Source organism: Neofelis nebulosa, chromosome 6 (assembly GCF_028018385.1).
Source record: "Neofelis nebulosa isolate mNeoNeb1 chromosome 6, mNeoNeb1.pri, whole genome shotgun sequence".
In the NCBI taxonomy this organism is placed as follows: Eukaryota; Metazoa; Chordata; class Mammalia; order Carnivora; family Felidae; genus Neofelis; species Neofelis nebulosa.
The window spans coordinates 138918379-139061745 of NC_080787.1; the positions used below are offsets into that span (position 1 = coordinate 138918379).

General features: G+C 46.3%; 3 protein-coding genes across 3 annotated transcripts; 1 reads left to right on the top strand and 2 right to left on the bottom strand.

Annotated features, from left to right (window-relative positions):
* Positions 1-22437: 22437 nt before the first annotated feature.
* PPP1R14C (protein phosphatase 1 regulatory inhibitor subunit 14C) lies at positions 22438-112266 on the top strand. Its single transcript, XM_058735649.1, has 4 exons — positions 22438-22914; positions 82247-82330; positions 84157-84189; positions 110681-112266. Exons 1-4 carry the CDS (start codon positions 22570-22572, stop codon positions 110753-110755), a joined length of 537 nt encoding a protein of 178 aa, XP_058591632.1. The 5' UTR covers positions 22438-22569; the 3' UTR covers positions 110756-112266.
* LOC131514899 (voltage-dependent anion-selective channel protein 3-like) lies at positions 55980-56759 on the bottom strand. Its single transcript, XM_058735360.1, has one exon. It carries the CDS (start codon positions 56757-56759, stop codon positions 55980-55982), a length of 780 nt encoding a protein of 259 aa, XP_058591343.1.
* LOC131514918 (small nuclear ribonucleoprotein G-like) lies at positions 57300-59503 on the bottom strand. The gene is made up of 2 exons (XM_058735405.1): positions 59322-59503; positions 57300-57336 (listed from the first exon to the last, which is right to left on the bottom strand). The coding sequence occupies exons 1-2, from the start codon at positions 59501-59503 to the stop codon at positions 57300-57302; spliced, it is 219 nt and encodes a 72-aa protein (XP_058591388.1).
* Positions 112267-143367: the final 31101 nt, after the last annotated feature.

Genomic DNA, 143367 nt, shown 5'->3' on the forward strand with positions numbered 1-143367 from the left:
CTGGTGCCCATCTGGAGGAAGTCAGAGTCAGGCTTCTCTGCTCAGAACCTGCATGCCTGGAATCAAAAGACAGAGACACAAATAAGTGATGAGTTGTACCTGAATAAACGTGGTTTCACAATGAAGCTGACGTCAACACTTCCACCCAACTCAGAAGCTGTATTGCTCAGGAAGTTTCTTGGAGGTCAAGAGAGATCAGTTCTGGGGAGGTAGGGGGGTGGGTGGAGCTCAGGGCGGGTCTCAGGGGTGTGTGACCTCAGCAGTCACAACGCCATGGCCAGAAGGGCCTCATGCTGGGTTTGATGCTCTGCTAATGTGGTCTTGAAATTATCGCTCATCTTTGAACAAGGGCCCCAAAGTTTCATTTTTGCCCCCCATGCACCCTCCCCAGATTATATAACCAATTCCGGTAGAGCTTAACCAAAGTGGGGCCCCCAACTTCATCAAGAGGATATATATATATTTTAAATTTTTAAATGTTTATTTATTTTTGAGAGAGAGGGAGAGAGTGCTAGCACACAAGCGGGGGAGTGGCAGAGAGAGAGAGAGAGAGAGAGAGAGAGAGACACAGAATCTGAAGGTGGCTCCAGGCACAGAGCCAAATGTGGGGCTTGAACTCACAAACTGTGAGATCACGATCTGAGCTGAAGTCGGAAAGCGCAAATGACTGAACCACCCAGGTGCCCTAGATCAAGAGGCTGTTTTGGAGACTGGATGCTTTAAAGAGATGTAGTGTAGGTGGATGCCATGTGACTCGGTTATTCTGAGCAGAGAGTGACTTCGTGTGATACCGTGCTAATCAGTGGCATCAGAGAATCCGGTCGATTGAAGGTAGGGCTCATAGGGGAATGTGGGAACAACTGAACACATTGCTAAGTGATGACCAGAAAGCTACTGGTGTCTCAAGGAGGGTCCAGATCGCGCCTTCTGGGTGGACTGTTGGGGTGCGGACCGCAGCCAGCGAGGACCATGTGTGGAGTGAACAACGGTAGGAAGCTGTCATTCCTCATAGCCTTGGTGCCCAGGTAAATGTCCTGGATGCCTCTGGAGAGTCATCTCCTCAGGGTTGCTGCCTTCCTTCCACAGGAATACAGTGCAAATATCCGGCTACCACAGCATTCACTCACTGAATGTCTTGAGAACATAAAGGCCCCAAATGGAGTATTCTTGCAAGTGTATTATATTTGAGTCTCTGGCTAAATTTTCTAGTTCATATAGTAATTAAGAAGTGGCCTTGTAGGTGGGGACGGGTTGAATTGTGTCCCCCAAAAGGTGTATTGAAGTCCTCACGCCCAGGACCTCAGAATGTGACCTGATTTAGAAATAGGTTCTCGGGGCTGTAATTAGTTTAGATGAAGTCATCCTGCACAAGGATGGACACCACCAGCATGACTGGTGTCCTTATAAGGGCAGGGGAGGACACACACACACAGAGGGAGAGGGCCTTGTCATGATGGTGAGACAGAGACTACCTTGCTGAGGCTACAGGCCAAGGAATGTCAAGGCCTGAAGGTCACCACCAGGAGCTCGGGAGAGGTAGGGAAGGACGCTTGCCTTGCTAGATGTCAGAAGGAGTGTGGCTCCGAGGAACCTTGATTTTGGATTTCTAGCCCTCAGAACTGGGAGAGAACAGATCTCTGTTGCTTGAAGACACTCGGTGTGTGGTATTTTGACACAGAAGCTCTGGATACCAGTACATAGGTATTCCTCAAATATATATTTGTTTCTTTTAGGTAAATTTAGTTCTTCCCAGATGTCTGCATTTAGAGTCTAAAAAGAAGCTCTCTATATCTTGAGATCTTTAGATCTCATGTTAAGCTCTTCCGATTTTTTGTGGCGTAAGTAAGCTTCAGTATTTTTTTAAAAAGTTTATTTATTTATTTGTATTTTGATAGAGCGAGCGAGCGAGAGAAAGTGTGCAAGCAGGGGATGGGCAGAGAGAGAGAGAGAGAGAGGGAGAGAGAATCCCAAGCAGGATCCACACTGTTGGTGCAGAGCCCGATGCAGGGCTTGAACCCACGAACTGTGAGATCGTGACCTGAGCCGAAATCAAGTGTTAGATGTTTAACCGACTGAGCTAGCCAGGTGCCCCTAAACTTCAGTATTTAAAATTTTTTTTTTAAACGTTTATGTATTTTTGAGAGAGAGAGAGAGACAGAAAGAAAGAGAGACAGAGCATGAGTGGGGGAGGGGCAGAGAGCGAGGGAGACACAGAATTAGAAGCAGGCTCTAGGCTCTGAGCTGTCAGCACAGAGCCTGATGAGGGGCTCGAACTTACGAATGGTGAGATCATGACCTGAGCTGAAGTCGGACACTCAATTGACTGAGCCACCCAGGCGCCCCTAAACTTCAGTATTTTTAATGTATACAGTAGTACCTAGTACTATAGTACTAAGGAGTGATTCTAAAGTAGCCTGTGAGTATTACATTAAAAAATGGCTGTCATTAATGAGGGTGTAACTACAATAGTGAACGTGTTGGAATCCTGGAATGTAATCCTGGGCGGCATCATTTTTCTCTCTTATTGTCCCTTAAACTTCTCTGTGGGCTTGGTCTTATCTCCTGCTCTAGGGGAAAGAGCTAGAAGCTTTTCCGGTCATTTTTCGAGTTTTTCTGGTCACTTTCAGCTGACCAGACAACTCAGTAATTAACAGGTTCAGGTTGATATGATATCAAAGCTTGACCCTTCTCTAAAGGTGTTGTTTTTCCTTTCTGCAGCTCTGGTCTTCAGGAGCCTAGGAAATTGCCCGGGCCTGGCGGTGGTGTTGGTGAGGCTCACGGTGGGTGTGGGCCTACATCTCTCCGTCTCTACCTGGGGCTTCTAGGGCTCCACCCCAGGTAGCTACCTAGGTGTTGAGAACTCCAGGGTTTGCAGTTCAGGGCAGGCAGAGGTCAGAGAAGCAGGAAAGCTGACTTCTCATGATTAAAAATGGCTGCTCCATGGGGCGCCTGGGTGGCTCAGTCGGTTGAGCGTCCGACTTCGGCCCAGGTCGTGATCTCAATGCTGGTGAGTTCCAGCCCCGCGTCGGGCTCTGTGCTGACGGCTCAGAGCCTGGAGCCTGCTTCCGATTCTGCGTCTCCCTCTCTCTCTGTCCCTCCCCCACTCACACTCTCTCTGTGTCGCTCAAAAAAATGAATAAATGTTAAAAAAAAAAAAAAGTTTAAAAATGGCTGCGCCACAGGTTCTTGTTAATAATTACCTTTTCCCCTTGGAACTCATCACTTTCTCACATACTTTATATTTTACTTATTTGCTGTGTTCATTGTTTGCTTTCCATCTCCTCCTGCTAACCTGTAAGGCACGAACTTTGTTTTGTTCCCGGATATACCCCAAGCTTGGAAAAGAATGCTCGGCAATCACAGACGCCTCGTGAACGTTTGCGGAAGGAAAGTCTGAGTGAAACAAAGCGATGTGCATCACCTTCTGGGCTTGACAGGCGTGGAAAGCTAACTTTGTCTCTTGTGTCCTTTTGTGAGTTGGTGGGACTTCCCCTCCCCTAGTCCAGTCCCAAATTCGTACCACTTACAGCTCTTCAGGTGGGTGAAACATCTCTGTTGCCTCTCCTTGGTCATGGCCCCACGGCCCCTGGTCACCCGGAAGTAATTCTCCAGCGGCTTTATGCTGAGATTCCCAAACCCTTCGCGAGGCCCCTTTGATCCGGATCCATGACCACCTTTTGCCTCCGCTCTCTCTCCGCCACACCCGGTCCTCACTAGCACTCTACTTTCGGTCGTCGCGGAAACGCTCTTGCTTTCTTGACAAATGCTGGCAGAGTGGCCCCTCCTCGAGCTGCTGCCTCTCCTTGCTTGGCTGGTCCAGCGGCCGGCCAGCCAGCTCAGGTAGGCTCCCCGGGCCTGAGTCAGGGGCTAACCCGCCGTGTTCCTGAGCGGTACTGTTGAGGCCTACCGCCTCGTGGCTTTGCAGTCAGGGGCCAAGCCCCTTGGACTTGCCCCCTTGGACGTGGTTGAGGAGGGGGCTCTCAGCAATCACTCTCTCCCTTAGCTCCTCCCTTAGCTCCTCCCCTTAGCTCCAAGCCTGAGAGAGCGGTGGGTTTGAGAGTTGCATGACCTTCCCCCCGCCTTCCTTTTTGCAGTCCCCCACTCTCTGTGGTGGTCTCACACCTTACTTCGGCATGCGGTATTTGTCGTCACTTGGGGTCTCAGTGAAACGTGATTTGATTCCTGTTACAAGGGCCCACTCTGTGCTAATCACTCTGTAATACAGAGTCTAGCTGCGGGACTGCCTCCCATCCTCGGAAGACATCTCTGAGATAGGTAATATTCCTGTACCCCATTTTTTATAATTTTTTTAACGTTTATTTATTTTTGAGACAGAGAGAGACAGAGCATGAACGGGGGAGGGGCAGAGAGACAGGGAGACACAGAATCGGAAGCAGGCTCCAGGCTCTGAGCCATCAGCCCAGAGCCTGATGCGGGGCTCCAACTCACGGACCGCGAGATCCTGACCTGAGCTGAAGTCGGACGCTCAACCGACTGAGCCACCCAGGCGCCCCTTCTTGTACCCATTTTACGCTGGCGAAGAAAATGTAATATCTCGCCCAGATCAGCTACTAAGTGACCAAGCCCAGATTCAAATCCAGGTTTCTCTGACTCCAGGGCCTGATAGGGATTACTGCAGTAGTTAAGATTTTTGTTAGTTTTTATTTGTCCAGAAAAGCCCCGAAAGCAGAACTTTAGAAGAGTAACCGGAACTCTTCCTATAGCCTTCATTGTTTGCAATGGAATATCTTTATTGAAAGTGGGAAATAGAGTTCAGAGTTTACCCGTAACCCACAACTCTATGGGGCAAAGACTATTAGGGGCTCATCAAAACCTATGTTCCCCTTTTCTCCCTGGAGACTTCATGGCTGAACTCTATTTCCCAGGTGTGTCCTTGTCTTTGGGTCCCTGGACCCAATTCCAGTGTGTGTGTGTGTGTGTGTGTGTGTGTGTGTGTGTATGTGAGATAGAGAGAGACAGAGACAGAGAGATTTTCCCACAGTACACCAAACAATTCTGTCTCACCAGCAGGGTGTCTGAGAATTCAACTCAATTCTGACACTGTCTACCCCATGTAGTATCAGATCTCCCAGGTTACGGGTTCTGTCCTATAAAACTGTCCTAAAAAACTGCTCATACCCCCTCACCCCACCCCAACTCCAGACGCCAGTCCCAAGCCCAGGTTGTCACCCATATTTCTTTTTTTTTTTTTTTAAGTCTTAAAAAAAATGTTTATTTGAGAGAGAGAGAGAGAGAGAGAGAGAGAGATGGAGACAGAGGGTGAGCAGGGGAGGGACAGAGAGAGAGGGAGACACAGAATCCAAAGCAGGCTCCAGGCTCTGAGCTATCAGCATAAAGCCTAATGTGGGGCTCGAACCCATGAACCTGGAAATCATGACCTGAGCTGAAGTCGGACGCTCAACCAACAGAGCCAGCCAGGCGCCCAGGCACCCATGCTTCTGACTGACTGGCTATAAATGAGTGGATCCCACACCTCCTCAAGTCTGATTTATTTGCAAGACTGGCCATGGAACTCAGGGAAACATTTTACTTATTAGATCACCAGGTTATTATAAAAGGATATATACCTGAGGAACCGACAGACGGAAGAGAAGCATAGGGCAAGGTGTAGGGAAACCTAGGGCACTGTTCTCCCCACATTTCCAAGTGTTTATGGACCTGGAAGTTCTCCAAACCTTGCCCTTTAGAATTTCTATGGAGGCTTCATTACCTAGGCACGATTGATTAAATCATCGACCATTGACAATTGATTCGACCTCCAGCCCCTCTCCTTTCTCCAGAGGTCAAGGGAGTGAGACCAAAAGTTCCAACCTTCTAATCACAGGGCTGACTCCACTGGCACCCAGTTCCCATCCCCACGTGAGATCCCAAAGCCATCGTATTAACATAACAAAAGGCACGTTGATCACTCTCAATGCTTAGGACGTTGCAAGGGTTTTGGGAGCTATGAGACCGGAATGTGGACATCTGAATGACTGAATATATATTTCTTATAGATCGAAATCTCACACCTTGCAATTAGGAGTGGTGCATCTTTCTGAATCCTACCCAATAGAACGTGCTGTGTGCCATTTCCTGGCCTGGCTTATCGAAATCTACCCCATGCTGTCTTCTGGGCTTTCCTTTTCTGAAGGCTTGATTTCAACACCTGGGACTACCTTGAAAGTCACCATTAGAGATGACAGAGTTTTCGTAGCCTGAGTCTCTTTTAACTGACTGCACGAAGCGGGGCTGCTATGGAGAAGGGCTTGTTCATCTATCCAGAATTAATATGGGAGCACAGAATAGACTTCTGTAGTGATGGAAACATTCCATATTTTGGGTCTTTGCCATAGTAGTTAGCTATTCTCATGAACACACACTGCATTACTGATACATAAGCAGGTGCATAAGCAGAGCGTGTGGCTCATGGGCCAAATGGAGACAAGTGACATGTAAAATCCATGCATGGTATTTATTTCTTAGGAAAATAAATATATTGATTAAAGTTTTCCTTGGGGGCACCTGGGAGGCTCAGTCGGTTAAACGTCTGACTTCGGCTCAGATCATGATCTCACGGTCCATGGGTTCGAGCCCCGCGTCAGGCTCTGTGTTGACAGCTCAGAGCCTGGAGCCTACTTCGGATACTGTGTCTCCCTCTCTCTCTCTGCCCCTTCCCTGCTGGCCCTCTCTCTCTCTCTGTCAAACATAAATAAACTTAAAAAAATATATTTATGTATATGAAGTTTTTGTGAATAGCTTTAAGATATCATTTAATGCCAATAAAGTCTCCGTTAACTAGCTATAGCCTGGGAGGTGGTTCAAAGAGTCTATAAATAAATATGATCTGCATATTATCTTGGCCACATCAGATAAAGCATTCCCATTAACAGAACTCGCTCAATCCCGTTTGAATTTCTCATTTGCCCTCAAAAAATATACTAGAACTTCCAGGAGGCTTGGCAAAAGGAAGTCATCAGTCGATCCTGCAAATAGAATCATCATGGCCGTGCCCTTGCATGTCTGCTTAAAATTTAATTTAAATCTGGCCATTCGAACCGTGTCCGGGGGAAACGTGACATCTGGACAGAGAGCTATTTAAGCGTACAAACAGTTCAGCTTTTTAAATAAACTAAATTAACTTATTTGCAAGCACTCCCTTTCCCCTGTAGGAAGACACGCCACATCCCTAGGTCCTTTTCGATTACACCATGATTCGCACCCTGTTCATGGCATGTTACGTTTGAAAGGATTCTCTGTACCTTCCTGACTCGGAGAGAGAGAACTAAGTGAAGGCTTGGTGAGTTTGAACATCAGCTTTATGAAGGACGCTGTGGGGTGTCAGAATCTCGGGTTTCCAGGAACGTGAGTGTGTCGTGTGACCAGGAAGACTTTTCCCTGTAGAGACCCTTTGTCTCAGTGGAATGGCCAGACTTGCATGCAGTGATTGCTTCACAGACATTTGCTGGAAGGACTGATGAGAGGCGGCATAGCATAGGGGCTATGCTGGCTGGTGGAGTCCCTTACTAGCTGTGTGATTTGGGCAAGTTACATGACCTCTCTGTGTTACCATTGCCTCTACTGCAAAATGATGAGTTGTGAGGATTGAATAGCAGATGTAAAAGTAGCAATCGTGCCAGTAGCTGGCATTTAGTAGTGTCATATCAGTGTTGCTATTATTACAGTGATAGTATTAATATTCTCCTTGAACGTTGACTTTCAGAATGTTGACGTGGGTTTCCACGTTCCTGTCTTAATAAGCTTGAGTGGAAGAGTGTAGAGACTTACAGCTTATCAAGACGGTATTTTTGGGGCACCTGGGTGGCTCAGTTGGTTAAGTGACTGATTTCAGCTCAGGTCATGATCTCGTGGTTTGTGAGTTCGAGCCCCACATCGGGCTCTGTGCTGACAGCTCAGAGCCTGGAGCCTGCTTCGGGTTCTGTGTCTCCCTCTCTCTCTGCCCCTCCCCAGCTCATGCTCTGTCTCTCTTTCCTTCAAAAATAAATAAACATTAAAAAAATTTTTTTTAAAGATGGTATTTTATGTCCAAATAGCATTTGATATTTAAATATATGTTTTTGTAAAAAAATTAACGTATGTAGTCATGTATTTATTCATTAAATCTACTACTTGCCAAATACAACGCTAGGTAGTAGGGATATCAAGTTAATACAGAAAGCCAAATTATTCTTTGTTTTTCTCCTGAGATTTTATTATCGAAACCCTATTGATTAGAGGCCGTTTTTCCCTGCCGCACAAATTTTATGGAAGTGTTGACTTTGTATCTTAATTATTTAAACTTACATAAGCTGGTCCTTTCTTACAGGGCCTTTTCTGCAACATTGTTTAGTCTACTAACTAGGTATTGGGTCTGATTTCCATTAATTAAGAAATCAGCTGACATTCAGTGCATTTGTATCAGAATTAATAATTCCACCTTTTTTTAAAGATTAGATTTATTTGAAAAAGTTTACTTCTAATTCTAAGTGTGTTATTTCGTGTTTATTTGTTTTTTATTTCCCCTATAAAGTGAAAAACAGAAAACTCTTCTACATGGTAGGATAGTGGATGACTATGGGAGTCACTGACCAGAAAATGTGGGCTGTGAGCCCTGGGAAGTACCTCCAGCCGGGCTGGCATGAGCTATCATTCTCTCTTTGGGGGTCCATGGTGGACAAGGCTAGTGCCCAATGTCATTCCTCCTTGCAAAGTCTGGACACGGCCTCACAGCCCAACTCCAAGCCCTAGTGCTAAGTGCCCCCATGAAGCTACATCAGCTGCCATTTGACATGACGCTTATTTTCCACCTCAAGTCTGCAGGAGGCTATAGTTAGCCACACTTACTTTTAAAGGCTCTGTATTAGTTCCTAGGGCTGGACTAACAAAGCACTGCAGACTGGGTGGCTGAAAACAACAGAAATTTACTCTCTTCCAGTTCTGGAGGCTCAAAGATAAAAAACGGAGACATTGGCAGGGCCATGATCTCTCTGAGGGCCCTGGGCAAGGATCCTTCCTTGCCTCTTCTAGCTTCAATCCTAGTGGTTCCAGGCAACCCTTGGTGTTCTTTGGCTTGGAGACAGCATTAGTCCAATCTTTGCCTCTATCATCCATGGCGTTCTGTGCATCTCTTCAGTCTCCCTCTGCGGGTGTCTGTGTCCCTGTGTTTCTTTTCCTCTTATAAGGACACCAGGCATGTTGGGTTAAAGGCCCACCCTACTTCAGTGTGGCCTCATCCTCACTAATGACACCTGTGATGATCTGATGTCCAGCAAAGTCACATTCTGAGGTTCTAGGGAGGACATGAATTTTGGGGAGTACAGGCTTGTTGCCTTGTGTCATTATCACGTAGCTGGTTGATCCAGCCTGTGGTTGCCACCTGGGTGCTGAAGGATGAGAGAGAGGGCTGGTGGAGGACGGGGGTGGGGCTGCGAGGATGGGGGTTGGGGATGGGAAGTGGTGTGGGGTGGGGAGTAGGTGATGATGGTGGGGGGAAAGCCGTGTGAGTAGCTCTGACAGTGAAGGGTTGAGAGCGAGGGGCAGAGCATGGGGAATATGTACCCGGGGGAGGTAGGGGACCCAGAAATCAGGAGGAAGGATGCATATCACCCACTCACAGCTTGGCTCACGGCCTGGAACCCACCCACGACTACATTCCAGGGTTCGCAACCGCTGATGGCCCAGCTGACCTCCCGTGTGTGGGGTCTGCCTGGTTCCTTGCCCAGCCCGACTGCCTTTACAGGATGGAATAGGGGATACAGTACAAAATAACGGATACAGCACAACAGGTAAATTAGATTCTGACCCTCTTTCCCAGAAAGACTCCACATGTCTTGGTTCACTAGAATCACGAATTTACTAGCATTTTTATTTTCGGAAACCGTGGCTGTGATTATAATCGCAGTTCTGCGATACGTACAGTGACAGTTTTGGAAGTACCTGAAGGCTTATCTTCATTCATTATGCTCTACAGGAGTTCTGGGCTTTTCTATATAAAACCTTTAGAAGGGTTCAGACAGCCAAAGGGCATTTGTGGAATTTTTAATAATTTTCTCTCTCTGTGGGTTGGGTGGTTGGGGCAGAGGAGGTTAATGCCATTTATTACTTATTCTGCAGCGTATTGCTTTCCTGTCTACACTGAGGGCATTATGCACACTTACTGCTCGGTTCATTTCCTAGGCTGTAGCATTATTGTTGTACCATGGCATCTAACATTGCAATTTGGTCTGTTTTTCAAATGTTATATATGCAACACCGTGCAATTGATTTCTCTGTTATCTTAAATATAAACGCTAGAAAGAAATGCCATTCTCTACTTTCTCAACATATTTTGGTTCCTAGGATCAACATAATTCTCTACACAAGGTTCTGGCAGACCATACTCTGTAAGTCTTTTTTTTTTTTTTTTTCTAGTTAGGTAATTACACTTTTGTTGGTATGATAGATTTACTTATTTATATAATGACATAACTATATCTGATCCCTTTATTCTATAATCAAGGTGTTTTGTCTATCAATAAATATCCACTCTTTATATTTCAAAACAGTTGCCAAATTGTTTTTACGAGTTCCGCTTGTGCAATGAAATTCACACTGTGCCTGAATAGTGCATTTCTTTACAAATTGACATATTTAGTTAAGCAGTTTTGGAGGGTTGATGATGATTAAGTTGGAGCTTTTTGTGGAAGAAAGCTACAGAAGAGAGAACGTAGTTGGGAACGGGAAGGCATGGAAGAAGGCTGGGAAAGTTGTCACACATAGGATTGTCCCCAGATGGTCTGTGGCAGTGGTCCTCAACCCTAGCGGCACGGAGGAATCCCCTGGGAGTGTTAAACAGCACCAGCACCCAGTCCTGGCCTCTGGAGGCTTTGGCTTAATTGGGTGGAGTGGGCCCAGCATCAGATTTGCCTCCCATGTGGCAGGGAACATGAAACTGAACATCCAGCAGATGCCATGTATAATTGCTGATCTATTTCAGAAGCTATCGGTTCTCAGAGCAGAAGAGGGAAAAGGAAAGCTGCTTTCATCAATAAAAACAAAACTTGGCTGCTCTAGATTTAGAAGTAGACCAGCAATCTTGTGAAGGGTGGGTTCATGTTCTTCTGAGCCTCCAGGCTACACCAAGCCCTGCCCTAAACACAGCCCTGCCCTAACACCCCTGCGTAGAACTGAGGGGAGACTGGAATATTCAAGCCAGATTTTATTAACAACTAGGCCAACAGATACAACGTAAGATCTCAGCGCCACTACCCATAAAGCCTTAGGCTGGAGGTAGGGGTTACTTAGCTTCTTGTAGTTTCGTTTCCTTATCTTTCCAATAAGCATAGTCATTAACCTTGCAGGTAGATTATCGTGCATGGCACGATAATTTAATGGGGAAATTTAATGAGACAGGCTTTATAATAAAAAGCCTGACCCATAATAGATGTTAGTGAGGGGTAGCTTTTGGTATTATTAGATCCAAACTATTATCAACCTGGGTCATCTACTCCAGATAAGACTAGCTCAGGACCTGCTGACCGTGTTGTGGGTTCATTCTTCCCCCGTGGAGGCTCCCAAAAGCAGAATTAGGTCTAGACATCTCCATTGTGATCACGAGGTCAGGGAAAAACCTTTTCTCCCATCTTCCTCTGCAGCACATAAAGAATTCAGTTTCTAGAAGAAAGACCTTCCAGATCTTTCTTTCCTTTTTTTTTTTTTTTTTAAGAGAGAGAAAGAGAGCATGCGTGTGCAAGCTGGGGAGAGAGGCAGATGGGCAGAAAGGGGAGAGAGAGAGAGAGAGAGAGAGAGAGAGAGAGAGAATCTCAAGCAGGCTCCATGCCGAGAGCCAAGCCCTATGCGGGGCTCAATGAGGGGCTTGACACGGGGCTCGATCCCACAACATTGGGATCATGACCCGAGCTGAAATCAAGAGTCAGATGCTCAAACGACTGAGCCTCCCAGGCACCCCAAGGACCTTCCAGATCTTGACACAATTGACACTGGGAATGTCAAGCCTTTCATAAATGACCAGCCCCCTGCCCTCTGGGGTGGAGTTCACTGCAGCCTGATGCGACACATAATACAACACAACACAACAACCCCCACAGTCATGAGACACACACGGGAACAGGGATGTTAATTGCTAAAGCAAGAACTCCCACACCATCTGCTACAGCAATGATGTGCAGTGTGAAGGCCACATGGCCTCATCAGGAGATGAACATCTTTCTGAGTCACTGGGATCCCTCTATTATTTTAATGCTCTATTTTAATCAACTGTTAAACAGATCCTTCCAGTGCATTTTTATCTCCCAGATTTGTTCTAAAAGTTCCATTGCCCATTAAGGAAGTTAGGTGTTGCCTAAATTCCCTAACAACATAGGACACGGTCACAGATTACTGGCCAATAGTAAACTGTTTTCTGGTAATACTCACTGATGCACTTCATTCATTCATTCATTCATTCATCCTTTTTACTTTTTGACCGCTTTCATCCATTTCTTTCACCCCCACCCCCACCCCATGCCTACCTCTCTCTGGCAATCACAGATCTGTTCTCTGTGTCTATGAAATTGTTTTGTTTTTTAGATTCCATATATGAGGGAGATATACAGTTTGTTTCTGTCTGTATGACTTACTTTATTTAGCATAATGCCCTGAAGTTCCACCCATGTTGTTGGAAACAGCAAGATTTCATTCTTATTTATGGCTAAATAATATTCTAGTCTGTCTATCTATCTATCTATCTATCACCTATCTCACATCACATTTTCTTTACCATTTATCCATCATCAGACACTTAGGTTGTTTTGGTATCTTGGCTATTGTAAATAATGCTGCAGTAACATGAGGGTGCAGATATTTTTGAGTTAGTTTTTTTGTTTTCGTTAAATACTCAGAAGTGAAATTTATGGATCATATGGTAGTTCTATTTTTATTTTTTGAGGAACCTCCATACCGTTTTCCATAGTGGCTGCACCAATTTACATTCCCATCAACAGTGCTTGAGGGTTCCTTTTCTCCACATCCTTACCAATAACACTTATTATTTCTCGTCTTTTTTTTTTTTAAATAGGCTTCACACCCAGCACAGAGCCCAACATGGGGCTCAAACTCACAACCCCGAGACCAAGACCTGCCCGAGCCAAGACTGAGCGTTGGACACTTAACCGAATAAGCCACCCAGGCACCCCTCCTTTTGTCTTAATTTTTATTTTTTATCTTGCCTTTCTGATACACTATTTTTGACAGGTGGGAGGTGATATCTTGCAGTTTATATTTCCCTGGATTAACGATGTTGAGCATCTTTTTAAAAAAAATTTTAATGTTTATTTATTTTTAAGAGACAGAGAGACAGAGTGTGAGTGGGGGAGGGGCAGAGAGAGAGGGAGATACAGAATCCGAAACAGGCTCCAGGCTCTGAGCTGTCAGCACAGAGCCTGACGTGGGGCTGGAACTCACAAACTGTGAGATCATGACCTGAGCTGAAGTCGGATGCTCAACCGACTGAGCCCCCCAGGCACCTCTGAGCATCTTTTTATATACCTGTTGACTATCGGTACGTCTTCTTTGAAAAAAATGTCGTTTCACATCTTCTGCCCATTTAAAACAATTGGATTGTTTACTTGCTCTTGAGCTGTATGCATTTTGGATATTAGTCCCTTATCGGTTACATGAGTTGCAAATATTTTTTCCTGTTCAGTAGGTTGCCTTTTTATTTTGTTGATGATTTCCTTTGCTGTGCAGAAGTGGTTTAGTTTGAGTTTGAGGTGGTCCCACTTATTTATTTTTGCTTTTGCTGTCTGATAAAAAAATAAGAAAAACATCACCAAGACCAATATCAAGAAGTTTACTGCCTATATTTTCTTCTAGGAGTTTTATGGTGCCAGGTCTTACGTTCAAGTCTTGAATCCATTTCGAGTTAATTTTCATGTATGTGAGATAGTGGTCTAGTTTCATTCTTTTGCATGTGGCTGTCCAGTTTTCCCAATACCATTTATTGAACAGAGTATGCTTTCCTTATCGTGTATTCTTGGCTATTTTGTCATAAATTAATTGGCCATATATATGTGGGTTTATTTCTGGGCTCTCTATTCTGTTCCATTGATCTATGCGTTTTGATGTCGGTACCATACTGTTTTAATTAGTTATAGCTTTGGACTCAGCTCTATTTTTATCAAAAGGTTTCCAGAAGAGGAAATAAAACCAGTGTCTCATTCTCTCAAGCTTAAGAGAACAATGGCTAATTATGATTGCTATTATTATAGCTATTAAAGTTTATAAGCCGTTCATAATGACAAAATGGCACAGCGCTTTTCAGAGTGTGGCTCCTGAACCGGTGCCAGCTGGCGGACTGTTTGTTTCTGGTCCACGCTGTGGCAAGTACAGAACTCAAGAATAGGTGTTTAGAAAGTTTTTGAGACATTGGACATGGTCATAGGGCCAATGAGTGGCAGAGACTGGTGTCAGCAGTGTTTAGACCGATCCTTGTGTTTTCACACTCACGTGGTGTGTTGAAGGCGGTGCAAGGTGCAGATTAGCTGCTTCCGTCCGTCAGGACCTCGCCTCCGTCCACAATGACCTGGGGGAAAACGAAATTGGTGCTTCCCCACAGGTGGCCTGAGGCGGTGGCCTTCACACCCACTTCTACTTTTGCGGCTGCGAAAACAACAACCGGGGGAGATTGTGACCAGCTGACGGCAGAGTCTGATAAGAGTACAGTCGGAATGACAATTGGACCTTACATTTGATTCCTCAGCCACCGGCTCATTTTAGCCTCAAACCAGCGAGGCGTTTGAAAGCCGAAACCAAATGCTGGAGGAAAAGGCGAACAGAGATCCAGCTCACATGTAGGACCTTGGGAGAGCCGAGTGGCACCCGTTTCCTTTGCTTACTACGGAAACGTAGTAAAAACCCGTAAAAACCCAGGCGTGTCTCTGTAGAGGGGAGAGGTGTGACTTCCTCTGAGTTAAAAGAACAGCCAGCGCCAGATTGAGCCTCTATTGAGGAGCAATGAGAGAGATCTGCGTTTGGAGAATCAAGAAAAAAATGTGTAGAGCCAGAAGCGGAGAGAGCTTCACTCATGCACTGTCTTGGGGCACCTGCCTGCTGTAAGCGTTGTTCTTGGTCCTGAGAATACAGATTCCGCTCGGTCACATACTTGTGTTCAGGGGTTTATAACCCAGTGGGGAGGTGGGCAGATGACCCAACAGACTCCTTCTGCCATATATATGTAATACATATGTAACGTATATGTAATATATAAAATATAATATACCATTGTATGTAGTTTCCAAGTAGTCATAAGAGGGAGGGAGAGAAATAAAGGGAGCAAGGGGATAGAGGTACAGAGAGAAAGCCTGTCTGAGGAGGTGAAACTTGAGCAAAGACCTGATCACAGAAAGGCTTGATGGGCGATGTGATGGAGAGATAGTCGGTGGCCAAGGGGTGAACAGGAGAATGACACCTTGCCGGAAACTGGGAAGAGCTTAGTCAGGGACGGACGTGGCCAACCCCAGATGGGGGTGTGAAGAGTTAGGCTGGCTCCATGGGCAGCTAACAGACGAGGCTGTAGGCACAGGAAAGAGTAGAAAGGGAGGGCTCCGTATTTGGGGACCTCGGGCTCTGCAAGGTATTGGGAAGACTGAGGTGTGTGTCTAGGGGGGTGGGGAGGGTTTGCACAGACGCCGGAAAAGAAAGTAAGAAAAGCCCCATGTGCAGCGTGACGTCATTCGGGCAGTAGCCCGACCCTTCCCTTGACCCGGGGAACATGGAGGGAATTTTAAGCCCGTGATATGATCACATTTGCTTCTAGAAATATCTCTGTGGGAGCTGTAGAAAGAATGGGTGGAAGGCAGGGTGTGGAGACAAGCGAGGGGGCCACAGGAGAAACCCAGATGAGAGTGTGTGGGTAGATAGGAGGGAGCAGATCTGAGACCCAGACAGGCGTGCAATCATTAGGGTTTGCTTATGGATTGGCTGGACACGGTGGATAAAAGAAAGAGTTTCTGGGCTTAACAGGGACGTGAATGGTGTTCAACAGTCCCAGCAAAAGGTAGATTGGAAGTGAAGCATGTTTGGCTTGGGCAGGTGATATTTTGGGTGGAATTTGCGGATTTGGAGTGACTGCAAGACATCCAGGTGGAGGTTCCAACTGAGTAAGTGGTTGGGTGTGTGCGTTTACCTCCATTTATTGGCAGTTGCCAATGGGGACGATCACTGGATTGTGCTATATGGTGAGTTGCAGCGGGATGCCTATGGAGGTGATATCCGGTGATATCCCACCGCTCGCTTCACATCTCTGAAGTCAGGATGTGCCTGTGGTCATAATTTCTTTGGGATATTGTTGGAACAATGGTAAGTCAGTCCTCTCTGCTCTGTTTATGGCATGTTATATTCACACATAACAGCAGGCAACGTTTGAAGTGCTTTATTTCCAGTAACCCATTCTCCCTCAGAACAGCCTGTCAGATAAGCACTACTGATCATTTGCTAGATGGAGAAAGGATGGCACAGAGAGGTTAAGTAACTTGTCAAGATCACACAGTGCCTAAGCGGCAGAGTCCAGATTCAGTCCAGGCAGTTGGGACACCGGGCTTATGCTGGTAATCACCACAACGTACTTGCCCTCAAACTGGAGGCTCTACCAATGTCTGGTGTCCTCCTGATCCTTACCTTCTAGTCCTTCCACTATCTCCCGAGGAGGAGCATGGAGGTCCAGGAAAGGGTCTATCGTTATGTCCAGAATATTTTTCCTCTTTAGTTCTTTTGTGGCACTTTCTGAAGAGGCTCACCCACATGCCTTATGTCAGCCATTCTGGGTCAAAGTTGTTTACCAGAACACTTGATAACCTAATAATGACAGAAAGAGAGTGCCAGAGAGATAAATAACCAGCCTGGAGTGTGCCATTAAGACTAAAGACAGCCAGCATTTCTTCTCACAGGCACAGCTCTGGCTGACAGCAGCACTTTTCAAATTCTGGATTGCAACCCTTCAGTGGGTTGGGAAATCGACTGAGTAGATTGGAAACAGCATTCCTTCAAAATAATGAAACAGCAGGATAGAATAGGATGTGTAGCAGGTATATTATGTGTACTATGGGTATGTTATATGTGTGGATATATACTTGGGTCATGACATAAATATATTTCTTATTGTGGTTTGTGTTTAAAAAAACGTTTGAAAATGCTGAGCTCGAGCACCCTTTACTGTGCGGTTCCCTGCCCCCCCCCCCGAAATATTCGCTGTACTACTCTAGCCCCCCTTATCTGTGGTTTCAGTTACCTGCGGTCAACTGTCATCCAGAAATGGATGATCTTCTTTCTGACACATCGTCAGAAGGTCAATAGCAACCTAGCGCTAGGTCACAATGCCTCAGTCCCTCCCCTCACTTCACCTCATCACGTGGGCATTTTATCATCTCACATCATCGCAAGGAGGGCGAGTGCCGTACGATAAGACATTTTGAGAGAGAGAGACAGAGAGAGACACACATGCCACATTCATATAACTTTTATTCTAGCATATTGTTATAATTGTTCTATTTCATTATTCATTACTGTTGTTAATCTCTTATTATGTCTAATTTATGAATTAAACTTTATCATAAGAATGTGCGTATCAAAAACCCCCACGGTACGTATAAGGTTTGGTACTGTATGCGGTTTCAGGTGTCCGTGGGGGTCTTTGAATATATCCCCTGTGGATAAGGGGGGGGCTATTGTATTTTCTTCTCTAATGAACTGATAGAGGTGTACATTTGTGTACTTTAAACATATTTGCATAGTATATTGGTGCTAACTATGGTACACCTGTAGATCTGAAGCTTGGACCAGAAATCCACTCTAGCTCATGATTTGGGGGGTTGGGGCAGGTAGATGGTAGGTTGTCAAAGTGGAAGCATTAGCAGGAGACAGAATCACCTGGAAAGGATGCGTGAATGAGCAAAGAAAGAGAAGAGGGTAGAATCTGGGAAGCCGTTTACCTTTAAGGTGGGGATATTGGAAAAGGAGCTCCCAGGAGCCACTGCAATGGGACAAAGAGGTGGGAGGGAAACCCGGAGTGTGTTGGCATGGGAGCCAAGAGAGGAGAGAGTCTGAAGAGCAAGGAGAGGCTCAAGATTGTCCAACAAGGCAGGAGGTCAAGCTAGGTAAGAGCTGGAAAGCACGCACTGAATTGAGCAATGTGGTGACGTTGGTGACGTTGGTTGGTGCCTTTAGTCCAGTGGTAGCAGTCGGACTGTGGGGGACTGAATGGTGAGCATGGAAGGCAGACACACTGGGGAATGGGCAGCTCTTTCGAAATGTTTGGCCAATGAAATGGGGAGTTGGCTAGACAGGGGATAACGGGTTTGCACCAGAAACAAATTTGACCCTAGTGTTACAGAAAGACAAAATATTCACAAGCTAGGCTTACGGGAAGGTGTAGGGACGTTTCACCTCTGTTAGAGACGAGGTGAAACTATGGATTCCCACCCCCTACTCTCAACAGTTTTCATCCTCTGAACAGTCGGGTAAGAATTTCTGGTAATTGCTGAGACCAGATTTTAGAATTATGATGAAATCTATTGTTGCTCTGGTTATTTATACAAGTAACGGTTAAGGTTATTTTGGAATTACGATTCCAAAATAATTGTATGTGCACGATACAATTAAAAACGCCTAGTTAGGAGGAGGGGAAAAAAAAGTATGAAACAGTAGCCAAAAGAAAAATTACATTGATAGACCATTAACAACATTACTGCTGTCGCTGCGCAAAGAATAATGAAATAATGGACTGTATTTGGAAAACAGAAGATACCGTGGGTAACTGGTAGAATCCAAAAGGACAGATTAAATTTCCTCTACTTTTATGATGAAAACCAGACTTGAAATTACTTTTGACTTGTCATTTGGCTTTACCAAATGTTTGAGAGAATTAGCATGTAGGCACCTTAGCACTGACATTTCTTCGTCAAGATAAGAATTCTATGCTCAGATCTGTGGGCCTTGGGGCTGTAATTATCACAACCTCAAAGTAGATTACCAGGTGTTGTATAATTATTGTGATATCTAGTCTTTAAGGAGTAAGGAAATTTGCATCTGAGTATAAATATTTGTATTTGATCCTTGTTTCCCTGGGGGAGGGAAGAAAGCTGGGACCCCTGATTAAGTCACCTTATTTAACAGATTTGGGCATAAAGATCATTTTCAGAGATGAAGGAACAATCTATAATTCCTGAAAGAAACTTTCCCCAAATCAGAGAGCAAGTAAAAAAGGTCCAACTTGAGAAAATGCAAAGCCATGAAGAAAGGATATTGATGAATCTTCCTTAGGCTGCTTTCATAGCAGTGAGTAATTGCCTTAAGGTAGAAGCTTGTGTTCTAGAAAATTGTGTTCTAGAAAATTGTGTTCTAGAAAATTCTCTTGTGTTCTAGAAAATTCTCAGACCATTCAATTCACTAAAAACCACTCGTTGTTTTTGATTAACCAGCATTTGAAAAAACTTGTCTAAATGGGTTAGAAGTGAAAGTGTTTGCCTTGAACAAAAATGTGTACTGTTGAGGATGAGAAGTATCGTTAGTTTTGCTGAATTTATTTTTTTTCTTTTTTTTCTTTTTTCTTTTATTTATTAAAAAAAAATTTTTTTTAACCTTTATTTATTTTTGAGACAGAGAGAGACAGAGCATGAACAGGGGAGGGGCAGAGAGAGAGGGAGACACAGAATCGGAAACAGGCTCCAGGCTCTGAGCTGTCAGCACAGAGCCCGACGCAGGGCTCGAACTCACGGACCGTGAGATCATGACCTGAGCCGAAGTCGGACGCTCAACCGACCGAGCCACCCAGGCGCCCCAGTTTTCCTGAATTTAAACAGTCATCTATGTGAAGGGTCTCAGGACTGAGAATAATCCCCTTATTCTCAAATATTTTGAAACATGGAATTAAGTGTGTGTGTGTGTGTGTGTGTGTGTGCGCGCGCTCGCGCATGTGGTGGTGGTGAGCTCACTTCAAGTGTAAATCATGTCCTGGGTGGAGCAAGTGGATTTATAGGAAGAGGAACTGTCCTGTTAGTTCAGCTCCTAATTGCAAGTCAAGGTGACTCATTTGGGCATCCGAAGGTCAATGTATGCATGGAAAAAGACTGACTCCTCCATGGCTATTTTTCTATAAGTTAAGATGCCTAAAACCCTGAATTTCTTCTTAAATGTCTCTTAGTACCTGTCATTTTTGAAGTTGTAAGTGAATACTGAGTTTTAAGCACAAAGGAAAAAGTATCTTACACAGTGAAAAAAAAATGGCACAAGAACTTCTCAGAAAGAACTTAGCGCATTTTAATAACTTCTTTGAAGTTGCTCTTGAATGACTGAATTCATTGTCCAAAGACTCCAAGGAGTTGGAATTACTTGGAATTTCCCAGTCTTCTCCATACTTCTGGATCACAGGCACAATTTTCAAAATACTGGTAGAGCCAGGTCCTAGTGCCAGAGCGAGGGAGAGATTTTGTATAGTTTCTCCTTCTATGATTATTATAATTTTAGCTGTTTTTGTTTTGATTGAAATTTTCCTGGTTGGTTCGGTCGGTTAAAGCTGGTGCCAGCTAACCTGGACAAGCGCCAGATGTCTGGAACAAGACAAGCTTACTCTGTGCGGGGAGACTGTCCTTAACCACCTCACCACTGCCTTCCATCATCTACCTTTTGGCCAACTAGGTGCCCGCCCTCTTGGCTACGTGTTCAGGGTTTAGAACAACCTCCACGCCCCAAGCAGGCGGGGGTGGGGGTGACATGGAGAGTAGTCATCAATCTCTAGGAGCCAATCATGGTAGTTCTAGCTCCTCTGTCTGTGAAAAGTTGGGTGGGGAACTCACCTTGAGGACAGCTGGCCTCTTCCACGGGGCAGACGTGTTTCAGCCTTGCCCGCTCTAACTGTGAAAGGACTCCAGCCCCATCCCATTTCACATAATCTCCCACTAGATCCTTTCCTTTCACTCCTCAGGGCCTGCCCTCTCCTGATGATGAGTTTCAGGAATGGAACTCTTTGGGAAAATCCCACCTCAGGCTCTTGGCGAAAACCTTAAACGGAAAGAACAAAGCAGATGATAAATATGGGTAGAGCAGACCTGAATGTGGGTTGACTGCAGAGCCCGAAGTCCAGGAGAAAGTTGCTGGTTACTTCCTTCACTTCCTGTGCCTTTATAGCTGTGGGTCTAGAATCCCACACAGAATCCTCTCCATCATAGAAAATATTCAGAAGAAATTAACCTGATGACCTATTTTACCTCTGAGAAACTTTTTTTTTTTTTTATAATAGCTACGGGTAAACTTCACCAGCTTTTTAAAAAAGTTCATAAAGGCTACTTACTGTGTTTGAGCATCTTTGTGATTTCTTTCAGTTGCCTCAACAGAAATGGAATGTTGTGTACAACAGACATATATTAGTGTCTCCCTATAATTTTACACACAGACACACGCAGCTTTCTGTTTATAACTTCCCTCCCCATCTCTTTGCCCTAAACCTTATAATAAGCTCATTCATTTGTAACTCTACTTGGCTGCACGATGTTTTTAGAGTAGTAAAGTTAGTGCAATTGCTTTCCCCGGTAAAAAGAGGTAGCTTGGAAATGCTATTGAGAGAGAGGAAAGCTGGCTAGTCAGGGAATGCAACACTAGAAATGTAAGACCAGTAAACAGCACCGAGTCCTTTAGAGAAATGTTTGCTGTATGTCCCCAGCCCCTTAGCTAAGCGATGATCAAGCCTTCTGCCCTTTAGATATAAAGACATCGCAATGCTCTGCCTATGAACGAACAGAAGCTTTGTAAGGAGAGAAAAACTGGTCTGAAGAGAATTTCTCAGGCGCTCGGATTGTCTGATTGCACAAACATCGCCTCGTCAATTTTTCTCACAATCCCAGAGAGGAAGTGGCATGAATAGGAATGTGTTTGGAGCTGGAGGGTGGGGACAGCAGGGAGAGAGACGCTTCCCCGCCATCCGAAGAGGCGGGAGGGCCAAGAAACCCTTCACCAGGAACCCGCGGCGCGGTCCCTCCCCGCGTCCCTCTCCCGGCGGTCCCTTGCCCCCGGCAGCGCCCGGCCGAGGCCGCTGGAGACGGCGGGGTTCCCGCGCCCTGAGACTGCTGGAGGCGGAAAGAGCAATTCCCCGTCCCCCGGAGGAGAGAACACGGCACCCGCGCAGTAGGACCGTCTCTGGCACCGGCCCCGAGCCGGTCCTTCGGGCGTCTGCACCCGGGCGCCCGCGCGTGCCGCCGCGCACACATTCCCGCCTCCGCGCGCAACTCCCACGCCCCAGCCCCTCGGCCCGCCGGGCGCCAGATCCGCCTCCCGGGGTTGGAGCGAGAGGGTCCTCCGCGGCGTCTTTAAGGCTGCGGTCCCCGCCCCTCCCTCTTCCCCGCCCTCCCCCGCCCGTCCTCCTCCCGGAGGCCGCGGCTCCTCCCGACCTCCCCGCGAGCCGGGCTGCCGGGCGTGCGCGGCGCGCGGAGCAGGTGCCGGCGAGCGCCTCGCATGCCGCTGCCCGGCCGGAGGTGGTAGCGGCGCCGGGCGCGCTCCGCCCGCCCCTCCTGCGGGCTGCACTCGGGCTCCGGCGCGCGCGGGGAAATGTCGGTGGCGACGGGCAGCAGCGAGGCGGCCGGTGGGGCCGGCGGCGGCGGCGGCGCGCGGGTTTTCTTCCAGAGTCCCCGGGGCGGCGCCGGCGGCAGCCCCGGCTCGAGCGGTGGCTCGGGCTCCTCCCGGGAGGACTCGGCGCCCGTGGCCACGGCGGCCGCTGCGGGGCAGGTTCAGCAGCAGCAGCAGCAGCAGCAGCAGCAGCAGCAGCAGCAGCAGCAGCAACGTCGCCACCAGCAGGGAAAAGTGACAGTGAAATACGATCGCAAGGAGCTTCGGAAGCGGCTCGTGTTGGAGGAGTGGATCGTGGAGCAGCTGGGTCAGCTGTACGGCTGCGAGGTACTTGGGCGCGGGGCCGGGAGGGTTGGGGGCCTCGCTCGCCCCACTGTGCCCACACAGGGATTCTCCAGCTCCGGCTCTCGGTTGCGCACCGCCCCGACTCCTGGGGACCCGACGCTGGGAGCGAGGCGCAGGGCGTTCGCTCTCCAGGGTGCCCTCTGGCGCCGGGGCGCGACGGTTGGGAGCCCCTGTCTGGTGCCGGGTGCCCGGAGAGCTGCGGGCCCTCTTCATGGCAGTGGGGAGGGTTAGGTCTGGTTAAGCGCATTGCTTTTCTCAGAGCCTTTCCAGGCTCTAGCTGCAGCCACACGAAGCGGGGCTCAGAAGGGCTCACCCCAGATGCGCCTAAGCCAACAAGAACAGTACTCACTGCTGAGATCCTGGCGATCCCGCATTTTTTTTTTTTTTTTTTTTTTTTTGCGGAGAGGGAGCAGGGAAGGGACCTGAAAGCTGCTTAACGGAGAGGAGAGGTTCTGGGGATCTCAGAGACCCCCTCGTTCCTGAAATTCCACATCAAAATCATGAGATGAACGCTTTCTCTTTCGCAGCCAGCCCCGACGCGTGTCCCCATAATTCATCCTTGCATTTACCGAAGCTGCACACGCTGGGCTTTGTTGAAGCAGCTTGCTTCCTTCCTGGCCAAGCTCAGTTACTCCCGTTGGTGGGCGCAGAATGGAGAGCCCTTGGCAACCTGGAAGGGTGCCTGGGTGAAAGGCAGGCAGCTTTGCGGGCGGTGTGCGAGATGGCCGGAACCCACCGGGTTCCCCTCCGCCACGACGCTGGGACTTCCCACAGTTCAGGGGCTAAGGCTTACACACAAGTCTGCCGGACGTGTATATGCTTGATGTTAGGAGAAATGGTGAGAATAAGCTGTAACAGACGTCTGCTAGAAAAACGACTGAAGCCAAAATGATTCCCGGGGAGATTCTTTAATAACAGCAATTGTGGTCGAAGTGTTGTACTTCTCTTAAGGGCGTGGAGTTTGGGAAGGGTGGGAGAATGAAGGGGGTGAGTAATTAAGGATATGGCTTCTAAGTCAAAACCAGGTTTGTGTCCATACTGCGCTTAACCCTGCTCAGCAAAAATGAAAGCCAGATGAACTCATTGGCTTGTCTACTGGTTTGGGGTATTCTGTTTTTCACACATTTTATGGCCTATTGTGAACGCATCCTTTCCTTAAACGTTGTCATTGCACAAAGCAACAGCATTCTTATTACGGACTACTGCTGAAGGATTGTGATATAATGAAGCTTGACTATATGACTAATGGGCTTGTAAAAATATATTGTTTCCAGCCTGGCTCTTATGAAAAGCCATGCTAATTGCGTAAATAAAAACTGGCCAAAATAGGAAGTGTTCCTGGGATTTTTTTTTTTTTTTAATAGGAAGTTGGCAAAACTCTTCCAAGAAACACTATGTTTAATTTCGATGGGATTACTGTTGGGTGGATGGATGTGCTCAGTCTTGCCTCTGTAGAATCCAATTAATTTTCATTTATTTCACACTCCTCTTTATACTCCATTTTGGATTTGGAGAAGAGTTGAGTTAATAGAGAAACTACTGTTGAAATTAACAGTGCTTTAGCAGTGCTGCTTTTACGGAAGACTAATTAGGTGTAGTTGGAGAAACTAGAGAGTTCCAGCCCCTTGGGTAGGTTGGCGAATCAAATATTTTGAAAATTCTTCAGAGGGGCGCCTGGGTGGCGCAGTCGGTTAAGCGTCCGACTTCAGCCAGGTCACGATCTCGCGGTCCGTGAGTTCGAGCCCCGCGTCGGGCTCTGGGCTGATGGCTCGGAGCCTGGAGCCTGTTTCCGATTCTGTGTCTCCCTCTCTCTGTGCCCCTCCCCCGTTCATGCTCTGTCTCTCTCTGTCCCAAAAATAAATAAAAAACGTTGAAAAAAAAATTAAAAAAAAAAATTCTTCAGAATAAATGGGGGAAAATGGTGGATCGAATGTTCACTGTATTGAACATGTAAGTTAGGTACGTATTTTAAGGGGTAAACACGACCTTGAATCTTTCCCTTGTACATCTCTTCTCCTATTTTAGACCTTCTGATGTGCAGCAAACAACTGGAGTTTTGAGAGAGAGAGAGAGAGAGAGAGAGCGAGAGAGCGTGCTATTTGCTGCCTGTGTATCATAATGTGACAAGTATTTCTCTTCAAGTTGTTTGCTCTGTCATTTTAGGTTGAAGGAATATTGGTCATTGAGAGGTTGTTGGCAGTTTGTAATTACTAAGCCAATGATACACCTTGTATATAATAATAAAAAGCGGGTGGACTAATAAGTAGCCATATAACGAATTGTTTTCTCCCATCTATTTCTCCACTGGTAGGACTCTATTTTTAGCTAAGGTTCTCTAGTCTGGTAGCCTTTCCTCGCTGATAACTTCAGGTATTTCAGCCTCTGGCTTTTTAATCTAGGAGGACCTTACCCTGGCCAATAGCTCTGAATCTCATGAACATAAAGGGACGGGAATGTCCCTTTTACACTTAAAATTGGTAAGGTTTTAAATTTGGATTGCATGCAACTGACACAGGAAGCAAATTTGCCAGGCTTCAAACTGGCCAGAGGCCTGAGCTTTCTGCCAGGTTGGGGGACAGGATGAGCGTATATTTAATTTCAGAAGAACTTCTATCAGGCAGGTGGGCAGCGAGGTGACTCGTCCCTTGCGGAGTAGAAAATAGTGATCTTTTGGAGATAACGTGCGCTTTCTAAATTAGGAGTGGGAGAGAAGGAAGACCCAGAATAACTTCCTGGCCGTGGCCTTCTCTAGAAGTTTGCAGTGGCCAATCAATTTTGTATGGAGAATAATATAAGGGCAGCATCTCTGGAGTCCTTATTACGTGCTAGGTGCTATTCTCTGCACTTTGTATGGACTGATTCATTTAGTCTTTACAACAACCCTATGAAGAGGGTGCTCTTGTCCCTGTTTTACAGGTAAGGAAATTGAGACACAGAGGAAGAGGCTTCACAGCCCACAGAACTGGTGAATGGCAGGGGGTGGGGGTGGGAACATGAACCACGGCAGTGTGGCTCCTGCGGTGTGCCGGTAACTCTGCAGGGTCCGGTGCAAGAGAACCGATAGAGGCCCTCGTAGTGTATGTGTAGATATTTAAAAATAAAGTTCAGGGGCGCCTGGGTGGCTCAGTCGGTTAAGCGTCCGACTTCAGCTCAGGTCACGATCTCGCGGTCCGTGAGTTCGAGCCCCGCGTCGGGCTTGGGCTGATGGCTCAGAGCCTGGAGCCTGCTTCCGATTCTGTGTCTGCCTCTCTCTCTGCCCCTCCCCCCGTTCATGCTCTGTCTCTCTCTGTCTCAAAAATAAATAAATGTTAAAAAAAATTAAAAAAAATAAAAATAATGAATTCGTAACAAGCATCTTGTAAAATGTGTTCTATCCACCTACCTTGATATCTCCACAGTGGCTTGGAAGGCTAGGTTTGAATTTTGAATTCTCAGACTTCCCAAGACTCCAAGCTGGAATGTAGTTGGAGAATCCACCCGCCCAGGGCCTCCTTCCTTTTTCTACCCACCCGTGGTATGGTCCCACCTGGTGAAGAGCATTGTGTCCACTTGCACACCCCATCTCGGTCTACACCCTCTGCCACCCTGTAATCATACCTTTAGCTCAGACCAGTGGCAGAGACCCCCTTGGGAGGACAGATCTGGGAGGAGCCTGTTTGCGCCCTAAAAGTGGCTTCGTATTTGATCATGAGATTGTGCGGGGCTGCAGCGGAGCCTAAAAAGAGACGGAGGTCACCGCATGGGTGTGTGGGTCCAGTTGGTCCCAGGGACGCCACAGGAAGTTGGGTGGAGAAGGACTAGGGCCCAGGGCTGTGGCCCTTCTTATCCAGGCTGTGGGCAGTATCAGCAAACACCGTATCAAACAGCCTTTTGGATATAAAGATACATGGGTTTATAAATTCTAAGCTTAGTTATGTCGATAATTATCTCCCATTTCATCATCTCGTATGGATAGTTAAATCTCAGCTAGGGATTTGGTCATCATGGACCTGTTAGGATGAATCTACATCCACATTTAAGAACTTCTGTTTTGGGGTGCCTGGGTGGCTCAGTCGGTTGAGCATCCGACTTCGGCTCAGGTCATGATCTTGCAGTTTGTGAGTTCGAGCCCCGCGTTGGGCTCTGTGCTGACAACTCGGAGCCTGGGGCCTGCTTCAGATTCTGTGTCTCCCTCTCTCTCGGCCCCTTCCCCGCTCATGCTCTGTCTCTCTCTGTCTCTCAAAAATGAATAAACGTTAAAAAAAAAAATTAAAAAAAAAGAATTTCTGTTTTGAGAGATTTTCGTATCTCTTCCAAACCCAGACAGTTTTTAAGAGCGTTTGAAATCTGGCATAGCGTCTACTTTGACAAGTATTGCAAGATGGCTTACTGGATAAGTCATATCAATTTTTCTCATCTTGCCCAGCATCAAGATAACATCTGTACTTCCAGTTTTGCAATTTGACTTGCTCTGGAAATAAAAGCCTGTTGTTAACCTCAGATTACTGAAATGCCTGTAGCAGCCTAGCCGTAAACAGACTTGTGCGCTGAGGGCATTTTCCTGGGTTATCCTGAATGTCCATCTGGGAGGGCTTTCCCTTAGCTGCATTTTAGAAAGTGTTTTCTGGCATATTATACCTTCTCATCTTCCCTGACTCCCTGTCATGCTCAGTCTGCAAATCAAGTGTTTTTCCAAATTTTTTGATGGCGACCCTGGAAAGAAATACCCTTTAGATTGCTGCCTGTCACACGGACACATGGATGTGTGAAAGACACACGGACTTACAAAGCATCATTTAACATTACTGCGTGCGCTAAAGAAAAAAATTACAAAGGTAATGTAAAATACGACTATTCATGTTTAAATACCATATTCTGTTCTATTTCGTTTTCCAGAATTGCTGGTTTGTTACCCTCCCAATTGATTTCATAACACATTTCGGGACAGTGGCATGCAGTTTGAAAAGCCAGAATTAGCTGGCGTTTATTGAGTGCTCTTTATGCATCAGGGATGATTCATGTAATCCGAGTAACAATTTCTGATATTCTCACTTTATGGATATAGAAACTGAGCCATGGAGATGTCAAAAAGTTGCCCCAGAGCCCATAGCTGTAACGTGGTGGGGCAGGGCTGTGTCCAGGAAATCAGTGCAATGTCACCACGGTGCCGCACTGCTTCTCAAGGCGGGACGGGGCCAGGCACCTTCTGGAAGAAAGTACTTCAACCGTTTCCCTTCAGAACAGTGGCTGGGGGAAATTCGGTGTGGAGGCAGCGGTTAAGAGAGTAAATGCTCTGACGCTAGAAGAGCTGGAAGTCACATTGTGGTCCCAGCCCCAGCTTTCAGTAGTAGTAGTAGTGAGTAGGCAATTTCCTTGACATCTCTGAGCCTCACCTTCCCCTCATGTTTAAGGGAGTCACCCAGCCCTCTTTGCAGGGTCGTTAGGAGGACTGGATGGGAAAGACCTGGAACGTAGTTGCTGGGACGCTGTTGCTGTTCAGTCACTTGTGTACTTTGAACCGTAGCCACTGTCTATTGCTTATTCTCTACGATGTGGGCGGAGGACAGGAAGGAAGAGAAAACAAGGCATTCACATCTATCTGGCGGTAGAATTTGGAGAAGGATGCGTAGGTACTTGGGGTCGGGATGTTGGCATGTGTTGGAACTTGAACATGGGCAAATACTGTCTGTATCATTCCCCTTTCTTCTAGTATCTTCCTTACTCTGGAAGTTCCTGTGGGCTTTCATGTGTATGGAGAAATTAGACGTCAGTTGAAAGGCAGGCTCTGTCTTCATTTTCTTTAGACGTCCTAATATGGTAGAGGACAGTTCTTCAACCGTGAAGCGTTTGTTTGATTGAATGAAAAGAGTCAATCTTCAGACAACCTTTTACAAGTCATTGGCGTTGTAGTTGAATTCGTTGGTGGCATTTCTTTATTAGAATCACAGCTAGAAAAAAATAGATTTATGGTTTGCAGCAATAATCTATATCCTACTCTTGCATTATTACTGTTTTATTTCAGCATTGTTGAAAAGCACACCCCGCCCCCTTCATTGACTTACTTGCTCCAAATAGGAATTTACAGATCGTGGTGACAGCGAATTGATTTTTCAGCTTCGATTGTGAGAATTCTTTTGTGAACCCGCTCTTCCTTGCGTCTCCCGCCCACCCTCTTTTCCTCTGCTTCTGCTGCGCCCCCTGACACGCTAGCTCTGCCTCTGCTTCTCGCCTCTGACTCGCCTTCGCTTCTAGGGTCTTCTGCTTTTCTCCCAGCTCTGGAACTACCTGGCTGCACACGGCAAACCTGGCCTAATTGACGGCTCTCCTCAAAGGAGTCTCTCTTTCTAGATGACGGAAGAGCAAAGCCTGCATTGTTTTTTGTTCCACGCGGTGCGTGCGCTGTGTGCACGATCGCATTTTGTAGTTTAGTCCCTTGTCTCCTCATGCAGGACTTGGCTATTTCAAACCGTCACCGGTGTTTTCATGGCACCATTTCTGCTCTCTTCCCTCCCCTTCAGCCCAGCCTGCAGCCTCTTCCTGGGCCAGCCAGTGCAGCCGCTCTGCTGTGGGGCTTCTACCCTCCCTTGCTCCCTGCGGGCCCCTGGACCCCAGCAGGTGCATGAGCCCAAGTCTTTCTCCCCTGCTAGAAACAGCAACAGCAATCGCCTGCCATGAGTAACGCTTCCCTTCCTCAGTCCTGTATCCCCTCTGGTTGCCGCTTGTTCTTCTCTTACCATCCATTTTTCTGGATCTTTCTTTACCCATGACAGATGCTGTTTATCCACCACTGCTGTCCTGAGAACCTTGCTGTTTCTCATCCCGGGGTGGTGTTGGGGTGTTGTGTGGGTCTTTACTGACTTGGCCTTCCCCGTGGAAGCCTTGGGCTTCTGAGACAGCCTCTCCAGGACCTCACGCTATTCCCTAGCTACTCTTCCAGTCCCCTTCCGGGCTTTCTTTCTCTGCCTATCTCTCTGAAGTCTGGTGTTGCTCAGGATTTGTCTTTGGGCTCCTGCTCTGCCTTCTGGGTCCCCTCCCCACTGCATGCTCTTTCTGCATGATACGAATATTCCTGGTGGCTTCAAGTTGCTGTCCATATGCTGACAACTCTTCAATCTGTATTTTTAGCCCAGAGTTGTTTTCCGAGGACCAGATATATTCAGAGAGTTTTGAAATGGACAACGCCACTTAGAGGCTCCACGGGAGCCTCGTGGTGAACCGGTTTGCAACTGAGTTTACCTTTCTCTGCAAACCTGCTCCTTTTCCCCCGTTCCCTCAGGGAATGGCAGGCGCCGCTGTCCACAAATGTCCCGGCCAGAGGTTCTGCAGGCATCCTCTCTGTTGCCTCTGCCCTGCAGGTCACACCCCGCAGTCACAAAGTCTTTTTTTTTATATATATATTAAATATAATTTATTGTCAAATTGGTTCCCATCCGACACCCAGTGCTCATCCCAACAGGTGCCCTCCTCAATGCCCCCCACCCACTTTCCCCTCCCCTCCACCCCCCCATCAACCCTCAGTTTGTTCTCAGTATTCAAGAGTCTCTTAATGGTTTGGCTCCCTCCCTTTCTGTAACTTCCCCCCTCTCCCCCACGGTCTTCTGTTAAGTTTCTCAAGATCCGCCTATGAGTGAAAACATGGTATCTGTCTTTCTCTGACTTATTTCACTTAGCATAATACCCTCCAGTTCCATCCACGTTGCTACAAATGGCCAGATTTCATTCTTTCTCATTGCCACGTAGTATTCCATCGTATGTATAAACCACATCTTCTGTATCCATTCGTCAGTTGATGGACATTTGGTCGCTGCCCCCCGCAGCAGAGAAATTTCCTTAAAATTTCTCACCAATTGACACTTCCGTCTCAGGTCTCTCAAATTACTGCCACCACCAGCAGCCCCCTGCTTTGCTGCTGCTGTTACGACCGCTTGCTTCGGCCACTGATGCAGCTCCCGGCGGAGGGCCAGGTGATCTGTACGTTTTGTCTCCCACGGTCAAACCTCACAATAACTTTAGGAGGGGGGGGGTGTGTGGTATCATCTGCATTTCTTCATTTTGTGGCGGAGGAGACTGAGACCAGACAACTTGTGACTTGTCCCTGTCTCAGCTCGTCCTGACTCCAGAGTCCCTTCGCCACGATGCAGCCATTGTGCCCAGCAGCTCCATTTATTGAGTTCTTACTGCATAGGCCCATCCTCGCCGTGACTCTGCAAGGTAGGTAAAGAAACTGAGGCACCGAGAGCTTGAGCAACCCCTGGTTAGAGGCCACGTCACTCGCAAGGGGCGGAGTCCGGAACGGACACCTGTCTCTGGTTCCTGGGCTGGGGCCTCCCCCTGCGAGCCTCCCCTCCATCCACCCCTCGCTGCGGTGACTCAAAGTGTCTTCTGAGATCCAGACTGGATCCTATTATTCCAGGGCCCTCATGACAAAGCAGGAGCCCATAGGCTGCAGCAAGGGCTCCGGGGCTTGCCCTTGTGGTATTTCCTCTACGGAGCATCTCTGATACATCCCCTCACCGGCAGGCGGCTGCAGGCTTGCCCCGCTCTTGGCGCACCGTCTGTCATCCAGTCGCACAGCTTCGCGAGGGCAGGATCTCGTGGTCCCTGCAGCCCCAGTGTCTCTCAGGCCCCTGGCTGCACTGAGGTGTCCAGTACCTGGCTGGCAGGTGAGTGTGATAGAAACCGGCCCTCGAGACCATGTTCCGGAACTGTGCATTTCAGAAATACACGCCCCCACTTAACTGCACTAATGCCATTTGGCTCTGCCAGTGTTCGAAGTCTCCTCTTTCATTGTTGACTCAAAGTTTTGTTCCTTTCCCTTGGTTGTGAATTACATCCGTGCCGTCCTTTGAACCTGTGGACTGAACGGAAGTTGTGATGGTGTAAAGCACAGGTACAGGGCGATGAAAGTCTTCAAAGGGAGTAATCACAGGTTGCTGCCATTTCTGTCTGTAATTTTAATTTTTCGGTATGTACAAGAATCCTATTTGCACCATAGTTGCTCATTTCTCTGAGAGTGGAAATGCTTGCTGGGCGAGGAAGGGGTGAGTGCTTTTCCACCAGCAGATAAGATTCAGAGTGACAGGCTCACACAGGTTTTAATAGAACAAGGCACGAGAGCCAGGATTCCTGCCTCTGCTTCAAAGTTCTGGCCAATAAACTCTCACCAGGTTTTTCTTAGTCAGCAGTGGCACTTTGGAAATCTGCTCCACTGTGTAAAAGCTGAGAGAAAAAAAAAAAAGAAGAAACCAGAGTTGTGGATTAGTCTCTACAACGTTACTTTATGGTTGAGGAAGAAATGATCAAAGGAGGGCTTTGGCTTTTCTTAAAGAATCCTCAGGGCAAAGCGTGGAAGGAACCTTAGAGGGCAGGAGTATTCATTCATTCATTCATTCCAACAGATATTTGCAAAGAGGAGGAAAGAGGAATAAGAAGCCTTCATCCTTTTAAATTATATAAGAGAAAAAGAAAAAGAAAGAAACGCTTTCTGTAACAAGAGAAGGAGGGAGGCATCTGTATGATTGAAAGCCCTTTGAGGGCACAGACTATGTCCTGTTCACAGCTATGTTAGTGTGTTCAGTACATTTATTTACTGCATCCTGGCTCCGTGCTCCTTCCTTTACTCAGAGTCTGTTTTCAGGAAAGGGTGCAATAAAGTCATTCACATTATACCGTAAATGACAGGAACCACTTTAATTTTCATTTTAATAGGAAGTAAGGTCTTAAGTAAGAGAAAGTAACCTCTTATCAGCTGAACTTCAGGAATTGATAAACCGGGGCAGGATCTATTATTTGTGGGCTGTGGGACCTTGTTGGCATCTATGAAATGGATAAAATCAAAACAGGTTGCTGGTTTCTGGGATGTCCCGGGAAGGACCCCGGCCTGTGGAACTGGATCTACTTTGAACTGCTGCTTAATTAGCTCGATGACCTTGGCAAGTCCTACTCATGATAGACTTCGGTTTTCGGGTTTTCTGTCCTTACCTGAAAAAATGAGGACGGTCTAGGTTTTTACGCTCTGCCCTTTAGAGCTTCTATACTAAAGGTGGCCCTACACTGCAGAAAATGAGATTTATTAAAGAGAGGGTGATATTTAAAGCAGTAATGGAAGAGTCTTTCTCAAAGCAAACGTGAGACAAGCATCAGGATCGTTCACCAAAGGATCATTTAGTTGCATAGCTAATTCTAGTAGCTAAAGTGAGAGTGTGTCCATCCTTCTCTTGGTATAATCTCTCGTGTGATGTGGCTCGGATAGGAAGAATCGGATTGACAAAGTGTTTTTAGAACACCCTCCTCCCCTCCAGCACTTTCTACTTACTATTGATTTCTGTTAAATTTGAAATCGGACAGTGCAGATCTCCTAGGTACCCTGTTTGTTTGTTTTTATTTATTTATTAAAAAAAAATTTTTTTTAATGTTTTTATTTATTTTTGAAGGAGAGAGAGAGACAGAGCATGAGCGGGGGAGGAGCAGAGAGAGAGGGAGATGCAGAATCCGAAACAGGCTCCAGGCTCTGAGCTGTCAGCACAGAGCCGGATGCGGGTCTCGAACTCACAGACCGCGAGATCATGACCTGAGCCAAAGTCGGGCGCTCAGCCGACTGAGCCACCCAGGCGCCCCTGTTTGGTCTTTTTTTTTTTTTTTTTTAATTTAATTGGGTTAACCTTTAAGAAGAACTGGAATATTTGGCTTAAACATTTTTGGTGTATAACTTATAATACTGACTGTTGGGGGGAGGGTAGTGCTTTCCTGTTCTTATTATTTGTCCTTTATCTTGGCAGCTCATAATTAACTGATAGTGGTATTTATCTTAACTTGTGTTGAGATATAAAGCGAGCACCTCAGAGGGAAAATAGTAGTAGCCTTAGGAAATAAAATTTTTGTTTTATTTATTTATTTTTTTGTTTGAGAGAGAGAGAGAGAGAGAGCGAGCGAGCGAGAGAGCACACGAACCAGGGAGAAGGTCAGAGGGAAAGAGCCTCAAGCAGGCTCCTGACGCAGGGCTCGAACCCATGACCCTGGGATCATGACCTGAGCCGAAACCAGGAGTGAGATGCTTAACTGCCTGAGCCACCCAGGTGCCCCAGGAAATAAAATTTTTAAAAATTGAAGGATACAAAGTAGCCTAAATAAAAGGCTGAATAAATCCGTGTAAACAAGTTAATTTTCACTGGGGAATTATTCCTGGGATGTCACTTTATAGTTAGTGTCAGAATGAGCAGGACAGAATAGAAGAAAAGAAATTAATATTTTTCATGGACAGTCCTGGTGGGAAGTGGAAAGCAGAATTTATTGCTATTTATTTATTTATTTACTTACTTACTTACTTACTTATTTATTTATTTCAATTTATATCCAAGCTAGTTAGCATATAGTGCAATAATGATTTCAGGAGCAGAATCCAGTGATTCATCCCCTACAGATAACACCCAGTGCTCCTCCAGACGAGTGTCCTCTAATGCCCCTTGCCCATTTAGCCCATCCCCCTACCCAAAACCCCTCCAGCAACCCTCAGTTTGTTCTCTGTATTTAAGAGTCTCTTATATTTTGTCCCCTTCCCTGTTTTTTAATATTACTTTTGCTTCCCTTCCCTTATGTTCATCTGTTTTGTATCTTAAATTCAGAATTTATTGCTCTTAATATTTGTTTATTTTGTATGATGGTGGAATCCATAAAGGATCATCAGTAATCCCATTCAATCCACACAAAGGTGCTGTGATGTAAGGAGCTACCTCATTTTTAAAACAACAGAACTGAGGCTCAGAAGGACTTAGTTCCAGGCCTGAGTTTAAATTACCAGCAGGACTTGGACCCGGAAACAGTGACCATCAATGTCACCCTCCCCACCCCGGTCATCTGCACCTATCCTTGTATGTTTGCCCCACACGCTGGGCAAGGCTCTTCTGCTTAATTTATTTGATACATTTTCTTTTTTTTTTTTTTTTTAATTTTTTTTTTCAACGTTTTTTATTTATTTTTGGGACAGAGAGAGACATAGCATGAACGGGGGAGGGGCAGAGAGAGAGGGAGACACAGAATCGGAAACAGGCTCCAGGCTCCGAGCCATCAGCCCAGAGCCTGACGCGGGGCTCGAACTCACGGACCGCGAGATCGTGACCTGGCTGAAGTCGGACGCTTAACCGACTGCGCCACCCAGGCGCCCCTATTTGATACATTTTCAAGTAGGCTTTATTTTAGTTGAACAGTTTATAGGATTCCACTCTTGTGTTTGTTTATAATTTATTACATGAACCATTAATGGGATTCAGCTATTTCTTTAGATAATAGTTTAGTTTCTTCATCCATCAGTTCCTGAGTGTATATTGTAGGAAATGTGCTATTTATTTCTTGGATTGTCAGCTCTGCATGAATGGTTAGTATTGGAGCCCTCATGCTCTCCAGCTGTCCATGTAGATGGATATTGAGGCTAAAAATTAGAAACACACTTTAAATAAAACATTGGTTACAGAGTGGATATTTTATCCTACGTGTTTGAAAGCATCAGATATTACCCTTCCCATGATAGAAGTAAAGAAATAATGCTTCTAAATAAAATGTGCAGGGGTGTCTGGGTGGCTCAGTCGGTTGGGCATCCGACTTCGGCTCAGGTCACCATCTCATGGTTCATGGGTTCGAGCCCCGGGTGGGGCTCTGTGCTGACAGCTCAGAGCCTGGAGCCTGCTTCGGATTGTCTCCCTCTGTCTCTGCCCCTCCCCCTCTAATGCACTGTCTCTCTCTCTCTCTCTCTCTCCCTCTCAAAAATAAATAAATGTTAAAAAATTTTTTTAAACAAAATGTGCAAAGCCCTTAACAACTTCTTTTGCTTCTGATAAAGGATATATATATTTTTTTTCCTGAGCTGCTTGGTCAATCATCTGTTAACAACTTTTATATTTTATATGTCACAAGTACAACTGACACAGATTGTTTGTTCATTTCTGCAAATGTTAATAGATTCAAATCTGTTTCAGGCCAAACAGGTAAGGTGTTGAGATTTCAGATTGGTAAAAAGATGACTTTTCTGCTCAGTTTTTATGAGCTAATATGCCACATAACAATTCTAATTAGTCAACTGGTTTTTCTTGTGTTTGTGATGGGGTGTGGCGCTCTAACAAGTCAAGAGAAAATGAGTCATTGATTTGGTGCTGAAACATGATTATGCTTGCTATCATGAAAATGGCCTACAAATATTACAACTAAAAAAAAAAAAAACACACGTACTCTCTCTGGTAGACAAGTGCCTTTTGTTAAGCTAGAATATTCCATTTCTTCATCAAACCCCAGATGGTTCAGCATTCAGTACTCTTATGCCAGAAGCAGTTTCTATGGATGGATGTTTAAATAAAAACGTGTGTATTTTGGTAAACAGACCATCATCTAAACTAGCCTGAGACTTTAAAAGCATTTGGCTGCCAGTCATGTCTCAAACCTCTGGGATATTCTCATGTTAAACTTCAGGGAGGGCTAGTGGGCTGTATTTTATAAGTGAAATAGTCCAAGTTCAAGTTAACTCATTACTCTAAAGAAGATGAGAAACTGGTGTATTTATCAATTGACACCTTATTGTAAATTGCCCTGCACAAAGCCACTGAAGACAGTGAAGGAGGGCAGAGAATGAGATGCAGAGAACATACAAAACACTTAGTGAGGTGCAAATTCTCCACGCAGCCATCATGACGAAGACACTGGCCCTCTCCGCCTCCAGGAGGGCAAGGCTGTGAGCGCTAAGTGGGCCTGGTGGGCGTGGCGTGGACCTAGCCCTTCTTCTCAAGGAATTCGGACCATCTTCTCCCCTCTGGCCCCACTGTACAAAATCAAAACAAGGGGAGAAGTTCCTACATATGGCTTCTTGCTGGTGGTGGAAAATAGGTGGTCTCATTTAAGAGATCCTTACTGGTTGCACTCATAGGGTTCTTTTTACACGCTTAATGCCCGAGTGCAGGGCACTGCCTTATAGGGTAGATGCCCCCGTCTCCCTGGGGCAGGAATGGGCTTGGTCTGCTCAGAAGATCGAGGCGGGCTCCCCAAAGCGCGCTTTGCTCACAATGTGGTTGTGAGTCGTCATCCTCGGCTTCCTTTAATTTCCCCTTTTAAATGATACAGCCCTTCCAGGGGCGTTTTGAGGATTGTTAATGTAAAAAAATCATCCCAAGAAAAGCCCAGGATATTTATGAAAGCGCCATTAGCAACATTTATGCTCTCTTTGCCATGATCGATTCTGCCTTCTTAATAAAAATATTCAAATCGGGGCTCCTGGGCGGCGCAGTCAGTAAAGCATCCGACTTCGGCTCAGGTCACGATCTCACGGTTCGTGGGTTCAAGCCCCATGCCGGGCTCTGTGCTGACAGCGCAGGGCCTGGAGCCTGCATCGGATTCTGTGTCTCCCTCTCTCTGCCCCTCATCTGCTCACACACACTCTCTCAAAGGTAAATAAACATTAAAAAAAAAAAAAAATTAAAGTTATGCTCTTTGGCCAAAAAGAGAACAGAGGCTTTTGGAATTTTTTGTTTTGATTTTTTTTTTTTTTTTTGATGGGGTTTAGGCCTTTGTTGCAAAATTTGGTCACACACCAGGTTTTATGAATATGGAATAACCCAGTCCAATGTCTCAGAAAGAAAAATCTTGTTGGGCTGCTTTAAGAGAATTACCTTTTTAGTTCAAGAGAATTATCACATTGGAGTTAAGTAATAATATATCTGTCATCATATAACATTCACTCTGGATAAAAATCGTGTCATAGGTTTCTTTCATCTGTGCCTGGAAAAATCCGCAATAAATGCTGATAGTGCTGTTTTCGTGTCATTATGGGTAATTTGTATTCATTTATGTTTTGTACACATGTATGTTTTGAACACGTAGTCCTTTTATATGAGAAATCGAAAGTTATTTTGAAAAGAAAAACAAAACAAAACGTGGGTGTGGATATCCCGACCATTGTCACCAGAAAGACAAGGGCTCCCCGCTCCTCATTGACGTGCACTCTTTTGTCACAGGGCTTTACGATATTAAGAGCAGCCTTTACTTTTTGAGGCCGCCAGGCGGTTTTTTATTTTTAATTGCAATTAATTAAGGAGAAAGTAAGCTAACAATTTTTGTCATACTCCATTCTTTACATTGCAGGATAAGCATACAGAATGCTTTTGGAAATCAGGGTGTCCTTATCTTTTTGGGTGGCTGGACTGCCGTGGGAAACAACGTTATGAACTAGAACGTGGTGCCCGTGTGCGGTTTCTTTTGCATTCGCTCTTACAGACTGCGCTCGTTTCCAGTCGCTCAGGTCAGCACCTCCTTCCTTCAGTGAGGTTGTTTCATGCATTTGTACTACAGTTAGACCACCTTGTCAATTTCTGCATTCCTGCCTAGCATCCCCCGGGGCTCCTAAGTGATTTTTTTTAACTGTACATCGTAAGATTTATTATTTTTTTAACATTCATTTTTGAGAGACAGAGAGAGACAGGGTGTGAGTGGGTGAGGGACAGACAGACACACACACACACACACACACACACACACACACACACACACAGAATCTGAAGCAGGCTCCAGGCTCTGAGCTGTCAGCACAGAGCCCAACACGGGGCTCAAACTCATGGACCATGAGATCATGACCTGAGCTGAAGTTGGACCCTTAACCAACCGAACCACCCATAAGACTTATTCTTTGTGCCATAAAGTTCTGTGGGTTTTGACAAATGCATAGTGTCATGTAGACTGTCTTCCAATATCACATCAAATAGTTTCATCACTCTAAAAGATCTCCTGTGCTCCATCCATTCATCCATTTCCACTTCTCCCCAGGCCCATTACAACCACTGATCTTTTCAGCATTGCCATCATTTTGTCTTTTCTGGAATGTTATCTAATTGGGACCATATAGTACATAGCTTTTTCAGACTGGCTTCTTTCACTTAGCAATATGCATTTGGTATTCATGTGTGTCTTTTTGTGGCCTGACGGCTCATCTGTTTTTATAACTGAGTAATATTCCATTGTATAAACGTACCACAGTTTATTTGTCCATTCTGTTACTGGAGACATCTTGGTTGCTTCAGGTTTTTGGCAGTTATAAATCAATCTGATGTAAACATTGGCAGGCAGGCTCTTATGTGGGTATAAGTTTGAAATCAGTTGGGTAAATAGACCAGATGAATTTTGAGATGCTAAGGGTATGGGTGCTAGGGATACTGTGGTGAACCCAAGAAGCGAAGTCCCTGTGTTCTATAAACAAACACGGTGGGTAAACCAAAGTGGGTTCAGGTCATGAGAAGGGCATCTCTGGGGAAGTTTGTCACATGTGAACCTGGACCTACGTGATGAGAGATGACACCAGCTGTGCAGAGATCAGGGAGCACGAGCTTTCCCCCTGGGGGGCTCAGTTACTGCTAAGACCCTGAGGCAGGATGGACCTTGACGTGGTTGAGGGACTAGGGACAGAAAGAAATGAGAGATGACGTCAGGAATGAAAGTTGTTTTTTTTTTTTTTTCTTTAGAGAGAGTACACGTGTGTGTGTGTGAGTGGGGGGAGGGGCAGAGAGAGAGAGAGAGTTAGAATCCCAAGCAGGCTCCATGCTGTCAATGTAGAGCCCTACATGGAATTTGATCTCATGAACCAGGAGGTCATGACCTGAGCCAAAACCAAGAGTCAGACACTTAACCGACTGTGCCACCTGAATGAAAGTATTTTTTTTTTAAAAAAATAGAGAGAGAGAGAGAGTGAGCACATGCGAGCGGGGGAGGGGGTGACAGAGGATCCAAGCAGGCTCTGTGCTGTCAGCACAGAGCCCGGGGCTTGATCTCAAGAACTGTGAGATCATGACCTGAGTCAAAGTCAGATGCTTGACTGACTAAGCCACCCAGGCGCCCCTGAATGGAAGTATTTTTTTTTTTTTTTTTTTTTTTTTTTTTAAGAAAGGCAGACTGCCACGTGCAGTGCCTCATTTGGATGTGTCTGGAGTCTTGGAAGCTTGACTACCCTACGTTCTCCTACAAATGGACCTTGAGAGCTTGTTTGGAGGTTCTAGCAGGGGAGCGCAGCTACTCGTATACCCTTGACCGAAGAACGGTCCTCCTCTATCGGGGAAGGTCGTCCTCTTCGACCGAGCGCGCAGCTTCGGGAGGGACGCACATGGAGCGGTGAGGGAGGAAGGGGACACCCGCCTAGCCAGCCAGATCAGCCGAATCAACCCTGGCGATCAATGGGGTGACAGATGTCGCAGCCAGATCGCCCTCACATTGGAAGTATTTTTTGAAGAACCTCTCTTTTAGCGTAACATACAAGGCACACAAATCCGGAGTGGATAGGCTGATGAATATTCTCACGTTGAACCCACCACGTAACCCCTATCCAGATCAAGAAGGGGAGGAACATTGCTAACACCGCAGGAGTCCCTATTGTGCCCCCTTTCCATCATTAACCCCCTACCCCACTCCAAGGTAATCTGGTTCACTTGCCTTTTTAAAGAACTTCTCTTGGTCACCATTAAGGACGTGAGATACACACCCAGGTTGTTGCGTGCCATTGAGGCTTATTCATTTTGGTTGCCGTGGAATATTCCATGTGTGAATATATCACACTTCTTTTTAATCTGCTCTGCTTTTGATGGGCACCTGAGAGGTTTCCAGTTTGGGACTGTGCTGAATTGAGCTGCTGGGAACATTATTGCACATGTCTTTTGGTGAACATATGTTTGCGTTTCTGCTGGGTTACGTACGTAGTGGTGAAACTGCTGGCTTATGGGATGTGTGTATGTTCAGCTTTCCTGGGTAATTCCAGAAGATTTTACGTGGCAGCCGAAAGCAGTCATACGGACTCACATTCCCACTGCAGTATATGAAAGTGACATCCTTGCCAACACTTAGTATTTTCCCTTTTTCATTTTAACTGTCTGTGTGGTACACTACCACATTGTGGTTTTCATTTACGTTTATCTGAAAACTTCGAACGTTCAGCCCCTTTTATATGCCTCTTGATACTTTGGGTATCCTCTTTGTGAAGTGCCTGTTCAAATCTTTTGAGTTGGGTTGTCTGACGTACTGATTTTTATGTATCCTGGCTACTAATCTTTATACACCCTAGCTATCAGTCCTTTGTCAGAAATATGTGTTGAGTATTTCCTCCTATTTTATGAGTTGCCTTTTTTACTCTTTTAATGTTAAGTGTCTTTTGATGAGAAGTTCTTAATATTGTCAATTGACCAGTTTTTTGCTCCATGGTTAGGGCATTTCACATCCTGTTTAAGAAATCTTTGTTTGCTTCAAGGTCATGAAGATGTTCTCCTCTGTTATCTTTTGGAGGCTTCATTGTTTTACCTTTTATATTTAGGTTGGTAATCTAGCTGAAATTGATTTTTGTGTATGGTATAAGGTAGGGATCGGGTTCATTTCTTTCCCTCCAGTTGACCCTGTACCATTCATTGGAGATGATCTTCTCCCCAGTGCACTGTAGTCACAAATCGGGGGACCTCCTCTGTGTGGCTCTACTATAGATTCTGGTGAGTGTGTTTTAATGTTGGGTTGGGCCTTCCCTTCTTGCTCACAATACTCCATTTCCATTACCTGGCACAATGGTGCATGTGCTAAAATGGTAAATGGTTAGTAAATATCAGCTATCGAAGGAGAAGGTCTCAACTTGCCTTAAGGCAGCAGTATTTAAAATCCCTGGGCTCAGGCTCAAAGAAAAGATACTCAGATTTCATTTTAGAAAAGACTTTGACTAGTTAATTATATTTCTTCACCATGCCCAAATATGGTTTTGGACCCATCCTGCTGATCAAAGTCCTGAACTTCAAAGTCCTGACCTCAGACTATCTGGTCAGTAGTGCTGTTATCTATTCAACCATCCATCCACTTCACAAAGAGGATACCCACTTTGTTATGGGCCTACTATGTGCCAGGTATAAAGTAGGACTGTTAAATAATGGGATTCTTTTCGGAGCTTCTATTTTTAATTTTAGAATGTTTGTTGTTTCTTTCTTTGCAAGTTAAATGCTTCTTTCTTTACAAGTTAAACACTCCGTACAAGAAGGGGAGTTTTTGGAATTTTCTTCTATTTTGGGGATGGCTTTGCTGTTCTGTTATAGGTATTTAAAATTTGTGTGTGTGTGTGACAGTATGGGTAAACAGGCAATAGGCCTAAGGATTAGAACTTTTATGTTGCTATCAGAATATTTTAAAACAAATAAAACCCTACAAAAGGAAAGAGGTTAATTTTTTTTAAGCACGCTATTTCATCTAGTGAATTCAATGAGCAGTTAAATACTTTTCTTAGTTTCAGAATTTAGTGACAGCCCAAAGACCACATTCGGGGAAATAGAGACATGCATTTTCGAGAGGTTGGCACTGTGCCCAGAAGGGGCCAGTCAGTGTCCTTATATCAGGTCGTACTACAAGTGGGTGGTGTGCAGGAGGCTGCTGTTGCCTTGGTACCTGTCCTTTGGGGGGCCTGTCTATCGATGGCTTCTCCCCAGCCACCATCTTGCTCAGTTATCGTCGTGTCCTGGTTCATGGCACTGGATCTCTCTGCTCCTTGCCTCCCTCCAGGGATGTGAATGAGGAACGGTGGGGTGGGCAGATGGTCTAAGGTGGGGCCAGCCCTGGGCATTAGCTGGAAGATGGGACACTGGAAGAGGCAGCCATGGAGCTGGGCCACGGCCGGCTCTGCCCTGCGCCTCAGACAAAGGAAACAGACTGGCCGCAGAACAGGGTGTCTGTGCTGTAGAGTATCACTTACATGACAGAACTTTTACTCGCCTTCGTATTCGTTAATGTTGTCTCTGTTTAGCTTTTAGTTTGTCTCACTCAATGTTTTATATACTTAGTGGAAATCTCAGCTATCCAGAGGTCGCTAATTCTGCAACCTTAACCATTTGGAACATAGTGACGAGCCTGTGAGCAGATGGGTAACTTCGAGAACCAGAGGAGCCACCCTAGGGTTGATGTTTTTTATTTATCGGAGAGAGCCTTAGGCTTGCGAGAGTACGTTTACTGTTAACTTTTGCCACAATTCTAAAAAGCCTGGTCTCCTGACTTCTCAGTTCACTGCGATTTCGAAGCAACATACTAACGAGGCTGCTCGATAGAAGTACTGGGAGAAAGTCTACAAGTGACAGCTGACAGCCTGACAGTAAGGGGGTTGACAGAGAATCTATAAAAAGCTCAGAAGATTGGAGCCAACTCATGGAAGACAAAAAGAGCTCTATGCGTGTCAGTGGCCTGGAAGGTCATGTAGCACAATAGAACGTCTGCTCACAGGACTGACCGGAGTCATTAAGAAAATATTAATTCTCTTGGTAGCCTCTGCTTCAGAAGGCAGGCACATGAGTAATCCATTTAGAGAGATTTTCAGAAAAAGAGTCCAGATGTTGGTTATCTGAAATAATTTTTTTTTTTTTTTTATTTATTTTTGGGACAGAGAGAGAGACAGAGCATGAACGGGGGAGGGGCAGAGAGAGAGGGAGACACAGAATCTGAAACAGGCTCCAGGCTCTGAGCTGTCAGCCCAGAGCCTGACGCGGGGCTCGAACTCACGGACCGCGAGATCGTGACCTGGCTGAAGTCGGACGCTTAACCGACTGCGCCACCCAGGCGCCCCATGAAATAATTTGCGTACGTAGAACCATTGTTTCCCCCGGGATAGTAAATATTTTTCTCTTTCCCTCCCTGTCTTCCTTCTCTCTTCCTCTCTCTCCCACTTCCTGTCTCCCTCTTCTTGCTTTCTCTCCTGCTTTTTCTCTCTCCCCTTCCTCTCCCTACCCTTCTTTATCCCTTTCTCCCCCACCTCCCTGTCTCCCCTAACTGCTTCCCGTCCCCACCCCCAACACAGTGCAGTTTCCTGCTTATCTTTATCTTTGAAGGGCACAGATATCTGGTGGGTTGCTGGTAAATGTTCAACAACTGATTCTCAGGAAAACAAACAAACAAACAAACAAACAAACAAACCCTGATTGATAGCATTTGAAGTTTTCCTTGCTGTGGAATCTCCGTCCATGGTTGATTTCAGGCTACCGTGGGGAAGTCAGTGTGGAGCAGGGACAAGGGTTTCTTCCATCCAGAGACAAGAGATGTAAGGACCCTCAAGAGGGTGGCTAAGAGTGAAATGTGATAAAGTCATTAAAGAGTAGTAAGTTTGCAGTATTTATTACGTCGTTTTACTTGAAACGCTACTTGTATGCTTATACAATTAAATTTTTAATGACCCCACTTACTAGCTGGGTCATAAAATTCCTGGATATTTAACAGCTGCCTCTCATGAGCTGTGAGCCCTTTCCAGCACATACCCAGCCCCTCACGGGCGGGGGATACTGTGCCACCGTATCTGAGCATAACTGCAATCCGAATAACTCTCGAAGACAATCCCAGACACTCACAGTTCAAAGAGAGCTCAGCGATCATCCATTCTGACCTCTCTCCCTGCCATTTTCATTCCATCTATAGCCCAGTAAAAGGATAGTCCCAGGCTTTCACTGCTCGGATTGTCTCGTGAGTGCAGAACCCACGACTGACGGACACGTTTGAAAGTGAAGGGACACGGGCTGGTCAGGCTCCAAACCAGGACTGGAATCTAATCTCTTCCTCCTGCTGCTTCTCCAGCTTCGTTCTCATGAAAATAACCTGATTCCTGATTTCATAATGTGGCACAGACATGCTGTGTTTGTAGGGATTAATTTAAAGAATGCCACGTCGTTAAGTAAAATCAGCAAATGGTTTTTAGCCCTTATTATGTGGTAGGTGTTCAGTATCTCCTATTTAAAAAAAATTTTTTTTTAACGTTTACTCATTTTTGAGAGACAGAGAGAGACAGAGCATGAGCGGGGAAGGGGCAGAGAGAGAGGGAGACACAGAATCTGAAGCAGGCTCCAGGCTCTGAGCTGTCAGCACAGAGCCCAACGCGGGGCTCGAACTCACGAACTGTGAGATCGTGACCTGAGCCAAAGTCGGACGCTCAACCGACTGAGCCACCCAGGCGTCCCAGTATCTCCTATTTTTTGATGAAGAATTTATTTTACCGATTCATCACCCATCTATAAAGGATATTTATCGTACAGGTTTTATTTAACCTATATGTGCTTATTGTATATTTATTCATAGGTATGTGTATATGTAACACCTATATGGATGTATGTACATACACCTATATACTCATTATATGGTATCTCTGACATTCAGAACTAATAGTTCAAGTTATGATAGATTGGAAATAGGCAATTCTGTTGGGCCAGGGAGATGAGACAGGTTTTTAGAAGATCTTTCTAACCCTGGGGCATTGGTGCCTTTATGACATGGTTTTTGAGCTCTTTTGTAAAGCTGTATCTTGGTGTGTGTGTGTTAATGCGGCAGACCGTATCAGGGCTCCCGTAGGAGGTCCCGTGGTGTGGTGGGAAGGACAGAGCAAGGCAGGCCTGAATCTGAAGCCCGTCTCTGCTGCTCACCAGCTGGTGACCATTCTTCCCTTGCACTATTGAAAGTTGGTGTTATGGATATTTCTTCTTTCCTTAAGAAGACTTGGTTTGTCATGGGCCTCAAAATAGAAGCTCCTGAGTCTGAGGGTAAAGGTCTTTGGAAATGCTGACACCTTTCCTGGTGGGCACAGTTGCGTAACAGTAAGCAGTGGCTGTGTGGGTGCTGTGTGTAATGGGTGGGGGATGGGCTCCTGGCAAGGAATGTGAGCATGGGAAGCTGAGAGGACAGTCAGGCCATTCCACATCCCTAAGGGTCCAGATTCATCTAGATTCCTCACATGGCTGGATGTGGGCACAAGGCCATGTTATCACATCCCATGCTTGGGTGTCCCCTTGGTCTCACGTCAGCCATATTGTTGTCTCCATCATTCAGTCAAATCCTCTCAAGGCCAATGTGGCACTTGCTGTGGCTTTCCTCTTTTTAGTGATGGTGTGATGAATCACTCCAAAAGAGTGAAATAATTTTATTTCGTTTTGGACATCATTTTAGATTTACAGAAGGGTTGCAAAGATAGTACTGATGGGTTTTCCCATTTCCCCGTCACCTGTCTACTTCTAATGCTAATGTCTTATGATGTACATTTATCAAAACCCAGACATCAACATTGGTACCACTACAATTAAACTACAGTCTTTATTCGGATTCCCCTGTTTTTTTGTTTTGTTTTGTTTTGTCTTTTCCCACTAATGTCTTTTTTCTCTGGCGGGACCTGATCCAGGATATCACATCGCATCTAGTGGAGTTTGTCTTTGACTTCTCTCACGTCCCACCGATGCTGAGCCATCTAATCCAGTCCCTTATACCTGCCCTTCTCCATTCTTGTGAAAGTGCGTGAACTTAGCCCCAGCTCCTTACTACCCACATGTGGACCCTGTCATATTACTGGATTCCTGTCCCCAGATTCTCTGACCTTGTAAGCTGCCCAGAACTGCCAGGTGAGCCATCAGAAGACCGACTCTTATCAGGTGGTTCGGAACTCTCCCTGAATGACAGCTGCACTCTCCACGCCTTCCTTTCTAGCCTTCCAACATGACTTTGCACCACTTTCCAGGTTCAGCTCCAGCCTTCTAGAGTCCTTCGGACAGGCGGGTCTCTTGGTAGCCTCCTTAACACTGCTTCCTACCACACAATGGCCAGTCTTGAGTCCTTCCATGTGTAGAATCTGTGTCTTCCTTTCATGCTTTATCTTATTCAGTCTTTTGGACAGTACCTATGAGGGTGGCCACTTAGGAAACTGAGGCACAAAAAGGGTAAGTAACTGGCCATGGTCACACAGCCATTGTCTTGGTGAATAAGGATTTGGACTGAGACAGTCTGTTGACCTTAGGTTTTTAAGCACTCTAGTCTCTTATCTCAAATTCAAGATGGCCCTATGAGTTTTGCTCATGCCATTCCCAATATTCCTTCCCCAAACCCTTCCTTTTTCTTGGTGAGGATCCTACTCATCCTCCAAAGCCCAACTGAAACCTCATTTCCATGATTTTTTTTTTTTAAGCTGTAACCAGTCTGCTTACCCAGTGCTTCTTAGTATTTAAAAATCAATTAGAATAAATTCACTATCTCTCAGCTGGCACTTACCATATGCTGCCTGCGATGTGCTTTCTTATGGGCGTGCATCTAATCTTCCCAATTTGACTGTAAGCTCCTAGAGGATATGGACTTTCCAAGTCCAGCAGATAGTCTTTGTTGAATAAATGTGTTTTAAAAAAGTGTGATTTCCTGGAATATCGTTTGATACTTAATAGTGAAGAGAGTCTCATTTTATTTGAAACATATTCATGGCTTAAACTTTGCTTCCGGAGCTGCTATGGTACTTGATTACTCTTGACCAAGTGATACAGTCCAAATCAGCAATGATAATGGTAACTCACATAGCGGTTACTAGGTTCTGGGCTTTATTCAAAGTCCTTTCCCACATTAACTCTTCATCCCCTTAACAAATCTCTGAGCTGGGTATTTTCACCAGTGTTATTTCAAAAGGGTGGAAACCAGGCATAGAAAGATCCATTAGGGACACCTGGGTGGTTCAGTTGACTAAATGTCTGACTTCGGCTCATGGTTTGTGAGTTCGAGCCCCGCGTCAGGCTCTGTGCTGACAACTCAGAGCCTGGAGTCCGCTTAAGATTCTGTGTGTGTGTGTGTGTGTGTGTGTGTGTGTGTGTGTGTGTGTCTGCCCCTCTCGGCTCATACTTCGTCTTTCTCTCAAAAATAAATAAACATTAAAAATACTTTTAGAAAGATCCAATACCTCACTGAGCGGCACAGACGAGCTGGTGGAGCGGGTAGGTTTGTCCCCTGTAGGCTGGGTATCGGGCATCTGCTTCAGGGGAGTCCCTTCCTCTTTGTGTGAAGTCAGAGTGGTCATTTACTTAAGGCTATAGAACTTTGATACGCTGACTGTATTTTTTGAAAACGTGAGTTCATTACCATTGTGAACCTTTATAAATCTTTCACTCCTTGCTCTTTATGACTGCTTGCTAATTTCCTTTGTAAAATATTACTTTACCCATTAAAAGCACAAAGGAAGGCAAGCTTCCAAGTGTAGAGCATTTCTAAATGCAAGAAAGTCGCTCTGACATTTTCTGGGTGGTGATTTGCTCCCCCCAGGACAGGGGGTAGGTAATTCCCAGAACTCTTACCTTGTGTGCTTTCCCTGTTCTAGTGCTTAATCATTTTATAGCATCTAACCGTGTGTTATTGGGTAACCATAACACATGGCTTTTTTCCCTCTGCTAGGTTTGAGGCTGCTGTTTTTCTCAGAATCGGTTAAAATAAAACCTGGACATCATACCCCTGGCCTGTTTTGGGAAATGCAGTTCAACCGCAAGCATACCTGTGGTATTTTTCACTGACGTTTGGGTTTGCTGGCCTTGATGGCCACGTTGGGTCCTGAACATGCCAAGATTCCCTGATGACAGGATCCTCAGACCAGCCACACCTAAGTCATAAGTTATTCTACTGAAGAAGAATTAAAAGCTCTGCTGTGGGTATTTAGAACGCTGGCCCGACATGGCCTGTGCTTTCTTTTATTTATTTATTTTTTCCTTTTCTTGTAGGTTTATCCTTTGATTGATTACCTAGTTTTCTGGAGAAGGGGTTCTCGTGATAGCAGTGAACGGGAGGGACCCTGTCGGGCTCCACTAGGTGAGGGGCTGTGGGGGTTGGGGGTGGAGCCCATGCAGTGAATGCTTGCAGCCAGCCCTGTTGGCCAGGCTGCACAGGACAGCCTGAGTCAATTGTCATCTGTACGGGGGTGCCCCTGGCCTCCGTGCGTTACCAAGCCAGGAATTGCTCCTAAAAACTAAGCTCGAGGCAGGGTACCCTTGGCACACTTTGTGTCCGGTTCACTTGCAACTACCTCAAGTCTTGTTTCCTGCGTCAAGGCTTATCACTCAGTTTAAGCTGACCTTTCCCCTTGATTGTCTGTCCAAAGGGATGATGGGAGAACAGCATCCTGTTTATTTCTACACAGTCTTATTGAAAATACCGAAAAAAAGTCATCGGGCTCAGTAATTGTAACAACTTTCTTAGTTTGTTCGAAGGACGAGTTCTTGGTCTCATTCGCAAGCTGTTTCTTTTTTTGTGGTGTTTTGGTGGATTCGTGGACTGGCCTCTCGGAGCCAGTGGAGTTTTTTTTACGATCATCTTCAACTAGTTCACGTGCAGACACACACCCTCGCGTTTCATAGAAGGGCCTCCCAGCCTGCAAAGTCGGGCCTAGCTCCCGACACCTTGTTTGCTGGGTGGTTTTGCTGTAGAAGTTGCTGACATCACTTTGCCCTCCGGACACCGATAAGCCGGTCTTAACCCTCAGCAGAAAGGATGCAGGCCTTCCCGCCCGCCCCCCCATACCAAGTGTCGGTCAGCTTCTGCTTCAAGAGATGCATCTGGCAAGTTCCGGAAGAACTAAGATGCACTCGTTTTTGTTGTTTCTGTGACGCGATCTGGGGAGAAGAGATGGAAATCGAAATGGTTGTTTGGGCCTGTATATGGGTCTCACTTAATGGCGCCTTCAAGCCAGTTTTATATTGGGAAGGGAACTATCTTGGTAGATAAGGAGTGCGAATTCCTGCCAGTGTGACTGAGGACTGGACTCTGTCTATTGACAGCAAGGAGTGTAAACACCGGGTCATATGTGGAGCGTCCCAGGGGCAATGGAGCGTTTACGGAGATGTAGCCTTTTCACGCCTAACCATGCCTTCTCTTCTCCTTTCTGTGTGCTCCCGTCCCTCTCTTCCTGGGAGAGGGGGGTAGAGAGTGGGTGGGGAGAGCTACTTTATTGGGCCAATGGGACCTGCATCAGAACCCCAGCAGCCCGCCTGTCCAGTGACTCTCCCAGTGAGTAGATGGGGACAGACATTACCACCAAGGCTGCATCTCCAGCCAGGAAGACGGGCTTCTCTTTGCTGTTTTCCTTGTTTTCTGTACAGTCAAGTTTTACCTCGCTTGGAAACATGCTCTCCCCCATGGCTGAGCGCTGTGACCATAATCTCCTCGAGGGCTTTGTGTGTGTGTCTCCTGGCACCCAAGATGGCCCCTCACCACACCAGCAGGTACTATGTGGCTTTTGGGCACAGCCTTTGTGCCCTCCTTGTCTGTCTGCAGCCTGTGATCGGGGGCTGGCCTCTCACTGGAAAGGCTTATAGTGACCTGTCTTGGGCCCACCTGGAAGCCACGTTGGGGGGCCTGGATGAAGGGTCCAGATGGTCTGCCTGATAAGTCAGCTCATGTAGGAGGCTGGAGGAAACGCCAGGTGTGGGCAGGGGAGTGTGTTGGGGCCACAGGGTCAATGGAAGCCCTATGTGGGATGACAGAGAGGGTGGGGGACCCGCTCAGGAATCTCTGGAGACTCTGGGCTACACCTGGAAGGAAGGGGAGTTACAGCCGGCAGAGATTTGTGACTCTGCTCATATGCATGACCAGCCCTTTCAGTTCACTTCTTCAGTTTAAGTAAAGTCAGTATGATTGATTTATAGGCCTTACCGGAGATATCTCAACCAAAGAGATATGTCTAACCTAAGCACAGAAATAGACGCATCGCCTTGATTGCTTTGTTTCCTCTTCTGATTTGCGGGATCATCAGAGAGAAAATGATACCTGGCTTTCAAAATTATCGTGGTGGTACAAAATGCCGTGTCAGAAATTCTAAAGGGGATCTTTGTGCTGTCGGTGGTTGTGTCACTGACTGGAAGTGATCATCCGAGAGGAAGACATCGCTAGCCGCGGTTTGTTTGTCTCAGTGCCCTTGACCCAGCCAGAGGAGATATGGAGGCATCTAGGTACACTCTGATATGCGGATTTTCAAATCTCACAGGTGACTAATTTCTTCATTCACAGAGAAGGAGAAAAAATGAGACCCGTGTACTCCTTGGATGGCTGGCTCCAAACGTGCGTGCTGCAGGCAGAGGAAGTTCTCTGGGGAAAGTCAGCCAGCTGTGCTTGTTAGCTTTCTAGAGCCTGTCTGTTATTATGAGTGTAGTCCTTTTGAAAGCTCTGTTCTACTTCCTAAAATACCCTCCCAATCCACTTCCTCCTGTGGTGTCTGCCTGTCCCGAGAGTAGGGCCAGTGTGGGGAGGCCTGGAGAGAGACGCAGGGAGGAGGGACGGCCCCCACACAGGCCTTCATCCCCACTGTGAGGGGCATGGGCTGCCCAGGGGCAGAGAGTCCCCAGACTTGGGGGCGTGGCCACAGGGACCTATTTTTTTTTTTTTTAATTTTTTAATGTTTATTTAATTTTGAGAGAGACAGACAGAGTGTGAGCAGGGGAGGGGCAGAGAGAGAGGGAGACACAGAATGTGAAGCAGGCTCCAGGCTCTGAGCTGTCAGCACAGAGCCCGACGTGGGGCTCGAACTCACAGACTGAGAGATCATGACCTGAGCTGAAGTCGGTTGACGGTCAACCGGTCAACCCCGACTGAGCCACCCAGGCGCCCCTGGGACCTATCTTTTTAAATGGAAACTAACTGCAGATTTACCCTTTGTTAGAGTCTGAGTCCTCAAATATTTGTCTCCTGTTAAATCTTGCTGCTTTTCAGACTGATACAAATATTCATGATGACTCTTACATTTGTGAAATGAAGCAACCTTATTGTTATTTTTTAGTGGGTGGGATGAAACCCAAGAATAACACCACGCATAGTGTGTCAGGAAGACGAGGGTTGGAGTCACATACTGCCTGTGTGATCCTGGGGAAGTTACTGAGCCTCTCTGTTCTTTGGCTTCTTCATCTGTAGAACTGGTGGTAATGAGATGTTGTGAGAATTAACCGAGGTGATCTATGTTCTCTCTCTGTATCTATTTGTATAGTTTTTTAAGTGAACTCAAGTAGCTCTGTCTTCAGAATTGCAATTTTTATTCCCTCTATTTTCATCTGTTTGCCCGGAAGCGGCTGGCTGCTTCCGGCGAGGCTGGCATTTTAGGAAAGCTTCTTCACGAGTGCTGCCTAGCCCGCCATGGAACCCATCTGTACCCTGGCGACGGTTGTTGGGTGCTTTTTCAGGGAGGGGGGCACAGGTGGACCTTTTTCTTCCTTTCTGCTTCAGGATTCAGGTTGTCCTGAGAGGACACATTTTAATAGTATGGCAGAACTTGAAAAAAGTCTTGAATATTTAGGGGCACCTGGGTGGCTCAGTCACTTCAGCCTCCGACTTTGGCTCGGGTCATGATCTCACGGTTTGTGAGTTCGAGCCCTGTGTCGGGCTCTGTGCTGACAGCTCAGAGCCTGGAGCCTGGAGCCTGCTTTGGATTCTGTGTCTCCCTCTCTCGCTCTGCCCCTTCCCCGCTTGCACTCTTTCTCTCTCTCTCCTTCAAAAGTGGATAAACATTTAAAAATTTTTTTTAAAAAATCTTGAATATTTAGCTGTGAATTAGCATTGTTCTTCTCTGTCACCTTTGCTCTTTCCTTTTTCTCCACTTCCTGTTTTCCCAGGTATCCCCCTTCCCAAGTATCAAAGTGGTTTCTTGCACATAATGGTTTTCTTGCCTATACCTTAATTAGGAAAAATGTCACATATGAGCCTAGCTGTCTGGTTTCTAGATATAATAAGATGCTTTGTCCTTCGCCTTAATTGTAGCACGCTGGAGTGCTGAGCCACTGGGGGCTGCTTGGAGTCTGTGTGAACCATCTTCCCGACAAACAGAACATGCTTTGAGTGTATTTTTGTTACCGTCTTTCATTAATGTGACTTGATTTTTTTTTTGATTTGGAGCTATGACAGGTTTTCTTTTTCATTGCTTCTCTAATTTGAGACTTGAAGTAAAATTACTTTGTGCAGTAAATGGTTTGCAATATGTTTACCCTTTCTTCTCCTCTCCGTCCTCCCCCTCCTCCTCCTCCCCCCCCTCCTCCTCTTCCTTCTTCTTCCATAGCAGTTACTAGATAAAGTGGGAAATAGGACGTGGGGGTAGAATATGAATTAGCTTTTTGGAAATGCTAAGTCTGAAATGGGTTTTACAGCCAAACAGCCTGGGAATAAGTGATATTAAAGAAAAGAAGGGGCACCTGGGTGGCTCAGTCAGTTAAGTATCAGACTTTGGCTCAGGTCATGATCTCATGGTTTGTGAGTTCGAGCCCTGCATCGAGCTCAGTGCTGTCAGTCCAGAACCTTCTTTGGAGCCCTGGTCCTCCTCTCTCTCTCTCTGCCCCTCTCTGACTCACACCCTCTCTCTCTCAAAAATAAATATACATTAAAAGAAAAGAAAAAGAAAACCTAACTTTGTTATTTGACTGAATCCAGCTACTTTCACCAAATTGGTTTCTGTGTATAGATCTTTAGGTTATGGTCAGCAAGGGGACAATTTTAGTATGGTAGTCAAGGGTGCATACTCTCTGTCCAGACCTGCTGGGTTTGAATCTGCCTCTATTAATTCCACACTGTGTACCTTGGAACAAGCTATTCAACCTCCCTATTTGCCCAACTGTGAAATGGGAATAATGCAGCTGTGTACCTATGTTATAGGGTCCTTGCGATGAGCAAATGAGACGATTATACATATACCTTCAATTGTACAGTGTGGAACCTGTCACCAAGTAAGCACGATATTATAGAAATCTATAAATACCCACTTAAAGCATAAATATTCTGCTGGTTTGTGGATTATAGCTTTCATGATTGCTGTGGTAACTTAGACATTTCGCATTTGAAAGGGAGTGATTTTTTTTTTTTTTTTTATGAGTTTTCTTGGACTCTTAGCAAGCAACCGTGGCTGATGTTAGTTATAAATTTCGGTTGGATTTTCTATAGTACAGTTAGCCCTAAAATTATAAAAAGGAAAATGAGTTGGTGAAAATGGGTATATAAATTCAACTTTATCGCTCTACCTTGGCAGAAAAGAAATAGAATGGAAAGAAATAGAATACAAAAATTTTATTTTGTATTTTGTCTTAGGACTTCAGGCAAGTTCAATGTTCAGAAAAGTGCTTCCAAATGTCACGGTAGAGTCATTACAAACCTCTGTGTTTGTTTCTACTGGAGTCATCAACCTGGGGAATTTCTTTAGATGAGTAAGTAAAGCAGAAAAGTTTCAGTGATTTATGTAAAATCTCATGTTGACGCGAACATTTATAACCCTATTGACTTTAAGCATCTCAAAAAGCTAAAGAGATGTGCTATGGTGTAATACTCACTTTTTGGCTCTTCACCCATTTCCCAAGTTTTGGGTGGTTTTGCTTGCCAACCTTAAGTGGTCCCTTCTGATCAGGTCAAAGAGATTCTTCAGGCTTTTGAAGAAGACTGGTTGTCAAAATTTGATGAGCTAACTCGGGCAGGTTAAATATAATTTTCTTCTTTGATGTAGATGGACTCAGAAGTTCACGGCTGGGCTCTCCAGTAACTAACGTGCAGGTGCAGTGGTGCAGCTGTATATGCCGAACTTGGGAAACAGGTATCCCAGACAGCACGTGATGCCCAGCATTTGGCCTGTTATGATCTTGAGTTGAGGTGGCTCTTCTGTGGAGTAGGGAAGAGCCGTCTCACTCTCTGGCTCCTTCTCTGGCTCACAGGCAGGTCCGGTCACCCTCCGGTGAACATGGATGCCTGCCCCTTTGTCTCCTCCCCCACCTCATTCCCTTTATGACCACAGGGTGTGATTCGCCATAGCTTGCGTTTTGGGGACATCAGTTTTACACATGTGTTGGGCTTCTTTCTGCCAAAGATGTGTATGAGGCACCCCTGTTTTGCCCGGGGGCTCTCACCCCCAGGTTGGGTCTGTTTTCTCCACCGGAAAGAAAGGCTCCTTTGGGGCAGTCACGACACCAGTTTATTCATTATTGTATCTCAGAGCACACAGGTGCACACGGCAGGTGCCCCAGAGGATTTGTGAATGAGTTAACGGAGGAATGAATTTATGTCTTTGAGCAAACCAAAGCTGGGCACACGTGGGCCAGCAGAGAGACACGTGGTCAAGGAGTTACGGTCTTGACTCATCTACCAGACGTGGGAACGGCTGATTCCCCTTTCATACCTTTGATCCCTTGGCTGGGCACCCGGCAACTTCTGCTAGCTGATGGTGCCACCCATGGCTGGGTGTCGGCCGACACATTTTGCTGCAGGCCTTTCCCCTTTTTAATTCCAGATTCCCAGGGACGCCTGGGTGGCTCAGTCAGTTGAGCGTCTGACTCTTGATTTCAGCTCAGGTCATGATCCTAGGGTCGTGGGATCGAGCCCCGTGTCGGGCTTCATGTTGAGCATGGAGCCTGCTTAAGATTCTCTTCTCTTTCTCTCTCTTTCTCTTTCTCCTTCTGCCCCTCTCCCCTTCTTGCACTCTCTCTTTCTAAAATACAGAAAAATGCTAAAAAAAAAGAAAGAAAACCATCCCTAGCAAGTCAGATGATGGATTATGTTCCAAATGTGATGGGTTTATTTTATTTTACTCTGATGGAAAACCAAAGATTCTACCACAGCACAGAGACCAGTATATCCAAAGGTCATGAACAAGTGGTGTGGGGCAGGTAGGCTGTGATGTACAAGCTGGAGGCTCAGGTCATTTCCTTTGTAACAGTCACTACAGTTTCCCTGATGAGCACATTTAAAATAACACTGAGGAGAGGCACCTGGGTGGCTCAGTTCATTAAACGTCCGGCTTTGGCTCAGGTCATGATCTCGCAGTTCGTGAATTTGAGCCCCAGGTCACGCTCTGTGCTGACAGCTCCGAGCCTGGAGCCTGCTTCGGATTCTGTGTCTCCCCTGCTCTCTGCCCCTCCCCAGCTCATGCTCTGTCTCTCTCTGTCTCTCAAAAATAAATAAACATTAAAAAAAAATTCAAATAGAAATAGAAATAAAATAAATAAAATAAAATAACACAGTGGAGATCAACTGCAACGCGGCACAAGTATGACAACCTTCGGGCACGCCTTCAAGTTCCTTCCTTACAATGCACTTGCGATCTTTACACTTCAGTGTGGGGAGGATTACAATTCTTTGGAAGAATAAGAAGTTCACACTTTTGAAATTTCACGGAAGAATTTTAAGGCCAAAACATAGTGGGTTCTCTTCACCTCCAAGGACAAATCAGGTGCTTTCCTCAAAACCACAATAGGCTTCTCGTTCAAATCCCAGCCCAACCTCGTGGCCTCCTGCATTGACATTCTTTCTGTCCATGAAAGCTGGTAGGATCAATTTGACTCCTGGTCCAAGGGTCTGAGTATAACCCAGTCCGGTCGGGCTCGTCTTATTTCCTGTAACAGATAGAGAAGTTCTACAGTCCGGGTATTGTTACTGCCAGCCAGCCAAGCAACGTTTATTGATGTTCCAATCTTCTCATTAACCTCCTGGTAGACAGACCCTCCAAATTCAGGGCCATCACTCACATGCATGTGCAGCTGGAAGTCGGCAGCTGTGTAACCCAGGGCGACACCATTCTGTGGCAGTTTGGATCTGGCTGTGTCAAAACTCGTCTGAGAGCCAGCAAGCCAAGCTCCAAAGCCAAAGATGGTTGGTCCAGAAAAATCTGCATCAACATTACTGCCGAGACTGAAACAATCCCATTTGTAGGAGGCCTTCAATTTCCCACTCTTCTTTCCTGGGTTCGGTGCAAATACGGTATGGAGAGTACGTTTCGACCCTTCAGCCAACTTATTCTGTGAAGCGATTTCCGTTCCAAGAGTATCGTCTGTGTTCCATTTCTGGGTGAAGGCAAGTCTGTAGCTACAGACCTTATACGTGGTCTCTAGGTTGCCTGATGTTTGCTCTGTGTCAGTGTAAGCATGACCAGAAGTAGAAAATTCCACTCCCCTACACGACTTAGTTCTCAGACCTACTTTGACCGAGCCAAATCCATAGCCTTTGTTGAAGTCATCTTTGGCAGCCTTCCCTAGGTCACAGTAAGTCGGTGTGTTACATATACCTCCAACCAGAGGGCTGGTCTCCACTCCACCAAGGCAACACTCCACCATTCCTAATTTCTAATGTATGTGTTCTTTTTTTAAAAAGTTGTTTTCATGTTTATTTATTTTGGAGAGAGAGAGAGAGAAAGAAAGAGCATGAGTGGGGAGGGGCAGAGAGAGAGAGGGAGACACAGAATCCGAAGCAGACTCTAGGTTCTGAGCTGTCAGCACAGAGCCCGATGAAGGGCTCGAACCCAGGAACCATGAAATCATGACCTGAGCCAAAGTCAGATGCTTAACTGACTGAGCCACCCAGGCACCCCTCTAATGTATGTGTTCTTAACTTTCCTGCCTTTCAGTTTAGCTGGGGTGCTAGTTAACTTCTTTCCCCTTTCTCTCTCTCTCTCTTTTCTTCCTTCCTTCTTTTCTTTTCTTTTCTTTTCTTTTCTTTTCTTTTCTTTTCTTTTCTTTTCTTTCTTTCTTTCTTTCTTTCTTTCTTTCTTTCTTTCTTTCTTTCTTTCTTTCTTTCTTTCTTTCTTTCTTTCCCTTCCTTCCTTCCTTCCTTCCTTCCTTCCTTCCTTCCTTCCAATTTCCTGCCACTTTCCTTGCTTATGAAATGACAGCAATGGTGTGGCCTTTTAGGGCGCTGTGAGGACACAGGGTGTGACCGCATGGGAAGCACTTGGGAGAGGCCTCCAGGAGTCGGTCTGATCGCTGAGTCACCCGTACTGTCCTGTCCACATGCAGAGCTGCTCCTCCTGAGGCCCAGGCCATCTCTCCTTTACTCTCCGCCTTGCCGGCTACCTCGCTGCTTTCCTGACTTTGTTCAGCTTGCCAGGGGGCCCCTCCTCACGGCGTCCATGGGAATTTTCTAGCAACAGCCTGCCGTATCCCTAGCGCTTAGCTCAGTGTCTGACAAATAATGCATATCCATGATTAACTGTTGGTTGGAAGATGCTGAGAGTCTGGCCTCACCTCCTCATGGGTGTGGGGCTGGCCTGTAGCCTCCTGTCTGTGATAGGAGCCTAATGACCATTTACAATTCCAGCTGCCAGTGACAGGTCAGCTCACGGTGTCATTCCAGAATGGCTGGATTACGTCGCGGTCAGGAGCAATCAAAAATTTCAGTGGCTAAAAATAATGTCTTATTTCCCACTAATGCTGTGTATCCAGTGTTGACTGATGGGGGGTTCTGCTCTTTACTGTCACTCAGGGACCCAGACCCATGAGGCTCTGCCTAGAAACATGCTTCTATAACCAGCAGGGCAGGGCGAGGGCCCTGGGAGGCACCCGTGGGCTCCTAAAGCTTCCACCGGAAAGGGCACACCTCACATCCGCCTCCTAGCCCACTGGCCCAGCAAGCCTCACTCCACGTCTTGCTTTTGAGGGAGCAGCACAGCACAGACCTACCTGGGACCTGGAAGGAACCACGAGAACACTTGTGAGATTTTGCAGATAAAGGGAGTGCTGCCTGATTGTTACTGTCACTCTCTGAAAGGGTTGCTCCATGCCGCCCTCCATCCTCGGTTAATATAATTATTTTATTTAGTTAGGAACAAAAGGCATTAATCCCGGGGAGCTTAACAACTGGAGTTTTCCTTCATGACGGTCTTCCAAAGCTCTCAGGAACAATTTCCTCATCCACTTTGAAGGAAATAACCATCTGTCTGAAGAAAAAATGTCCCAAATAATCTAGAGCTGGGTTTCCAAGGGGGAGTGATTTACATGAAAAGCCCCTCAGTCAATCAGTTGTTCTATTGAGACCCTTCATGTGTTCAGGGTTTATGGGGCCTTTAATCTTGGCTCATATGTGGACTGTCATTGTGCGGATAAGCTCCTGTTTTGATAATCTTTGTGGGAAGCCTAAATAAGCCTCTGGGGACTAGCCCCTCTGGGCTCAGCACTGAGCTAGGAGCTGGGGTTCCCTGGTTATATGGCAGAGTCACTCATAAACAAAGGGATGGCAGCTTGAGAGAAGGAGAAGTAAAGGGGAGTGTTGTGCCTGAGAATGAGGGGAGGAGATAGCAGGTTTGGGTGGGGGGGCTCCCCCAGAAGATTCTGGAAGGCTGAGAAATCAGCTAGCCTGAGGTAAGGAGGAGGGTGTGGTCCAGGAGATGGTTACAGGCCCTATGGCCGCAGGGGCTGGAGCCACGGAGGGGTTCCTACTGTGAGCACTTAGTGGGCCAAGTCGGGGAGTCAGAATTTTGAGATTAGTTGGAAGCCATTGAAGCAGAGGAATTGCGGTGGTCAGATTTGAATTTTATTTTATTTTATTTTATTTTACTGTTATAAAAGTTTATTTCACAAAGAAGTTCAATAGGGAAATGCGCACAACCTGATTTTTATTTTTTTTAATGTTTATTTATTTTTGAGAGAGAGGGCACAGGAGGGGAGGGGCAGAGAGAGAGGGAGACCCAGAATCCGAAACAGGCTCCAGGCTCCGTGCTGTCAGCACAGAGCCTGACGTGGGGCTCGAACTCACAAACTGTGAGATCATGACCTGAGCCGAAGTTGGACGCTTAACCAACTGAGCCACCCAGGTGCCCCTGATTTTTATATGATAATAAACAGGTGCTGTGGAAGGGAGCACTCTCTCTGGTGAACCCAGCCATGGTCTCTGCTCTAGCCAACGCTTCCGTCATGGTGATGCTCTTTCCTCTCTTTATCACCCTTCCCACATTGTTCTGTTGCCTACTGGTTGCCGTCCCCACGCGTTCATCCATCAAAAGACTCATAAAGGGACCAAATCCCCCTTGGCCTTGTCTGCCACCATTTAATTGTGACCGTAACTTCTTGCCCATAAATTTTTCCATCCCAGGAGGGGAGTTTTGCTTCCAGTGTCTGCTCAGCGAGCTCAAAGATGCCTCAAAACAAAATGCCTTGGATTTTTAAATTTAACTTATGCTCAATTTGTTCGTTCTTTCCTACATGCCTTACTTTTCGGTATGATTTACGTTGCCACAACTAATTACTCTCTGTAGTGTTTCTGTTTTAAACCGCAAGTTCTATTTCATACTGAATAACCACGTTTAAATCTGATCATTTCCAGTATTTTTTTTACCTACACAGAAAATTCAGCAATGTGGAAAACCTGACGTAGAATATTATACTCTATCGTGGATACAGTCACAGCGGAGAGAGAGATCTATTTATTGTCAGGATTTATTTATTTCCTGAGGTGATTGCTACAGTTTGTTGTCCTGTCAACATTTAACTTCGTGTGTGTGGATTTAAAGCGCTAAGGGTTTCTAATTTCGAACAGGCGAATCTACTCCTGGTTTTGTCGGTTTTATGGTGAGATGATCTGGTTTTTTTGAATCTTTCTTCTTTCGGTGAGAGCTTAATCAGGTGGTCAGACAAATGTTTATACCATTTCTGAAACTATGAGTTTTGTTCCTAAACGATTGAAGGCAGATTGGGATTTTGAGAAGACCCATGTGGCTGCTGTGTGGGCCACGCCGGCAGTGTTAAAGGTCAAGAGAGAGTGACATGGCGGGAGGGAGCCACATGGCCTGGGCCAAGGTGTTGGGGGTGGGGATGGGGGTGGGGTGGGCAGATACAGTGCCCTTTGGAGGTAGGATTGACGGGATTGCCCGTGGATGGGTGCGACGTCTCACAGGAAGGCACATTTGCTCAGGGCCTGCTGTCCTGGTAGGCGGTGCACCTGGGAACCAAGAACGGAGATCAGAAGCCTGATGGGCGGTGAACAGAGCAAAAGGAGCTACCTTCTTCCGCGACGTTTCAGTTACCCTTTATTTCCTTGCTAAATTCCTATTCCTTGGAGTTAGTTTTTCTGGATGTAACCGAAATCAGTCCTCGAGGGTCTGTGCAATCCCTTTTCCTCAAAAGGGCCTGGTGAAGAGTGGCGCATTTAAAATGTTTTGTGTTCACTCCCCACCGCCCCCTGGATTTCTTTCCGTTGACACAGTGCCCACTCAGATAGTGGTCATAATGCAATAGAGAAGATTTGCAGTGTTCTTTGATGACTTAATTGACATCCTCGTGCCATTTTTCACGGTCACTGTTATTGAATTTGAGGGGGACTCTGGTCTCTTGATTGGATAAGGAAGACACCTGGGTGTCCCTGATTGAATTTGGCAACAGTTCTAGTCTCCTGGTGGAGGATCCTTGCCCAAGTCTCATCTGCAATATATTATCAAACCATCTTTTATGTTGGAGGGATTTCTGGTGATGGCTGAGCTCATCGTGTCGATATTGATTGTTTTAGCTTTCCTTTCCATGGGGACGTTTTCTGACTCCACATTCTAGGCTACTCTCATTTGGAACCTATAAAACCTTTCTTCAGACCAATATAGAAGGTTTTATTTTCCAGCACGCCTCTGGATAGAGTTTGAAAGCCACGGGGCGCCTGGGTGGCGCAGTCGGTTAAGCGTCCGACTTCAGCCAGGTCACGATCTCGCGGTCCGTGAGTTCGAGCCCCGCGTCAGGCTCTGGGCTGATGGCTCGGAGCCTGGAGCCTGTTTCCGATTCTGTGTCTCCCTCTCTCTCTGCCCCTCCCCCGTTCATGCTCTGTCTCTCTCTGTCCCAAAAATAAATAAAAAACGTTGAAAAAAAAAATTTGAAAGCCACGGACACCTTAACATCAACAACCACAGCTTGAAATCTTAATTGTGGCTGATGCTATACTGAATCTAACGGCTGCCACCTCACCTCATCCTAGTTCACTGAATTGAGTCACACAGATAGATCTGTTCTGCGTTGTAATCCCTGACTCTCCTCCACACAGAGCACCTGCAGGAAAAAGCTGCAGGAAGCAGAAGGCCAAGAGGGTCACTGTTCAGCAAGGCCTTCCAGGCTCTTAGCCAGACCTTGGTTGCCCATTTCACTTGCAGGTTCAAGAGGGAAGAAAGACGGTTTTGGTTCAAACCACTGTCAGGTCAAGCTGCCTGACCCAGGACAAGGCCTATGACCTCTTGAAGTCTTCATTTCCTCAGTTGTAATAATGGCACCTGCTACAAGGGTTGAGATGAGAAGTAATTAAACTCTTTTTAAGTTTATTTATTTTTGAGAGAGAGAAAGAGTGCACAAGCAGGGGAGGGGCAGAGAGAGAGAGAGAGAGAGAGAGAGAGAGAGAATCCCAAGCAGGCTTTGCACCTGATGCAGGGCCTGATCTCACAAACTGTTAGATCATGACCTGAGCTGAAGTCAAGAGTTGGTTAACCAACTGAACCACCCAGGCGTCCCTATGAAATTCTTGGTTATAAAAGTTATCGGCATCGTGCCTGGTACCGTGGTACTAATAAATATTAACTACTATTGCCTTGAAGAAAAGAGGAATGTCTTACTCGAATTTGTACTTCTTGCCCAGACCTAGGACTGTACTTTGTGATAATTTGTGTTTTAGACAGGTGTCTTAAAGAAAATAAACACATTGGCTCGAAGTCACTCTTTCATAGGAGATTCATGGTTCAAGACTTTTTTTATTATTAATCAATGGACATAATAGTCCCTGCTCTGGAACTGATTTACTGATTCTTAGACGGTGTAGGTCAGGTGGTTACAGAAGCAATCTTCTGGACAGAGGCCAATAACCGTTAACAACTGCACAATAACACTTACGTTTTAAGCTCTGAAAACAAAGGCATCACTCAGGTATGATAAGGAATTTGGATCATGACTAATCTTTTCGCTGGCCTGGGTCTGTTGTTGACTTCCTCAGACTTACAGTAGCTCTTGGTGAAGCGCTGACCATAAGGCAGACACTGTGTTAGGCAAAGGACATGCTATTGAATCCTTAGGACAGCCCAGTGAGGAAAGTTCTATTATTATTTATTCCCATTTTACGGATGAGGAAATTGAGGTACAGAGAGGTTGAGCTCACACAGCTAGTGATTGGCAGAGCTGGGGCCAAAACTCTGGGCTGCTTGGCTTAATGTCTGTGTTCTTGACACACTCTTACTGCTCAAAGGTAAGAATGATGTTGGATTTGAATATTCCCTTGAGAGCAACTATTTAGTGGGGCGATAACCATGCGCAAGGTGGTCCCTGGGGCCCAGCGGAAAGGAGCCTGCTTTCGGTGTCCAGTTACACGTTGTTTCCAGCATTGCTGTCGTTTGTTGTGGAGGAAAAGAGAGGGCTAGCCGAACTTTCTTTTGTGTGGCCTCTGGTCTGTTGATCTCTTCTGAGAGATTTATTCATTCGCTCGTCCGTTCTTACCACTCTGCCTGGACGCACTGTAAACTCATGACGACCAACGACAGGCAGGCCCAGCACGTGCACGACGATTGTCCCGTCTGTCATTCCTCCACACCTTCTCCACTGGCCTCACCTCAGCCGATGACCTTGCTTTCTGGTTTCCCACCGAGAAAATGGAGACAATTGGAGGGAACTTCCATGGGCTCCCAGTGCCCCGCACCCCCACCCCCCTGCCCCAGCAGCACCTGTCCCCACACACATCACTCATCTAGTGCGACAGACCAGCTGGCTGCGGCCCAAGAAAGGGACTGTCCCTGATGCAGTGGACTCTACCCTCTTGCCTACTCAGGGATGTCATTCTGGTGATTGCTCCTCACTTTCCTGCATTATACATCACCATCAGAGTATAAATGTGCTATTATTTCTTCATCCTTAAAAACAATCTGAAATCCTTTCTTGACCCCTCTTCCCCCTCTAGTTACAGCCCTTTCCCTTTCTTCAAAACTCCTTGAAAACGTTTCCTCTACAGTGCCTACCCCCCTTCTGCAGGGGATACATCCCGACACGTCTAGTGGATGCCTGGAGTTGTGTGTCATTCCAAACCCTATAGGTACTACTTTTTTTCCTATACACACATGCCTGTGATACAGTTTAATTTACAAATTAGACATAGTAACGGGTCAACCACAACAACTCACAATGAAATAGGACAATTGTAACAACACGCTGGAATAAAAAGTCTGTGAAGGTGGTCGCTTTCTCTCACGGTATCTTATGTACTGCGCTCTCCCTTCTTCTGGTGATGGGGTGAGATGATAACACGCCCGAGTGACGAGATGAAACAAAGGGAACGACGTAAGCGTTGTGAAATGGTGTTAGGTTGCTGTTGACCTGCTGCTGCTGGCTCAGAGGCTCATCTGCTTCCAGACTGCGGTGGAACACAGGTATTTGAAACTGCAGGTGGTGGGTGGGACGGCCGCATTCCTGAACACCAAATCCAGTCCCAGTCTCCCTTTGTGTCTTGAACGGACTCTGGGTTTCTGCCCCAGCACTGCTCCAAAGATGCTTTGTTAGGTAACCGTGACTCCCGTGTTGCTCAATCCAGTGGCCCAGTCTCAGTCGTTGTCCTACTTCTAGGGTTCAACGCAGTTGATCGTTCCCTCCTCCTTAAGTCATGTTCTCCTGGCTTCCCGGGCACCGAACTCTTCCCATTCCCTTTGCTGGCTCTCACACATCTTATTTCTACCCGTTGGAGGGCTCAGGGATTAGCCCTCAGATTCCTGTGTTTATTGTAGCATTATTTACAGCAGCCAATATATGGAAGCAACGTAAGTGCCCATTGACAGACCAATGGATAAAGACGATGTGGTACGTGTGTGTGTGTGTGTGTGTGTGTGTGTGTGTGTATTTATAAATCTGTATCTATGTATCTGTATCAATATCTGTATCTATATCTATAATGGAATATCACTCAGCCACGAACCAGAATGAAATCTTGCCATTTGCCATCAACCAAGAGAGTATTGTGCTAAGTGAATTAAGCCAGAGAAAGACCGATACCAAAAACAAAACAAATGAACAATAACGAAAAACAAAACAGACTCATAGATACAGAGAACAATCCAGTGGTTGCCAGAGCTCGGTGGAGGGTGAGGTGAGGGGAGATGGGCAAAAAGAAGGGGAATAGAAGGTACAGACTTCCCATTATAAAATACATACATAAGGTGTAGGGATACAATGTATAGGAATATAGTTAGTCATAAGTAACAACTTTGTATGGTGACAAATGATAGCTGCACTTACCATGGTGATCACTTTGTAACGTATATAAATGTGGAGTCACTGTGTTGTACACCAGAAACAATATAATATGGTATGTCGACCACACTTTAGTAAAAAAAAAAAAATAAACAAATTGCTCGGTGGTAGAAATTTGCTGTTCCCCGGCATCTCACTGCGTAAAGGGGCAAGTGTGCTTGTTTAAGTACTCACGCATGTTGAATACGATTATTGACAAGCAATCTAAAGGTGAGATTGAGCCAGTTCATAAATATAATAATTGATCCAAGAGACTGTCTCACTGTCTCTCGATCGATGACGGTAAGAGTATAAGAGGAATTTACGTCTGCTTTCCGTGTGCATTTTCTTTGCTTCCACACCTCGGGCAGTTGCTGTTTATAGCCCTTCTTACAGATAGCCCTGCACAACCATCTTGTCTCCAATTCTGGGTCAATTTCAAGAGGAAATTAAGTATTCATGCAATTGTAGGAGTCCCTCTTATTCTTAACCTCAGTATTCTAGAAAAAGGTGCCTAATGGTAGCGGTAGGCCTACGCATTTTGTTTTGGTGAGAGCTTCGGTTTATTCACTTAATAAAAATTCACTGTGCATGTCTGTGGTCTGGATAGCATGCTGTGTATGGAGGTTACAAAAATAAACAAAACACCGTCCCCGCCCTCAAGGAGCTCTTTGTGCGCTAGCCAAGGCCGACAGATACACATGGGCTTTCATGTGCTAGTGATCATGATGACATTTAATGTGCCAGTGACTGCAGGGTTGTGCGAGGCCAGAGGACAAGACATCCAGGTACTAATGCAGCATCGGGTCATGGGCAGTGGTCAGCCCGAATGACCTTCACCTCATCTCCTCATCTCCTGACACGCGCTGATTACTGAGCACAGGAGACGTGAGGTGCTTCAGCTTGGTCCCTGTCTGGGCTGCAGAACCTGGCTCCGTGAGTGGAGAAATGGGATTCTCCTATTCTGGGCTATAGAGACCGAGAACTATAGTTCTGGTAGACCTCTGCTTTCTAAATAAGAGTACCGCCAAGGCCTTCAAGAGGGAATCATCGCAATATGCCGTCATTACGCGTGCTGAGCAGCTTGGAACAGCCTAGAGGCTGGCAAGGATTTATGGTGAATCGGGGTAATTGGGCAATCATAAATCTTCAACCCTGCTTGCCTTTATAACAACTGAATTAGCTCTAGCTAGCGCAAAGAGCCGTGGGGACTCAAAATAAATCATTTAGTCGGTCACTCAGCAGACAATTATGGAGTGCCCACTAGGTGTGAGGCATTCTACGTCCTCTCTCATTTATGTCCGTAGTTAACAGAGTAGCAGGGCATCAGATTCTTGAATCTAATTTCTGTTCCAAGGACTTATTTTGGTTTTTGTTTTTTTAACTTACAAGGCTGTTTTGAGTAAGTCATCCTGGATCCAGATTATTCCCTGCCCAGAAGAAACTAAATAAAGATTTTGGGAAAGATTTGACCGTGCAACACCTCTTTCCGGGAATAAAAAGACATCAGGGATTTGCACCCTTGTTATTTGCGACCATTTTTTTTTTTTTTCCTTTAAAAAATGTATCCGTAGTTCAATCCATTCGTTTGTGGAAATTACAGATGGGGCCTGGCATCCCTTTCTTTCTGTGCATCTGCCGTGACTCGTGATCTAAGATGGGTGTCGATCCCAGCAGCAAAAGGGACAGATGTAGGTGGGTCCTTGCTGTCTTCCTAGTTGAAGCGATTTTGTGACGGAGTCAGAATAACAGAACTGGAGTTTTCAGAATGTCTGGAATCGGATTGTGGGCTACTTGCCTGGAGTCGAAGGTGAAACTCTTCATGATGAGGGTCCACAGCATTCTGGAAGGTGAGAGTTTTCTCAGTTTGAGGAAGGTCTGGTTGCCGTCTCTTTCCCTCCCCACCCCCTTCCCATAAACAGAACTGCCCGCCCACCACGGATGGAGGCCTGAGCTTCTGTGACTCGCTTTACCCTTTTACTTCCCAGACACATAAACTTAGCGGTAGGGGCGGGGGGCTCAAATCTCAGTCCAGGAAGGACCGTAGCCACGTTGGCAAGGATTACCTCCTGCACTTGCTTTCCCCGGGCCTCAGAGAGGTGGGGGATGGGGGAGCATGTTCTTGGGGAGGAAGAGGTCAGAAGAGCCCAGTGTAAGAGGCGCGGATGTGCCCTGTTGAGTTCAAGCAGGACCTGCCTCCGATCCAGTTCAAGTGAAGACTGACCTTCTGGTTCCTGGTGTTTGTCTAGGAAGTGATGCCGTGTGCCTCACTCCCAGAAGACGTGCCCGCGGATCGGTGGCTCCAGAGGGCCTTTGGCTTGCGTGTGGAAGGCACTGCGTGTTTGAGTTGCATTGAATGTTTACTGCTTGCCTGGGATCTGTGAGACTGGGGAGATGGTTGCGGGCAGCCCCAAAGTTCAAGGGTTGTTTTCTTGGTTGGCAGGCTGCCCACTGCCAGACTGTTAAGGGATATGTGGCCGTGGGTACCCAAGCGGCCAAAGCACAGCTCTCCGTCGTGGAGACAATCTGGTTATGACAACCGTCCCCTGTGCCGCTGTCTATGAGGAGGAGGACTGGCTTTAGGGTTCTGTGTGCCCTGCTCTGGCGACACCGTGGCAGAAGACCTCCCTCCGCAGGGAGAGGAGGGCCGCTCCTTGGTGAGAGGCGGTGAAGGGCTCAGTTCCCCTGCCAGAACTTTGTATTTCCTCGGCATTCCCGCTGGTCTTGCCTCATCCTGGGTTTTAAGACCTGTACGATTACAAACGCCGTGGAAATTTTTGTTTTTTGTTCATTCGTCTTGAAAATGGAGGCCCCAGCAGGAGCTGAGGAACCCTCAGGTGAGCCCAGCAGTGCTGTCTGTTCACAGAGGGTCTAGGAGGAGCAGAGATGAGCAGGGGCCCAGCGACGATGGCCTGGGGCCGGGACTGGTCCTCGCGTGGCCCTTGATTGAGTCAGGATGGAGCAGCCGGCTCTCGCTCGTGTGGCTGAGCTCTGCTTCCACGGCAAGCAGTGTCCCACAGTGTTCCTTTGGGTGGCCACCATTTACCTTTGTCATGTTCCCCCACTGCGGGTGGGGGTCTCGGGTCTGGTTGACGGTGGAGCCCTCAGCACCTAGCCCGTGACCGTAGAATGAAGGTTCCACGAGGGGTGTGGGAACCGGTGACCATGCGTGAGGAGTGGTTCTTCCTTTTTGCTGTCACCGTCTGTCATGGGAGGTCTCCCCTTTCTGCAAAGACATTCGAAACGGGAGCCGTGGTTTGCAAACTCTGATTGGTTTGTGAATCCTCTGTGGCGCTGTTACCTATGGAGACTCTGAGCCCCTCCTCACGTGTCGGGGTGCAATGGTTTGGCGGGGGGGGGGGCAGTGCCCAGGGATCTGCACTTTCACAGGGGGCCACTGGGCAGGCATTCTGTGAGTCACGACTTGAGAAACAGCACTTCCTGCTGCTAGCTGAGGAGAGCTCTGGAAACAGGCTCTCCAAGTGGGGAGTCAACAGTCAAAGAAGGAACTCTGGCTCATTCCTGCTGCTTTGATCACACACCCGGAATTTTCCACATCTTTGATTTCTTTTGTACCTCCCCGTCGAGTCCCGTGGGTACACTTACCATTCTCCTTGAGTACACTCTAAATATTCAGTGGCATGGTTGAAACCGGTTGACATTTGAAAAATGCAGCGCTTCCATAGGAGAACAGCAACCAAAAAATTACTAGACATACATTTAAAGATCGGTTAAGTCTCCAAGGTATCGGCTCTTAAGTAAACCGTGCTTGAGCCCCAGGAGGCTGGCACTGTATCACAGCCGCTTCTCAAGGCGTCAGGCTCCTGATTACCGGCTTCTGTGGAACAATTGGCCTTTTTTCCCTCCCCTGTAATTTTGAATCCTTCCCTATCCAAGACCCAGGTTTATCCTTGGCACCCGAGGGTAGATCTGCCCCATTCCTGCTCCCGGTCCGGGGAGCGCTCCCTTTCCCCTGCCGACTGGCAGGCAGTGGGTAGACGAGTACAGACACCGGTCCCCTGCCCAGACCCTGGCTGCCTGTCCCTTTGAATCACATCCTCAGGTGTGGATGGGGGCTCGTCTGTGAGACGCCCAGAGACGAGCGGTGTCTGAATCAGCCATCTCTGCAGCTCAGGCCTCCAGCTAGGGGTTTAGCACGTTCTCTGGAAACGGTTAGTCATTTCCCACACTTGCCCTAAAACCCTGAGTCCATTCATGTGTATTCCACAGAGGGTGTGTTCGATGGAAAGTTGGACTCACCTCCTGGGTTCGAGATTGGTGGGTGCCTTGGCTACTCTTTGATTTTCCGTTTCTTATTTGAGAGAGCGAGCAAGCGAGCGAGCGAGCGAGCAGGCGCATGCAAGTGGGGAGGGGGGCTGAGGGAAAGTGAGAGAGGATCTTAAATCATGACGTGCGCCGAAACCAAGAGGCCGACGCTCAACCGACTGAGCCACCCGGGCGCCCCTTGGCCACTTCTGATACGTTGTGGTGCCTGGACCACGGCCGTGGAGCCGTGGCGGAAGGCTCTCTGGCTGAGGTCCAGCACCACTCAAAGGGTCCGAGTCCTCTGGCTGCTCCCAACGTCACTGCAATCAGCAGGGACAGACGTCTCGCTCAGCACCGCTGCATCCTGGAAGGAAGGCATGGAACGCACGTTGGCATAAAGCCGTATGTATTGGGGTCAGGTGGTCTGAGTTCGAAACTAAGCCCTCAGCCCCCCAGTCAGGGTGCTCAATCAAACACTTCTGTGAACTGGCGGTGATGGTAATACCTACCTCTGTGAATTGCTCCTTTTTTAATTCCAAAAAACGATGAGTAAGGGCTTACTGTGTGCTGGGCACTGTGAAAGGCACGACGCAACGGACTTCCGGTTTAGGGAGGGAGACCGACAAATGTAAGATGGTGCCCGTGTGGTACACGCACCCAAGAAGTGCATGGTATTAGGAGTGCAGTTTCAGGGCTTGGGAGGTTGACCTTGGCACGGGTGGGAGCACGAAGTTTTCCTTCAGGAAGTGATTGCTGACTTCAGATCGTGGGAAGACCACCCTGCGTACGTGCATGTGCAAAGGCCCCGTGGAGGCCTAAGTGGGGAGCATGTTGATGGATCGGGGCTGGGGGTGGTCAGGGAACGTTGGTTTTGAGAGGGATGCGAAGCCACGGAAAGGTCCTCAGCAGGGCAGTGACACATTTGTGTTCTTAAAGCTGCTACAGAGTAGAGACTGGACTGAGGGATAAGAATGAGTGTGTGGCAATGCTTGGAAGAAACCTGTAATAATTCAGGCAAAAGATGACCTAGTGCAGACTGGAGGGTGGTGGAGGAGGTAAGAGTACAGATTCAGGAGCCGTTTAAGCCAGAGAACTGATAGACTTGGTGATGGATTGGATGAGGGGGGGCAGAGGGAGAAGAAGGGTCCGGGGCCAGGCGTTCTAGAAGGGTCACACCACCTATGCAGAGCAGCACCCCTTACACGTAAGGGCAACTGTTGTTAACTAAGACTGGAATCTGACCCAAGTCACTTGGGCCCACGTGCCCTGGGCCCTGCCCTCTGACCCCAGCGTGGCCCTTGGACCAAGAGTTCCCCTCTCCCATCCCCTCCCTACTGTGTGAGGGAAGTAATGAAAGGAACTTCTGGCACCTTCTCCTCCTCAGGCAGAATGTCTCGGTGGGTGGCCCTGAGCTCCCACCTTGTTCCCCAGAAGGTACCTGAATGGCAAGTACCCCCCATACACCCCCTCGGCTTCCCCTCCCCCCCCAGCCCCCGCCTCCCCTGTTGTTAAATCTAGTATTAGCCCAGTGTGTTTATTATGACTGATGAGCCAGCACTGACACGTTTTTGATAGGTGAGCTCCATAGTTTCCATTAGGGTTCACTCTTCGTGTTGTACGTTCCGGGGCACGTGTCTGCCATTACAGTGTCATACAGTTTCACGGCCCATAGATGCCCTGAGCTCCGCCTTTTCATCCCCCCCCTCCCCCAGCCCCTGGAAACCACTGATCTTTCCACTGACTCCATAGTTTTGCCTTTTCCAAAATGTCCTGTGGTTGGAACCATGCCGTATATAGGCCTCTTCAGATTGGGATTCTTTCACTTAGCAAAATGTGTACAAGGTTCCCCCATGGCTTTTTGAGTCTTGAGAGCTCATTTCAACAACAGTCTCGGTCTGTCTGCACCTGGAGGCCTCCGTATGGCAATTCCAACGTCTTTTCGGTGCCTGGCATCTCTTCCAAACGGCCGCTCCTCGTCTTCTCAGTCTCACTCTTTGGTGCACCTGTCGGCCCCAACCACATGTGGCCATAGCACATTTAGGAGCCTGCCCAAGATAGGAGATGGGAACACGTCCAGATGCGGTATTCTGCGTTCTGGAAACCCTACACCATGGTCACCCAGATTCCCACTGGCACGATTCCGTCATGAGTCGTGTGGTATGAGAGAGCTGCCTTGTGAGAGCTGAGCTGTCATAGGCACTTGCCTTTGTGGCACCCCGGGTCTGAGTGTTTCCAGCCTAAAGAGTTCTGCTTGGCCCCTGAGCAGTTTTCCTAAAAAGGTGGCTGTGGATCATCTTCTATCAAAGACAGTCTACGCCATATTACTAAATAGATGGGAAGCAGGAGATAGCCGAGGGTGACCTCTTAGAGAGAGGCTGCACTGCCATTGCCTCTTGCTGTCTTTGGGGGACACCAGCCCTCTCTTGGAACACCCTTTTATTCTCTCTCAGTGTCCTCATTGGCTGCCTGCAGCCCAGTAGCAATTTGAGCTCATTGCTGGGCTGCCTCGTGCACGTCCTTGACCTGCCTGATCCCTCCTACCTTTTGTTTTAATGTACCTCTGAACGTGTGTGTCCACCAGCTCCCCCAGTACTGCCTGGGGAGCTTACAAGTGGTGTTCCTTGTGATGTGGGTGCTGCTGTGGGGGAGCTGGAGGTCTAGAGGGATCACACTGCTGTGAGTCAGCACAGGGAGCAGGAGGACGGCGGCCGTCTGTCCACTGAAGCCAGAACCTTTAAGGCATCAGTTATGACGAAGCCGAGAAGCTGGTCCTTGCCATCTTACGATCTGCCCCAGCTCTCACTTATTTTCAAATACCTTGTTAGGATAACAACTTCTGATTTTCTTGTCACTTTGGCATTGTTCATGACCAGCTGTGCACGTTTAGTGTTCATATGCAGAAATGCAGAGCAAAGTGTTATTGTTTCCAGAAAGCTCTGCCTCTGGAGATTTTTGCTTACGTTTCTTTTATTTTTTTTCTCTCCCCCTTTAATCCTTGTGGTTTTGAACAAGCTGGTGATGCGTTAGGTCTTCGCATGCAATTTTTAGGCATAAGGAGTGAACGATTCCCTGGAAGAGACATTTACATTCAATTTTTTTAAAGAGGGATCACCTGATCAACCGTGCTCAAAAACCTTAGCCATGTCTGAGGTCATGTTACTGATCCCTGGGTTTTGTGTGACATGCCCAGCCCAGGCACCAGCGTGCTGGCTTTTTCTATTTGGACCCATTTTACAGGCATAGGAAATAAGGGTTCGGAGGGTGACAGCTCACAGAGGTTTTAAGTGGAAGGAATTCTACCGAACCGGAGTCTGTCTCTTGCCAACCTCCGTGCACCAACGGGTCTCATTTGGGCTGAGAAGCAGGGAAGATGGAGGTTTGCATCACTGGATTCCCATTCTCTGCTCTGTTCACCTAAACTCCCCGGGGTCCTTTCATCACAGAAAGACGTGGCTTCATGAGCCATTGAGACCAAGGGTGGGATATGTAACATTTTTCTTCCCTGACGTTGAGCCCTCCCCCCCTTTTTTTTTTTAATAAATAAATAAACATGTCTGGAGACCTATGACTGTCTCTCCAGAGATGTTCATTTGAAAACGAATTGCCACATGTCAGGTTTTAGGAAGGGCAGAGATTTGGGGGTGGCGGACGAGGAACAATTTACATGGGGGGGTGGGCTGGGAGGCGGGGTTCAGATTTGGGACAGCACTTCCCTGGCTTGGCTCTGTGCTGTCCTGATGCTTTCCCACACAGCTCCTGCCCCTAGCATCTCAGTGGCCTCCCCAGACTTCTCAGCCCAGGCAGCCCCTCACCGGGATGCTGGTCCTCAGCAGCCGAGTCTGCGCCCCAGCGGCCCCCGCCCAACACCCTACCCACCTGCTCTTCCTGTATAATAGGTGTCGCACTGGCTGCCTGCACCTTGCGGGAGGCGCCAGCTCAGCCAGCCTCAGCAACCGCTGTAGCTGCATGAACGTGTCCGTTTGCTCTTTGAGATCTAGATTCGCGGTGACCCAAATAAGAAGAGAATGTCTGTGGTGCTGCGGCTGCCTGGTCTAAGGCAGCGTTGTCTCGGACCAGGTGATCTCTGTCGCCGCCTACGTGGACTCTTCACGCCCTCACCTCCCACAGCCCAGGGTGATCCTTTTTTTTTTTTTTTTTTTTAATTTTTTTAATGTTTATTTTTGAGAGAGAGAGAGAGAGAGAGAGAGAGAGAGAAAGAGAGCATGAGTAGGGGAGGGGCAGAGAGAGAGGGAGACGCAGAATCCGAAGCAGGCTCCAGGCTCCGAGCCTTCAGCACAGAGCCTGATGCGGGGCTCGAACCCGCTGACCACAAGATCATGACCTGAGCCGAAGTTGGACGCTCAACCGACTGAGCCATCCAGGTGCCCCTGATCCTTTTTAAAAGGTAGATCAGATCACGCCATCACTCGGCTCAAACTCTCTGTGGCTCTTCTCTCGCTCAGGGGACAAGTCGGAGTCTTGACAGGGGCCCCTTACAGGAGTCCAGGCTCCTAGCAGGTTCTCAGATGCGCCTGGGCCCTTGCTTCTTCCCCTGATGACTTCCTCCAGACATCGACATGGCTCTCCTCACTTTCTTCAAGTCTTTATTCGGGTTTTTCTCTCACCCCACATAACATGCTAGCCTTCCTATTCCCTGTCCCTCCCCTCTGCTTATTTTCTTTTTGCCTCCTAAGTATTTATCACCGTTTACTATGCTGTATATTGTACATCTGTGTTTATGGTCTGTCTTCCAAAATCAGGGTTTCATGTCCACAAGAACAGGTATTTTTGTCAGTTCTTTCTCTCTGACATCCAGAAAGTGCTTGGCAGGTAGCAGGTATTCGGCGAATAGATGCTGCACGGAGTTCTAGAATAATCTCACGAGACCAGTAAAGTCACTCTTTCTCTCTATGCGTTGGTATTCAATGTAGTATATCGTTGATTGCTAGGGCAGTAGCTCTCCCCTGGGCTGCTGTGACATGAGGCTGTGTCACAAGAAATTTGCTCAATGACGATAGTCAAAAGTACCAAATAAAGCAAGGGAACTATCAAAAACCCGAAACATATTTCGTGGTGTGTGTTAAATCATGTCCTTACTGCTCACTCATATTACATCGTGTTTTCTTGACCCAGAGGAAAGGGGTGGCGCTCTGGGTGGGGTGCTAGGTGGATGTGGGTGGTAACAGTGGATGTCCTATGGTTTCCCCCCTTCTCTCCCACAGCTGGTGTCTGCGCTCTGAGCGCTTCAGAAATGAACTTTAGCTGTGAGATGTGTGGGATAAAGGGAGGTACGGACTTGCTCTTCTGGGTGGCCAAAAATAGCATCCTCTGTGGGTATTATCTAAAATATCCCTTCCCTTAGCTACAGGACAAAGTTTGGTTTAGGCTATTGCATTTTTTTTAAAGGAAGATTTTGGGGAGATAGTGCCATTTGGCTCTGAGCAAGCTTCTACCATTGAAGCTTATTTAAATTTCAAAATGAGTGGGTATTAGGGAAATACTAGTGATATGGGATCATACCCTTCACCAAGGGTGTTGGAGCCGGGTTGACCTACACTTACTTCTGCCATTTTGGTTCCATACTATTCCAGCCCCTCTGGATGTCCAGCCAGCCGCCCAGGCAGGTGTATGCCGGACCCCATGCTTGTTTTAAACATTAGGCCCTTCTCCGTTCCTTCTGCTCAGCTTCCCAGCCTTTGAGTCTCCATTTGCTTTGTTCTTCACCTCTTGGCCTCCCGGGTACCCTCCTCGGTCTTGATTCTCGTGTGTGCCCTCTGGTCTGCACAATCGACAACTGCCGATGACTTTCCTAGTTTCTTTGTTTTGCTGGAGCACTTCTTCCCCAAATGGGAGGCAAATCGTGAAGACATAAGACCTGATGAGTCTTGAAATGTCCGTGGTGTTTCTCTGACTCTTAGTTGGCAGGTTGTCTTTTTCCCCCATTTAAAAAAAAAATTTTTTTTTTAACGTTTATTTATTTTTGAGACAGAGAGAGACAGAGCATGAACAGGGGAGGGGCAGAGAGAGAGGGAGACACAGAATCGGAAGCAGGCTCCAGGCTCTGAGCCGGCAGCCCAGAGCCCGACGCGGGGCTCGGACTCACGGACCATGAGATCGTGACCTGAGCCGAAGTCAGACGCTCAACCGACTGAGCCACCCAGGTGCCCCTCCCCCGTTTTTTTAAAGAAGGCTCTGAGCCCAGTACAGAGCCCAATGTGGGGCTTGAACTCACGACCCTGAGAGCAACACCTGAGCTGAGATCAAGAGTCAGACGCTTAACGGACTGAGCCACCAGGTGCCCCCTTAGCTGGCATCCAGTTTGGAAATTGTTTCCCCTGAGGATTTTAAAGTTACTGCCCCCTTGCCTGATGATGCTGACCCTCTGACTGCCTGTGTGTGACCTGTGTCTCCTTCTGAAAGCTTCCAGGATCTCCTCTCCATCCCCGATGTCTTGAAATTCCACAATGATGCGCTGTAGGGTAGGCTAGGCTTCTTTTTAAGTAGAAAAAAACTTCTTGCATTTTCCAGGGCCGATTCAAACATTTTAATATTATAATATTTAAAAATGTACGACTTAAAACCGAGTATAACTCTTTATACTTATGGTTCTTCCAATTATATCAAATCAAAATTGCAAATTATCCATAAGGCATAGAACGTGAATTTAGCGTGAAAGCTAATGTCATTCCTTTTGCTGTTGGGAAGGAGGCACAGCCCTGCCCCTCAGTGTCCTGTGGCAGATGTCTTCTGGCTTCACCTGGTGTTCATAAGTCACTGAGGTATAAATCGAACAGTTATTAAATCTTTGGCCTTTTTCTCACTAGCCCACGACAATGAATGTAATTCTGCTCGATGCCAGTGTATAAACACAGAGTTGGGTTGGTTAAAGCATGGTCATCTGGACAATTCTTAGAAGAAATACTCTTGCTTTTACAGAAGTTTTGGGGACTGTCATTAAAATGACAACATGAAATGTAACTATCTTCATGGGGAACTCACAGAATCCCTCAGATTCAGCGGGCCTCTGTTCTTTTCAGCTTTTTCCCAAGCCAGGTTCCCTGTGTGCTTGCAGCAGGGGTGTGTGCTCAGAAGTGCCGGCCATTGCCAGCCTCACCCCTGCTGCCCCGCGTGTCCCAGGCTCTAATCCCATGGGACTGCACATCCCTACTGGAGGTGGAGACCGCTGAGGACCGTGAGCCTCTGGCACTCTCAGGGAGCCGTCTGGCCGTGTGTCACAGAGCTTGACAACCAGAATCCTTGTTCAAGCTGTTTTAGCCTGAGCTTCCCCGCCCCCTTCACTGCTGTGGAGGGAAGTGAGCATTTGTATTTTTTAAGAATACAAATGTTCCTGACACGGCTCTTGACAGGGTTCGGGGTGTCAATTTCCTGGCCCGTTAGAAGTGCGTGCATGTGGTATGTGTGTGTGTGCACACACGCAAGAGTGTGTGAGTGTGTGTGCGCATACCAGAGTGTGTGTGTGCACATGGGAGAGTGTGTGCGTGAGTGTGTGTGCACGTGAGAGTGTGTGCCTGTGACAGTGTATGCATGTGAGTGCCTGTGACTGTGTGTGCATGTCAGTGTGTATGCACCTGTGACTGTGCACATGTGAGAGTCTGTATGCATGTATGAGTGTGTACATGCACATCTGAGAGTGTGCTAGTGTGTGCACGTGAAAGTGTATGTGCATGCGTGTGTATACATGTGGGAATGTGTGCATGTGAGAGTTGTGCATAAATGTGTGTGAGCGTATATGTGTGAGACTGTATGCATGTGACAACGTATGCACATGTGAGTGTGTGTGCAAGTGTGCATTTGACAGTGCATATGTGTGTGCATATGCATATGTAAGAGTGAGTGCATAAGTGTATTGCGTGGGTGTGCGTGTGTGCATATGGGTGTGTGTGTGAGAGCATGTGAGCATGTGAGTGTGTGCATATGTGTGTGTGTGCATGAGTGTGTGAGTGTGCATGTGCACATGAGTGCATATATGGGGGTGTGTGTGTGTGCACGTGGGTGTGCACACGAAAGTGTGTGTGCATGTGTGTGTACGCATGTGGGAATGTGTGCAGGTGAGAGTTGTGCATAAGTGTGTGTGAGTGTATATGTGTGGGAAGGTATGCATGTGAGAATGCACATGTGAGAGCGTGTGCAAGTGTGTGCATGTGTGCATATGACAGTGTATGCATATGTAAGAGTGAGTGCATGAGTGTGCGTGGGTGTGTGTGAGAGAGCCTGTGAGCATGTGAGAGTGTGTGTGTGCGTGAGAATGTGTGCACATGTGAAGGAGTGGGCATACCTGAGTGTGTGCGCACATGAGAGGTGTGTACATGAGAGTGTGCGCACGTGTAGGAGTGTGTGCGCGTATGCAGGAGAGCGTGTGTGTTCACCTCAGGCCGGCGGCGCGTCGGGAACCTGCGTGGGTTGCATGAGCGCGTCCTCGTGCCTGGGCCCGTCGGGAGCGCGCGGCCACTGCTGCTGCCACCCGCTGCAGATTCTGCCCGCACCGGGCTGTGCCTCCTCCGCTCAGCACAGCAGTGCGTCCCTTTGTGGTGGCGGCGCGGGGGTCCCGCGTCTGCTCACAAGCTGGCGGGGGACAGGGTCCTGGGGACGGCTTACCTCCGAGCTGCTTGTTGGTGCAATGCGTTCGAGGCCCCGGATGTGCTCCTTCCGACTGCATCTTTCTCCAGAACCTGGCTGCCTCAAAACCTGGATGGTCTCTTCCTGTTAGTCACGGTTTATGATCTTTCCATTCTCGCCACACTGGCACTCGAGCCCTGTTACTCACACTGGGATGAGCTCGTGCTTCTCACCGGCCTCCTCGTCTCCTCCCTTCCACCCTCCCCAGGGCCCTACAGCCGGCCTGGCTCCCCTTCTGGCATTTCCCACCCTTGCCCGGGAGCCCTCCGGGGCTCGTCTCTGCGGGCTGAGGAAAAACTGCAGCCTGCAGGGTGAGGGATTTTGTTTGTCCGTTACAGTGTTCTAAGGAATTGTTAACCCACCTTGAAAATACCGTGATATCTTTATATTAAAAATCTGGATTTTCAGCTTTTCCTGAAAAGTTAGAAAATGTGGCAGCACTAGGCACGTGTTCCTAAAAGGAAGGTCACGCTGGGCGGGAATGGAATGTTCTTTGCATGTTTTCTCCACTTGTGGCTGTTGTTCGTCCCCCTCCAAACCTGTCCAAATCCTGCTATTTGGCGAAACCCTCCCAGGCAGCCCAGGGTGGGAATGTTCCCTCCCCTTAATTACTGAAGCACACGGGGTTTGCCTTTCTCTTTTGGTGCCATTGCCTGTTATGTTGCTTTGAGCTTAGGCTGACAGTCCCTCCTGGGTGCGTGTGACAGCACCCGAGGCGCGATGCCTCGCATGTCGTGGATTCTCAGCAGACGTTGTGACCAGAAAGATGCACAGAAGTGATCCAGGGGCGTGGTCTGTGGGTAACAGGAAGGCCTCTGACTAAATGAGGGATATGCTAGCTGATGACTTAGCCCAGGGACCTTGAAGAGATTGGTTCACTCTTTGTCACCATAACCACTGTTTGGGGACTGATTTTTAATGCGGGGAGATCCGCAAACACAACTAAACTCTGGTAGGAGAGTCAGCTGCGGCTGTGGTTACTTCCTTGTGAGTGAGGTAATCTGTCACTAAAGTTATCTATTCCGTGATGCTGCTCAATACATCAAGTAGAGCTAAAGAGAACTTCAATCAGTATTCAAGAATATTCCTGCACTCCTCATTGAAAATTTGAAATACCGCATATACACAGAATTCTATCCTTGAGGGCGTTTTCTTTACTCCTGTCAAGTTCCTTTGAGAGGGAAGGAGGCTTTGCTTCCGACTGTCTGGGCCGGGGGGAGGTGGGGGGTAAGTGGTTCTAGGACAGTCCTGTCCAATGGACCGCAAAGTTCTGCATCTCGGGAGCCACTCACCGCTTGCCACATGCGGCCGTCGGGCACTGGATTGTGGCTAATGCGACCGAGGAACTGAAGTTTTAACTGTATTTCATTTTAGTGAATTTAAATTAAAATAACCACATGCGGCCACCATACTGGACAAGCCGGATCTCCAGGGTTGGAGAAAATGGGTCAAATGCAGTGCCTGGGGGAGAGCGGTGTGCAGTCCTAATGAGAGGATGCCTTATTGCGGATGCGTCCCGTAGGGGCGGGACTCTGTGTTTCTGCACAAGTAAAAGCCCATTCGACCAAACCCAGCAGGGCATCAGAACTGAATAATGTTTGCAGGGAAACCCACTGCTGTACTCTTCTGAGGAGAACATTATTTCCACTAAGAACAGCAGACGCTGAGGGGCACCCTGGCGGCTCAGTCGGTGAAGTGGCTGACTTTGGCTCAGGTCATGATCACGTGGCTCGTGAGTTCGAGCCCCGCGTCAGGCTCCGTCTGATAGCTCAGAGCCTGCTTAGAATTCAGTGTCTCCCTCTCTCTCTGCCCTCCTCCACTCGCTCTCTGTCTCTCTGTCTCTCTCTCAAAAATAAATAAACATTAAAAAAAAAAAACTTACAAAAAATAGCATAGCAGACGCTGGGTTTCCCTTGGCTGTGACTCCTTGAGCAGGTTCTATATCTGTTTCCTGTGCTTGACTACATCGAACCATGACTTAAAATACATACTCTGTGTCCACACCAGATACATGCTGTGTGTCCACACCAAATATAAATGCCAAACCCAAAGGACCGTTTTGGGGGAGGAGTGGAGAAACTTAGGGCAATTCGGTGTAGATCGTTAGATAGAAACTTGTGGGTTTATCTTTTTTTTTTTGCTTGGCTTTTCTTGAGGGGAGTCAGCCGAAGCTGGCTGTGGGTACTTTGCCCTTATATGGTGGTGTTGAAAGCCACCCAGTGCTGAGGATGTAATTGAATTAATCTTTAGCCACATTTTCCGGAACACAACCCAGTGTGTGCTGAGATCTTCTCCAGGGGACCGTGGCCATCACTTTGGTGTTCATTGGCCGGGGCGGGGGGGGGGGGGGGAGCCCCACGGGCTCTGACCACACTGTGGCTCCCCAGCTGTGGTCTGTGTCTGTGGGCTGCTGACTGTTTTATAATATAGTGAGTTCCGTTGTTGGTGTTTCGGTCCCCATCCGTCCTTTCACTGTGGAAAGTCTGGTAGACCCTTGAGATCTGTTCCATCATCTATTTGTGGCCTCCTAAATGACTGCTTTCAGCCTGGATTTCACATATATGCAAAAATAGGAAGTGGGGCACAGGCAGCATAGAGTGACAAAGTGCCAGCATGGTGGAGGGGAAGTGGTGGTGGCCAGGGAGACTGGTACTCGCGGAGGGAGGGAGGCGGCATGCACATCCAGTGTGGTCTTTCCCAGAGTCCTGACTACAAGTACAGCTTCGGGATCCTCCCGGCATCCTCAGCCTGGATGGAGGCCACATCCGTACCCACGTCCATTTCCAGCTCCTCTCCCCTTCCAGAAGGACGGGTAACGGGAATGGTGGAAAGTTCCAATCTTCTGCTCATGGTTTGGTCTTCCTTGTGACCAGCCTCCATCCAAGAGTCCACCAAGAGATACCTCATTAGAACTAAAGATGAACCTACCAGCCGGAAAATTCTGTGTCAGGAATGGGGGGGTCAAAGCCTAGCTGTTAGAACAAAAGATTCTCCTGGCACCCCCATTCACGCGTGCTTTAGGAGCTCTGGGCCAGGAGCCAGGGGTAGAGACCAATATATACATTTCTTATTATTTCACAGCACTATATAATATTCCTCAGTTTCCTCCAAAAGCTTGGATCCTCTTTTGTGTTGGAATAGAAAGAAAAAAAAAAAAAGGATTCTTTTTGAAAGCACTATTAGTAAATGCGTTTTACTAGAGAGGAAATAGGAAGTCAGCCTTGCCCCTGAAGACCAGGTGATGCAACCCACAGAGTGGCTAAGCCCAGGCGTCCCCCCCACAGCTCTGCTTCTCGCTTCTGCAGACCCTCCTTGGCCATCACTATGGCAGAGAGGCACCGGAAAGGAGGTGACTCATAATGGGAAGGTGAAATACAAAATCGCAGCACTTTCCTAAACACAGTTTTATGTCAATGTTCTCAGAATGGGGAAGGTGAGATAACAGAAGGGCGAGGTAGCAAAGATCTACTTTGCTGTAGAAGTACGGAATCCAAATTGGTGACATCTTTCACCACATTCCAGCTGGACTTTCTGCCCTCTCTTCTGGATTGGATGTCTTTGGTTGCAGGGACATTGAACTTGACTCACATTGGCTGAAACAGGAATAGGCATTTACTCAAAGGTGGGGGGGGGGGTGGGCTTCAGAGGTGGTTTGACTCAGTGACTCAGTGACTTGTCCAGAACCCTGGTTTTTCTTATTGCCCCTTACTCTGCCCACCGTGAGTCAGGCTCACTCCCTTCTTGGTTCAGTGATGGCTGCCAATGATTTCTGGCTAAGTTTCCTCTTTCCACTCGCAGTTTAGAAGGAGTGAACAGGGTTGCTTCTTGTGGAAAGAGGATCTTTTCCCAGTGCCCCCATCAGTCTCAGTTGGATCTCCCATCCCCTCCTGAGCCGATAATTGGAGCTGGGGTGGTCCTGACCCAAGTACCATGTGTCAGAAATCTTCAGAATCAGGTTCCCCAGACCCAGAGCTGTGAAGGGAGATGTGGACCCTGAATAAAGATCAGGCAGGGACACCTGGGTGGCTCAGTCGGTTGAGCGTCCAGCTTCAGCTCAGGTCACGATCTCGCGGCTCATGAGTTCGAGCCCCGCATCGGGCTCCGTGCTGACGGCTCGGAGCCCGGAGCCCGCTTCCGATTCTGCGTCTCCCTCTCTCTCTGCCCCTCCCCCACTTGTGCTCTGTCTCTGTCTCTCAAAAATAGATGAGCATTAAAAAAAAAAAGACCCGGGAGCCAGCAAGCAAAGAGTAGATGTTGGATAGGAAACTGCAACTCTCACTGCTCTGTCATCTACTGAGCCCCGATGATTGTCACAATCGCCGTTTTCTGCCAGAAAGTAGGAAATTGTTATCTTTGAAATGTTACATTTGACTGCTTTGGAACTCTTAAATCGTCTTTGCTCCCTCTCCCCCCTCCCTTCCTTTTCCCCTCCTTCTTTTGTCTTACCTCTTCCCTTTCCGTCTTCCTTTTTCTTCTGGTTTCCCGTTTCTCCCTTCTTTCTCTTCCTCCTACTCTACCTCTTCTCCTTTCCCTCCTCTTCCAGTCTGTCTTTCCCCCCAAATGTTGATTCCCCTTCCCTTAATTGATGATCTACTCATTTATTTAAGTGAACTAAATTGGTTTGGTACAATGTAGTTTCTCACTAAATAGAATGCCTTCCCATTTGTCCCCCCTCCCCCCCCCCCCCCCCCCCCGCCCAGGAAGAAGAAATGCCAGAAGTAGAAATTGACATTGACGACCTTCTTGATGCAGACAGTGAAGAAGAGAGAGCTTTAAAGTTACGGGTAAGCAGCTTTCAAAATCTACAACTTGCCGGTCATGGATGCTTGAATGCACTCGGATCTCCAGGGCATGTGCTGATCCCACCCTATGGCAGGGCTGGCACCAGGACTTGAGCACTGACAGTTTGCAGAGAGGAAAGCGATGGAGTGCTAGGTGTTCACTGTCACGAACTGCATCTCTGATGGTAAAGCAGCTCTTGACTAGAGTCAGTTCTCAAACCACCTAATGGGTGTGAGCTTCCGTAGCCAACATCTTCTTGGAACAAAAGCTGGTTCTATCTCCAGAGGTCCATTTGCCGGGGAAGGGGACGACGCCCCACAATTGTATGAGAAGGGGGAGGTGCTGAGCCAGACCTGGAGTATCCAAGCCCAGGACTCTGGTCTCACGGTTATGGATTATATCACCCATGAAATGAGAGTTCTAGAAAAGATCGTTTACAACATAATTCTCTTTAATAACAGGTCTTTTATTAGAGGATATTCACCTGTTAGCATTCTAGTACAACAACGGATACTGAGATGTCCCATGTTTCCTTAGTCCAGAGCAATACAACATTATTTCCCTTCCCCAGGAGGTCAAATCTATCATTTTAAAATCTGCATTTGGGAGTTTCTAAAACCAACTAACTTTTGGCTTGTCATTGCTCTTAATGTTCACTGATAATTACTGTTAATGGCTGTTGGTTATCACCAACGGCAGATGATCTCTAAAGGCAATTAAAGGGCATATTTTAATGTATTAATGTGTTCAATGCGTTAATAATTACCAGTCCCTCGAGTGGTGAAAAGTCTCCGTTTAATGATTATTTGTTGTTGGTAAATTTAGCGGGGAAATGATAGCATCGAGTTATGAAAATTAAAAGAATACAGAACAGGCACCAGTTCTATAGAAAATATAGTGACATAAAAAAGGTTTTTTTTTTTAAATTGAGAACTTGGGGCGCCTGGGTGGCTCAGTCAGTTGAGTATCCAACTCTTGAATTCAGCTCAGGTCATGATCTCATGGTTCGTGAGTTTGAGACCTACATCGGGCTTTGCTCTAACTGCACAGAGCCTGCCTGGGATTCTGTCCCCCCTCTGCTCCCCCACTCAAGCTCATTCTCTCTCTCTCTCAAAATAAATAAACTAAAAACAATAAAATAGAGGACTTGAAAGGGGCTTTAGCTACCATCAGGCCACCCGCTTTGGTTTCCAGGCAAGGACACTGAGACCTGCAGAGGTGTGGCAAGGTGGGTTGTGGTTGAATCACAGCCGGGTGCCCGGCTTTCCATGTCCAGGGTGATTATTACCATTTCCCACAGGCTGTCTCAACTTCAGTACACACAGTTTATTATTAACCAAGTTGGTAGCCCAGAGGAGAGGTGTGCGTTTGTCTTCTGACGGGTGCCAGGCAGTCCTGCGCAGGAAGGCACAACTTTTGATATCTTCAAGATGAGCAACAGGTGCTGAAATGAAGTGTGATTCTAGATTGTTGCTATGAAATCTGGGTTGCCCATGTTTAGAAGAATACCGTACAGATAAAAGGACTTTTAATTTCACCCTTTTTAAAATGTTTTTGTTTATTTATTTGTTTTGAGACAGAGAGAAACAGAGCATGAACAGGGGAGGGTCAGAGAGAGAGGGAGACACAGAATCCGGAGCAGGCTCCAGGCTCTGAGCTGTCAGCACAGAGCCCGACGTGGAGCTCGAACTCATGGAGTGTGAGATCGTGACCTGAGCTGAAGTCGGCCGCTTAACCGACTGAGCCACCCAGGCGCCCCTCATTTCACTTTTTAAATGATACTGAATTTTAAGATAATCAAACTTACCTTCTGTGTGTTTTCTTCTAGGAAGCTCTTGTAGACTGCTACAAACCAACAGAGGTAAACGAATCACTTTTCCTAAATGCCGTGTTTGAAATCGTTGTTATGAAATCAGTCTGTGTATTTTTAAAGCTAAACAGCACTTCATGGGTTTGGTTATGTGTATACTAAGCAGAAGTTACTATCCGCAAGTGGAGTGCAGTATTAAACTTCCTTAAGTGTGTGCCGAAGCATGTCTGGTTCAGGAAGCCTCAAAACAAATGGAATTGGGTGTGTTGCTTGTTTTTACATAAAAACCAAATTCAAAGGTACTCATGAGAGGGTTTGGAATCATTTTAGCAAAAGTCTCAGATTTATAACTGGAGAATACATTCTTTTAGTGTATAGGTATGCAGTTTTGAGATGCTAAAAGCAAATTCTGTCATTCAAAAGAAATACTTTTATTGGAAGAAGAAATTTTATGCCTTGTTTGTATATTTATCATCAAGCGTATAAATATTAGTGTAAAGAACAATGGATATTAGTTTGATTAGACCAAAGCATTTCATATATACTCTAAAGAGCGAAGGTACAAACAGTATAGAAATTGAGGATTTGATCAGTTATGAAAAAGATTGGTAACTGAAGTCCTTTTCATTTGTTCCTGTGATCAATCAGGAAAATTAGGAGATTCATTAGATGTTTTTTTTCACAAAAGTGTGTAAGATTTAAATGACTAGGGTGTTTTATGAGCATTTGGCTTGAGGCCAAGTGCTTATTTGAGCTTCAATCTTACAATTTCTGTTTCCTTTACGTTGGTTGCATCTCACACTCAGATTTTTAATTTTAATTTTAAAAATTAAAGTTATTAAATATATTTTTTAATTAGTGTAATATATATTCATAGTTTTGAAAGCCAAAGATACAATTAGGCTTATAAAGAAAAAATAACATTGCCTTTCCCATCCCTGAGTTCCTCTTCCTAAAGGTATATATTTTATATTTATATATTTGTATATATATATATTACAGGACTTATATATCTGTATATATATATTACAGGATGTATATGTATATACATATATAGATGTATATACAAATATATATATATTTGTATAGGCTGTTTTCCTATTATTTATTCTTATATCCCCAAATATTCATTTACTATTTTTTTTTCATTTAGTGGCTTAAGGGGAAATATGGTAGTTCTTTCACTGTCTGCAAAATTTATTTTCTCCCATCCCCTTAATAAAGTTATTGGCCAGTATTTTGTTGAATCAGTGGTCAAGGTTTATACTATTATGATTTAAAGAAATATTTTTCAGGGCTAAGCCAAACAGTGAAATATGACCATGGCTCCTTTGTGGTATAACCCTTTGTTTTTCCTGGAATTGATAACTATCTTCTCTTTTATCTTGTCTAGTACCTATTGCTATTTTTTGTTGAACTCTCCACGATCTTTGTCAAACATGTAGTATATTTTCTGTATGCTCAAACCCATCATTACTATGCCCCCACCCCAGACTTTCCTCTTGGCACTCCTATGAAACAATCTGGAGGAGAGGAGTTATTCTCTGGATCTACTGAGTAGCTAACTGTACTGAGATTTCTGTTCACTGCTGTTCTGTTTGCTAGATGCTTTGTTTCTTGAATCTCAGTGTTACTCATTTTTGTGGGAGTACATCATCTAGTAGCTTTTTGGGAAAGGATGAATAGAAGGTAAATTTTTTGAATCTTTACATGTATGAAAATGCATCTTGATGAATAGTTTGGATGGCATAGAATTCTGGGATAAAAGTCATTATTAAAACTCAATTTTAAGGGGCACCTGGGTGGCTTAGTCGGTTAAGTGTCCAACTCCTGATCTTGGCTCAGGTCATGATTGCATGGTTCATGGGATTGAGTCCCATGCAGGGCTCTGTGCTGACAGTGTAGAACCTGCTAGGGATTCTTTCTTTCCTTCTCTGTCTGCCCCTCCCCTACTTGCTCTCTGTCTCTCTTTCTCTCTCTCTCAAAATAAATAAACTTAAGAAAACAAACAAAAAAACCCTCAAATTTAAGTCATCACCTTAATACTAGAAATTTTGTCATTTCTAGTATTAAAAAGTCTGATGTCACTTCCATTCTCAGACCTTTGTATGTGACCTGTATTTCCCCCCTCAATTAACTTTCAGGATTATCTCCTTACCTTGAAATTTTACAGTGATATGCTTTCGTGTGGGTCCTCTTTTTTTTTTTTTTTTTTAATGCTTATTTATTTTTGAGAGAGAAAGAGAGACAGAACACGAGAGGGGAAGGGGCAGAGAAAGAGTGAAACACAGAATCCTAAGCAGGCTCTAGGCTCTGAGCCATCAGCACAGAGCCCAACGTGGGGCTTGAGCTCAGAAACTGTGAGATCGTGACCTGAGCCCAAGTTGGGTACTTAACTGACTGAGCCACCCAGGTGCCCCAGTGTGGGTCCATTTTTAATTCATGGCTGGGTACTTTGCAAGCTCTTTTAGTCTGAAGACCTATGTCTTTCAGCTCTTAAAAAATTATTATTTATTATTTATTTATTATGACTTTTATTAATTTCTTCCTTACTATCCTATAATACTGTCTCTCCTGTTATATAGATATTACATCTCCTGGATGGAGCCTCTAATTTCTTATCTTTTTCCTTTTGTTGTCCCATCTCCTTTATTTTTTTTTCTACTTTCTGGAAGATATCTCTGACTTTATCTTCTAGTCTTTTTACTGATATTTTAAAATTTCAGCTGTGTTATTTTTAATATTCAAGAGCACGTTCTTGATCTCTGTTCACTATTTTGTTTCTGTATTTCTTGTTTTGTGGGTGCATTTTCTGTTTGCATATTTCTTGTTTTGTGGATGCATTTCTTTTCTCTTTGGGAGTATTAATCAAATGTTTGATTTCTTTGTTTTTGCTTTTAAGATTTTTCGGTTCTCTGCATCGTCTCTGTCTTCTCTGAATCTCACCTTTTTTCTTTCTGTTTTTATTTGTCTTTGCTGACTTTTGGCAGTGTGTCCATGTTTGAGTGTTAGGAGCCGGTAAGCTGATTGAATCTGTTGTAGTGTGAGCACAGCTTGTCCACTGGCGGGTCTCACTGTGGAGTGACCAGGTTGCAAACCAGATTTTTTTTCGGCGGTATGTGTGTGTACGGAACAAGGGGACTACTCAAAATGTCACTATTTGGACAGCCTTCTACTGGAGAGATTTTTTTTTTTTTTTTTAAGAGTTTGACTTTCTAAATTCCTTGAAGAGTTGATACTTTGATTAGAGGCCTTCTGGAAGCAAGGACAGGATGGAGGCAAGCAACCTCACCACGAACTCTTTTGGGAAAAGAGCTTCTTGATTTATAATTACTTTGGGAATTAACATAAGGGTTAAGATAAGAAGCTATTTGGAAACTTACATTAAATTGTTGTGAAAGGTTAGACAAGAATAGTAGGATTTAGCCATTAGGTCATTAGGATTTAGTCATCAGAAAGGTGACGGATTGTGTCACTGAATTAACATGTTAGTTGGGAGTGGTAGGGTAGCTGCCAAGAGTGGATCTAGACTGGTATGTGTAGACATGTCAGTTACTCACTGAATCATTAACCTTCTTTACTTCTTGTCCTAGGGGGACAGTTCAGGCTCTGGTAGTTAGGTAAGGAAGGTTGCACTTTCACGGGCCCTATTCGCCTCCAGTTGTTGGAATATCTGGGAAGCAAAATATTCACACTTGTGAACAGCCCGGCAGTTAAGTGAAGACGGTGAGTCTTGCTTCCCCCAGAACAACAGTATTCCTCATGTGGTTTTTATAAGGAGGTTTAAGAGTTGAAAGCATGTAATATTTGGATGTTCTTTGGAGTTCTAAAGGAAGAAAGTAGGAAAGGCAGGGGAGTTGACAAGCGAACATCTGTGTGTTCTCTAGCTCATGGTTTCTGGAGATGGAAATGGTGTGAAATGCTAAGGAACTGCAGATAAGTTCACTCATCCATTAAAGGGTCATTTCAGAAAAGGTTGGCACCTGCCTTGTGATGATAAAAACCACAGCTTATGATTTTTCCAAAGCTCTGGAGTTCGCATTGCAGTGACAAGCGTTATCTTATCTAACCCTCACAAGCACTTGAGGAAGGAAGTTGGGTTATCTTGTCTGTGACTTCACAGCAGTGAGTAAAGGGAGGATTCAACCCCGAGTTTCTGACACCCGATCTTGTGCTCTTTCTTTCCCCCCCGTCTGGCTTCCTAAACTACGTGACAACACATTTAGGACATTAAAGGACTTTGTCCTATCTCAACTAAGTGCCTACCAATTAATGATGTTCTTTTTAAAAGAGTCCTCTCTGGAGGTGCTATTTTTTGATCAAAGGATTTTGCATACAATTTTATGTCACTTTGAAGTTAGAAATGTAAGGAAGACGTCGTTGCTGATTCGGGGATATTTATTTATAGCCTCTTTGCAGAGGTGGGGTGGGTGGTGGGAAGACTGGACTTCAAGACCAGAGTGTTATGTCAACACCAGCACTACGTGTGTGTGACTTTAAGCAATTCTCTCAACTTGTCTGAGCCTCCGTTTCCTCCTCTCTGATGGTTTTGCACTGATAATATTTTTAGCGGTAACAATAATAATAGCTGAATAATTAAGCATATGCCAGGGACTGATCTAAATAGATTACATGTATGAACTTATTTCTTCTTCCCAACAAAGCTGTGAGGTTGAGGAATTGTTATCGGGTAAGGAATTTGAGACATAGAAGGGCTTTGTCACTTGCCCGAGGTAATATAGTTAATAATTGGAGAAGTCAAGGTAAGCATGTTAGGTGAGTCTGGTTCTTTATAAGGTATTACTTCTCCATTACATATTAAACATGCAAAATGCCCCAGTTCATCAAGGATGATATTCTTGAATTATTCAATTTGAAGAGTACACCTTACAGAATGTGCTAATTTCATGTCATATGCTTTGGGCCCATGGTTTCATTTTATGTGGGAGCCTGGCTAATCAGAAAAGAACTTGTATTTTCCCAATTTCGGTTCACATTCCCAACTGTGGACCCTTGATGCGCACATCTTTTCCGACTCGGACCCTTCAAAACATAGCAACATAATTGTCGTCACCACACTGTTTGTGGTGTTTGTGATTGATTGGTAAGAATGGTGTTTTAATTTTTTCCCCTTGAGTAAGTGCCATTTCTGACGTGGCTGCCATTAAAATAGAACCGATTCAAATGTAGAAAAATAAGGTTTCTATAGAATGCAAGAAGAGAAGGAGTAATTTAATTTTGGTTCTTACATGGGTTTGAGTGATCAGTAGTGACAGCCGGGTGGACATCAGAGAACTCTGACGTAAGGTGTTGGGGCCAGTTAGCCGGGCTAGAAAAGAGCTTCTTTTCTTATTTCTCACTCTTACACTGCATGGTTTTCAAATCTTAGGGTCACATAGGAGCACTTCCCTTGTACTGATATGGTGGACAGAAAATGTATTTAATATGGGCTCGAAGGCTCTGTCTTACCATCTGTTAGGGGACTTGTCAGTCCAGTCAGTGTACTTGTAAACGTCTCTTTTTATAGTTGACAGTGGCTGCGCCATTGCCCTCTGATAAACATCATATTTTTTTCCTGTGCATTTATTTCATTATTTGAAAGAGAGGTTACGATGTTACATATGATTTCAGCAATCAGAGTCCGTAGGTCGATATGCGTCAGGGTTTTATGCAGGATGACTAAGTCTGTGAGTAGGTGGTGAGAGGCATCTCATTGGGTTCCAGTAATTGTTTGGGTCATGGAAATGTCATGCAACCAGGATAGTGCAGGAAATGGATGTGTAATCATGGTTCACAAATAGAAATTGACCGGCATTTCTCAAAAGTCAGGCTTGCTTGGTTGTTCTCCCTGTGTCAATGGGAAGAAGGCGGGATCTCCTTTCTCTGTGGTATCATGGTGACTCCATCTTGCTTTTCTGACCAACTTCTGTGGGCGCCATTGTTAACTTATCCTGCTCACATCAGCTCTGTCTCCATTTAGCATTTCAACCTGTCCTGCAAAACATGGTTCAGTTACGTCTACATGGAGGTGCATGGAAGCCCTCGGAGCTCCCGTTCTGAGCTGATTGCAGTGGAGACAAAATATAAACTGGGTATTTACAACACAGGCTATTTGCGACTAGAGGACACACACCTTGGCATTTTCGTTTGCTCAGCAAATGTTTGTTGAACATCTGTGTGCCTGTAACTAATCTAGGGACTTCAATAAAGCGGTGAACCTGTGTGCCCATTTAAAAAACAGTCTCTCGGGGCAGCTGAGTGGCTCAGTAGGTGAAGCGTCTGACTCTTGATTTCAGCTCAGGTCATGATCTCAAGGTCATGAGATGGAGCCTCGTGTTGGGCTCTGTGCTGATATCGTGCAGCCTGCTTGGGATTCTTTTTCTCCCTCTCTCTCTCTCTGCCCCTCCCTCACTCATGCTCTCTCTCTCTCACTCTCAAAATAAATAAACATTTAAAAAATAAAAAAAAAAGCCTCTCTTAAGTTCACAGTTAACTATGGTGAGAATTAAGTGCTTAAAGGGTATTAAAATCAGAATAAAAGGACAGAATTGCCAGGGTGTCTACCTATCCCATGATTTTCTAAGTGAGTTACCAAATTGCCAAATGGAATGTGATTTCAGGGGATCCATACTTGATAAATCCACGGAAGTGGCCATTTCACTCTGTTTAAATGGGTCATAGTGCCCACCTGCAGAGGAACCTTTTCTTCCGGGCTCTCATGGGGTTTCCTCCAAAAAGACTGCAATTTGGAGCTGGGATGAGGAAGAGAGCTTGAATGCTGGATGAATGAGTTGAAATACGCCCTTTGGAAGCTGTCACCTTGAGAACAATGTTTCTGAACAGTGAGCGAACTGGGAGCTTTCGAAGTAAGCCTGGAATCAATGCAAATGACATTCTAGTGGTTGTAGCCATTGGCTAGGAGAGCCTTACTATGTTTTAGCGTAATTAGGCAGGTGGGTAATAAAGGATTGGGGTTTACTAATCAGAAAGAAGAGTAACTTTTCCAAGTAGCCAAAAGGATTTTGATCCCAGTATGCCAGTTGATCGCACACTTTCACGAGGGCTTTTTATGCACCAGGACCCCTCTGCCCAGGGAGAAGAAGCCAGGTTGTGCTGGACCTAGCATTTGGATCCATATTTGAGTCTGCACCCTGTGCTCTATTTCTCACTGCCTTTTTGTGAATTCTTACTAGGTCAGCATAAGCTCCTCTCTGGAATATTTTTAAATCTGATTAAGATGGTCTTCATGGAGGGGCACCTGGGTGGCCCAGCCAGTTAAGCGTCCGACTTCAACTCAGGTCATGATCTCATGGTTCGTGAGTTCGAGCCCCACATTGGGTTCTGTGCTGACAGCTCAGAGCCTGGAGCCTGCTTCAGATTCTGTGTCTCCCTCTCTCTTGAACCCTTCCCCCCAACTCAAAAATAAACATTAAAAAATAATAATAATTAAAAAAAAAGAGATTGTCTTCATGGAGGAAAATCAACCCAGGAGGGTTAGGTAAACTTTCCAAAGGCATGCAGTCATAGAGCAAACCTCTGCGTTTCTTTTTTGGTCTTTATTCAGCACTCTGCAAAGTTAGGGAGCAGTCTATAAGCCCATCCTCACTTCTGACACCAATGGTAAGTTTAGGGGTCACTAAGACCATACTAATGTTTGATAATTTTCCGGAAGGACCCATGGCACTCACTGAGAGTTTCTATGCCCATAATTTCATTTTTGTACAGTCAATGGTTACAGATGAAAATCAGCCAAGGGAAGGGTATGTGGGGCACAGTCCAGCAAAGTTCCAAACACAGAGTCTCCAGCTGTCCTTTTTTGGCAGAGTCCTGGAGAGTATTGATTCTCTCAGCTCTGATGTGTGACAATGTGTTCAGAGTATTGGCAACCAGGGAAATTCACCTGAGCCTTGACACCCAGAGGTTTTATTGGGACTTGGTCACAGAGACACAGTAGACTGCCCACGTAGCCAACTTCAGTCTCCAGTCCCTTGGTATAATGAGCTGACATCAGATGACCCAAAGCCCCCACCCTAAGTCACCTTGTTAGACTCTCCAGCATGGCCCGAGGCCCCCAGGTAAACAAAGACACTTTTGTCAAGCAGACATTCTAAGAGCTTAGAACCCTCCAGGAGCTGAGGGCAGAGACTAGCCCTCTTTCTGGGCAAGTGAAATTCTTTACTACACACTCTTAGAAGCAGAATAACCGTGAAAATAGTGAAAATGATGATGACAGCAATAATTGTGACCCAAGGAAAGAAGGAGCTGCTATTATAGGAAGAGCCCCATGGGTCTTGCTTTGGATACTTTTCCCCCAGTAATTAATGATTGTTGTTTTTTAAAAACACATGATGGAGGACATACAGGCTTTAAAGGACAGTGGACCTTTAAGTGGTTGGCATTTTCAAGGGCGCCTGGGTGGTTCAATCGGTTGGGTGTCTGACTTCGGCTCAGGTCACGGTCTTGCAGTTCGTGGGTTCGAGCCCTGCGCCGGGCTCTGTGCTGAGCGCTCAGAGCCTGGAGCCTGCTTCAGATTCTGTGTCTCCCTCTCTCTCTGCCCCTCCCCCACTCACGCTCTGTCTCTCTCTCTCAAAAATGAATAAACGTTAAAAAAAATTAAATGGTTGGCATTTTCGAATGTCTGATTGTGATTTTATGACCTTTTCTTTTTTCATTACATTCAGAATGAATGATCATGTTTTAAAAGCTGATCAACCCCAGTTATAAATAGTGCCACATTCTCTTCTTGTGTTTAGACTTATCTGGATGGAAGAAAGAACACGAATTAAAGCAATTTGACACTTGGCTTTTGGACTTCTGTATCTTTAGCAAAGGGAGTCACCATTAAAAAACAAACCTCACAGTTTGTAAATTCAGTAAGATTTCATCTTAACAAGATTCAAGTGTTTGTAGCAAATAATATTCTCCCTCATTGCTAATGGGACCCTCGATCAAGTTAGCTTTCCTAGTGATTATAAAGTAAGAGATTATAATTGTGCTGGATTTCCTCCACTGATTATTTACTGTGGTGGGATCATTTACGTGGATTTTAGTTGACATTTCTGAGTAGCAAGTGTACAGGTTCTAAGAGGCCTGTTAGTAAATGAAGGAAGAATTAAATGCCAGCACGGTTGAATACGGTGAGGGCCAACGAACTCTTCTGCCGTGTACAAATAAAGGTGAGGATTTGGGTACAAAATAATTCGTCCAAGAGCAGTGGTCCGAGTCTCTAAAATAGATTAATGGGACTGCTTTCACCAGCACAACAAATTAATCTCTAAAGGCAGATAGTCAAGAAAATAAATGGACAAGATATTGTCAGGTGGTTTTAAGTTAAAGGAAGGGAAAAAAAGACAAACAACCAGGATGCAGGTAAGACCTTCAGGAATTTGTGTTGGCAGGAGTGATTATAACAACAGCAGGCCCTAACCCTTACCCTTAACAGATTCACAAACCTCTTTTCATATCACGAAAAACAGGATCAGTTCTGGCGTGCACTGTGAGCAAATGAACCTCTCTAAAGATAAGCAACGTTCTCGGGGCGCCTGGGGGGCTCAGTCGGTTGAGCGTCCGACTTTGGCTCAGGTCATGATCTCGCGGCTTGGGAGTTCGAGCCCCGCGTGGCGCTCTGTGCTGACAGCTCAGGGCCTGGAGCTGCTTGGGATTCTGCGTCTCCCTCCCTCTCTGCCCCTAACCCACTCGCATTCTGTCTCTTTCTCCAAAATAAGTAAACATTAAAAAAAAATTTTAAAAAAGATAAGCAGCATTCTCCCCACCCAAAGCTGTTTGTCAGTGCTGACTCACTGCCTGCCTGTCTGGCCTCCTGTGGGACCTGGATATGCAAGCAGATAAAGATTCACAGGGTGATTTTTAAATGCCTAGCTGGTTGTCTGGGTGAGGACGTTTTGCCATTTGGGACGATTCTCAGGCGTTGCCGTCGCTTTTAAAAGAGGCAAGTACTACCCTTCCGTTGCCCTCACCTATGGCAAGCTCGGTGGATTTGGAAATTCTTCCTTCCCTCTCCCTGATCACACTTTGCCTGATCCCCATGTCGTCTGCTGGATGTCGGACTTTTGGGAAGGAGTGTCAGGGAGCTCCGTAAAACTTGTGTAGGTTGACTGGGCTCTGCCGTCACTGGGCAGTGAGATGCAGGATCTGGAGCAGACGCCCCCCCCCCCCCCCCCCCCGCTGTGAATGTGCGTGTTCAAGGGAGGGACCGGTGCATCGACTGGGGTGACAGAGAGGGGGCAGTACCCGGGGGAGTCACTGACCCACGCAGATCCCAACTTTCAGGATCTTCACCTGCTGTTTCTCTCTTCACTCCGCCCTGGACTCGTGTCAGGGGTGGGTGATGTTTTTTGGGAAAGCAGGTTGAGCACCCGGAGTTCGGCTGGGCGTCCTCTCTGGGAGCTTGAATGACCCACACAATTATGGGGATTGGTGACAGCACTGACTGAGCAGCAGTGTTAGGCGTATCTTCCAAAAATCCTTCTGTGGGGAAGCCCTTCTAATTAGAGGGCCACTGCATGGTATCCATTTGTCTTTGTAAATGACTTGAAACGCTTGAAAGAATGACATAAGTGGAGTTCAATTATTCACGAGACGGCCATTTGCAGCGATGCTGTGGTTCCTCCTTTTCCGACTTTCTGATGGGCCCGTCTTGGTCCGAGCGGCGCAGGATCATCAATGAGCGTCACAGATGAATCACTGGGTGACGAGGGAAAGGTCCCAGACGCCTGGCCATGGTGATAATTACAGAATGGGTGTCCACCTGCCGCCTCTGGCACAGACCGGAGCTGGCAGGAGGGGGTGGAAGCTAAAAGCCACAGGGCCCAGGAGGGACGGGGGGACGCAAGAGCTCCGAGCAGAGCGTGGCACTGGGATGCCGTGCCCCATGACAGCGCCGCACGGCAGACACTCCAGGGGGAGGAGGGACCTTCTGCTTTCACGGCTGCTGCCAGGCCAGCCTCACAGAAACACGTTTTGGCTGTTTTCTTTCTTACAAGTCTCTCATGAATCAGGCGGCTGCGTGTTATATAAAGTCAGGTTTACCGGGTCACTGGATATGTTGCTTTTCTTTCTATTGCTTCTTTGATCTTTCGTGTGTGCACACAAGCATGCTAGGCTCCACCCTTCTCCAAATGCTTCTCACCTTCCCCAGCTCCCCCAGGTTGTGTAATTTTCCAGCGCCTAAAGGAGAACCTTTAGAATTTTCCTCCATAGCAGCTGGGGCCAGTTGATACTTTCTACAATCCCCGCCTCACACACACACACACACACACACACACACACACACACACACACACGTAATTAGTGCACAAAGATTCTAGTGTCTCCTCTCTCTGCTCCTTCACTTAACGGCCACGGTTGTGTGATTAAGTTATTTCGTGCAGGTATTCCTTTACTTTGTAAACCTTCGCCAGACACCTCCCGTGTATTAAACACCGTGCTAGGAAAACAGAGGGATATAAGTAGGAGTCACAAATCTGCACGTAGATGGTCTTGCATGCTTTGTAACTGCGTAAGTCATGTTTTGCAAATTTTCTGCAGCTTGCTTTTATTTGCCCAGCGTTAGATTTCTGAGATTTGCCTGTGTTGACACAGAAGGCTCTAGTTCATTCATTTTTGCTGCTGTGGAGCGTCCCTGTGTATTACTGTAATGTATCCATTCTTCTGGTGATACTCATGTAGGCTGTGTCCAGTTTTTTATTATTATGAATAATGACGCGTAAAATAACTCTGTATCTGTTGACTCATGTACACAGTGTGTCCAAAGAATATGCCCAGAAATGGAATTGCGTGGAAATATGTGCGCCAGCTTGCATGCCCACCAGCAGGATTTGAGAATTCTCTTTTAACCTCATCACCCCCATGCCCGGCGTTGCCAAACTGTACAGTCTTTGCCAATCTGATGATATCTCGTTGTTTTAACACACCTTGTCCTGACTGCTAGCTAGTGAGGTTGAACACATTTTTCTTGCATGTGCTCATGTTTCCATCTTTGGGAATTTCTGTTTCAAATCCTTTGTCCACCTTCCTTTGACTTGTGTTTTTCTTGTTGATTTTTAAGAGTTATTTATATATTGTGGATGGCCATCCTCTGACCTGTATGTAGGTTGCAAATATATTTCACAAACTGTGGCCCTTATTCTGCTTGTGTTGTCTTTTGTGTACAGAAGCTTTACCTTTTAGTTGAAATCAGATTTATCAGTGACATCCTTTGTGGCTTGTGCTTTTCAAAGATTTGTGCCCAAGAAATCTTGTGCTACTCTAGTGTCTGGAAGATAGTCTTCCTATATTTTGTTCTAAGACTTTTCTCCTTTACTTTTTACCCCCAGGTATTCAAACCCTCTTGAATTTGTTTTTGTGTACGGTGTGACATAGGGATCTAATTTTACATTTGCCATGTTGTCCCAGTACCATTTAGTGAGCGGTCAGTCTGTCCTTACCCCGATGGATATGTAATCAGCTCGTATATCAAATTTTTCTAATACGTGGGACTGACTTCTGGCTCTTTGTCTATCACTGCACACTGCGACAATTGCCAGGGCGTTACAATCAGTTCGTAGCAAGGGCCTGGTGACCCCATAATTTTCTTATTCACCCGTCTTGTCTACTCTTGAATATTGATATTTTTCTCAGAATTTCATTCAGCTTGTAGATTAATTTGGAGGCAAATGTAAGATCTATATGGTGGTTTGTTCAGGACACAATGATGGAAACTGTGAATTCCTCAGGGTGAGGGACAGGTTTGAGGAAGGGATAGGTAACAGTATGTTTACTTTTGGTCATTTTGAGATGGATGTGCCCATGTGACGTCCCTGTGGTGACATCTGGGGGCCACAGGAAACGCAGGCCCGGATCTCAGGGGTAAAGGCAGAGAGGAGATCTGAGAATATGAGGGAAATGGCTGGCCGAGAGCTCGTGCCTTGAGGAGGCTGGGACCCAAGCTTTGGAGAATACCAGCGTCCCATCTGCAGGTCAGGGGGTAGAAGCAGGTGGCCAGCAAAGGGGAGCGAGGGGAGAAAGTCAAACACTTGCAAAGACAATGTGGAGGAGAGTGGGCAATCCCCTAAAGAAAAGGAAAGGAAAGAAGAGAAGAGAAGAGGAAAGGAAAGGAAAGGAAAGGAAAGGAAAGGAAAGGAAAGGAGAAGAGAAGAGAAAAGGGAAAGGAAAGAAGAGAAGAGAAAAGAACAAAGGAAAGGAAAAGAGAAGAGAAGAGAAGAGAAAAGGGAAAGGAAAGAAGAGAAGAGAAAAGAACAAAGGAAAGGAAAAGAGAAGAGAAGAGAAGAGAAAAGGGAAAGGAAAGAAGAGAAGAGAAAAGAACAAAGGAAAGGAAAAGAGAAGAGAAGAGAAGAGAAAAGGGAAAGGAAAGAAGAGAAGAGAAAAGAACAAAGGAAAGGAAAAGAGAAGAGAAGAGAAAAGGGAAAGGAAAGAAGAGAAGAGAAAAGAACAAAGGAAAGGAAAAGAGAAGAGAAAAGAAGAGAAAAGGGAAAGGAAAGGAAAGAAAAGGAAAGGAAAAGAAGAGAAAAGAGAAAAAAAGAGAAAAGAAGAGAAAAGGAAAGGAAAAGAAAAGAGAAGAGAAAAAGGAGGATCTTATCACTCCACACTCACTAGAATGGCTAAAAACTGAAAAGACTGAGAACACGAGGTGTTAGCGAGGCTGTGAAACAAATAGAACTCTCGTACTCCTGCCGGCAGGAGTGTGATATGGTACAACCACTTCCAAAAACTGTTTGGGTGTTCCTAAAAAGTTAAATGTGCATTATACACCTCTGCCATGGTACTGCTAACATTTACCCAAAGGAAACAAAAAAATATGACCCCACAAATACTTGTACGTGTATATTCGTAGTAGCTTTACTCACCATGGTCAAAGACTTGAAACAAACCGAAATACCCATCAGCAGGTGAATGGACGAACACATCGTGTTATATCCATACAATGGAGTACTAGTCAACAATATAAAAGACTGAACGACTGATACACACAACACTATGAGTGCATCAGAAACATTATGTTGAGTGAAACAAGCCAGGCAAAAAGGGTACATAATTAATATTCCAGTTACATAAAATGCAAACTATAGATAGAAAATAGGGCTTGGGTGGAGGGGGGATGAGCTATAGAGGGAGATGAGAAATTTTAGAGTAATGGCAGTGATCTGTTATCTATCTATCTATCTATCTATCTATCTATTTATTTATTTATTTAATGTTTGTTTATTTTGAGAGGGAGAGTGCTAGAGTGAGTGGGGGAGGGGCAAAGAGAGTTGGAGAGAGAATCTCAAGCAGGCTCCATGCTGTCAGCACAGAGCCCAATGCAGGGCTCGAACTCATGAGCTGTGAAATCATGACCTGAGCCAAAATCAAGAGTCAGATGCTTAAACGACTGAGCCACCTACGCGCCCTGATCTGACCTTTAAATAGGTATAATTTTATAGTATTGTGACTTGTAAGACAGATATATATTTGGTCATTCAGATGACCAAAATATATTGCTTATTTACAGTTCCTGACTCAGCTCCCCAAACCCTCAGAATTTCCCGAGCCATAAAGCAATGGGGACATCTTCTGCTATAATACTTGGTTGGGCTCTTGTCCTCAGTTCCTGAAAAGCATCAGAGCCACAAAGGTGAAATGGGTGTCTTGTTATTTATAACAAGCCCCTTTCAACCATAACTGGGTTTATGTGGATGAGGAGATTTTTGTAAAGCACCTAAGGATGGGGGCTGGTTGCCGGAGGAACCAACCATGCCCGTGAGGCTGGAACTTTCAGTTCTACTCCCTGGTTTCTGGGATGGAAGAGAGGCTGGAGGTTGAACCAATGGCCAGTGCATTTATCATTCATGCCTAGTGATGAAGCCTGCGTAAAAACTTTGCAAGGACAGGGTTTGGAGATGCTTCCCTGTGCTACTGTGCTGGGCTCCAGGCTCCATGAGGACAGAAGTGCCGTTGCTCATGACCTTACCCTATGGGTTTCTTTATCTGGCTGTTGATGCGTATCCTATAATATATTGGTAATCTAGTGAGTAAATGGGTTTTCCTGAGTTCTGTGAACAGTTCTAGCACATTAATCAAATCCAAGGAAGGGGTCATGGGAACCCCTGATTTATAGCCAGTTTGTCAGAAGCACAGGTAACAACCTGGACTTGGGATTGGCATCTGAAGTGGCATCTGTGGGACTGAAACTTTTATCACCAGGTAGATGGTGTCACAGTTGAGTTGAGTTCTTGGACACCCTGCTGGTGTCAGAATTGCTTGTTGATGTGGGGAAGTCTTCACATGCATGTGCGCGTGCACACACACACACACACACACACACACTGGAAGTGGGTCCAAGAACTCTTTCACATTTATTGTTCATAAGTTATTTCTCAATAAAGTTGATAACAAAAAGCAAGCAGAAAGGAGGGAAGGAAGGAAGGAAGGAAGGAAGGAAGGAAGGAAGGAAGGAGAAAGAAAAAGAAAGAAAAGAAAAGGAAAGAAAGAGTGAGAGAGGAAAGAAAGAGAAAGAAAGAAAGAAAGAGAAAAAGAAAGAAAGAAAATAAGGAAGGAAGGAAGAGAGTAAAGAAGGAAGGAAGGAAAGAAGTTGTCCTTAGCATTGTCAAACGAAGAGACCTTGGTCAGGGCATATGGCAGTGAGGAGCACTGGCCGGACGGAGTCTGGATTTCAGTGGGCAGAAAGGTCAACACTCTGGCTTCCCTCTCTTCTCCCTTTTCTCCTTCTCTCTTTCTCCCCCTTTAGCTCCCTCCTCCTCCTCTTTTTGTTCCTTTCTAATTTATAAGTTAGCTATGAGAGAAGGCAGCTATTTAGGGCTTTTGAGCTATTTATGTGCTGGGAAGAGGCTATGATCAGAAGGGAGGGAAGGTTCATGGTCTGGGGGAATGAGAGCTTACCTGGGAAACACAGTCCTTTACATACCTGGTCAGCCCTTCCCCCATATGTAAAAATTAAAAGATTGCTGTGTCTATCACACACACACACTTCAAGTCATTTTAGTTTAGTTTGGAATTAGACTAAAATTACCTATCCTGGTTGCTTAATAAAAAAAGATCCCCCCCCAACCCCCACCGCCGCCCCACCCCGGGCACCGTGGTACAGAGTGAGGGAATTGTACCACCTGTTCCCAGGAGCTGAGTCCAGGTTTCTTACGGCTTTATTTAAATGTAGGGTTTGAATCCTGGTCTGACCACTCAGTAGCTGTGTGACCTGGGGAAAACCTCTCAACCTCTCTGAGCCTATGTCATCAGACGCTTGTAATGATTAAGTGAGACGGTACATGAAACTGCCCAGAGTGCTTGTCACATAAAAGGTGCCCAGCAAGGATGAGTTGTGCCTGAACCCCAGCCAGGCCTTCAGTGCCCGGGAGAGCCTGGCACTATGCTAAACGAAGTAAGAGGTGCACACTGTGGGAAAGAGTCGTCCCCAGGTGAGTTTGTGACTAAGGAGGTGAACGCAGAGCATTCTCAGATACAAAAATGGTGCCCAGGACTGAGGTGGGGGGAGGGGCCCAGGGTAACTTAGAAAGGTGTTTATTAAGAGACAAAACTTTCCATTGTTTTAAGGGAGGAGAGTTAGGTGGAGGGAGGGTAAGGATTTCGCCTGCAGCGGGACAGAGGCCCTGTTCAAAGATCCAGAGGAGTTAGGAGAGGGAAGAGCTCAAGGAGGGTGGGAGGCGGCGTGTTTGCTGCTGTGTGTGTGTGTGTGTGTGTGCACGTGAGTATGTGCCTCTCTGAGTGTGTGTGTGCCCGAGTGTTCATGTGCCTCTCTGAGTGCGTGCCTGAGTGTGTGCGAGTACACAGTCAAAGGCAGGAGTCCCCGAGGCAGGTGCTGTGGGAACTGAGACCCCGGACCAAGCGGGATGAGGGAGGCCAGCGTGGATTTTGTCACAGCACTTGCGGCCTTGCTGCCTGTGGTCCAAGCGCCTTCCCGTCTCACCTCTGTTCATTCATCAAATCCTTAAATACTTCCACCAACCTTGGGGGGGCATTTTATTATCGTCGCTCTCAGTTTGCCGTGAGGAAAACTGAGCCACAGAGAAAATAGTTAGCCCTGCAGTGGTGCACAAGGATTTGAACCCAGCCCCGCCCCCCCCCCTTCCGTTACAGAGTCCCCCTCTTAACCACGTGGCCACCCTGCTTCCTGCTGTGTGTGCAGAGGGCAACTCTCTCTCTGTAGGAAGGGACCCATCTGAGATCTTTTTAGTATTTGTTTCAAAGGACCCTCCTGTGTCTGCAATCCAAGATCTTTGTTTCTCTTCTCTTTCCTTGCTCCTTGCGTCACCACGGCATTCACGGCCCTGGGGACACAGGGCCCCAGCCTCTTGTTAAAGGCCAGTATGTGACGCAGTTCATCCAGCTGCAGTTCAGGGCCTGGCCCTCAGCAGCCCACAGGAGCCCTGCCGCTGGGGGACGCTCTCAGGTCGAAGACTCAGGATGTCAGGGAGCATTTTGAAGAGCATTTGGACCAAAGCTGCTGAGGTAGCCTAAAAAACAGATGCCACTTGTCTCGAATGATGGGTCAGGGCAATGTCTGTTTGCCTTTTAAAACTTCTGGCAGTTAGCTGAAATCCTGTTTCCCACATTAGAAAACCAGAATGACCAGGTCTTAAAAACTGGTAGAGAAGTGTCTGGCTAATGAACGGTGTTCCTTTAAGGAGTGAGGGGGAGGGAGAGGAGAAGGAGGGAGAGGAAGCCGGGCCATGGCTCCAGAGCACTGATTCTGGATTCTAGATTCCTTGTATTGACACAGGGCTTCTCATCTTTCAAAGCGTCTTGGAATCATGACCTTCTTTCAGCCTGTCGTCCACTGGGAGAGGCAAGAGCGGTCCCAGGCCTGGACTGGGCAAGGGCAGCGTGCACTGACCATCTGCCCTCCAGGAGACCCTGCGTGCACACTTAGCGATGTCTCACGGTGACAGAGCCTATTTCCATGTCTGCTTGCCTCGCTGGCCTGGGGGCCCCTGTCAGGCAGAGCCTCTCCGTTTCTCTGCGCCCCAGCACGGAGGGTAGAGTCTGGCACGTGGTGGGGACTTGGTGCCTCTGTATTGAGCTCACTTGGCTTCAGGAGACCTGGGTTCAACTATTTTCTTTGTGAGCTTGGACAAGTACTTAGAATGAACTAGAACATCCATTTTCCCCGTCTATAAAGTGGAAATGATAAAACTTACTACGTTAGATTCAACATAGTAAAATGGCAATAGGCTCCACAGAGAAGGCCTCCAATAACTGTTCATTCCCTTCCTTTTCTTTAGATTGAGCCCAGTGCATGCCAGACCTACTGCAGAAGCCACATCCACCAGGGACTTTCTGTCCATCCTTTTAGCGGGGGATGAAAAGGTCAAAAAGGAGTCAGGAATGCCCTTTTTTGAGTGTCACAAAAGAGCATGTCCTTTGTGGTTAGAGAATCGTTTTCTTGTGGAAATATTGCATCTGGGGAACCACTTTGTTCATCCTTTTTATCGGCACGTTCTGCTGGCATCCGATCGGCATCCTTTTTATCTGCATGTGTACAAGTCGTGTGGTAAGAGGCCTGCTTGAAGTTAGCCTTCTTCTTTATAAATGCACACAGAACACTCACCACCACGGACACATCCTGGGCCATAAAGCGGGTCTCAAATTTTAAGAGATTCAAGTTATACGAAGTACATTCTTTAAATAATATAATGAAATTAGAAATTGGTAACAGAAAGTTGTCTGAAAAATCCCCAGATATTTGGAAACTAAATGATACATTTCTGAATAACTCCTGGGCCAAAGGAGGAATCACATATGAAATTAGAAACTATTTTGAAATGAAGGAAGTGAAAACCAATGATATCAAAAACCTGTGAGATGCAGCCAAAGCAGTGCTTAGAAGTGAGCATAGGATACGAAATGTCTGTATTAGGGAAGCTTTCCAATAAATGACTTTAGAATTTACCTTAGGAACTAGGAAGCGAAGAGCAAATTCAACTCAAAATAAGGTGAAGAAAGGAAATAATGAAGATGAAAGCAGAAATCAGTGAAATATAAGCCAGAAAATCAATAAAGAAAATCAGTGAAGCAAAAGCTTATTCTCAGAAAAGAGCAATACAATTGATAATCTTCTAGTCTAAGTGGAAATAAAGATAGGAGACAAATTACCAATATCAAGAATGAGAGAGGTGACATCACTCTAGAGTCTACAGATGTTATGAACCTCATGCCAATAAATTCAGCAACTTACATGAAATAGACAAATGTCTGTAAAGACATAACCCACCAATACATACAAAGCAAAGCAAAACAAAACAAAAAACTCCAGACCCAGGTGGCTTCACAGGGGAATTTTTATCAGACATTTACGGAAGAAATTATACCAACTCTGTAAAAACTCTTTCCAAAACTTGAAAAGGAAGAATACTTCTCAACTCATTATACAGGGCAAACAGTACTCTGCTACTAAAACCAAAGACATAATAAGAAATGTAGGCAAGTATTCCACATGAGCATAGCTGCAAAATTTCTAAAGAAAATTTTGTCAAATTGAATTCAACATTATATGTCTATATCTATATCTATATCTATATCTATATCTATATCTATATCTATATCATCTATATCTAGACACACACACACACACACACACACACACACACACACACATCAAAAATCAATCAGGGTAAGTCACTATGTTAAGAAACTAGGAGGAAAAGGCCCTTTCCATAATTATGTCAACTGATGCAGAAAAAGCATTTGGCAAAATCCAATCTCTATTCCTGGTAAACAAAACTCTCAGCAAACTAGGAATAGAAGGGAAATTCTTAAACTCTATAAAGAACATCTGCAAAAGGTAAAAGTCTACAAAAAGCTGCTGTAACTAACAAGTGAGTTCAACAAGCTTGCGGGATATGAGGTAAATATATGAAAATCTATGGCTGGTAACAATTGGAAATTGAAATAAAACTATACCCCTTCTAAAAATATCAACAATATTAAGCACTTAGAAATATATCTGACAAAAGATGTGCAGTATCTGTACACAGAGAACTATAAAACGTTGCTGAGAACATTCATTGTTGATGTTCACAAATTGATTTATAGATTGAATGCAGTCTCAACCTAAACCCCAGCACGAGTTTTGTTTTGGTTTTGGTTTTGGTTTTTTTGGTAGAAATTTACAAGTTGGTTCTAAAATTCTTAAGGAAATTTAAAAGACCTAGAATAGTCAAGACAATTTTATTTTAAAAGATCATCAAAGGTGGCAGACTAACATTACCTGATTTTAGGACTTATAAACCTATCCTTAGAAGACAGTGCGGTATTGGCATAAACAAACAAAACAAAAAACTCCCAGCTGACTTCACAGGGGAATTTTGATCAGACATTTACGGAAGAAATTATACCAAATCTGTACAAACTCTTTTCGAAACTTGAAAAGGAAGGAATACTTCCCACCTCATTCTATGAGGTAAGCAATACTCTGCTACTAAAACCAGACAGAGACATAATAAAACAAACAAATAGATCAGCAATTCAGCCATTCCAGTCTTAGGTATTTACCCAAAAGAAGTGGAAGTATATTCCATACAAAGACTTTTATATGAATGTTTTAAGCAACTTTGTTTATAATAGCCCCATACTAAAAACAACCCAAATTCCCATCAACCGTTGAATGGATAAATAAACCGTGGTATTCCTATACAACAAAATGCTACCCAGTGCTTAAAAAAAATAAAGAAACAAAGAAATGAGTTATTAATAAATCCAACAATGTGGCTGAATCTCAAAATAATTATGTTGAATGAAGGAAACCAAAAAAGTAGAAGACTAAAAAGTACATAGTGTTATGGTTCCTTTTGTATAAAACTCTAGAAAATGCAAATTAATCTAATAGTGACAGCGTATTCCCCGGGAACGAGAGGAACAGGGGGAGGAGAGAGGGATTGCAAAGGAGCGTAAGGAAACTTGTGGAGGAATTGAATGTGTCCATTATGTTGACTGCACAGATGGGGGACTTGTGCTGGTCGTCTGCAGTTTATTGCCTGCCAATTATACCTTAATAAAGCTGTTTACCCAAAGAAAGTCATTGTGAACCTTTTAGTGGCAGGAGTTTCCGTCCCCAGCCATTCTACTGAAACTTCTCCCAGCCAGAACACAATGGTCCCTTTCTTGCCAACTCTGGCTTTGAATCTGTCTTGACTTTCTTAACCTCTCATTGGCACTTGGCTTGATTGAATGTCTCTTCTTTCTAGAAAAGTGTTCTTTTCTTGACTGCTGGACAGCATATTCTTGGGTTTTCCCGCCTTCTCATTGGTTTCTCCTTTTCAGTCTCCTCTGCTGGCCCCAAAACTTCCCCGAGAACTCACTTGTTAGGGGGCCTCTGGCCTTGGTCTTCAGCCGCCTTTTATCGTTTACGCTTTCCTCTCCATTTATCTCATCAAGCTTTGTGATTCAAAGTGTTGTCACCTGTGAGGGCCAACAGAATTTTCTGAGATGACAAATATTCTATAGGCCCAATGACCAGTGTGGTGGCTGCTGGCCACATCTGGCTACTGACTATTTGAAATGGGACCATAGTGTGAATAAGGAACAGAATTTTAAGTTGTATTTATTTCCATTCATTTACATTTAAATAGCTACACTATATCATTTCTATTATAGAATATAGAAATATAGGTTGCATATAAATATACTATAAATATCTATATTTATATTATTTATATTTATACCACTTGTATATGTGGTTGGGGGCTACTGCAGCAATCAACTTTAGTCTAGATCATTGTGTTTATAAACTGTGGGCGGTAACCCATGAGCTGGTCTTGACCTTTATTTTTTTTTCAAAATAAAATATCAAGGGGCATCACATATAGTAAGAGTTTGATTTTTTTCAAGACACTTTTATTTTGGTCCTGTGTCTCTGGGGACTAGGTTCCTCTCACAATGTGTGTGGATCACATGTGGTTTTGTAGGAGGGGGAGTTGTTTTTTAGTTGCAAGCCACCGATTTAAATGCTAGTGATGGTTGTTGCTTATGTCGTCAGCCGGGAGCTGAGACGCCAAGTCATGTTTATCTGTCTTCCCAAGATCCCCCTCACGTATGTAAGGGGCACCGCAAGTCTGTAAACCTGCTTTTTTCCCCCCTCCAGTTATCCCTCATCTCAGCATAATGGCACCACCTATCTTCCAGTTGATGAGGGTCGGAGACCTTCATCCCCCTTTTCCCTGTCTCCTCCCTGTTTTACTGGGGCCCCACATTCAGTCTAGCAAGGTCTTTTGGCTCTGCTTCTGGAATGGATCCACTTAATTTCCATTTCGATTTCCATAAACTTTAAGGCCCTGGCATCTCTAGCCTGGATCTCTGTAACAGGTCCAAACTGGCCTCTCTTTCATTCTTTTTTTTTTTTTTTTTTTTTTAATGTTTTAAATGTTTGTTTATATCTGAAGGAGAGAGAGACAGAGCATGAATGGGGAGGGGCAGAGAGAGAGGGAGACTCAGAATCGGAAGCAGGCTCCAGGCTCCGAGCCGTCAGCACAGAGCCCGACGCGGGGCTCGAACTCACAGACCACGAGCTCGTGACCTGAGCCGCAGTCGGATGCCCAACTGACTGAGCCACCCAGGCGCCCCATCCTGCATTCTTATCTTTATAAAATCCACTCTCCACGTGGCAGTCAAAGGGATCTTTTAAAAAGCAAAATCAGATGATGTTGCTTCCCTACTTGAAAGTCTCCGGTGGCTTTCCATTGCATCAAGAATATTCTCTCAACACCTTACACGGCCAGTAAGGCCCTGGCAAGCTGACCCTAGCACCCCACTCATCTTGGCCTTTCCATACCAGGGACACCCACTCCCTTGCTTGTTTCTCTGCAGGGCCTTTGCACATGTGTGATGACCCAGGCCCCCAGACTTCCCCTGAGCTGGCCTCTCTATTAATTTAGATCTCACATCAGATATCATTTCCTCAATGGGACAGCCTTTCTCTGACTAAATTAGTGTCCCCAACCTAAGTCTGAGTGATCTGTTTCGGAAGCAAATGAGATGCAGTGTTACTCACGCAGAGAATTTTTAAATAATATGAACAAGAGACATCAAAATATTTTTGATTACAGATTCTTGAATCTTCTTTGAGAATTATCTGTAATCAGTAAAATCCTTCAGTGCAAGTTTCTGTATGGAGAATAAATATTGGTCTTGCTGTTGTTTTTAACTTAGCTGAGCACCTCATTATGCAAATTTAACGAACACTTTAAAAATATGTATAATACGGTCTATTAAGTTACAGGCGTACATTACACTAGTATAAAATTTCAGAGATTTGTTGATGTTAATATATTATAAATACAAGTTATTTGTTGAAATTTTTAATCAGTAAGATTACTGCACATCATGATTTTTTGAGAAAATTTGAATGTGATTTAAATTACCAAATTGCTTTTGTCTTGAAGAAGAAAGGTCGGTAGCTTAGGGTATATTATTCCTTATGATATTTAATCTTTATTTTTATAATGAACTTTATGAAAAATATGTTATAGAAATAGTGTAGGATAAATGATAGGATTTGTAATTCTGACCTTGGCAATAAAAGAAAAAGAAAAAGGAAATCTACACTGAAATGTTAAAGTTCATACAGCAGTCATTTGAGTAACAGTTTCCAAAAACAATGAAACTGAAACTGTGTGTCTCACATTACACTGTCTAAACCACATAGCAGGGGGTGAAATAGATGTGCACTTAATTCACAAAATGAAAATTGAAAATAAGTGTGAAAACTCGGCATTACTTTTTTAAATTTTTTAAAATGTTTTTATTTATTTTTGAGACAGAGAGAGACAGAGCATGAGCAGGGGAGGGGCAGAGAGAGAGGGAGACACAGAATCTGAAGCAGGCTCCAGGCTCTGAGCTGTCAGCACAGAGCCCGACGCGGGGCTTAAACTCACGGGCTGGGAGATCATGACCTGAGCCGAACTCGGACGCTCAACTGACTGAGCCACCCAGGCGCCCCTTAAATTTTTTTAATGTTTATTTTTGAGAGAGAGAGAGACAGAACGCCAGCAGAGGTGGGCAGAGAGAGAGGGAGATCCAGAATCCGAAACAGGCTCCAGGCTCTGAGCTGTCAGCACAGAGCCTGACGCAGGGCTTGAACTCACGGACTGTGAGATCATGACCTGAGTTGAAGTCGGACGCTTAACCGACTGAGCCACCCAGGCGCCCCCAAAACTCGGCATTATTTTAGAAAACTCTTTAGATTAGATACAATAGTGCTCGCAAAGTTAAGATAGGGCCTCATTTTACTTCATATGTGTTCCATTCTGCCCAAGGTCAGAACTGGCAGGGATGAAAATGTTTTTTTTTCCAACGTTTTTTATTTTTTATTTTTTTGGGACAGAGAGAGACAGAGCATGAACGGGGGAGGGGCAGAGAGAGAGGGAGACGCAGAATCGGAAACAGGCTCCAGGCTCCGAGCCATCAGCCCAGAGCCTGACGCGGGGCTCGAACTCACGGACCGTGAGATCGTGACCTGGCTGAAGTCGGACGCTTAACCGACTGCGCCACCCAGGCGCCCCATGGGATGAAAATGTTTTTATCCTTTGACCCCTTTCTGGGTAGCTCTCCAAAGAGAATAATCTAAATTGCAGATTCATGCACCGAGATGTTAGTTGTGGCTTTGTTTATAGTTCTGGAAAGTCAGGCACCAACCAAACATCCAGTGATGGAGAAATTAAGCGGAGTGTAGAATATCCATATAATAAAGGATCATATAACCACTGAAGTTAATTGTTAGGAAGACTAATGTTGTGGGAGAAAGCTGACATAATGACATAATGCTAACTTGAAGAAAAGGACATATTTATACGGTGTGATCTCAATTAGGTAAAACACAGTTTTCATAGGAGAAAATAGATTAGTGGTTCATTCTGAGGAGTAATTGTTGCTGGCTTATATTTTCTAAGTTGTTTAGGAAAATCATATAACTTTATAATAGCAAAAACATCACCAAAAAAAAAAAAAAAAGAAATTTGGTGGCTAACAAAATCCTAAATGTTTAAGCTTATTGTGTTTTAGAGCTGGAGAGTGGTTGCAGAGATCACTTGGCCTGGGAGGCCATGACTAAGCGTTGTGGTTGGTAGGAGAATTTACGAGTGGTTCCTCACAAGGCCAAGTGGAGAGGAAGATTTCTCAGTGGTTTTGCTCTTGGTAAATTCCCGACGTACTCGGTTCTGTCATTCACTGACTGCTACTTCTTGGTCAGAAAGTTTGGCTGTCCGCTTCTTCTGTGACAAATATAAAATAGAAAGACAAGGTAATTATTACCTAATAAATGGGATTTTTGGAGCAGCCAAAAATTTTAAGTCATAAGGCAACAATGAAAGATTCCTGAAGGCCTCAAGTGGGAACTGTTCTACATTGTTCTTCGATCTTTGGGTGTCCATCTATGAATAGGATGTGAAATCATTTTAGTTGGTCTCCCTCTGCATTACCTTTTAAATGAAATTAGAATAGAATAGAAAAGGGGCGCCTGGGTGGCTCGGTCGGTTAAGCGTCCGACTTCGGCTCAGGTCACGATCTCACGGTATGTGAGTTCGAGCCCTGCGTGATCTCACGGTATGTGAGTTAGAGCCCCGTGTCGAGCCCTGTGCCGACAGTTCGCAGCCTGGGGCCTGCTTGGGGTTCCGTGTCTCCCTCTGTCTCTGCCCCTCCCCCACTCACACTTTTTCTCTTTCTCTCTCTCTCTCTCTCAAAATAACAAGTAAACATTAAAAAAATGTTTAAAAAAAAGAATAGAAAATATAGAGTGTATTATATACATTAAGTATTTGTTCTTTAGATTTTTATTTCAGGTATGTGTCTGTATGTACTGGATTGTAAATATAAAATGTGTGTGGCTTTCAAAGAAAACTGATCTGTAGTCAAAAAAGTCAAAAGACTCTTCTTTCTGAGATGTAGATCAGTGGTTCTCAGTGTGGAACCAGCAGCAGGTTACCTGGGAGCCTGTCAGAGATGCACATTCTCACCCCCCGCCCAGAACTACTGAGTCAGAAATTCTTGGGCCCAGCACTCTGTGGTTTAGTAAGTCCCCTGGTGATTCTGATGAGGACTTACATTCGAGAACCGCTGTTCAAGCCTTGCTGTTCCGGGGGTGGTCCAGAGACTGACACTGGCATCAGCTGGCAGCCAGTGAGAGATACAGACTTTCAGACCCCAACCTGGGCCTACTAAGTCAGAACCCACAAGCTCTCTGGGTGATTCGTATGCTGATAGTAAAGGTTTATTCAAGGTTGAGAAAGCTGATCTAAACCACATGTGCCTTTGGAGGCCAGATCAATAATGTCGGTGACCGAGAGCAGCCTGTGTTTTTCTCCCCCAAAGAGAGCGGCGGTGAGAAGGCATCACGATGTGAGGTTTAATTATGCTTCATTGGTTTAAAAATGTCCTGGAGCGAACCAGCGAGGGTTAACCCATCCAACCAAACTCATCACCTACAGTTAACGGCAGTTGACCTCAATGACTTCAAGCAGATTTGAACTCCACATTTTGGTAGAGCAAGCTTGCCAGATTAACTTCTTCTGCTCTCTTTTAGGAATTTATCCAGGAGCTGCTCTGTCGGATAAGAGGCATGAGAAAACTGAGTCCTCCGCAGAAGAAGACTGTATAATTCTAGCACAGGGTGGACCATCCCAGAGACGAAGAAGGGGTCCTGGGATTTGGGCTTCATGAAGACATTTATTAAAGACTAGTTGCCCTGATGAGAACCTTTTCTTTGGGGGAGGGGGTGTCTATTAGACATTTATTCAAGAGTGTTCCTTTTTTGTTTTAAAAGGTTTTGCTAGTGTAATATTTTAATAGCAAGGATATCACGACTCTGGTTTCAGCCCAACCAGGGGTATCAAACCAGGCAGACTTGGAAGAATGGGCTAGGCCAGGCACCGTTTTCTTTGAGAAATCAGAGGTTTAGGACCTAACTATACAGGGATGATGGTTTTCTTACAGCTAGTTTGGTAATACTTTTTCCTAAGTTGTACAACTGTCTCAGATGTCGAATTTCTTGTATATATCTCCACACGACTAAGTTAAAATGTAGATGTGAGTTTTATTTCACACCGATGGAATAAACTTGTGGTTTTCCTTTCACTGGAGGTCACAGTACCTGTGTGTTCAAGAGGTCACGAGACACTCTTCGCGTGACCTGCTGCTGACCTTCAACATTCACTTCATGCACCAAAGTGAACGAAGTCAGTGTATCCGTTATTTTCATGAGCTACGCCACAAAAAGTCGAGTTGGTCAAGGGCTTAAATTCATGGACTTTATATTATTTCATTATTTGGGATGCTTTGCCAGGTCACGTCCTTATTGCCTCGTTTGTGGTCTTTTAAAGTTTTATGAACCCTTAATTTGAAGAACTATTCAGATGTCTAGAGAAATGCCCATGCTGAGTGGTGTTTTGCAGTGGAAAAAGGAAGCACCGTGTAGCAATTAATTCTCTGCTTTCAACCAAATACTGTGTATTATTCTCTCCCCACGAAAGCAGGTTGTAAGGAAAGTTAGCAAATTGGGTATCATCCTCCTTAGAAGTAGATCTGGTCCCTTCCGTCCCTGGACAGCATTAGACCAGAGCAGGCGAACCGAGTGTTGAACACCGTAGAGGTGAGAAAGCTTCACCTTCTCTCAAGAGAGTTGATCCAGGGGCATTTGCTCGTGTGGAAGGGGGGTGGAGATTGTGTTTTTGGTTGTCTTGTTGGCATGTGGTGAGGATTCCGGCTCCGGGCCCTAATCGTGCACCCCGGGCTCCTTGCTTGGAGTTAGGCGTGGGGCACCAGCCCTGCCCCTCTCTGTTATGTATCAGCTCCCTGGAGAAGGGTCGACATTCAGATGGATGTGGGCTGGGTAAAAGGTCAGAGTAGAAACTCTTCCTTCCCCCCAGGAGGCCTCCACCGCCTCCCCACAGAAACCCCACTTACTGTAAGAAGTCTCTAGTTGGCCCTGTCCGAGGACAAGGGTTAAACATTTTATATCAAGGGTGCTCTGAACATATTTTATTTTTTAAAAGAACTATGTTTGTGAATTTTATGTATACTGGCAAGCTTTCGAAAACGTATTTAATTTTGTAATGTTTACCAATGATTTATTTACAAGCTATTTACTCAAATAAATGGAGCTGCTTACAACTCTGCGTACACATTTCATTGCAAAACACGTTAAAATGATCACTTTACTCTGTGAGGTGTTCTGCGGACAGGGGTACCAAGCACTTCCATCTGGCTTTTCGTTTTCGAGGTGTTTTCGGGCACCTGATCCTGGCTGTCTCCTGATGGAAGCAGAGTTGCTGGAAAACACTCCTGGGCCGGGAAGGAAACAGATGAACTCTGTGTATTTGGTCCTGCCTGGACTCCATGCCAACCCTCTCTCAGGCTATGTGCTTCGCATTTAACTAAAATTCCCTTTTCTCCATCTGATAGAAAGTCTCAAGAAAATTGGAAATCAATCAGATATTCCAATTATTGTTAGAATGCCGTGGACCCTATAAATGGAAAAATACCGAATTTGCAGGGTTTCCATTAGGCCAGCCTGAGTGATGGGCTGGCTGGTTTAGATCCCATCCTAAGTATGTCCAGAGCTTCTGGTATTGGGTACCCCATCACAGAGTGTACCCACGGTATTATTACTGTCTAGTCACCTCTTTGTCTCTTCTGTTAGACTCTAGGATCCTTGAGATTGGGACTGAGTCTTAGAAATCAAGCACCGGCTCCTGAACTTGGCCCATCAAAGAGATCAATACGTGTTTGCTCACTGAATACATATGATACAAGATTCTTCAAGAAAACTCAACTGTTTCTTTCCTGGCTGGGAGAGTGGTTCTTAGGCCTGAATGTGCATTTGGATCACCTGGGAAGCTTTAAAAAGTTCTGACCAATTTCATCAGAATTTGAAGGAGCAGACCTTACGCATTTTTTTTTTTTTTTACCCCCCAAACTCCTAGCTTGAGCACCAGCTGGCCCATTGGATCATTCTTGTGTAGACGAGCTTGACCTTACTGAGCTCAGCCAGCCATGTTTATGCTGTCACAGCATAAACTATTTCTCATTCTGTCTTCTGCTGGAGAGGAATTACAGCCCAGCACTAAGGGGAATGACTCCAAAGTATCCAGCTTCTAGTTCAGTACTCACCCGAGCATTGAGAAATCTGTTTATTTATCACTGTGCTAAGCACTTACATGCCTTATCTCAGTCCTGATATTTAGCTTTTTTTATTAAAAAACTTTTAATATTTATTTATTTTTGAGACAGAGAGAGAGAGAGAGAGCACAAGTAGGGGAGGGACAGAGAGAGAGACACAGAATCGGAAGCAGGCTCCAGGTTCCGAGCTGTCAGCACAGAGCCCGGCGCGGGGCTCGAACCCATGAGCCGTGAGATCATGACCGGAGCCGAAGTCAGATGCTTAACTGACTGAGCCCCCTGGGTGCCCGGCCCTGATATCCATCTTAAGAGATAGGTTGCATTATCCTCATTTTACAGAAGAGAAAATAAAAGGCGCGTTGAACAGTTTACCGGAGGTCACATGTTTACCGGAGGGCTGCTGTCTGACTCTACGCCCCTCGACCATTACGCTTTCCTGCCCCTTGCGGGGGGGTTGCTCTCAGGTGCCCCGCGGGAGCGAAAGCCGGGAGCTGCATGTAAAGCAAGCCGAGCCCCTGAGCTGAGGGGTGGTGGGAGCCGTTCGGGTTCTCCCTCCCTCCTGAGGACAAGGCCTTCCGGCTCCTGAGGGTCGGTCGGTGCAGCCAGACTCTGTGCTGCGCCTCCATTTCCAGGCTCCCCTGACAAAAATCTCCTGGGCTTGGCCTTGGCAGCTCAGCACGGAGTACTTCCCATCAGTTCCCAGAGGAGGCCAAATCGGGAGAAAGAACAGTTCGAGGACAGTGCTTTTCCATTCCCGTAACACACAGATACCTGAGTTCCATCTACTATCTAAAGTCCCCATAAAAGACGATGTGCTGTGCAGAATCACTACCAACAATCGACGGGCATGTGATGACATGGGCTCTTTCTAGGAAGGGGCACAGTGGTTGGAAACATGAGCTGATTTTGAGCCATGACTACCATGTCCGCAAGGACACTGACCAAAGGGGCAACCGCCCAGAGCAGCCAGGCTGGCCCAGGACTGGGGATGAGTTGTTTGTATAAGACTGGATCGCTCACCACTTTTCTTGGCTCTGCGGGTGTTCCCACACAACATGGCGGACAGGCATTTCAATAGAATACTGGTATCAAACCAACTACAGAGTAGGTTCTGGAAATCTGGTTTTTTGGTGCTTTCATTGGATCCATTGGATAAATCTGACCAGATTTATCTCTGGTACAGTTTTCCTTTGGCTTGTGGCTCTTTAATTAGAGTGTTGACTCTGCTGGATGGCCTTCTTTGGGCCGACCTTGTTCTGATAGATTCTAGGGGTAGGTAGTCCTAACAAGGATACGAGGGTAAAGAAAAGTGCACTTTTCACACCACGGCTGTATAGACTTGATCTCATTTATATGCATATTTTTAATCCAGTGTTATCGTCGTTGGAAGACAGTTCTACACAGGTCTCTTACGTTCCTGCAGGTCTTAATTAACGTCAGGATTGGAAGCTAGAGATCAAGTTCCTCCCTCTAGAGCAAAGAGCAGGCAGGCTTCTGCCTGTTATAAAGGATGTTTCAGTGCAGAGTTTTCTTTCCTACGATGCCACCCACTGCATGTACAATGTCATCTAGTCTTCTTTACAAACCCCTGGGGGAATTGGCTCTGGAGAAATTGACACCAAAAAGTGTTGCTCCTCTGGCTACTGCTGTTGCTGTGAGTAACAAACCATCTCTTCCCTCTGACCCCGCAGTGTTATGTCTGGTGCATTCACGAAACTGTGGCAGGCCAACCTGCCAGCCACAGGAGGCTCAAACCAGAGCCCCTACGCGAGTGTAGACGATGGCCGTTCTTCTCGGTCTCTTTCAGTATGACTTGTATCATTTTTATAACTAGTAGATACCTTCCTAGGTTTAGACCCTAATTTGAGGAATCATTTTCAACTAGGTAGGGTCAGAAGTTTCTTTTAAAGAGATTTCATGCCTGCAAATGGCTGTTCTGTAGTTTACTTTCACAAGAGCCACTTTCTCTCTTCCTCCTTGTTAGCAACAAAAAGGGAACGCTGTCTGGTGGAGGGCAGGGAAAACGGGCCGATGGAAGAGAGGGGCACACCTGCTTCCCAGCAAAAGGGCACTGTGGAGTGACATGGAGAAGGCCAGCAAACGGCAGTTCTTGCCTCAAATCTCTCTCTTAAATATGAGCCTAAATAATCTGAGCAGCACATTATCGCTGGCTATTTTGAAGTTCCCAGATTAAACTCCCAAAGCAGTTTTGTGACCATAATTTATTTGCGTATCACAGTCCACCCAGTCGTCTATGAAACTAAAAATAGAAAATGAGCTCATGGAGTATCTGGTGCTACCAGATTGGCTCTTGTCCGTTCGCAGGGTGGTTCATAGAAAGTGCGATCCGACACACCCTTCTGGGTCACGAGTTGCCTGAGAGGAAGTGATTTACTATTGGGTGTTTCTATTGTTAGTAGCAGGAAAATGTTCCCTTGCTGTCGATTAGATTCGTAAAAGGGGACATTACTGACAAAGCCCCCTTTCTGATCGCTTGTGGATACAGAGAGAGATAGGAACATTCATCCTTTAAAAAAAATTTTTTTTAATGTTTTCTTTATTTTTTGAGAGAGAGAGAGAGAGAGAGAGACAGAGTGCGAGTGAGGGAGGGGCAGAGAGAGGGAGACACAGAATCCGAAGCAGGTTCCAGGCTCCGAGCTGTCAGCACAGAGCCCGACGCGGGGCTCGAACCCACGAACTGTGAGATCATGACCTGAGCCGAAGTCGGACGCTTAACCGACTGAGCCGCCCAGGCACCCCAGATCATTAATCTTTAAACAATATTTTTATGGCACTTAACACGGAACCTCACTCTTTTTAGCGGTAATCCCAACAGGGGGACCCAAAATGTACAATCTATAGTGTAGGTATGCATCATTTCAAAAGCATACCCCAAAGCCCTAGAGAATTACCTCTTTCTGAAATTGGTGATGGGTGAGAAGTTAAATAAAACCTCCCAAACTTGGGGGGAAAAAGCATAGTTTGTTTGTTTTTTTTTCACTCTTGAATCTTATTTTCTGTTCCAAACATGTGTGCAGAGAACTCCCTGCCAATGTCTTTAAGCTAAGAGTTCCTATTGCTACAGCTCATGTAGGCTTAGGAGGTCCTCAAGACCTCCGAAACTTTGCAGGAGAGAGAGAGAGAGAGAGAGAGAGCAGGAGAGAGCCACACACAGAGCAACAAAGAGAGATCATGTGCCAGAGAGAGTGCCAGAAACTGGAAGGACACGGAAAGTGGCAGAGATGCATGAACAGTTTGGAGAGAAGAGGGTCTGTGCTATCACTGGGTTCTCAAAATGTCCATACCTAGAACTGGTGAAGAATCTGGAAGTCTGGAGGCCACAGCCACGCAGGAAGCTGGTGTCCCAGAATAGCCGGTGGCAAGACCAGCCTCCCCTCCTTGGCCTCGTTTCCCGATCTCCTGGATGGGGATCCAATCCAATCTCCTTCCTGGATTCCCTCGCCTGGATTTCCCAATCCCTTTCCTCCCCCTCATGCTCAGATGCTCCACTTTGCTGAATTCCTTCCTGGATGATAGAATCTCCCAGAGATGATAGAATCTCCCAGCCCGCCTGGCAGAGACGCCTGGAAGGGGGCTGGTCCCGTACCCCCTCGTGCGCATGCACCGGCTTGTTCAGGAGGTAGATTCCAGGTGTCTTTCCTCCTCTGCTTTCCGGGATCGGTTCTGTGTATGGGTTCCCTTGATCACAAGCCTTTCGAGTAGATTCACCTCCAACATGCCCAGCTTCACAGTCTATTTCTCTTCTCTCTCTCTCTCTCTCTCTTTTTTTTTTTTTTTGGCAATTTTATTTTCTATGGTAAAATATTCGTAACACAAAATGTAACATTTTAGCCATTTTCAAGCATACAGTTCTGTAGCATTAAGTACATTCACATTATTATGCAACCATCAGTTACCATCCGTCTCCATAACTTTTCCAACTTCTCCAACTGAAACTCTCTGCCCATTAAATGGTAACTCCCCATTCACCCTCCCCTCAACCCAAGGTCACCACCAAAGTAGTTTCTGTCGCTCTGAGACTGACCACTCCAGGCCCAACCTGTAAGCGGGATCTCATATTTGTCCTTCTCCGTCTGGCTTATTTCACTGGGTGTAATAGCTTCAAGATTCACCCATGCTGTGGGGCGCACGGGTGGCTCAGTAGGTTAAGCATCCGGCTCTTGATTTCGGCTCAGGTCACGATCTCATGGTTTGTGAGTTCGAGCCCCACGTCGGGCTCTGCGCTATGTCAGCATGGAGCCTGCTTGGAGTTCTCTCTCCCTCTCTCTCTGCCTCTGCCCCACTCGTGCTCTCTCTTTCTCTCTCTCTCTCAAAATAAAGAAATAAGCAAAAAAATTCATGCGTATAAAAAAAGATTCACCCACGTTGTCAGAATTTTTTTCCCCTCTTTCAGGTTCAGTCTATTTCAACTGATGATGCCATTGCCTAAGCAGCACACCCTGTGTTGTGAAAGGGCACCTGCAGGAAAATCTTTCCACACCTTAACCCCTGCTCCCACTCACTTCTGCAATCTTGTTTAGGTGATCAAGCAAATGGAGACAAGCATGTGAATACTGGTGAACAGTCCCGGGGGGGAGGGGGGAGGAAAAGAAGGTAAGAACAGTGACTTGCCCCTTGACAAACCACTTCTTCTGTGCATCGTTGTGTTGTTTCATAGGTGTGCAAAGGAAGAAAGCTTTTGTGTTATATTTGGGCCGGGAATTCAAATTCTATAAAATATTTGATACCTTCTAAGAGGAAGTAAGCTCTTAACTGTTTCTGCTCATGTATTATCATGAGTCTCATTTAATCCAAAGCACTGCTCCATCATTTATGATCTTAATATGGCAGAAATACTAAAGGTACGTCTTCTTTTTAAACTTGTTTTTTAAAGTTTATTTATTATTGAGAAAGAGAGAGAGCGCACCATCTGGGGAGAGGCGCAGAGAGAGGGAGACCCAGAATCCGAAAACAGGGTCCAGGCTCTGAGCCATCAGCACAGGGCCCGACGCGGGGCTCGAACTCATGAACTGTGAGATCATGACCTGGGCCGAAGTCAGACACTTAACTGACTGAGCCACCCAGGTGCCCCAAGGTACTTCTTAATGCCACTACACAGATCAGTTGCATATGTGACGTTAGCAGCAGAAATTGCCCTGTCTAAGTGCTTGCTCACCCTTCTACCGCCTGTGATTCAGAATGCCTCATCCACCCGTATTATGAACCAGAAAAAGCCGTGTCTCTAATGAGCCCCAGAGCCAGAAGGCAGAGGCCCTGAAAGAGCTGGAACTCCCCCTGTGACCAACAGTAAGTATCAAACTTCATGTTCATTCAGTGATGACTGTCCAGGAAAAAACAAGCGGAAATAAAGGGGCTTTCAAATCATAACCAGTAATCAACCCAATATCTCCCTCAGGTACTAACTTCATTACAAGGGAGTCATAATTTTTGTGTTGTCAGTTTTTGCAGAAGTCCTTGGAGGTTATTCATGGACAATCAGCAAAGTCTATGTTAATGTCTGCTGTGGATTAGGGAAGGATGTTTTGTGACCAACTTTTCAGACGCTTCTATTGAATTGGCCGAGATTGCAGGTTTCATTGGGTTCCACTCAAGGCTCCATAAAAGCTTTCAAATTACCTGTCGGCGTCAGAGTGAACCGTCTCCTCAAGAAGGTGGACGAAGCTTGCCCACCATACCACATATCAGGCTTTTAAAATAATGCTACGGCTCCCTCTGTCCTCCTCCTGAATGGTGGCCTGGAGGCTAAGCTATGTGTCCTGTGTTTCGAAAGAAAGAATCCTCTAGGGAACAGGCTTAGAGTTGGTAGAGTTGGTGGTGATGGCAGGCACCAGCCAGTGAGGATTCAGCTGCCACGGGAGGTCTCGTGCCCCGCCCTCCTTCCTCTGGAATACTGCAGTCCCCCCACCACATCAGTGCTGGGGACCCCGTGATTGGACATCCATTCTCCCTCAACGTTGCCCACACATACCCCTGGTAGGAGCCTTAAACTGTAATCATCTTTGCTTTCGTCCAATTCCTTATTGAAGGGGAGGGTCTGGGTACGTGAGGCTGGGAGGGCTAGTTAAAGGTGGGGAATGGGGACCACATGGCCACTGAATGTCAGTTGTCTGCACCAGCCCTGTGATGTGAGCAGTATGATGTCCCATTTACAATTAGGAGCCAAGCTGAGAGAACGTCAAACTCTTTGCCAAAAGACGGACCAGGATAGGCAATATAAACTGATACCATACTTTAGGAGGGCAACTTAGAAATATTTATTAAGGGGCCCCTGGGTGGCTCAGTCAGTTGAGTGTCTGACCCTCGATTTTGGCGCAGTTCATGATCCCAGGGTGGTGAGATCGAACCTTGCAACTGGACTCCGTGCTGAGCTTGGAGCCTGCTTAGGATTCTCCCGGTCTCTCTCCCTCCGCCCCTCCCCCTCCCTCTCTCATGCTTTCTCTCTCTCTCTCTCAAAAAGAGAATAGAAATATTGATTAAAATATAAAACGTTAATATTTTTTGCTTCAATAGTTATATTTTTTAAAATGTAACTAATACTTGTACAAATATACCCATACAGTTTCTTTGTGACAGTGTTTTTGTAACAGAGAAAAATAGAAACCAACCCATGCCTGTCAAACATATAGTTTTAAGAAGAGTGATACACCAACAGGGTGTTGGTTACCAAGAGAGCAGAGGAAATTATAGCAAAGGATTTAATATAATCTTATTTTTTATTAATTTTTTAATGCTTATTTATTTTTGAGAGAGAGAAAGAGAGAGAGAGAAAGAGAGACAGAGCATGAATAGGGGAGGGGCAGAGAGCGAGGGAGACACAGAATCCCAAGCAGGCTCCAGGCTCTGAACTGTCAGTACAGAGCCCCATGCGGGGCTCGAACTCATGAGCTGTGAGATCATGACCTGAGCTGCAGTCGGATGCTCAACTGACAGAGCCACCCAGGCGCCCCAATGTAATCCCATTTTTTATGCAAATCCCGTATACATAAGATTATATACATTTTAAAAAGTGGAAGAATACTTTGCCATCAATAGTTATCTTGGGGTAAGCATATAGGGTCAGGCGTTGGGGAGACCACTTACGGTTGATTACATTTCTGTAGCGTTCGAGTATTGAGTGAGACATCGTTGTGCAAGGTGCCTCACCCAGTGCTCCTGGGAACCTCGTACCTATGTTCGGGGCTGGCCAAGCATGGTCCGCACTGCCTAGACTGTGTGCTTGGGCCCGGGGGACTGCACAGAGGGTCTGGAAGTTTCCAAAAGGCCCTGGCCGAGAAGGTTTAGCCAGAGGCATTTTTCTTCTGAGAGAAGAGGCTGATGGTCAATTGGAACCCAGTTTCCTGATCCCCAAAGGGCGTCTGTGGGGAATGTGACAAAATGGACGAAAATAGCATCCAGCTCCAGCAGGAAAGTTTAGGGCAGACCCCGAGAGTGCAGGGGTACAACTGATCCCTAAAGACGTGGTGAAGAATTGGGGGGAGGGGGAGGGGTTTGTGTTTTCCCCCAGAATGGCCCCAGAGCAGTGGTGGCTGGAGTGGGCCCAAGATGGCTCTTCCATTGTTCATCTCGGATAACTCCGGGCAGCGTGCCTCCGGCGTCTGCGTGTTCTGCCCGTCCAGCGCCCACGGCTACATGCTTTTACCCAGGGGCACTGTCATTGTTGCCAACCCCGCCCCAAGCAAGTGATGGTGACATCAGCTACCTTTCAGTGAGTCCCCTCTATGCGGATGCATTTGGATACGAGCTGTACTTGACTCACGAAGCTGTTGTGGGTCCCGTTACCTAGATAAGGAAACTGAGGCTTGGAGAGGTTAAATAGCCCGAGGCCACACAGCCAGTGGATGGGAAAGGTTCCATTTCAAGGCTGGCCGTCTGAGTACAAAGCCAATTCTGCCCAACTGTGTGTAGTTTGTAGTTACAAATTGAACCAAGTCTCCAAGTTGGACGGTCCTCTGAGCTAGGAAGTGGGGGCCATCATGTCCTTTGGCTCCTGTCTTGTGATACAGGCCTCTCCAAAGTATGGGCATCTCTCAGCATTGACAATAAAAGCTAGCGAAACGAAGCATATATTGAGGGAGGCCCTGGGCACTAGATTAAGCAGTCTGTGATTCTCATTTGTTCATCTGAACATTTCCTTCCCTAGATACCTCACACGAGGCAAATACGGCAGGGGAGGGCCTGGCTCAGAAAAACACCCTAGTGGCTGTGAGACAGAAAGCTGCAAGGGAGCGGGTGCAGAAGGGTCTGGTCTTTATTGTGATTCTCCTGTGGGCATCAGGTGGGCTCTGGGAGGTCGACAGAGTGAGAAGAACATTCGGATCTGTCACAACCCGTAGCTACTTAGAATACTTTTCTTGCTCATTTCTGATTAAAAAAAAAATAATGATCACTACCCTTAAGACCTTTGTGTTTTCTCTTCCCTTTTGCTTCTTGGTCGGTTCCTGTGGTCCGTCTGATTCTGCCAAACCACAGTCGGGTGAAGCCAGGGGGAGCTCAATGGAGTTGAGGGTGCGTGGTAAGTCTTCAAGGCCATCTCTAGGAGTAACCCTGGAGCACCTGCCCATGAGGGACAAGCATCTGTACCCCAGAAATCTCAGGCTCTCGAATTCTGTAGTTAGATGCTCAGAGGAGTGGAAGATACTAGAGTTTTGATCCTTGTTGTCTGCATATTAGACTTTCTACTTTTTGAAAAATGTTTTTAATGTTTATTATCTACTTTTGAGAGAGACAGAGAGAGCAGGGGAGGTGCAGAGAGAGATGGAGACACAGAATCCAAAGCAGGCTCCAGGCTCTGAGCTGTCAGCACAGAGCCTGACACAGGGCTCGAACCCACGATCCATGACATCATGGCTCCAGTCGAAGTTGGACGCTTAAACCAGCTGAGCCACCCGGACCCCCCCAGACTTTCTACTTTTATTATTCAAATGTATTTGTATTATTTCTCCCTCTTGGGGTCACATTTGGCCAGTGTATGAAGGCGGCAAGCTAAGCAAGAATCCTCAGTCCAAAAGCCATCCCGGTGGGCCAAATTACAGGTGGGAAATGGCCCTCCGTATACCCGAGTTCAAAGAAGGAGAGATTCATCTAACGAGGCACACCTGTGTTCCCCCAGCATTTCTCGGGGCCAGTGTTCTTAAATCAAGGACAAGGTTATGGAATATCATCTTTAATTACACCTGCAGTCAGCCCCTCTAGGGCTCTGTGCTGTGTTCACCTCTTGAATTATATACTCCAATTAGCAGAGACCTCCCTCTGGCCTCAAGGTTTCATTTGTAAGTCTCTCCTGTCTCTGGCAGCTCCAGTTTCTGGAAGCGTCATCTGTAGGATTTCTTTCCTGCTGCCTCAGCTTGCATTCTTCCTTCTCCCAGCGACCTGTGGCTGTGAGCCAGCTAAGGGCAGAGGCTGCTCTCTTGTAACCCCCCTCCGCCTGCCCCCCACCCCCCCTGCTGGCTGTCTCTCCTGGCTCTTCCCTGAACTGGTCTCCACCTGTCCACAGTATTTTAATGAAGATGTTGCCCAGCATTTCCAGAAGGAAGCAACGTTCCCTTTTTTAGCCAGAAAGTCTCAGGGGGAAAAGCATTTTTAGGAGAAGAAGAGCCTCCTTAATCAAACATGGACCCTGCTGACTTTTCCTCCTAAAACCAGAAAAATCCAGTTGATTTTTAAAATCTTCATCGCTCGATGAATCATTGGAAAAGAAGACAGAAAATAGGGAGTTTTCTTTCACGTGACCCACATATTAACCCTAAAAGGCTTTGGCTTCCTGGAATATCTATTAGGAAGGTCAACAGTAATTTTTTTAAAAAAACTGTTAAAATAAATTATTTCTGGTGTACAGAAAAATCTAGGGAGTGATATCACAATACTGATTGCTCTATTGTACTCTATCATCTATATATGTATCTATTTGTCATTCCAGATTATATCGAAGCCCTGGCTGACCCCTGCCTCTCCATCTGTATAGGCAGCTTTTAACGTGAATTTGAGATTTGTCCTTCCCATGCGGTTCTTCATAATTCCACTACTTATGGAAGTTCCACAAATGCGACTACGTGAAGAACTTCATGTCAATAGGATCACACTCCATTTCTCTATCTGCAACGTGCTTTTTACACGTGAGAATTTCCTGTCTTAATGCTCGTGGCCACCACATTTATTCTAAGGGAGGCGTCCATTTGCTCGAGGATTTAGGTCAGCTCTGACTTCTAGTGATTACGAACAATGCGATGATGGCCGATGGGCTGGTCGCAAGCGTGGATCTGTATGTGTGATAATGTCCACAGGTGAGATGATCAGATAAGTTTGGAAAACTCCAGGGCAAACTTTTCAAACGTTTTCTGGAAAGGGCCAGACCATACATATTTTAAGCTCTGTGGGCCACAGAGGTTTTTTGTTTTTTTTTTTTTCTTTAAGTTTATTTATTTATTTTGAGACAGAGAGAGAGAGAGAGAGATCAGGGGAGGGGCAGAGGGAGAGACTCTCCAGCAGGCTCCGTGCTATCAGCACAGAGCCCGACATGGGGCTCAGACTCATAAACCGTGAGATCATGACCTGAGCCGAAACCAAGAGTCAGACAACCGACTGAGCCAGCCAGGCACCCCTGCGGGCCACAGAGCTTTTGACAGGCTCTGCCCTTCATCTCTGCCTACCGCCACCTTCTTTCCAACTTTGTAAAAACGTAAAAACCATTTCTAACTCGAGAGCTGTGCCCGCTGGATTTGGCCATCTTGTCGGCATCGTGCCCAGCCCTGGCCTGAGGACTGCTGGGAAGGAGGCTCTCCGTGCCTCTACACTTACTAGATATCATCAAATGTGCTTCTGGAGAAGCACAGAAGCTGTCACCTCCCCTTTCTGCCCGATAGTCCAGGATGACTGATTTCCTCCCTCCCTCCCTTCTTTCCTTCCTTCCTTTTGACATGTTGCTTGCACAAACCTTTATCGTTTCTTTACATACAGAACTTCTTGCCTGCGCTCAGATGCGTATCGCGTATATCTGAAGAATTCTATAGAGTTCTAATAGAGTGAGGCTTACCCCACTTCCAGAAACCCGACTGTGGCCTGGGCAGGGGGGCAGCCTGGGAACTGTCTTGTGCCTCTAGGGAGCGGAGCTCCAGCGCAGATGCTGTTATGGGGACAAATGGGAGACGAGGTGCTCGTTGGAAAGGTAGCCATAAACGCCCACGAACTACTTGGCATAGTAATGGTGCAAGCTGATTAAGGCTTTTGATTTTTACGACACTCTGGGGGGTGGAGAACATATGGGGAACGGAGGTAATCCTGGAAGACAAAGAAAATATTAACACACAACAGTCTTGAAAATATAGAAGTGTGACAGGTCTCGAGGGGCCGAGTACGAGATCAATCTTTATGATGACAATGTCTGCTAAGGAGCTCCGAGAAAACGAGGAAATCCCTGGCCGTAGGCAGTGGGGCTTCGAACAAGCTCACAGCAGTCACCCTGGACACGTTTTAAAGTTAGAGTTACAATGTTAGAGGAATGGGTTGGCTCTGCTGAATCTGCGAAGAAAGGATTTTGTTCTCAGAAAGTCTGTTGGCCCGGATAAAACCTGGCATCCCGGGAGACCAGGGAAATTCTAAATGGCCCTGTGGCCCTACAGGTGCGGCGTCATCTGGCTTTGGGAAGGACGCGGGAAGAGAAGTGGTAGTTGTGGAGGGTTCGGGAAGGCGGAGACGGTGGCGGCCGAGCTCTCTGCAACCCCCCCCCCAGGGGGGGCATGGGAGCAAAGGGAAAGTCACCGGGGGCAACCGGAGGAGCCCCACGAAACCAGCAGTTTGGCCTCTGCGTGGACAGGGAGGACACTGGAGCGAGTCCCAGGCACGGCCAGGAGAGGCGCTGTTTGCCAGTTTCCCAGCTGGCGTGTCCACACTCTCCCATCCCGCACGCCCTCCCCGGACGCTGCCTCACGAGCACACACTGTGCGTAGCTGGGCCCGCATTCCGCACTCCCCTCCCCTCTCTGGCCACTTCTCAGTCCGCTAACCCCCAGGGAGGCACCAGCTCGGCGGCGCTCCTCCGAGGTGACACCAGGCCTCCTGTGAAGATGCCACACACCTGTCCAAAGGCCCATGTCTTGCTCCGGGGTAGGTCAGGCGGTTCCCTCCCCACCTCTGACATCACTAGGTGGCCTGCTCGGCGGTGCCTGGGGACACCCCACACAGGCTCTGTGTTGCCGGGACAGCAGCCTGGGACACTGGGGACCGACAGCAGCCACAACACCTGTTCGGTTTCCTGCTCGTGTGTCTCCTAAGAGATGGGCCGACTGATGGGAAAGAGCTTCTTCCCTCTGTCTCCATGCCAACAGCGGGCATACAGGTGCTGTCTGTCTTCCTCTGTCCTCCCCAAGCCACCTGCCAAGACAGCCCCGGTGGCGGCGTATTGATTACCCCCTCGAACTGACTCTCAGTGACCTCAGGCCACCCTGTCTTTATTCTTCCCAGCTGAAGCTGAGCGCCTTCCTTTAGTGTCCCATTTTGAGGCCGATGTTGCAAGGTCTGAAAGAAAAGAAATAGATGCCTGACATCGGTAAGAAATATGCCCTTGGAATTTAATAACGGGTATCAGCGTGGCATTCTAGTGTTTAAAACGTGTTTTCATTTGGTATTCACATCAACTCTATCGAGTAGGTGAGGCAAGCAGGATTATTCGGAAAAAAAAAAATTTTGTATTGTTGCTTTGTAGATGAGGGATTTAAAGCTCGAGGAGAATTTCTGAAGAGGTGTTAGGCCTTCCCAGAAATTTCTGAACTTCCCAGAGACGGTACAGGATGGATCTGGGGCTCAGATCTAGATCTTCAACGCTTTATCCTGTGATTTTCAAATAACGTTTCAGTCAGGGCCCTTTGGAGAAACAGAACCAAGGACACATAAATACACGTGTGCGTGTATCTGTATATGCATAGGTGTCTATGTGTATGTCTATGTGTATGTGTATTTTGACGTGTGTGTGTGTGTGTGTGTGTATAATTTATCATTTTAAGGAATTTATGTGTTGTAGAGGCTGGCAAGTTCAAAACCTGTTGGACAGAATGCCAGGCTGGGAACCCAAGCAAGAGTTAGTGCTGTAGCTTTGAGGCAGAACCTCTCTTCTCTGGGAAACTTCAGTATTTTTTGTTTTGTTTAAAACCTTTTTTTTTAATGTTTATTTATTTTTGAGAGAGGGAGGGAGACACAGCGTGAGCAGGGGAAGGGCAGAGGGAGAGGGAAACACAGACTCTGAAGCGGGCTCCAAGCTCCAAGCTGCCAGCACAAAGCCCAATGTGGGACTCGAACCCACAAGCGGTGAGATCATGACCTGAGCCGAAGTCGGATGCTTAACCGACTGAGCCACCCCGGGGGCTCCAGTATGACATTTAAATAATTGACGAAATACTACTTTATGGAGGAGAATCCCCCCAAAAGAATCAAAAGTAAGTTTAATACATTAGTTCGCTAGGGCTGCTGCAAACTGGATGCCTTAAACAGAAACGTATTCTCTTACTTAGTTCATTAGGCCAGAAGGCCAAGATCAAGGTGTTGGCAATGTTGGTTTCTCCTGAGGCGTGTGAAGGAGAATATTTCCTAGCTTCTGGGAGCCCAAGGTGTCCCATGGCTTGTAGATGGCCGTCTTCTCCCCGTGTGTCTACATTGTCATTGTCTTCTTTCTATGTCTGTCTGTCTCTGTGTCCAAATTTCCCCTTCTTAGAAGAATACCGGTCATATTGGATTAGGGCCGACCCTAACGACTTTACCATACCTTGACCTTCTGCAAATATGCTATTTCCAAATACGGTCATATACACAGGTATGGGGTCGGGGCTAGGACTTCAAAATCTTTTAAGGGAGACACAGTTCAACCCACAGCACCCATCTTTCGTACTGGGCTTGTCGAACTGTAAGCTGTGTTTACGCTCTGCTCCTGAGGCAGTGCCCTGTAGCTGAAAAACAAATTGCCAGTTCCAAACTTCACTGTGGTATATGCCCACGGCCCCCAGCCAGACTGATGTTGGGGGCCACAGTGCTGTTATTTTAACATTTACTGCGGTTATCATTTGGCATCTTTTTTTTTTTTTAATTCAGCATCTTTGTTATAGCTTATCTGTTTATCTTTAGCTCATATAGTTGGTGGTGTTAGTGCTGAAGGATGGGTTGGAATGAAAAATAGGAACAAAAAGCTATGACGAGGGCCGAGCGCACCGGATACACGATGCTATTAGCTTCGGAAGGAAGAGAGCTCGCTGAAATACTGGAGATAATGCCAGATAATTTCTTAAAGACTTACAACACGGTTGTTGATTTACATGCTGTGACAAGTTATATCTCCCACTTTACACTTATTCCCATGTAAGAATTAGTTTTGGTCGTTCAAGGCCTTCGGGCTGAATTCCTCCCAGGGAATGCTACCGCCGTGTATATGTGTAACACCGTGTACTCTTCCTACCCTTTTCACGAGTAGCGCCTAATCGGTACAGATGTCATATCACAAGCTATCACCCTGAAGTATAGGGAAGGTGATTGTCCCCATTTTTTTTTACAGGTGCAGTGACTGTGATACAGAGTAACGGGAAGCAGAGTCTGGCGATCCCAACCTGGACTCATTCCGGGGCCACAGGTGGAAGATCATGATAGGAGACACTATCACACCACTGAGTTCCCTAACCCTAACCCTAACCCTAACCCTAACCCTAACCCCTAACCCTAACCCTAACCCTAACCCTAACCCCTAACCCTAACCCTAACCCTAACCCTAACCCTAACCCTAACAAGGAACTGGTTCTAAAGCCCTCGAGGAAGACGGAAACATTCTTACTGATGGAAAAAGATGAAATTGCCCAGTGTTGAGTCATTCCGCCGACTACTATTTCTCCTTGAAGTGGAAATCCAATGTTTGACTAGTGGACCATCCTGAGGTCTCCTCCTTTCAAAAGTGATTGGCCAGGGGCGCCTGGGTGGCTCAGTCGGTTGAGCGTCCGACTTCAGCTCCCGTCATGATCTCACAGTCCATGGGTTCGAGCCGCGCGTCGGGCTCTGTGCTGACGGCTCGGAGCCTGGAGCCTGCTTCGGATTCTGTGTCTCCCTCTCTTTCTGCCCCATCCCCCGCTCATGCTCTGTCTCTCTCTGTCTTAAAGAAAAAAAAAAGTGATTGGCTGAACATCAACTGCCTGATTGAAGCCAGTCTTGCTGTTAACTGAAGATCTTAGCTGGACGGGGCCAATCACTCCAGACAACACGTTCATCACCTGTTGGGAATAGTTCCTGGTCTAGCTTCTCCGGGCACTCCAGTCTCACACAAATATCTGTCTATCTTGTCATCATCTTCCTTCAGACGAGATCAGACACTTTCCCCTCTTGCTGCACCTGTCTGGAGGGAACTATGCAACCTTAGGGCCTTAGATGCTCTTGGGCACAGACTTGCTGGCCTGTCAAGAAATGGGAAGCAGGGGGTTGCCAAGCAAGGCCAATCGAGAGCCTGTCACATGCAGGAAGTTCTGTTGGCTGCTGGAGTTCAGCCACGAAATGATAGAAATGGCCCCTATTTTCTGAGGACCTACTATGGGCCAGCACAGCACCAAAGCACTTCCCATGTATTACTTTTTTAAATGTTTATCTATTTATTTTGAAAGAGAGAGCACGAACAGGAAAGGGGCAGAGAGAGAGAGAGAATCTTACGCAGGCTCCGTGCTGCCAGCCCAGAGCCCAACGTGGGGCTCGAATCCATGAACCGTGAGATCATGACCTGAGCCAAAACCGAGTTGGACGCCCAGCCGACTGAGCTCCCCAGGTGCCCCTCCCATGTATCACTTCGTTTAATCCTTATGACTTTCTTGTGAGACTGGTAGGAACTATCGCTATCCCTTTTCACAAATAAAACTGAGCCTCAGGGTTGTTAGAGAACTTGACTAGGAATCCAGCTAAGAGTAGGAAAGCTGGGACATTAACCTAGTTGGTGTGACTTCAGAGCAAGGTCTTAACAGCACTGTAGGAACATTGAGCAGTTTACGGGCTAGCGGGAGACGCAGGCAAGCCAACAGGCATTATGATATGGTAAGGACCGTGATGGTTACTTTTTTGTATCAACACGACTGGACCAAGGGGTGCTCGGATATTAGGTCAAGCATCACTCTGGGTATTTCTGCAAAGGTGTTTTTAGACGGGGTTAGCATTTAAATTGGTAGATTAAGTAAAGCAGATTGCCCTCCCTTGTGTGGGTGGGCCCCACCCAATCAAATGAAGGCCCGAACAGAAAAAAAAAAAAAAAAAGGGCCGATCCTCCCCCAGGTAAAGGAAAATTCCTTCTGCCTGACTGCCTTGGGATTGGGACTTGGGTTTTTTTCTGCCTTTGGATGTGAACTGAAATTCTGGCTCTTTGTGGATCTCTAGCCTGCTGGCTGTTGGCCCGCAACCATACCATTGGCTCTCCTGTTCTCCGGCTTTCAGACTTGGACAACAACAACGCTATTAGCTCTCATGGGTCTCTAGCTTGACAACACACCCTGCAGATTTTCAGACTTGCCCACTTCCGTAATCAATTGGCTCCATGAGCCGATTACTTATAATAGATCTCTCTGCACACACACACACACACACACACACACATCTTCTATTGCCTATTGGTTCTGTTTCTCTGGAGAACCCTGAATACACAGCCTGTCACACCGCATCTCAGAATCTTATTACTGCCTGTTTGTGTCTCTTCACTGGGCCACAAACTCCGGGTGGGTGGGGACCAGGTTCGCTGGTTCACTGCCGTATCCTCGGCACCTGCCGTGGCGTGTGTGGGGTAAGAACTAGCAGAACGCCTGTGGATTAACTGATGGAGTGAATGAGGTGCTGAGACCCAAAAGATGAGTGGGAATGAGCCAGGAGAAGGCATAGGAGGCGGCAGGGCTGGACGCTGGAGAAGGATGTTCTAGCGAGCGTCTGACTGAGAACGGGCACCGTGAGTCTCAAACATCAGCGACTTCAGCAGGGTTGGAGGAGTCAGCAAGAGTCAGAAGGGCTGGAGCTGGATAGTCAGGTCACAACGAGCTTCCTGTGCACTGTTAAGCTGTTTGGACTTTATCCAAACGGGGAACCCCTGACGAACTTGAGGGTCTGGAATTTATCCAGCAGTGTGGCCTTGGCTGGGGTATTAACGCCATCTGGGCCTAGGTTTTGGTGGTGGTGGTTGGTTTGTTTTGTTTCTTTTTGTCATTTGACAAATGAGGGAAATAGCTGCCTGCACTGACTCTGAGAACCCCCAGTGCTGGGTCAGGGGAAGCGTGCTGGTGATCTGAAGGGGGCTGGTGGGCAGGGCCCAGTGTGCGTGCGGGGACGGGTCCCACCTCACCTTTGGTGCGTGAATACAACTGTCAGGAGCAATCGTCGGCAACATGTGATAAATAAGTCTCCAGTGGCCTCAAAGAGTTAGGGGATGCCTTCCTGGCGTACCCAACATCGAGGGAGTTATTTCTGTCTTGGGAGCGTCTAGAATAAATGATGTCTAGGAAGATTCCCCGGGGAAGAATCACAACAGCATGAGCAAGAGTCTGTGTGTTGAAAGCAAGGGCCTCGGAGTCCCAAGTTCAAAAATCTTAGACCCATTTAAGACCCAGGTATCTCCATGTGCTGCTTGGTATTTACCCATGCTCATACTCTATGCGGGTCTGCTGCCCACAAGACCTTTTCATTGTTCAAGTGTACTGCTCTGTACGGGGATATGTGAAGGTGCGTAAATTAAAAAAATACTGCAAAGCCTTCCAAATCCCAGTTTGTCCTCAGGAGAAACATTTTATTTTTCTGAGCTCACAAGAAGAGGAGAGGCACGTTGGTTTTCCTGCGTTATGGCGGACAGAAAAGCATGGACAGTGTTTTGTTTTTGGTACCGGGATGATAGAACTCTAGCAAATGCCTGGAAACTTCCAGTGGCTTGTGCAGCCGTAGCCTTTGGGGGTTGCAAATGACAGGCTGGGGTTTTTCATTTGGGAGCATTCTTGGGAACTTGGACTCTGTTGTTACCCTTATGTGAGCATCAAAAGAATCGAACGTGACTCATAGAATGGGTACTTAGAAAGTCAAACCGGTACCATCTAGAATGGAAATATTGCCAAATGAAGACAGAAAAGTATTGTCTAGCCTAAGGCAAGGTTTCTTTTTTAGTTTATTTATTTATTTTTTAGAGTAAGCTTTACACGCAACGTGGGACTCAAGCTCACCACCCTGAGATCAAGAGTCGCATGCTCTTCCGATTGAGCCAGCCAGTCGCAAAGTATTTTTTTCCTTTCGCTTTTGCATTTGACTTCTTGTGTATGACCCTCCCCTTTCCCTGCCTCTCTTGTCCTCTCTGCACCCTTAAACTGGTCCCTGCATCTTTCCTGAACTCCTATTTCTGTGGGTGTCATTTCAGGACAGCAAGGTTGAGGGCCCTGAGAACGAGCAGGTGAATGACTCAGCGGAGGCCACTCACAAATGAAATTCATCTAGCTGCCTATCCAGCGACTGTCACACACTTAGTGAATTGTCCCTTGTTTCCAAGGGCCGGTGAGGCTGAGTAAGCAGATCGGTGACAGTTACTATCTAGGCCCCGCATGGCAGGGACCGAGCGCAAAACTCTGAGTGTGGCCCCCAAGGGCTGTAGGAATTCAGAGAACGAGGAATGAAATTCTGGTGGGCAAAGAGGAACACTCACAGTGTTGGGGAGTCACATGAGCAGAGACAGAGAGGTGAGAAATCAGGAGAAGACCAACCTGGCTGGAGTGAAGGGTGGTAAGCCCCAGCAGGTGGACAAGCAGAGAACAAAGCAGGCCTAGGAGCAGTTGATAGAAGTGTTCCCTTGAGGGGGTGTAGAACCCCATTTCTGAAGGCTTATCCAACTCTTGCTCTGTCTTTTCTGCTCCTCCATAACTTTATTTAGATCTCCTGTTATAGCCCTAACTGGTTGCATCATAATGTACCATCTGTCACTATTTTCATGGATGCCCAAATGTAATTATCACCAATAAGGTCTTAAAGGAAAGGGCTCTCAGAGTGATCTGCGGCACATAGGAGGTGCTCAGTACAGATGAATTCATGTCTATACTCTCACGGGTAGCGCAGAGCCTGACATACTGCGGGCCTTCAGCATATCTCTACTGAAAGTTGGGGTTCAGTTGCACTCAGAGTCCACTATAGTTATTTTATGTAGAAAGGGATTTAATGCAGGGCATTAGCTGCTTACAGAATTGTTGGAGCTAAAGGAGTGGGATTCTAGGCTGGGCCCCCAGGAATGGGTCACAGGAGAATGTGTGCACAGGACAGCGACACTAAGTGAACTTCAGGAATCCGGGCAATTGGTAAACCACCGTAACAAATGCAAGGCTCCAGGGCCTATCCCTTAGTCATACTCCAAGGATCAGGAAGTAGCCATTGCAAAGGCTGGTTCCAGGGACACACTGTCCCAGCCTTGGTCCTGGGATCAAAACCTACCATCAAGCCTGTCGGCTGCAAAACTAAACCGTGCCTGTGAACCCTGCTTCCCTCCCCACTTAACTCAGTCCCTTATTCAAGGCTGCATGAGTGCATTTGAATGGCAAATCCCAATCCCTTAGGAAACACTAGTTGCAGGGGGTCTGGGAAAATCTGCTTATAATCTGTTCAAGACGACTGTAATATATGAAAGTCCTTAGCAAAATGTTGGAATAAAGAGCGAGTGACCATTTCTACTGCACCAAGTATCTAGAATATTCCTCCGTCCAGTCTGTGCTGTTAAAGACCAATGCCGGGAGTTGGCAAGAGGGCAAATTCTCATTAGCTTCCTATTTGAAACATACGTGGTTTAACACATCGACCCAGAAAGGTCCAAACACTCGCTCTGCCCGCCGTCTCCAGTGTGTGTGCTCAAGGCAACCACAGTTGGGAGAAATGACTTGCTAAACCGGTCTGGGGTAAGCCCCACGATAATTTCTGACGATGGCCACGTTTGTGGGCCAGAGACACAGAGTCAGATGGGCCAAAGGCAGCCCATCTGTCTCCCTTTCTTTCTCTTCAAATCTTGTTCGCAGACTGCTTCGCCAAGACGGGATGGTTGATGGTAGCTCTCGTTAAAGTTGAGGTTCTCAAACTTTGAAGAAGGTTTCCGGAAGCCTGCCTTTAACAGGATTTAGAAGCGGGGCTGGGGGACACCTTGCCAGCCTCTGCGTCCATACTGGCTCCAGGGCCAGGTAGGTTTAGGGTTCCCGAGGGAGGGCAGCTCCACCCACGTGGTGGGAGACTTCCTGATGTTGGACTCCAGCCTCAGGATCCGTGAAGCGACGCCTCCGTGCCCGCCCTCCCCTACCCCTAAAAAGGAACCTACCACTAAGTTAACGGATTCGCATTGTAGAGTCTGCAGCTATCCCAGGGCCGGGACGACGCAGCTCCCTTTTTCTGATGATAAAGGTACCAAATGCTTTTTCTTAGAATATTGGAAAATATGTCCAAGAGGAAGAGGGAGAAAAACAACTTATCGTTGTACCACACAGTAACATTTTGGGCACTTCTCCTTCTCGTCTTTTTTCCTCACAGTCATGGCATTCTTGAACCAATCCAACAATACAGATCTACATTTATCCGAGCGAGGGTTTTATCATGTGGATGTGGATGCCTCCTCTTGTAGAGACGTTAGCGGGCAGACATCACCGCTTGACCGTTGGCAACTTTCATCACTTGGAGAAAATTCTTTTTTTTTTTTTTTTTTTTTTTTACAAATAACTTATATATATATACATAAACAACTGATATAGGTATAGCCCATATTTTTAGGCTGTTGCCCATGGTGATAGGTAACATTTGGCCCTCGCTGTCTGGAAGGTATGAAGAAAGGCCCACAGTCTTCTCCAGTCAACAAAGAAACTGCTAGAATCACCAAGGGGCTGGCTGGTGTCTGGCGGGTGTGAGGAGGTGCGCTGAATTAATGAGGGCTTTTGTGCTCCAGAAAGTGTATGGACAAAGGCTGTGCTAACGGGAAGCATCTCCACAACTCCCCTGACATATGTTCTGCCTCTGCGATGGAAGCCCACAGAAAGTTAGCATATGGCTTTCTTTCTCAGTCCCCAGGGGAAACACAACAGGCCGGGGCATATGTGCTAGCCTGCCGTGGCCCTCACTCTGGAAAAAGGAGCGTCTGTAGCATCGCTATCAATAAAGATCCTTCAGCGGGCTCCCACCAGGCCTGGCCTAGCTTGACCCCGTGGCGGGTGAGCGGGAAGGCCAATCCCAGCTGATTCCTAGGCTGAACAGCCAACCCCGGCGGCAGCTAGGGTTTGGCCTTGGGTTTGAGGTTAAATATAGCCTCGCACTTCTTCTAGAGTCACCCTTCGGCGTCCCAAAAGGGCAAATTGGTCTCCAAGTGATTCTCTTGAGGGGGCAAAACAAAACAAAACAAACAAGCACATCCATATTCTCTCCCGGCGCTGCACGGTTTGCATAAAAGAGACATAAAAGGTTTTGCCGTGAACTGGCTTCTCCGATATTCCGAGGAGACGGACCTGCAGAAAAGCACTGGCCGGGGGCAAAACCAGCCACTTGGCCCTGGCACTGTCCATTCTTCTTGTTCTCTCCACTGGGATTCTGCCCCCGCCCTTTCCTTTTTATTGCTGACCCGGCGGAAGCCTCCAGGAAACATGGCCCCGGAGAAGTTAACTCGGCAGGAAAGCAGGGGGAGAGGAGAGAGGCTCGAGAGCCGAGGTATTCAGGTCAGATTAGCGCTGTGGGCTTCAGCCATTTCTGGAGTGAGCGTGCAGAGCAGGCGCGCAGCCTTCCATCTGTTCTGGTGATAAACCAGGCTTGTGTTGATGGCTGGACTTTGACAAAAAAACACGTGCGGCCAGGACAACGTTGTTTCCCTGCCCCGCTCGGTGGCAAGCACGCTGAGGTCACTTTCCACCCGAAAGCGACTGGTGAAGGAGGTGTGATATTGTGATTTATAATACAAATTATACATTTGGTTTTCATCCCTGTTTGGGGCACAGAGCTCCTAAAACCCTTGCAATTTCCTAAGTGATGAGGGCAATACAGGCATCTCTTGTTCTATTGATGAGGTGGCTTTGGAAAGCACTCCCCTCCCCCACCAGAGAACCAGAAGGATGGGGGCTGCTGGCCAGAGAGGCCAACCCTGCGATTCCAGGGTTAGAATTTTCAGTCCCACCCCCTAACCTCAGGGACGGGAGAGGGGCTCACAGTTGAGTCGATCATTAATGGCCAATGATTTAATCAGTTGCATCTACGAAATGAAGCCTCTCTACAAACCTGAAGGACAGGGTTTGGAAATCTTCTGGATTGGTGGAGACAGGAGGATGCAAGGAGAATGGTGCCCAGAGAGGGCCTGAAAGCTGTGCCCTTTTTCCCTTCCCTTGCCCTATGCCCCTCTTCCATCTGGCCGTTCCTAAGTCGCATCCTTTTATGGTACACTGTTAATCTACCAAGTGAAATGTTTCTCTGAGTTTTGTGAGCCACTCCAGCGAATGAGTAGAATCTAAGGAGGGGGTCGTTGGAAGTTCCAATCCATGGCCAGTCACTTAGAAGCACAGGTGGCCACCCGGGCTTGCAATTGGCATTTGAAGTGCGTGTGTGGGGGGGTATGGGGGGCAGTGTTGTGGACTGAGTCCTTAACCTGTGGGATCTGATGCTATCTCTGGGTAGATAGCATCAGAATTGAGTTGAATTCTATAACACACAGCTGTTGTGGGACAGTTGCTTGTCAGTGGGGAGTCCCTGTGCCCACCCCCCACACATTAGAATTGGCGCAAAATCATGAAGGCTAACATATACGTCTGTGGCGAAATAACTTCCGTGCTTCCCAATCTTTTCTGTATCATGGCATGAGTAGAAAAAGATGTCCGACGGCATACTGTAGCAAACAGGACAAGCAGAAGGCCAGGCCCCTGAGAGATCAGGCCTGTAACCCACCAGGACCCTACAACGGGAACCTTCTGAATCCCGTGAGCCCAGTCAGCTGTGTTATCTGAGGGGCAGGGGGCTGTTCATTATAGAGCAGCTTTAAGTTCTTCAAGAGACTGATGTTCACATGATTGAGTCCTTCCTCCCTTCCTCCCCTTTGCCCCTTTTCGATTGATCGATTGATTCTTTCCATCATTAATTGAAATCTGACTTCAGGGAATCTCAGGAAAAAGGCCCATTAAGCAAGCACAAGGTAGTGTGAACTGTACAAAGAGAATGGTCAGAGTATATGTACTGAAATATGTTTCTAAATCAGTTTCTTTCAAGCATGTGTTGCGTATTGGAATAGCCTGGGGTCTTTATGGGTGTAGCCTCTGACCTCGCTCTCGGATTCCAGGATGGAGATCGGGAATCTGTCTTTCCACTCACCCTAGGAAGTCCTCGGTTCACACTTCGGGAAACCTGCTCAAAACAGCATCATCCACCATCTCTCCTCCCTTTATTGACTGAATGTCAGGAGGCTTTGTAATCACCTGAGTATTTCTGGGGACTATTTAATGTTTACCTTTAACTCTCTCCTTTCTGGACTTAGGTACTTGTTGTTCAACACCAAGTATGTTCAACACCAAACATTTCTAATCTTTGTTTCCCCAAGAGCACCCAACGTCAAGTCAGAACTTCAAGGGCGGAAGGGTTTTCAGGCTTTCGTGTCACTGCTCTCCAGGATTGCTTGAAGGGTCTGGGCTGTTCCAAGGGGCAGGTTCCGGTGTGCTGAAAGGTGTTGTCTGCACTTGGTCTGCTTTTGCTCTGGAACTGGTTTGTCTGGACACAAGCTATGAGCTTTGCCTGCATGAAGAAAATGGCTGCAGAGTGTAAAACAAGACTCTTTGAACTTGACCCATACTTTGGGCGAGAGCTGGATGAAGTAAACAAATGCGTGAGGAACACATGCTTCGGGCCATCCCAGTGGGCCTGGGGACACCTTCCCTCTTCTTTGTCCCTGACGCCTGGCAGTTACTCTCAGGCATGTCCAGAACCTTAAGTTCTTTGCTTCCATTAACAAGCCAAATAGTAGGGTGACCATTTAATCTATGTTCAGCCGGACGCCGTTGAGAGCATAGAGGATGCTGTCGGTTACACTGGACAAAAATGTACACGAGACTACATGGGGCACCCAACCGAATGCCCACTTCGAGGAGGAACTTGAGACTGTCAGTGCAAACCGAGGTAAACCCTGTGATTTCAGCCAGTTCATTCATAGAAGTCTGTCTGATCTGTCCTTGCCAGCCTGCGACAATGAGGTCCACCTGCCAGCTATAGAAACTTGGCAGACCCACTGGCCTTTGCGGACTTGTCTTCTTTTCCGTCAGAGGAGCTGAGTCCTCACCCCAGGACGGTTCTGAGGCTCAGCACTGACTAAGGAGACACTAAGAGACTGTGCTCCAGTCTCCTTATTTTCTGTTCTCTCCCCATTTCATTCAGCACCCATGCCTCATTCTACACCAACTTGTGAATGGTGGCACCTATGGTTATTCTTACTCATTTTAAAACTTCTTTCTTTTTAATGTTTATTTATTTTTGAGAGAGAGAGAGAGAGAGAGAGAGAGAGAGAGAGAATGCATGAGCATGTGCCAGTGGGACAGGGGCAGAGAGAGAGGGAGACAGAGGATCCCAAGCAGGCTTTGCACTGTTAGCAGAAAGCCCAATGCGGGGCTTGAACTCATGACCCGTGAGATCACGACCTGAGCTGAAGTTGGATGCTTAACCGACTGAGCCACCCAAGCACCCCTCAAAACTCCTTTCAATGTACAAACAAACTCGATAACAAATCAAAGACTATTTAACTGTGGACATATTGTTTCTTTAGTGTTTCATATCCTTTTGTCTTCATGTCACTTTCAAGCACATTGTACGTCCCTTTCTGGAGGCTGGGAGCCTTCCATCTAGTGTTAACACCTTGCATAGCTGGGGGATGCTGTAGAAGTGAGTTCTAGCAACTGAATTGAGCTCATTAAGTTCCGGCAATAGTCATGAGGCTAAAAGTAGTTCTTTCTTAATGGTACTAGGAGCCGGGGATGCCCTCAGTTTAGAGTGATGAGAATTTTTCTGAGTTTCATTCTGCTGCCATCTGAGACAGCACCTGCTATGAAAGGGAGGGTAAAATGCCGCAAATGTTACCAGAAAGAGGGTGAGTCAGAGGAAACCCTGCAGGGGTTTCCCGAGCTCTGGAGACAGAGAGCCCATCAGCCCTAGAACATGGAGGGAAGAGGTTTTAGATGTGTTTGCTTGCTGATGAGTTGATAAGATTCAGCGTTTATTTAGGACCAGCCTTTAAAACAGGCATGGGCATCACGGGGATAAAAGGCATTGCGTGTCAACTATATTTCAATAAAATAAAATAAATAAAAATAATTAAAAAAAAACAACCCAGAAGAGGGTAAGCTGGTCCGTGAGCAGAATCTAGCCTGATGTCTGTTTTCGTAGGGTCCTGAAGCTAAGCATAGTGTTTCCATTTTCAAATGACTGGCGGGGGGCTGGGGGGGTGGTGGCGGGGATGAAGAGAAGAATGACATTTCACAACATGTGAAAAGTATATGAAATTCAAATTTCAGTATCCACAAATAAAGTTTTATTGGAACACGGCCATGCCCATTTGCCCACGTATGGTCTACGGCTGCTTTCTGCCATAACAGCCCAGCAGTTCCTCTCTCTCTCTCTCTCTCTCTCTCTCTCTCTCTCTCTCTCTCTCTCTTTCTCTCAAAAATAAATGCCCACCGTTTGGTGCGTTATAAATTGTAGTGATGCAGTTGTAACTCAGCAGCATTTGGGGTTCCTCCCCTGCTGCCATACGAGGACACTTCATTTTATTTTTTATTACCGGCTATTCCAAAGGCTTCAAATTACAGGGCGCGGGAGAGTAGGAGAGTGAATCTGATACAATGGGTTCCAACTCATTAGGGGATGTGGGTGATTTCGCTGACCTTGTAGACCAAAGAACTCCACAATTTACCTTGCTTGTTCTCATTTTTAAATTCATGCTTACAGGGGGTTGGAGATTGAGATGGGGTGGAATTTGGCTATTTAACTGCACTAGACTCACCTAATGGTTGTTTTCAAATAGCTATTTCGTGTTCAAAAAGAGCTGTTCCAGCGATTTTTCTTGGAATCCATTTTTGTTAATGGAAAATGCTATCTCTTGTTATGCAACTTACTATATGTCTATATAATATGCGTAACTTTATATATATGTATGTACATATATTTTTTATTTGTAGTTATATAACAAGGATACATAATATCCTTGATTTTGCCCCTTGGCCCACAAAGCCTGAAGTATATACTCCTTGGCCCTTTCCAGAAAAAATCTGCCTCCCATAGCTTTAAAAGTTCCTGTCGATCCCTAGAAAAGTCCAGAGTCCTAGCATTCACCGGTGTGTGGCTAAGCCCAGCTGTGCTCCAGTCTGATCTTACCCGATTTCCCATGTGCACCCGGGGCTGCAGCCCCTGCATGCTGACCCCCTCCCCTTTCACTTCCTGCCATTGTAGGGGCTGCTTCCTGGGTGCCCGGTGTCCTCAACCAAGATGACTGTAACGTCAGGGAGGGCACCCGACCCTGACCTTGCAGTCATCTGGCTTTATGTTTCCATGAGAGTAACAATAGCAGCTTACACCTGTTGAGCACTTACCGTATGCCAGGGACTATTCCAGCTACCTTGCTTATAGCATCTAATTTAATCTTCTAGCCCACTGAGGTATATACTATTACCGTTTCCCTCTTACAGGTCACAAAACCGAGGTTCAGAGAAGGTAAGCAACCTGTCAAGGTTGCACAGGTAGAAAGTGGCAAACCCGGGCTTTGAGCTCAGATGGCTTCATTCCACACCCATGCGCGCTGACTGCTTTGCTACAGGGCCTCTTCGGAAACATGCCTGGGTCCTGCGTGGAGGCCACCTTCATGACCCGAATGGGGGGTCACAGACAGTGGGCCACAGTTGGGTGGGGCCAACCAATGAAATGCCTTCAGGTCTCTGGGATTCAGTTTCTGCTCCTGGTTGTCCTGGGCAGCCGTGCTGGCTCAGGGGGTCTGCTCTGCAGTTCCCAAATATACACCTGCTGTCCACACTTGGATGGAGGGCTGGGGGGTACTGGAAACCCACCCGCCTCGATTTTCCGATTACTTTATTTTTTAGAACAGTATTAACTTTTAGAAAATTTGAGAACACAGTACAGAAATGCGCCTATAGTCTATATCCTTTTCCCTATTATTAACATCTTACGTTAGCATGGTAAATTTTTACAAATAACGAACGAAAATCGATACGTTTTTCCTTTTTTTTTTTTTTTTTAACATTTTTTTTAATTTATTTTTGGGACAGAGAGAGACAGAGCATGAACGGGGGAGGGGCAGTGAGAGAGGGAGACACAATCGGAAACAGGCTCCAGGCTCCGAGCCATCAGCCCAGAGCCTGACGCGGGGCTCGAACTCACGGACCGTGAGATCGTGACCTGGCTGAAGTCGGACGCTTAACCGACTGCGCCACCCAGGCGCCCCTCGATACGTTTTTCTTAACGAAAGTCCCCTTAGATTTCCTTAGCTTTTACCTCATGTCCCTTTTCTGTTCCCCAGGCCCACCCAGGATACCACACTGAAGTTTCTTGTCCTGTCTTCTCAGGCTCCTCTTGGCTGTGGCGGTTTCTCAGATTTCCCTTGTTTTGATGACCTTGACAGTTTTGAGGAAGACGGGTTAAGTATTTTGTAGAAAGTCCCTCAACTGGAATTTGTCTGAGGTTTTTCTCACAATTAGACCGGGGTTATGGGTTTGGGGGAGGAAGACCCCCAAGGTGACGTGTGATTCTCATCCCATCATATCATGGGTAGTTGCTATCACATGATTTATGCTGACGTTGACCTTGATCACCTGGCTGTGGTGTGTGTTTCAGGTTTCTCCACTGTAAATGCTACTCATTTTGGGCCTGCTTTTTTGACCATAGGTCTAGAGCCGTGTTCTCCAGTTGGCTTTCTCAGCAATAAAGCTGAGAATTTGACCTCCACTGATCTATCTGTTATGTGTTATTTCTCGATTGATTCCATACCCGAGAAGGGAAAAAAATAAATGAATGTCAAGTGTTAAATCCCTAAGACCTCAATAGTATCGATGTGGCAAAATACTGTTCATCTTTTAAGGTTTACCAGGCATCACCTCCTCTTTGAAGCCTTCCCTGATCTCGCCAGGTGGAGTCAACGTGTCCTAGTTGTTCCCACAACCTCCACCTACATCTCTCATGGGACTTCTCACTTGTCATGATTCATTCTCCCTGCTCTTTCCTCCACAGGATTATTAGCCTCTCAAGGTCACTGGCCACGTGTATTAATCTCTATGTCCTTGCAACCTGATTTAGAGTCTGGAATGTAGAAGATACTTAGTAAATGTTTGCAGAATGAAGAACCATTCACTCCAAATCAATGAAGGTGACTTCTCCGGGATGGAGACTCAGTGGGACTCCTTTTGGCTGGAGTAAAGCAGCCCTGATGACCAGCTCCATTCTCTTTACAGTTCCGTGGGAAGGAGGCAGGGCTGCGTAGGTGGTGCGGCTGGAATAATACTTAAGTCCAGGACCCATGTGCAATTAAGACTGAGAACTCCATCAATATTTACAGCTGTTACTGAATGAGCAGCAGGAGGAAGGTAGTCCTCCCTGGCCACTAGGGCTCCTATTTGTTCAGCCTTTGAAAAGAAGTCTCAAAAAAGGAGTGTAGTCTTAGAAACTGGTAAGTCATAATCATAAAACTCGCTATCATTGTTGAGCAAATATGATAGGCACCATGCTAAATGCTTCATACTTATATTTAATTCTTACAATTCTGCAAGGTAGATCATTGCCTGGACCTTACCCAAAGGTCGTAAGACTAGAGACCCAGAGAGGGAAAGCCACTCACTCAAGGTCACAAAGCTCTGAAAGCCTGGACCTCAGTGGGTCTAATTCAAAGTTCATCCAATTTCCACGGATTCCCATCTTAACTTTTTGCTTCATTTTCTGCTTCTGTAATTAGCTGAGTCTAAGAAACTGATGTGAGAAAGGACACAGTATTGGCCAACAGAACACAGCAGATGGACCAAGGTTCTGTTCTGTTTTCAAAAATAAGTCTCCATTTTTGTCAGCTGGCCCTAAAGAATGCTGACTCTAAACTATTTCTGTACATTTTACCTGGGTCTTTACTGATATGACTTACTGGGCTTTCTTAATTTTCATATGCGCATTTTCCTACATTTTAACATCCTTTAAAATTAGAAAGTCTCTGCCAGTCGCATTTATCCTGGATCGAAATCAAGTTCCTTAAGAGTGGATGTGCAGATAGTTCTATTTACAATTGTCTCAGTTGGGGGAGGTCCTACCTGCTTGGGTTCAAGTTCTCAAGGGACTATTTTATCCCCACCTTCACCCAGTGCAAATTGAGACTTGTGAGTCTTCTGCTGTTCCTTTTTGTATTGTAGATTTATTTTCATTTCCCCCTACACTGAAGGCATAGCCTTTGGTAGATCAGCTTTATTTGGAGACTATCCCAATACTGGCCAATTTTTTCTTTCTTATTGTTACATAAAACAAAAATGTGTCTTATACAGTCAATGGTATTTTATTTTATTTTATTTTATTTTATTTTATTTATTTTTAGAGATAGCATGAAGTGGGAGAGAGGAGCAGAGGGAGAGAGAGAGAGAGAGAGAGAGAGAGAGAGAGAATCTTATGCAGGCTCCATGCTTACTGTGGAGCCTGACATGGGGCTCAGTCCCATGACCCTGGTATCATGACCTGAGCCGAAATCAAGAGTCAGACGCTCAACTGACTGAGTCACCCAGGCATTCCATAGTCAATGCTATTTTAGACCCAATAAAATACAGTTTTTTATTGAGGTCTGATGTTAGTTTCAAGCAGTGTGGTAACCAGTCTTCCTGATGCCCCTCCCTGTCCCCTGTGATTCTTGCCTCCTGATATTCACACCCTTGTAAGTCCCCTTCCACATTGAAGAAGGCTGGCCTGTGCCACCAATAGGACACTATGGAAATTACATAGCGTGACTTCCAATGTTGGGTCACAAAAGCCCTTGCTGCTTCTGTCTTGTTTTCTTTTGGATCACCCATTTTGGAAGAAGCCAGCTGCCTTGTTGCGAGGACACTCAGGCAGCCCC

What these genes read in the sequence shown, in the direction of transcription:
- PPP1R14C (XM_058735649.1), top strand. Translation starts at nt 22,570, where the DNA reads ATGTCGGTGGCGACGGGCAGCAGCGAGGCGGCCGGTGGGGCCGGCGGC. An exon ending in GTCAGCTGTACGGCTGCGAG is followed by an intron (nt 22,915 to 82,246) that starts GTACTTGGGCGC and finishes CCCCCCGCCCAG; the next exon opens with GAAGAAGAAATGCCAGAAGT. An exon ending in AGAGAGCTTTAAAGTTACGG is followed by an intron (nt 82,331 to 84,156) that starts GTAAGCAGCTTT and finishes GTTTTCTTCTAG; the next exon opens with GAAGCTCTTGTAGACTGCTA.
- LOC131514899 (XM_058735360.1), bottom strand. Translation starts at nt 56,759, where the DNA reads ATGGTGGAGTGTTGCCTTGGTGGAGTGGAGACCAGCCCTCTGGTTGGA.
- LOC131514918 (XM_058735405.1), bottom strand. Translation starts at nt 59,503, where the DNA reads ATGGAAAAATTTATGGGCAAGAAGTTACGGTCACAATTAAATGGTGGC. An exon ending in AGCATCACCATGACGGAAGC is followed by an intron (nt 57,337 to 59,321) that starts GTTGGCTAGAGC and finishes GTGTCCTCACAG; the next exon opens with CGCCCTAAAAGGCCACACCA.